Source organism: Paramormyrops kingsleyae, unplaced genomic scaffold, assembly GCF_048594095.1.
Source record: "Paramormyrops kingsleyae isolate MSU_618 unplaced genomic scaffold, PKINGS_0.4 ups41, whole genome shotgun sequence".
Taxonomy (NCBI): Eukaryota; Metazoa; Chordata; class Actinopteri; order Osteoglossiformes; family Mormyridae; genus Paramormyrops; species Paramormyrops kingsleyae.
In genome coordinates this window covers 313,775-457,953 of record NW_027325979.1, presented here as the reverse complement: position 1 = coordinate 457,953, position 144,179 = coordinate 313,775, and the positions used below count along the sequence as shown (strand labels likewise).

The 144,179-nt window shown below is 39.7% G+C and overlaps 3 protein-coding genes and 2 long non-coding RNA genes across 8 annotated transcripts in view; 2 read left to right on the top strand and 3 right to left on the bottom strand.

The window, feature by feature from the left end:
* LOC111833698 (IGF-like family receptor 1) overlaps positions 1 to 19,207 on the bottom strand; it is a 22,217-nt gene extending 3,010 nt beyond the window's left edge. Inside the window, exons 1-6 of one of the 2 annotated variants that reach the window (XM_072708155.1) lie at positions 19,031 to 19,207; positions 15,125 to 15,317; positions 10,072 to 10,114; positions 3,465 to 3,552; positions 3,018 to 3,119; positions 1,639 to 1,749 (exon numbers count right to left, since the gene is read on the bottom strand). In XM_072708155.1, coding sequence (XP_072564256.1) covers positions 1,639 to 1,749; positions 3,018 to 3,119; positions 3,465 to 3,552; positions 10,072 to 10,114; positions 15,125 to 15,282 — 502 coding nt within the window. In that variant the 5' untranslated portion in view covers positions 15,283 to 15,317; positions 19,031 to 19,207. Of the gene's footprint in view, positions 1 to 1,638; positions 1,750 to 3,017; positions 3,120 to 3,464; positions 3,553 to 10,071; positions 10,115 to 15,124; positions 15,318 to 18,157; positions 18,571 to 19,030 lie in introns of those variants that run through there. The other variant, XM_023792238.2, reaches the window with a different exon arrangement.
* A 14,142-nt stretch (positions 19,208 to 33,349) lies between these two features.
* LOC140586347 (uncharacterized) lies at positions 33,350 to 77,376 on the top strand. Its single transcript, XR_011988177.1, has 3 exons — positions 33,350 to 33,416; positions 76,027 to 76,116; positions 76,640 to 77,376. It is a non-coding gene; the product is annotated as an uncharacterized lncRNA (long non-coding RNA).
* LOC140586346 (uncharacterized) lies at positions 48,653 to 62,293 on the bottom strand. Of its 3 annotated transcripts, XM_072708157.1 has the most exons (5): positions 61,049 to 61,989; positions 58,712 to 58,809; positions 51,702 to 51,872; positions 51,267 to 51,440; positions 48,653 to 50,841 (listed from the first exon to the last, which is right to left on the bottom strand). In XM_072708157.1, the coding sequence occupies exons 1-5, from the start codon at positions 61,987 to 61,989 to the stop codon at positions 50,612 to 50,614; spliced, it is 1,614 nt and encodes a 537-aa protein (XP_072564258.1). In that variant the 3' UTR covers positions 48,653 to 50,611. The 3 variants fall into 3 exon arrangements, with proteins under 3 accessions (XP_072564258.1, XP_072564257.1, XP_072564259.1); XM_072708156.1 differs by lacking the exon at positions 48,653 to 50,841 and having other exon boundaries at positions 50,983 to 51,440; positions 61,049 to 62,290; XM_072708158.1 differs by lacking the exon at positions 48,653 to 50,841 and having other exon boundaries at positions 51,271 to 51,440; positions 51,702 to 51,900; positions 61,049 to 62,293.
* A 23,608-nt stretch (positions 77,377 to 100,984) lies between the features above and the next one.
* Positions 100,985 to 132,654, bottom strand: LOC111833705 (amyloid beta (A4) precursor-like protein 1). Its single transcript, XM_023792247.2, has 17 exons — positions 132,300 to 132,654; positions 113,494 to 113,673; positions 112,237 to 112,366; positions 110,161 to 110,273; positions 109,644 to 109,837; positions 109,085 to 109,341; positions 108,556 to 108,683; positions 107,979 to 108,053; positions 107,742 to 107,900; positions 107,410 to 107,538; positions 107,088 to 107,187; positions 106,822 to 106,989; positions 105,453 to 105,476; positions 105,216 to 105,283; positions 105,010 to 105,075; positions 104,652 to 104,795; positions 100,985 to 104,199 (listed from the first exon to the last, which is right to left on the bottom strand). The coding sequence occupies exons 1-17, from the start codon at positions 132,363 to 132,365 to the stop codon at positions 104,098 to 104,100; spliced, it is 2,103 nt and encodes a 700-aa protein (XP_023648015.1). The 5' UTR covers positions 132,366 to 132,654; the 3' UTR covers positions 100,985 to 104,097.
* Positions 132,655 to 136,312: 3,658 nt separating this feature from the next.
* LOC140586349 (uncharacterized) lies at positions 136,313 to 138,100 on the top strand. Its single transcript, XR_011988180.1, has 2 exons — positions 136,313 to 136,657; positions 137,731 to 138,100. It is a non-coding gene; the product is annotated as an uncharacterized lncRNA (long non-coding RNA).
* The last annotated feature ends 6,079 nt before the right edge of the window (positions 138,101 to 144,179 follow it).

The window sequence follows — 144,179 nt, the reverse complement described above, 5'->3', positions numbered from 1 at the left end:
CAGAGGGCTAATGAAAACAACCAGAAACAGCTGATCACACGGGGATTCCATACGAGCTTAACGAGGGGGCGTGGCACAAGGAAGAAGTGGACGATCGGGGCAGGACACATAGTTTTTTTAACTTTACACATTGTTTTGATACATTTATTTTCTTACTTTACAAAGTACTGTTTTGATAAATGTGCTTAGATGTGTTTAGTACAGTATATGCTCTTCTTGTTTTATCCGGTTCATTTTGTGTTTAAATGCTAAAAAAACATGTAATGTTTTGTAATTTTTTGGGGCCAGGAACCAATTAATTGGTTTTCCATTATTTCTTATGGGGAAAATTCGATCGACTTTTTAGGATTCGATCCGGAGTTCTGAACGGATTAAGTTCGAGTTCCGAGGTACCACTGTATGAGCATTTCCCATTACTCATTTTGCGATCAAGTTGGAGACACGCCTCAGTGTAAATGATGAATGGCAAATTCTGGCCACCCCTTACATCCCTCCAGGCTATAGGTGATGTTGATAGCATAATTGATTTGAATTTGAAAGTGTGCACACACATCTTAACTTTTCATATAAAAAATGACTCCAAAGTCAAGAACTTCAAAATGCTGCAAGACTGCAAGTCAACCCCAAGCATCAAAGGAGCTCATAAGCTCATGAAAGAGTGAAAAGTTTTAAACTGGCCAAGTCAGTTGCCTGATTTAAATCCAAAAAAAAAGCAACAGAAAAAAATGCAAGAGAGCATCTCAAAGGAAGATTTTGATGGGTTGCAGACTTGAGGTTATAACAGGCATGGGATACATAACAAAATTCTAACTTTACTACACATTTTAATTAGCCTTACATTTCTTTGCCCCAACATTTATGTGTGAAATTGGAGGGAAATTTCATAAATACACAAATACAATACAGTAGTATACAGTTATATCGGACTTCAAGGGACCTGGCAAAACAGTCTGTTGTATTCAAAGTCCGTTATATCCAGAGTTGCTGTATGCCCAGAACACAACTACAGGACACCATTTACTCATGCCACACCCCAGTAGACACACTTGTGGTATAGATTATTGACCTTGTGGTATAGACTAAGTGGGATGGATATAAAAGGCAAGACTACAGAGCCAGGGGGTGCTGATTGTTTGAAAGCTCTTTTCCTGGACCGGAACTTTCAGTAAAACGCCTCAAGCATTTATTGGGTTAATAGAATTTTTAGAATTAGTTCAACTCCAATCACTGTAAAAAGTTATTTCATGAGCCTTTTAATCAAGGGTGTAACTTTGGCTGGAACATTGGGGGGATTGAGGTCTCCACCCATTACGGCGGAAACATGATTATTGGGGATGTTGTATTAGCTGGTTTTGATTTATTGGGGGGGCTACAACCCCCCCCATAATTTAAGCCCATGTTTTTACTACATAGATGGTATTTGTCATTATTACCTTTTTTCCTTCATTGCCATTCTGTACCATTTTTCTTTCGTATATGATAGTACTTAAACTCTAATAAAATGTACAACATCCCAACATTTTTTGGTACATTTTGGTTAAATAAAATTAGTCTATTAAAATGGAAGACAATACAGAACTTAGACACAATCATTCTTAGAAAAGACCTCAGTAATATACGTAAGAAGCGTGGGCTCACCCAGAATATCAGGCAGCTGCTTGTTGTTGTGCGGTGGAAGATATCTGATGTCACTTGCACTTATCATCTTTTCCATACTGTGCACTTCAGTGTACTGTTTTTTTCCAAGCACTGTTAGGAAACAACACAGCACCTCTTCCTCAGAAACTTCTGTACGAATATCTTGCTTAAGCTTTACTCTGTCAAAGGTCCTTAGTTGCTTAATTATTGTTAGCTGCTTCGTATAAAGAAAAAGAATCCATACTGTATATTTCATTGCTATGACTGATTATTTCTCAGTTGATAAGAAACAGAACAAATCTGATAATACTTCAGTACATATGATTATTATAACAAGCGTTAAAAAAAACTATTCCGACCTATTGTATGTTAACAATACGCTGTTATATCCAAGGATGTATTGTTTGTTTGGGTCATAACACAAATAATCAATGTACATAATAAAATATTTGCAAGCCTGATAGAAGGCCTCTAAAGTATTTAAATTATTGTTTGCTAAAATATTTAATTTCCATTACGTCATTTAACCAGAAACCAAAGATTAGGATTCATCATACACTGTATGGTCAGAAGTATGTGGCAATCAGCTTGTGCAACATCTCATTCAGAAATGAGTATTAACATGAAGTTAATCTGCCTTTGAGCCTCCACCCTTCCAGGAAGACTTCCCATTACATGCCGTAAAATTAATGGTGGGGTATTCTGGAAATCTGTGGTGTCTACCACTTTGAACCATAATATGCTCTCAGATGTTTCCATTTAACAATCAGAATTAAGCAACTGTGTGGGCAATATGTGTGTGTGTCTGTGTGTGTGTCCATGTACTTCTGGCCATATAGTGCAGTGGTTCTCTACTGGCTTAGCTGTAGGACCCAACTTGGTCTTTGGTCATTAAGTCATGACCAAAACATACACGTATAATCCTGCCAGTACTACCAGTAAAGTTTGCCGACTGGGGAGGGGAGTAGGTGGGTGGTTAAAAAACAAAGAAAGTCCACTCCACAACCTAGAGGAAATGATCCTGTGACCCATCAGTTCCGAAAACTGATGCAGTCAGTATCGGACCAAGCTGATGTGGCACCTTAGGTAAGCATCACTGCTGGCGCTGCCTTAGAAGCCTATGTCACCTGTAGTACATAGTACTTCTATGGGTAGCATTGTTCATATCTATTGTGTCAGTATCCTCCTACAGTCTTTAAATTGCCCATAGTGTATAATCATGAATGTGTATCTGTGAGAGTGTGCTCTCTGATGACTAACTACATGGCAGTCCCCTGTCATATGCCCCCCCCCCAGACCATGCTCTGGAGATGCAGTGGATACAGGGATGGATGAATATCTGAAATGATACTTTGAGGTATTAGCAGCAGGCTACTTACCACCAGTGTTACTGACATATAATACTCCTCTTCTCCTCTTCATAGAACAGAATAAGTATATGATGATTAGAGATAATAGTAAGGTGACAGGAAGGACAATCCCTGGAAACATACAGAGGTAATGGGTATGGGGCAGGATACTCTTCTGTGTAGTACAAGCAGAAGGTATTTTACAATGATATAATCAGTACACAGAAGTGGATAGTTCAGGTCCAGAAAGTAAAAATGTAGACCAGGATTTTGTTTCAACCAACCAGTTGAGTATAAAGAGTCACTGTCACAGAGTATTCAACTGGTTGGTTGAAACAAAATCTTTATCTGGATTTTTACTTTCTGGAACTGAACTATCTACCTCTGTCAGTACAGTAACTACTATAGCTGCTGCAACTCATTAAATATTATGTTAGAATTTGCTTTTCTTAGCTCATAATTTATAACAGTACTTACACACCATCTGGCTTGGGTTTGGCATGTCAGTAATATTATTTGTTGACTGAGGCCACTGTGTTGTACAGTGCAATTCTTCTCCTTTCCGCTGGGGACAATAGAAAAAACAGTTGGTAAGAGAGCTGAGGAGAATTACGTTGGTGAGGAGCAGAGAAGGGAATGAAGTGAAGTAAAAGGGTCAGAGAGACGTATCTATATGTCGAGTGCTTTATTTTACTGCATGCATACAACACACTGCAAAGCAAAAAATATTAATAATGACACTTTTATTGATCCCTGTGAGGTAATTCTCTTTTTTCCTTCACCATCTTGCTCTCCATGACACACACATATGTAGCTGAAAGCAAGATTTGCAGCGAAGGGCAGCCACCTGCAGCAGCACCCATGGAGCTGGGGGTTAAGGGCCTTACTCAAGGGCCCACAGATAGGTGACTATTCTGCCAAAGCTGTGGTTGAACTGGGGCCCTTCCAATCATAGGCGCAGAGGCTTAAGGCTGATTTATACTTTGTGTCGAGCCTACACTTATGAAAGTGGTCAATGCAGTTGCGAGCATTTATACTTGTGCACTAGTGTGTCTGTGTCGCTTAGCAATTACACCACCAAAACTGTAAGTGATACAGTACATAGGTGATACAATGTGTAGGTCCATGTCAGGCTATGGTGAAGGCTATGGTGTAGGGTCCATGGCTATGCCATACTTAGGCCATCCATTCCATGCAGAAGTATAAATCAGCCTTTAGCCTGCTAAGCCACACACTACCCACAAAAGAATAACTAATTAACTTTGCTTAATAATAAATGTTTAAGTGTACAGTTACTGTAGTACAACAGATACAATGTTTTATATAAAATATACTGGGAATGTTAAAATCCATCACAGAATGGATGCCATTGCATTATCTAGGTGGGTGCTACACAGTGGTGGTGGTTGAATTGGCTCCACTTTCAGTAAAGCACTTTGGGTGTATTGAAACATGCTATATAAATGTAACATTCATCAATTTATTAATTCATTCATCCATTTCTGTACCCGCTTCAGGGTCATGGGGGTCCAGAACCTATCCTGGAAGCTACAAGCACAAGGCTTGGAGTACCCCAGGGTAGGGTGCCAAACCATTGTAGGGTGCACTTCTACCATTTACACACACAGTCACACCTATGGGCTATTTGGCAACTCCAATACACCTTAGACTTGCCCACACAGAGCTATGACCTCAACCCCATCGAACACCTACAGGATGAACTAAAATGGAGATTGCTAGCCAGGCCTTCACATCCAACATCAGTGCTTGACCTCACAAATGCTATTTTGAATGAATGGGCAAAAACTCCCACACTCCAAAACCAACTCCATATTAATGCCACTAGATTTAGAATAGGATGTCATAAAAGTTTCTGTAGGTGTAACGGCCAGATGTCCCAATACTTTTGTGTATATAGTATGTTTATATATACAGTGGTACGTCAGTTCTTGAACTCATTAGAACTCAAATTTCTTAAAAGTTGAAACAACCAGTTCGAAAAAAAATTACCTAGAACTCGATCTGAATCTCAGAAGTCAAACCGTGAACACCGACCTAAGATTACTTGTACGCGCGGGGAAATGAGTCACGCAGCATGTCTCTCAGCGGAAACAAAGGGTAAAGCTTCAGTCTCAGCCTCGCATTCGCAGTGATAGCATTGTGCATGTTTACACTAGCTGAATACATATATTTAGACAGTAAAAATACATTTAGACAAAGATTGACAGTAACAGTAATTATTATATAATAAAATACATTTTAAAATAAAGATTTCTTGTTATTTTAATATTAATAATAAACCATTAATACATTTAATTATAATAATATTGCCGTGCCGAGCGGGGACGGAACGGAGACAAAGGCGCAGATGTCAGGGTATCGGGGATAATTACAGGTAAGGCAGGCAAAACGCAGACGAACAATACAATGACCTGGCTGGGGAAACAAACTGAAACACGGACTAAATACAGAGGGCTAATGACAACAACCAGAAACAGCTGATCACATGGGGATTCCACATGGGGTTAACGAGGGGGCGTGGAACACGGAAGGAGCGGATGATCTGGGCAGGACACATTGTTTGGATACATTTATTTTCTTACTTTACACATTACTGTTTTTATAAATGTGCTTTGATGTGTTTGGTACAGTATATGCTCTTCTTGTTTTATCCGGTTCATTTTGTGTTTAAATGCTAAAAAAAAAAAAAAAAACATATTCAGGTGTAATTTTTTGGGGCTGGGAACCAATTAATTGGTTTTCCATTATTTTTTATGGGGAAAATTCGATCAGACCTCAAACTCAATCCGGAGTTCTGAACGGATTACGTTTGAGAACTGAGGTACCACTGTATGTGTTTTCAAGATATTAAATATATATTTCCAAGATATTATATATAATTATATACAATATAATTAGTGGAATTTTTTCCCTGCTACAATGATGAGTCTGGTTTTGGCGGATACCAGAAGTAAGTTCCCTGCCTATATATTATATTTAATATCTTTTACAAAAAAAGGCTAAAGCAAGGGTGCCATTCCTACAAAGCCCACGAAGTCCGGAAAAATGCATAAGAACTGCGCCCTCATTTTCATCATTTTAGTGAGCCCATAACAGACTTACCATGGTTACAATACCACGGTTTTGATATATATTGCCTTGTCCAGGGGTCACCAACATGGTGCCCGTGGGCACCAGGATGCCCCCAAGGACTACATGAGAAAATGCAGAGAGGCAACAGAATTATTTACGTAATGGTTGGATGGGGAAATGATTCAGAATGGTAGGTAGACCCTTTCCGGAGAAAAAAAAGTTTATATCATTGTAATCACTGAAATTCAGAAAATAACAATAAGGTTTGGTCAACAACATGAAGCTAAGTAGGCTTGGGGTTGTATGTGTTTGGCTCTGTGGGTTGTGAAGGGAAGGTCGCCGCTCACATCCTGTGGTCTGTAGAGTGATTCCACTATTGGGCCCTGTGCAAGGCTGTTAACCCCAATTGCTCTAGGGCAGGGGTCACCAACATGATGCCCGCGGGCACCAGGATGCCCCCAAGGACCACATGAGTCGCCCGTGGACCTGTTCTAAAAATAGCACAACTCACCAGTGAGCAGCGTCTAAAATTTAATTTTATCCTGTTGCTATTGTTCTTTAATCACATTTACATTTATATAGATTTGAAAATGACAATATCTAAACATGTTTATTATACATGAAGTTTAGATAAGTTTAGGAGGGCATTTCAAACTGGTAGTCCTTCGTATGGCTCGGTACCCATGAAGTAGCTCTCAGTTTCAAAAAGGTTGATGATCCCTGGCCTAGTCAAAGTCAATGGGACCGCACAATTATCTCTGATCATTTGATCCAGTTTTGCTAATTCAATTCTCCCGTGGCTTTGAAGAACCAAAACAGCTGGATAACTATCCATGATTTGATGCCCTGAGAAGAGTCCTTTGATTTTGAATGTTTCAATCCACGTACAAAGAATACCCCCAAGGGGTTATTGCATGAAGCAGGTTTTTTCAATTAACTGGGTTAAGTTAAGCAAAAAGTAATGATTGTCCAGTTAGAATGCTCCTTACCTAAACTCTTATTGGACAATCATGACTTCTAACTTAACCCTGCTAATTGCTTTGTAGAAACCCCCCCCCTTACCCACCCCCAAAAAGTTCACACTGTTATCTCGGGACTCCATGCTAAACCTGGGGGGTGTTACACAAAATTAGTTTTACAAAGTCAGGGTTAGAAGGGTTAGAAGTTTCAGCTCAATAGAATCAGTAAACAAATACAATTTGAGATAAACAATATCATGATACTGACTATCAGCAATCTTTGTCAAGCCAGGTTTTCTTACTCAAGTCAGGTCAGGTTGGGGAGCATCCCCTAGTGCAGCATGTTGCTGCACCCACCACATGACGAAACACCTCGGGATCCCAGCTGGCAGCCCCCCAGGCAAACATGCAGTCCAGTCCCACCCTCCAGAAATGGCCGTCCATCTACCACACAGAGCTGGCATTACATGGGCATCCCCTTGGCCTGGTCCAGCCGCTCAGTTCCACAGCATTGAAGATCCTGCAAGTCAGATCACCCTTGGAATTGCGCCACATGACCTTAGTGCCATAGCTGACGCTCTCTCACAATGCAGGTAATGTGCCTCATTCAGGACTTTGATACAAAGTTATTACTGAACTTACTGAAACCAAGGTTACTCTGTTTAAATCTGTGATAGGATGTCATAACCCTAACCCCACTCCGCTTGCTGCCTCTCTGCAGCATGAAGCTACTCCGCTCACTGCCTCTCCTCAGTGTGAAGCCGTTCTGCTCACCACCTCTCCACAGCATGAAGTCAGGGTCCGTCAGGGTAGGCTAAAGCGCCATGGCTGCTGCAGGACCTGGCACAGGTGATGTGGCCCCTCTTGGGCCGGCAGCCAGGGATTCTGGATGAGTGGCCCTCTCCAGCATTGTCTATAACTAATATATATATAACTGAAGCTGATGTTTTTCAAAGCCTAGCTAAGCTCAAAATAAATAAATCACAGGGCTCTGATGGCATCTTACCTATAGTGTTAAAAGAGATGAGGGATATTATTTGCCGACCCTTAACTTTACTGTTTCAAAAAATCCTTTGTGGTACCTTCTGATTGGAAGCATGCCAACATAACGCCCATTTTCAAAAAAGGGGATAGAAGTAAGGGATATATAAGGGATAGAGCCCTGCATTGTGAGAGAGCGTCAGTTATGGCACCCTGACACCATTGTGCCTACATCTGTCTCAGGTAAGACCACGCCTCCAACTAAGATACCATTCTGGGCAGTGCAGGCTGCTATCTCTTGCCTGCCGTCCATCAGGGAACCCAGTGGTTGAATCAGGTGTCCCGGCTTCACCTCGCTTGACCCTGCTTACGTCCAGGTGTCCTAGCTTCGCCCAACGTGCCTCCAGATGCCCCAGCTGTGCCCTGCTCACCTACAGGTGCCCTGGCTGCACCCTGCTTGTCTCCTGCCATCCTCTTCGCTCCTGTTTTGTTTTCTATCATCTCACCAGTGCCTACTCTGTCTCCTGCTGTCCTGCCAGCGCTTGTCCTGGCTGCTGGTGACCTGCCAGTGCCCACCTCCTGGTGTCCCACTGGTACCTACCTCATCTCCTGTTGTCACCTTGGTGGCATCATTGTAGCTTCCAATGCCTGACTACCCATTTGATGTTGTTCTCTCCTGCTGTCCTCTTAATCCCTGGCCCAGCCTGTTCCATGTCCATTGCTGTGCCACATGTTCTGTCTTGTCCTGTCCAGTTGCTTTGCCTCTCTAGTCTTGTGTGGTGTCTGTCCCAAGTACCATATCAGTCCTGCTATGCCATGTCCTGTCCGGTGTCCCATCTGTCCCTGGCCCTTTGTGTCTGTCCTTGTTTCTGGTCCCCTGGGTCCCCTCCACTCTTCATTCTCCATGCCCGGGGTTTGCTTGTTGCCCCTTGTTAGTTTTTGTATTAAAGTATTTTTCTGTTTGTCTCGTCAGCCCCAGTCCCATCAATGAAGTCAGTCCCCCTGTTGGCTATGTGCTTCTCGATGCTCTTCCTGTTTTTACCCTTTGCAGTCCTGTTTATTTCCCTGTTCCTGTTTCACCCCAAATAAAACCCCTTTTGTTTGCCAAACCGTAGAGTCCTTCATCCTGTGACATAATTTTTGTGACAGGGACATGCCACAGAGACCACATAGAAGGGCAACATACGAGAGCTCATATCATTCAAATATCGTTGGCTAAGGGAGAAGTACTAGAAATTCAGAAAGGACAGCAGACCAAAGACTGTATATAAGAACCCTTCAAATATACTAATTACTTATTATACTAATAGCCAAGTATACCTAACCAACAGATATGGTATAAATGTTAGTATTATTAGTAATATGGACTGAAAGTTGAGAATGCATTGCAGATAAAATAATAATGCAATCAACTGTATAGTCCAAACCAGTTTATACACTACTGTGTAGTCTGTGATGTATTATTCCAAACCAATTTCTAGTCATTGTCAATAAAACCCACACATCTACCCCATTAAGCGTAGAATAGTTACCAGTTAGGTGAGTGTCCTGTCAGGTAGTTCTGTTGGGGATCCCTTTGGGCTGATATTTGAGCTACTAGAAACTCATTATGAATTTTGTATATTTGAATCTGCAGTTTGAATCTGAATTCCAATAACTTGAAACAGCATTTATCCTACCTCGAAGGTTTTCAGTTCGCAAATTCAATTTCAATCTATTGTGACACACATCCGGGTCCTTGAGGAAAAGTAATCGACTGCAGATTCACAACGCAACTCATTTCCACGTAAAAACACTTGTTTGACAACATCAACCAAAATGGATCATTTAACCATCCACTTTTCTTATTATTTATTTATTTAGTTGTTGTTGATAATAATGATAATAATAATAATAATAATAATAATAACATTGAATTGTTTAGTACTGCAGTGCATTTAGGACAAATTAGATTAATTCTGGTGAGTACTAAATAAAATTCTGCTCCACCTACCTTAAAAGGCCTGCTCTTATTTGCAAGGCAAAAATAACATTAAAATGTTAAGACTTACCTGGGTTGTCACTTGATGGCTCTTTTCATTGGTAACAGTCCCTCTTTAAGGCACAAAGAAACAAAATATATCTCAAAAATATCAACACAGCTTTGTGCTCTAAACTGATGGTCTTTGAGCAATAGCGTTACTTATTATTATTAAACGTCATTGTTTAAACTGTCGATTCTGCCTTTAGGGTACTTTTTTATATTACAGTTATTATTCACTTTTGTACAGTGGCCCTGAAGGTCAAAACACAACAACATTTCAGAAAACACAACAATATTTCAAAAAACACAAAGAAATTACAGAAAACACAACATTTCAAAAAACACAACGACATTATAGAAAACACAACAACATTTCAGAAAACACAACAACATTTCAAAAAACACGACATTACAGAAAAACACAACATTTCAAAAAACACAACAACATTACAGAAAACACAACATTTAAAAAAACACAACGACATTTCAAAAAACACAAAGACATTACAGAAAACACAACAACATTACAGAAAACACAACATTTAAAAAAACACAATGACATTTCAAAAAACACAAAGACATTTCAAAAAACACAACAACATTACAGAAAACACAACATTTAAAAAAACACAACGACATTTCAAAAAACACAAAGACATTACAGAAAACAAAACGACATTTAAGAAAACGGGAAGGGTAGGACCACACTTCTTGTTCGTGATTGGACAGTACCCTTGGAGTGACATGTGTTGTGTATGTGTATGTTCACTACAACTCCCAGGATTCAAAGCATCATGAGAGCCCTCCCTACAGGTGAAGTGTGCGATTGTTGTATGAATAAAAAAGTTCTGTTCTAACAGCACAACTTACAGCACAACTAACAGCACATATTACAATTTTTAGTGACTACCAAACATCCGCGAATCCTCCTCGATCATTCGCAACGGGTTCTTGAACGTAACCTCGCGAATGTCCCAGGTCTGACTGTATTTTGATCGAGCGGCTACTCCTCAGACACTGACATCAGAACGGCTATCTTACCGGCGCTATGTGGATCCTGGTCGACCTGGGCAGATGTTTGGACACAAAGCTATATGGCTTACCTTTCAGCTATTACAGTTTTTTTTTCGATTGCTTAGGCACAATTTTGAAAACTGGGCCCCTTTTTTCAAAACACTTCACACAGTTAACCCAACCACACACTAATTATCCACTAATTTATAAAAAGGACATTTTGTCCCCATAAAAAAAACACATTGCTCGTATAATCCAGATCTTTTTTTTAACCCGTTACACACTGATGTAAAACACTTTTAGTCCTTTTACTTTCCTCATGATTGATGCTGTGAGGAATACAGAGAAAGTACAAAATAAATTCAGCATGTTGTTGTGTCCATAAAGTAACACACAGATTACATACTATTAAGAGAACAAGATAGACGGAGACCAAGTTGTGCTGTTAGAACCGAACCTTTTTAATCATACAACAATCGCACACTTCCCAGAGACTTCACCTGTAGGGAGGGCGCTCATGACGCTTTGAATCCTGGGAGTTGTAGTGAACATACACATACACAACACATGTCACTCCAAGGGTACTGTCCAATCACGAACAAGAAGTGTGGTCCTACCCTTTCCGTTTTCTGAAATTTCGTTGTGTTTTTTTAAAATGTTGTTTTGTTTTCTGTAATGTCGTGTTTTTTGAAATGTCGTGTTTTCTGTAATGTTGTGTTTTTTGAAATGTGTTTTTCTGATATGTGTTTTTTGAAATGTTGTGTTTTATGAAATGTGTTTTCTGTAATGTCGTTGAGTTTTTTTGAAATGTGTTTTCTGTAATTTCGTTGTGTTTTTTGAAATGTTGTGTTTTCTGAAATGTTGTTGTGTTTTGACCTTCAGGGCCACCGTACTTTTGTTATATTACCATTAATTTCTATAATAAACAGTATTTAATCAAATCCAGCTAGCTATTTGGGGGAGATGGTTTAAAAATCATCATATGAGAGCAACAAATTACATAATTTCAAATGTACCTAAAAGCCTGTAATGTCAATTGCTCCAAAAAAGAACTGTATTTCATTACATTTTATAACATTTTCGTAAAGAAAAATCAAAAACTTCAAATGACCCATATTTTAATACTTGTTTAATGGTTTAACTTAAATTTGTGATGTACAGATTAATCGTTTTTAGCAAAAATACTATTTGTAAGCAATACTATTTGTAAGCAAGTACAAGTACAAATACAACACTTTCAAAAAGTCTACCTGGACAGATGACAATTAGACAAGAAGATGGCATTACGTTATACGTTTTTAAGATTTTATTTTTTTTAAATCGCACACATTGGCGATTAATGGCATATACCACATGTACAACTCATCCCAGGTACTCAACAGGTGGATCGTCACTCTACTTAATCCCAACTCCATAACTGATCTAAAAGCTAAATCCCATATTTGGCAAATGGCTTGGTAACACTTCTAAGAATGCCATGTCTATTAGAATCTATGAAGAATCTAACACATTCATAATACATTATATAATAATGCCTTCAAAAAGCATTATAAACATGGTTACAAATACAGCCATGGAAAAAATGAAGAGACCACTATATTTTTAAACAAATCTGCATTTTTAAATCCTGGTTTAATCGTGGATCTGCTGGCAGAAGGCTACACTGCGCAGCAGGTTGCTTCCAGGTTCAAAATTTCTAACACAGCAGTACACGAGAATAAGGTGAAGCAGAAGACACTGGGAATGACCAGAAACCAGCCAGGTAAAGGGAGGAAACGATATTCTAATGCCAGAGATGATTGTTAACTTATTCAACAGTTTGTCATGAATTGACATCAAGTGACCTTCAAAAGGAATGGGAAACATTAAGTGCAGGCGTGAAGTGCACTGCTAGGAGAGTTCATATCAGGCTGCTAGAAGCAGGACTGAAGTCCCATAATACAAAGATGAAAGGATGAAGCCCTTTATTAATTTTGTGTGTGTATATATATATATTAGGACTGTCAAAATTAACGGGTTAACGCGGATTAATCCATCATAATTAATCTGATTAAAATTTTTAACGCAATTAACCCATCTGCAGCGCAGAATGACTCAAAATCCCTGAAATGTCTCTGACAACCCATTTCGGGCAGTTTTGGTGCGTTCTATTTGCCCTGGGAACTTGTATTCCGAGTCGGATTCCGAGTTTTGAAGCCGGAAGTCTCGACATACGCGCTCCCGTTTCTCGGAGATCCGAGAAATATCTCGAAGCACAGAGGATCCTGAGTTCAGAATCCAAGATGGCTGCGTCTTTTATCAACAGAAGGGAAAGTTGTAGTTTTATACTCTTTAAGCACTACTTCTCATTTGTGGCTCATTAAATCGGTCGCACACACTATACCGTCCAACTTATCTGTGGACGTGTTGCTACCGAGTTTTATATGTAAAGCACCGCACGTAATGTGTTATCAACTGATATTGCTAACAATGGCAATTAAATGGCCTAGAATTGGATTTCATGATTAGTCGGATTATTTGTCGGATTTACAGTAGTTCGGGCTAATTGTAAGTGAACGAAGATAAAGACCATTTAAACTGAGGTACCTTAAATATGACAAGTTGTCCGGCTAAGCAAAAACATCTTGCTTTTTTGATATGGGTCCATGGTATTGCACTTCTGTGGCAGATATAATGCATCCGACTCATGTTCAAGATGTTCAATAAACATGTTAAGTGCATATATATTCCCTTTTTTCTTGAAAAATGAAATGCGATTAATATAGATTAAAAATGAATGATATTTATTCGTGATTAATCAAAATTAATCCACAGCAACCCTGTGATTAATCTGATTAAAAATTTTAATCGTTTGACAGCACTAATATATATATATATTATTCATGGACACACACCCAGAAATTGAGAAATTGAAACAAAATATTGTCCTGTGGTCTCAATTTTTTCTGCGGCTGTATTTATATAAAGATATAACACATAATAGTCATGTTGATTATGCATTATGAATGCTTTCTCAAGCTCTCATCTATAATGCACTATAGATACCTTCATAATGCAGTATAAAGCCTCCTTAATTCTCATACCTACAATTATAATGCATTAAGAAGGAATGTATAGTGTATTATACATGACAGCTTCACTGGAGCTTATGAAGTATTATAATCAACAATATATTGCTTTATGACTGTCAGTAGAAGATGCTTTAATGCTTCATTAATTTTATACCTAACATTATTATGCATTATGAAGATATCTAATAATAATGCATTATGAAGGTATCTAAAATGTATTACACATTTTGACAACTTCAAGTAAATTGCTACCAATCGCTCTTGAAACAAAAACCTGACCACCACTGAAAGTGTACTTAATACTTTTGTGTGCCCACCTGAAACTTCTGAATGCCAATATGCTCTAGGCGACACTTCCTGTACCCAATGGGACATACACCTGATGTTTTTTTTTTAATAATTGCACTGCGTTCCCAATGACTGTAAGTGACAGCTACTTAGTATTAATTATTAATCCATTCATTCTACCATTAATACTTTGAACGAACACAGTACAATTCGCACCATTTATCAGATTATGTATTTTTATTTTTATACATATTTATTAATAATTACACTGTGTCAATTTACCAAAAGCAATTTTTTTTCACAGACCACCAGTGACCAAATGTCCCCTACAATGTGATAAAAACCTGTTATTTTGACGTTATGGGGACCAATGAGGACTATAGGATAAAATACACACACACACACACAGGTTTGTAATTATATCTTTGTGTCGACTGTCCATTCATTTCTATGTGGAAAACTCTAATCTTAACATGACAACCTCAACCCCTACCCAGCCCTAAACTTATCCATAAGTAACCAATCAAAATACGAGACTTTTAGTTTTTTGATTGTATTCACAAGTCTTTGTGGGGAACTGAAAAATTAACGTTAAAATAACGTTTTTATCACATTGCGGGGGACATTTGGTTGAAGTGGTCCCCTATTGCCTCTGTAAAAATGATATATAAATTCAACTTTCATTCACTCATTAACCAAGCCTCTTACCCCATTTCATAACACTGTGTATCCATGGTGGCATTGCATGGCATCCAAGTCCCCCGATTAGATGGGCAAATCGTGCAGGGCTGGCATTTACTGGTACTGCCATCATTATATGTGCCATCAGGACAGGAAACATACATCGCAGCAGGATGACCTCCCATATCATCGAGTCCGCAGTTTGGAGCAAATTCATACCCTGCAGAAGATCATATACACATTTAATGACATTCCAGCTGAAAAACAGGTCCTTCAGAATTTGTTGATATAAAATCTTCACGACATGTACAACTTGAAATATAACATAAAATAACGATTAATATTCCTTCAGCATATTAGAGTAACTGCAGCATCCATCAAAGCTTTATGAAAGATTGTGCTAAACATGTCTGCATGTCCTCACTGAGCATCATTACATTTTCACTGAAAATCAAATAAAAATTGCAGTTAATACCAGAATTTTGTAGTTAATATAATCATATGCCTGTCTACAATAATCAAAAATATATTTTTTGAAGAAGGGGATATGGCTATATTAGCTAAAAAATTTAAAATTTAGCCCCATCACATTTTTATTGCAACAGGATTGAATCTTTGTGACAAAGTTGAATTTCTGGCACTTGACACTACAGTAAAATCCTGTTATAGTGGCCTCGCTTATAACGGAATATCGTCTATAACGGACGAGGTCCGCTGGTCCCGGCCGTGCGCCTTTAAGAACATGCAGAAAAAGCATCGGATTAGCTTACTCGCATATAACAGAATTTTGCTTATAACGGACACACAGCCGGAGCTTTAGATTTACAAACGCCAAACAGGGCATTCTGAAATGCTTAACGTGAAAAAGCTCAATGTGGTTTAATGTACCAAAACAGTGACGAAAAATCACCAAATTTCTCACGGACATATCTGGTCATAAAGACTTTAACCGGACAAAAAAATCAAAACCAAATGCAAGGAATATGTACTTAATCTTACGTTAAGCGTTTTCCTCTCCATTGACGCCCATTGCATAAAAAAGAAAGCATTTAAAAAAACAATAATAAATAAATGCAAATTTTTACTTTTTTAAATTATAATTTGCAGACACACTATTTGAATACAGGAACCCCTATGTAGGAAACCCCCTGGACTTGTGCCAAGCTCCAGTTGGTACCCAAATCGACGTCCATCCAATCGTCGTCCTCCTTTAAAATGGGGCCAATATGGGTCACCCATTTTGTACTTGTGTGCCACCCATATGTGCTTGCAAGTTGGGAAGAAGTGGATACATTGTCTTAACACTCTATGTTGTAAATTGAACACAATAAGAGTTAATAAATATTAACACTGTATAAACAACACTCACTGCACACTGTAAAGTGTTAAAGGTAACACTGAATGGTGTGGATCCAAATAAACACCATGCAGTGCTAATTTAACACTGGCACATTTGCTGTGTAGGTTTAACCAGCTTCAATAACTTTACTCATTATTATTGCTGTTGCTACCGATTAGTAGTATTGGACATGTATACACTTGCTGCGTAAACTCGCATAGCGTCACTGTACCTTCCTCCTCCAGTTTCCTCCTCGGTTTCGCTGAATGTGCATTGTCTACATCAAGATTCACTGCATAGACGCACAGAACGTGCGCCTTATATTTAGAAAGTGCCCCAGTAAAATGAGTCTGGCCACGCCGATGTGTCTGATTTTTTGCACAATTTTTCACATTTCAGTTTGTTTTCCCCCATTGCAGACGTCACACAACTTCCACGCTGACTATATGTTGATTAATTACATGTGGGTTGACTAATCAGTTAAATGATTACAGACAAGACTATTAAATTAATATAATTTTAAAGGAACATAATTATTTGGACTGATTCATTGTTTTTGTAGTGATCATGAAGTCATCTCAGAGGAAATGAATTACTGCAACAAACTGGAATTATATCACCCCAATTTAAAAATCTAAGTACACTCAAAAGAACTGAGCTACTACTCCAAAATTTAATTTTTGAGTAAAGTCAACTTAGTCGAAATGAGTGAATCCAACTTACTTCTATTATTAAGAAGTACTGTTAGGTTTTACGACCCACCAACATCTCTTACTGCCCCCCCATTGAATGCAGTCTAGAACCGGGCCTGTTTTCGCTGTAGTTTTGTTCTGCTATATACTGGACATGCAGGCTCCATCTACAAGGTGCGTGGTGTGCTGGTGATATGCAGTGTAGATACGTAGTCTGGATTATTAATAGTCACGCATCTGGTCAGGTAAAGTTGTATTACTACATGTACAATATAATAATCTATACCACAAGTGTGTCTGCTGGGGTGTGGCGTGAGTAAATGGTGTCCTGTAGTTGTGTTCTGAGCATACAGCAACTTTGGATATAACAGACTTCTTTGCCAGGTCCCTTTAAGTCCATTATAATGGGATTTTACTGTAGTATATGATTCCAGTGTAGGCTTTGATGTGAACTGCCTGAAGTAATTTTCATGATATTTTATGTTCAATATTGTCAGACATCACAATGACAATGTTTCTGTGTATCTGTAAGTGAATGATATGTACTGTATATGTAAGTTTGCATATGGTGTCTCAAAATGACTTTTAGTGAGAAAGAAATTCCTAATAATAATGGGGATTTCATGCTTGAGGTGGGAAAATTTACTTTCTCCAAGGGTTAGTTAGTTCTCTATTAGATGAAGCTATCAGAAATACAACTAGGCCTACTTGAGGTATTTGTTTCAAAAACTGTATAACCCAATTAAGTGCACCCGCGTCGGAGAGTCGTCCAGAAAAACGAGACTTCAGCAAGTACAGTAAATAACAGAAAGACTTTGCTAACTAGACATAGATTTTCGTTAAGATTATTTCTTAAAAGATCGCCTTCCAGGAAACATTGACCACCACATAATTGTATGGCTTTATAAATAAAAAAAAAGTGTTGATGAGTAAATGATTCCGAATGAATACGGAATAGTAGCTTCGCGTCTTAGTTCACCCTAATTTAATCTTAAAATTTATTTTAATATTACAATTAACTCGTCCTACCTTTCAATATCATATAATCTTCGTCGCATCGTCGACAAGTATTCTGGTACCAGTAAGTTTCTAAATCAGTTGTACATCTGTTTGAGAAACTGGTACGTCTTGAGGTTGGTCTCACAACACTAACGACTAAGAAGATTAATAAAAACTCTTTTAAAGACATGTCTTGACTGATTACTGACTTAGTAGTATCTGCAAAACCCGACTAAACTTTAGTAGGTGGAGCCCGGAATAAAACATAAATTCCTGTCAGTTGCGGTTTCTGCACCACTGACGTAAAGGACAGCCCCTGTCACGGGAACGCGCAATTTAAGACATTCGCTTTAAATAGACAATCAGGCCTACGTACAGATATTGACTCAGAGGTTCTCAAAGTATTTCTGTCTCGCCCCCCTTTGGAAGTATCACACACACAGATATACAGATACAAATACCGGCTGCTTTGCACACCCCTAATATATATATATATATATATATATATATATATATATATATTATTATATATATATTAGGGGTGTGCAAATCAGCCGGTATTTGTATCTGTATTTGTATTTGTTGAGGGGGGAAAAGTATTTGTATTTGTATTCGAGTAAAATTCAAAATAGGCGTAAAAATCCAGTTTTTTTGCGTTGCACTTCTAATTTACGTTATAGTGTAAGTATTCTTTAATTATATCCATTATAATAATTATGGATATGCAGTAGACAGAGTAACTAAAACGTACCATATAACTCCTACAAGTGCATACAATTCGACACAACTACACAAGCATTGTTTTAACCTTTTCAACCAAACGTTAACGTTACTCTGTCAACAGCCTATTGTCTAAATTACCGAGCTAACAGTGCTACGTAAACAGAGCGAACATGAGAGCACCTGACTGCAGACGTCAATAATGCAGCGTAATGGAATAATCTCCCGATCAAACTCCGCTTCCCGAAAGTTATAAACTGCCTCCGGAACCCAGTTAAGGTACAAAAATCTATTCAACAAAAATAGTGATACAGTTAAGTCTTTTTTCGCTCAGCCGAGCCTTCTCTGTTGCTGTGTGAAGCAGCCTGTGTCAATCACCTCTTTTACTCCCCCCCCGCCCGACTCCTGAACTCACTCACTCACTCATCCGGGCATGCACTGCGGTCTCAAGAGGAAACGCAGCTTTTTCATATAAAGTTTTTCTTGTTCCCGAATACAAATATTTTTTAAAGTATTTGTTCGAAATAAGTATTCGTAAAAAACACATTATTTGTGCCTTTCCGAGTACCGTATTCGGGTTCGGCTCCACCCCTAATATATATATATATATGTATATGTGTGTGTGTGTGTGATACGTCCACGTTTTACTTCACGTTTGTTTCGATGTCCGAGAGAAAAAAAAAACAAAGACACTGTTTGCTCCCTCTCGAAAAACGTACATTCGACTTTGCTTCCGCTCAGAGCATGTGAGCGGAACGGACAGATCGCGGAAGGTTTTTGGCTGGTGCGGGAGCGGGCATTGAGCGGCATATTTGAAAATAACAGGAGCATCCCTTTATCACTCGCTTTACAAGGTAATAAAACTCTTACATACATATATATAAATGAGTGTGCATGTGTGCAGACTTATCTCGAACTGTAAATTTCACGCCAGCTATAGCTGACCTAAGTTGTCTGACCAAAGGACAGTTATAAAACAAAGGCAATGCGTCTGTCGACGTGTCTGAATCAGAGCATGTGAGCGAGGAGCGGAGCTGGTGAAATTTGGTCAGAGCGCGGAGCGGTTTTGTAATTAAGGCTGGAGCGTATGGCAAGCCGTTTTAACATTTAATCAAGTCACACTCCTATCCGTAATTACATTTTAGATATACATAATATCATTTCTCCTAGTCAAAATTATATTCGTACTAGTCAGAATGGCAATTACAGATATCCACAATTGCATTCTTACTAGTAGAAAATGTATTTCAAGATATCTAAAACTTTATTTCTCCTAGTCACAATTCTATTTAAGATATTTTTAAATCTTTACAAAGTACAAGTGGCCGTTTTGACATGTAATCGCTAGAGTGGATATGGTATTGCAGATATCCGTAATTCAATTCTTCCTAGTCAAAAAGAGCATTTCAGATATCCACAATGACATTCTTCCTATCCACAATTGTCATTTCAGATATCCACAACGTCATTCTTCCTAGGAGAAATTACGTCACTTTTGCCATTCATGTCTATTGGGCTTTCAATTTCAGATATCCACAATTACATTTCAGATATCTAGAATTAACATTCTGGATATCCGAAATTGAATTCTTACTAGGAAAAACTCCCATTTCAGATATCTACAATCCAATTGTTACTAGTCATAATATTAATTTCAGATATCCGAAAGGATACCACCATTTTAGATATTCATAATGTCATTTCGAATATCCGAAATATATTGTGAATAGTAAAAATGTCATTACAGATGTCCACAATTCATATTATGACTATGACTAGTATTTCAGATATCTACAATTAAAATTACGCCTAGGAACAATGCAATTGCAGATATCTACAATTGTATTGTGGATATCTGTTGACGAGTAGATAGGACGCCGTTTTAACATAAAATGGGTCCATTGACTATCCACAATTAGCGTCACCTCGCTCCACTTTCGTATACCGGAGCTGTACCAGACCAGCTCACACCCTGTGTCTGAAGCATGACTGACCCAGAAATAAACAATTTCTACTTGAATGTGGATTTGACTGCTCATTTATTTTGATGCCAGGCTAAAGTTAAGGCTAAAACTTTCATTCTTGGAGACAGCGGTGAGCGATTTCCTTGGAGCGGGATTAAAATTGACCCGAGAGGGGGGCGATAATGAGCGAAGTGGCTGTGAGTGGGGCCACTGGGGGGAGCTGGAGGAGCGTACAGTAGTGATGCGCGGGTCGGGTATTTTTCCAACCCGCGGGTCCCGCTTTTATGAAATTATTTGGCCCGCCCCAGCCCGCCCCGCAAATAAAATGACAATTTCTTTACCCGACCCGCGCATCACTACTGCTTGGCGCTTTCGTGACTTGTCACGTGACGTAACCTTATCAAAGAACTAAATAAAATATGAAAATAAATATTCCCAAATATTTAATATAGGCTATAGGGAATTGCACGCAACATACATGGATTTTTTATTTAATTTTGTTTTTAATGACCCGCCCCAACCCGCCCCGCAAATAAAGTGACAATTTCTTTACCCGCCCCAACCGCGGGGTCCGCGTGTTACGAGACGACCCGCGCATGACTAGCGTACAGGGATGCGTTTCTCGAACAATGACGGAAGTTAGCATTAACGATGCATCGTACTATGGTAGTTCAAACTAACCAACATCCGACCAACGACTGTTTTTCGAAACCGTCGTACCACAGTTGTTCGAACCACGTTAGTTAGTTAGGACTTATGTAGTTGGAACTACAGTGGTTCCAGCGCTGATCGTTCAGACTCACGGCAAGTCATGCGCGACAAATAACAACGCACTTTCACAGCCGGTCGCGTACAAACACTCGCGAACTGTGTAAAATATATAATAATCGCACACACACACACACACACACATATATATTTATTTGTGACATCAATTTCTGTCAGTCACACAACGCCAATAAAATGAAAATTAGCAATCGCGGAAAAATAATGCGACGCTCCTTGGAGTGATAAACAGAATAACTTTTATTCCGACGTTGTCGCTTACAGAATATTGTTATACTGGCTGACTGGAATACACAGGTGTGTGTAATAACCAAACATTACAGACGACCTTTCCCGAGTACAAAGGCATGGATTCGTATCTGACCACTGTAGTGTCATTCTACTGTTCCATTATGGAAAGGGCCGGTGTGTTGGCATGTTTTTTTTTGGGATAACCGTTGGATCAGTTGCTCAAACCCAGTTGTGCGACCTCTTCAGTCGATCGGTCCTCTACGTTTTGCTCTAAGCACGGAGTTGCAGTGAAAAGCTGCATGCTCTTTCTGGATAAAATTAGCCACCCCTGTGCTAATTAATACTTTGCAGTCTGAGATTTGTCCCTATTGCTCACTACAGACAGTTACCGTACTTATGACCAGAGACCCACACAACAATTACGTTTCAAACTACATTTTCAGACACCTTCACATTATATGTGATCGTAGAGCTAAATTATTTCTTATTAGGTATTAAAGATTATTAAATTTCTTACTTACACGGTGACTATACCCTTATTAAACTGCATTTTCCACCATCGCTTACGAATTTACATATAACTACGCTTCGAACTACACAACTTAACGAGTGTTTGCGAACGTTCGTTCGAACTATGGTTTCGAGAAACACCTGCGTCGTTTAACGATGCATCGTACCACGTAAGTCCGCAGTATCGTTACCTATGTAGTTTGAACTATGGTTTCGAGAAACACCTGCGTCGTACTTACATAGTTTGAACCACGCAAGTTGCTAACGTAGGTAGCAACGATGGTTTCGAGAAACGCACCCCAGGTCCGTGAGCGATGAGTTCCACTTACATGCTCTGGTCAAAATTATGCATTTTGTGAATGAATGACCGTCCCATGCACTAACTGCGAACAGCTGACAGCCTCTCAACACGCCACTTGCGCTAGCTGTCTGTCTGTCAGCAGACTAGAGTTTAGATTCTCTGCCCGAGCCCGAGCCCGAGCCCGAGCCCGAGCCCAGACCCGACCCGACCCGACCCGTGGGCCGGGTCGGGCCGATATTTCCTGCCACTATCTTCGGGCCGGGCCGGGCCGGGCCGGGCCATGATCAAGCGTTTGTGTGTGTTTTTTTTTTTTTTTAAATCATTACTTAATTAGCCTTATTGGGTGGAGAGCTATGCCATAATTATAAATGTAGCTCCCTCCCGTAAGACATGAGCACAAGAGTCCTTTGCATTTAACTGAGCCGACGGTTTATTCGAAAGACAGTGGCTTCGTTATTATCACCATCATGGCAGACGTGAGAACTAAATACAGATACGGAAACACAAAATCAAGCACATTTACTTACAATATTAGCTAACAAACATTGAAATTCAAATGAAATATAAACATAAATAACAATAAAGACAGCTTAGAGAATTCATATACAGTTAACACGAACCTCAGTTAGCATTTACATTTACATGGCTAAATACAACAAACTTAACTAAAACTTAATTAACACATACCTCGTTGGCTGCTTACGGAAGGATTTAACCTTTTTCTTAACCCTTTACTTAAAGTTCGATGCCGAGCACACAAACTGGTTCCAGCAGCAAGCGAACTGGATAAGTGAAAACGTGCTTTTCTTCTAAACGTGTCTCAAAAATCCATTCTGAATAAACAAACAATGCAGTTTACATGCTTCGTCCTTGTTGCATTTTTCATTAAGATAAATCTAAACTAATTTCTGTAGTTCAAACAACTTAGAATTGTAGTTGAGAACGTCTGTTACAACGGCTCACGTATTAAAAAATAGTCGGGTTTAAATCGGGCTCGGGCTCATAATTACAGTTAATGTGTCGGACCGGGTCGGGCTCGGACACAAGGTGCACGGGCTCGGGTAGGGTCGGGTTTAATTTTTTGGGCCCGATCTAAGCTCTACAGCAGACCCTCTGGATGACCAAATCAAAAATGAAACTGGAGCAAATCTAGTAAACCCCGCTAATATTGATTTAATTGCACTGGAGTCTGTATTTGTGCTGAACAGTGCAGATGAGCTAAACCTATCATGCTGATCACTTTCTGTTCTGCTGCATTAACAGCAAAATCTATATATTCAGCAACAAAACAAAGAACGTTTTATATTTTACAGAATAAGAATAAGCTTTATTGCCAGGTATGTTAACACATACGAGGAATTTGTTATAGTGACAGAACTCTACAGTGCAACAGAATGACAGTGACAAGACAAGACACAGGTAATAAAAAGAGTTATATACAGATATACAAAATAGCATGCAAAATAGCAAAAGACATTCCAGTATGACCAGGTATGATGCGTTTGTATAGGTATGTTGATATGTGCAAATATGAAAAATAAATAAGTGTGTGTGTTAAATAAATTATTTATTTTAGCGTTGTGTGTACCACGTGTATTGTTAAGTGTTCATGACATTGTTAAGTGTTCATGACATGGACTGCCTGGGGGAAGAAACTGTTCCTGTGTCTGGTCGTTTTGGTGCTAAGTGCTCTGTAGCGTCGACCAGATGGCAGCAGATTAAAGAGGGAGTGTGCTGGGTGTGAGGGGTCCAGGGTAATTTTCTTAGCCCTTTTGCTCACTCTGGATAAGTACACATCTTGGAGAGTGGGGAGGGATGTTCCAATGATTCTCTCAGCAGTCCTGACTACCCTCTGCAGTCTTCTAAGGTCAGATTTGGTAGCTGAGCCAAACCAGACAGTTATAGAAGTGCAGAGGACGGATTCAATGATTGCGGTGTAGAACTGTATCAGCAACTCCTGTGGCAGGTTGAATTTCCTCAGCTGACGAAGGAAGTATAACCTCTGTTGGGCCTTTTTCACAATGGAGTCAATGTGAGTGTCCCACTTCAGGTCCTGGGAGATGATGGTCCCCAGGAACCTGAATGACTCTATTGTAGCCACAGTGCTGTCCATGATGGTGAGTGGGGGGAGAGCAGGGGCGTTCCTCCTGAAGTCCACGATCATCTCCACTGTTTTGAGCGTGTTGAGCCCCAGGTTGTTAAGACTGCACCAGGCAGCCAGCTTTTTAGCCTCCTGTCTATAAGCAGACTCATCACCGTCCTGAATGAGGCCGATGAGTGTAGTGTCGTCTGCAAATTTCAGAAGCTTGGCAGAGGGGTCTTTAGAGGTGCAGTCGTTGGTGTACAGGGAGAAGAGCAGTGGGGAGAGAACACAACCTTGAGGGGCGCCAGTGTTGCTCATACGGGTGATGGATGTGATTTTACCCATTCTCACTAGGTGTTGCCTATCTGTCAGAAAGCTGGTAATCCACTGACAGACAGAGCTAGGTACAGAGAGCTGGGTGAATTTGGGATGGAGGAGTGATGGGATGATAGTATTAAAGGCAGAGCTGAAGTCCACAAACAGGATCCTCACGTAAGTCCCTGGTTTGTCCAGATGTTGCAGTACATAATGTAGTCCCATATTGACTGCATCATCCACAGACCTGTTTGCTCTATAAGCAAACTGCAGGGGGTCCAGTAAGGGTCCAGTGAAGTCCATCAGATAATCCAACACCAGTCTTTCAAATGATTTCATTTGACATTCGCTTTAAATAGACAATCAGGCCTACGTACAGATATTGACTCAGAGGTTCTCAAACTATTTCTGTCTTGCCCCCCTTTGGAAGCAGTTGACCTTTCTCATAGATATATATGCGAACAGCTGACAGCCTCTCAACACGCCACTTGCGCTAGTTGTCTTTCAAATGATTTCATGACCATAGACGTTAGAGCTACAGGTCTGTAGTCATTAAGTCCAGTAATTTTGGGTTTCTTTGGGACAGGAATGATGGTGGAGCGTTTGAAGCAAGAGGGGACTTCACACAGCTCCAGTGATCTGTTGAAGATCTGAGTGAAGATGGGGGCCAGCTGGTCAGCACAGGTTTTCAGACAGGCTGGAGGCACACCATCTGGGCCTGGTGCCTTCCTTCTTTTGTTCTTCTTGAAGACCTGGCACACCTCGTCTTCACTGATCAATACAGCAGGAGTGGGGGAGAGGGGGGTTGCAGGAGGTGTGAATGGTGTTCTCTCAGGAGTTGGGGAGAGGGGGGATGCAGGAGGTGAGAATGGTGTTCTCTCAAACCTGCAATAGAACTCGTTCAGATCGTCTGCCAGTTGTTGATTCTCCACAGTGCTGGGGGATGGTGACTTGTAACTGGTGATGTCTTTCAAACCGTGCAAGTTATTAGCTTTCTATTAAAACGTAGGCTATGTAGTTATTAATTTATTTGTAATAAGGAATTTATAGAGAATTGTCATAGCAACAGTATGGATGGCATCAATAATTTAGCTGGCTTATATTTTTATATATTTTTACGTCGCACCGCCATTCTAGATATCTGAAATGGTAATAGGGAAACATACTGGCGGAAGACTTCAAGAATTCAATTTTGGATATCCAGAATGTGTTAATTCTGGATATCTGAAATGTAATTGTGGATATCTGAAATTGAAAGCCCAATAGACATGAATGGCAAAAGTGACGTAATTTCTCCTAGGAAGAATGACATTATGGATATCTGAAATGGCAATTGTGGATAGGAAGAATGTCATTGTGGATATCTGAAATGCTCTTTTTGACTACGAAGAATTGAATTACGGATATCTGCAATACATATCCAGTCTAGCGATTAAATGTTAAAACGGCTTGCCATAGGAGCGGTCTCTCTGTCTCGCTCCAATTTCGCTCCGACACCGCTCACACTAGGACTCTGAGGCGTGCCCAAATCTACCCAGAATTCATCTGTAGTTATCAAGACTGTTACACAAATTGGCCGAGATGGAATTCGAAAAGTATTTCACGAAGGAAACTGATAGATCATACAAGTGTACTATTCCTATCAAACGTATAGATGACAATAATTTAGAGCAAGAACAACAATGTGATGAAACTGTTTCAGTGAGTAAAGATTCACTTTGGAATCACTTTTCTCAAAAACATGAGTGTGCTACGCGAACAGGCGGAAGCCAGTTCCGAAGTTCGGAAGTTTTATATGGTTGTAGCATATCAAGTCTATAAAGTAAATAAAAGTATAAAAGCCTATAAAGTAAATATTGGTAATCAAATAAATTAGTTTTGTCATTCAAAGTAGGTCTAATAGGATTTTGTAATTTCACGTAACGCTGTCAGTGAAATTTTATTTTATAGAGACGCAGCAGCAGCATCAACAGAAAAAAATTGAGGAATTTAAAACGTGGATGCTGTTGTGAATCGGGAGAAGGGCGAAAGAGCAGTGCGCAGTGAAGCAGAGTCCGGGAGCAAAAAATCCAAGGTAAAGGGATTTATTGAGGGCAGACGGACATACAGGGCACAGACTTCCACAAACGTCAATGACAGACCTGGGGAAACAGACTTGAACGCGGACTAAATACAGTGGTACCGCCGAACTCGAAATTAATCCGTTCAGAACTATGGATCGAATCCTAAAAAGTTCGGGTTCTGATCGAATTTTCCCCATAAGAAATAATGGAAAACCAATTAATTGGTTCCCGGCCCCAAAAAATTACACCTAAATATGTTTTTTTTAGCATTTAAACACAAAATTTACCGGATAAAACAAAACGAGCATATACCGTACTAAACACATCTAAGCACATTTATCAAAACAGTCATTTGTAAAGTAAGAAAATAAATGTATCCAAACCAGGGCCGGAGTGGGACTCCTTTTCAGCCCTGGAGTTTCAAGCCTTAGACCGGCCCACTTTAGTTCACGACTGGACTATATTAAAATAACGTCATTTCCAATTCAGTGCAAATACAGTAGCCTAAGTGTTGCTTCACAGTGAAGTTAACACAATGTTTAACAGTATCAAAATCTATTTTCTGTAAGAATTAGTGCTCATGAATATCCAAACCATGAAATGAAAAAATATCAAATAAATACAAATATATATTTAGCTATATGTATAAAATAAAGATTAAAATAAAATGTATTAAACTTTCTAATGACACTATCATGTCTTTTTCAAGGAAACAGCTGCTTTATAACTTCAAATATTTTTCATAAATATGAGAACATTAAAGGGTAAATCTCCAACACTATTCTTTAAAACATCACAATGTCCTTTTCTGCAATATCTGAATATATATTCTGTGCAAAATTGTTCACAGATATCCAGTCCTTAAACACAAATAAAGAATAAAACAAGTATTGCACTATTATCTGCAAGACTTTTTTTTAACCTGTGGTACAACAGCTTACCTGTGTTTTCCACATTGAGAGTCTCTTGCATGATACAACTGGGTCCTGGCTCTGCGTCTGACACTAAATGAAATTTTTTAAATATTATATATATTTATCACCACAAATTTCTCCTTTTTAGCTTTCTGATGAAGTTAAGTCAGATTTATTAATGTAGTAGATCATCTGATGTCATTAATTATCTCAGGGCATTTTTCATTGAGCAGGTGTAATATTCATTAATATTAATATTAATTATTCGAATTCTTATATTCACTCAATGACAATCCTACCTACCCATTCTAGTGTGTTGGGCTCATGACTTGTGCTTGGTAACGTTACGGGGCCTGGCTCTTCACTGTTAGCAGCAAACTGGACTAGAGGCTGCTGCTGCTGAAGAGCTACAGTACAAAAAAAAGTTCGATACATAAACATGAACGGTGGTTTGCAGACATCGTTGTTTTGCACTGCTCCTAACTAGCTTAACGTTAACTTACTGGCCGTTTCATCGTCTTCATGTGTTGTTGTACTCTCGCTGCCGCTGGTTTTAACGAAAAATGTACTCAGCTTAGTACATTTGGCCGCGTCAGTTTCTAGAGCTTTCTTTTTTTTTTAATTCTGGCCTTTTCAGCGCCACCTTTTCGCTTTTTATTATCCATTTTTCATCTCTCGTGTATCTCTTAACAACTGATTTTGATCTGTTGAGCAAAGTGCCGCTGTCGGGGAAGTCGAATGATAATTATGTCATCATTAACCTGCAGGCTGTATTCTGCTCATGGGGCTGCGAGAAAATAAATAAAAAGAGTGGAACTGCGGTAAAATGATGAATAAAAAGAGTGAGGCTATGGTTAAATAAATAAATAAATAAATAAATAAACAAACAAACAAACAAATAAATAAATAAATAAAAAAGTGCGACTGCTATGACTGCAGGCAGCTATGGACACCGGCCCTTGCGGCCAAAAAACGGACCGGCCCACTGGGAATTCTCCCGGTCCTCCTGATTAGCCAATCCGGGCCTGATCCAAGCAATGTGTCCTACCCCGATCGTCCGCTCCTTCCGTGTGCCACGTTAACCCCCGTCTCCGCCGGGTCCGTGGATGAGAAGAGATTCACAGCTGACACGGGGAGAAGTTGCAAATCACCAGTTTATTCTCTGACAGATTGCAATACGGGAGCAGCCATCTTACATACATTCAGCATGTACAGGAGGAAGCTCTGCCATATGTATCAGCTGTATCCCTTTTAAAGCCCTTTGGGCATCTCCCCCCCTCTCTCGGTACCTTCCGACACTTGCTCTAGTTAGTTGGTTAGTACTTGTCCTTGTGGAAGGCTACAGATATGTAAGGGCCGCTGACGTTTTTCTGTCTGCTCCCCCTATCGGCCCCGATTAGGTAACCTTGCCCTGCTGGCGCCAGTCAGTTCTCATTTCAGTTAACTGCATTTTTTAGAATGAACCCCCCCCCTTTCATCATGCCCTGCTTTAAGCTATATTCTCCTTTTCCTCTATTCATTGTATGTTCTTTATAATTCTATTGAATCCCACAATTACCCCTTTTGATCATGCTGATTATTAATATTTTGCCTTATTTATGAAATTTTGCATTCCCCCTTTTCATCTCCACTAGGAGATCACCCTATTGGCGGGGGAGGTGTAGTTCAAAGCTGTCCAGAGGACCTTTGCCCATCTCCGGCCCGACAGGCAGGAGAGGCATCATCTGTGCATAGGTGTCATCCCGCTTCTCTATTACGGTAGTAATGAGACGACTGACAGTGCGCGCAGGCAGGGAATATAACAACACCCGCAAGTAACTAAAATTGCAGCAAAAGTAGCAATGGATAATAAAAGCGAGCTCATTAAGCCTTTCCACTGTCCAAACACCGAGGTCAGCCAAGCATCCCAGATGTTATTGATCCCGGAGTGCCCATGCATCGTTTTGGAGAGGGTCCGGAGACCCTCGAGTGCCCTGGTCACTGAGCCGTCTGGTGCTGTGTTATTAGGAATGCAAGTACAGCATACCTCCCCGAACATAGCGCACACTCCCCTCTTTAGGTCTCCAAAGAGTTCCACACATAATCCTGTCCATCCAGCCTAGGAAGGAGGGTAAAAACCCTGAGCTTCAGGGAAATTCCACTCCTAGCCCACCACAGGCGCGGCCCCCCTTCGGGGTCCATGGCTGGCATGGCTCACAAACTACTAATCATTAATACTTTAAGCATTTTAAACATCACACATAACACACTTGTTTCCCCCAACATTCCCCTTTTTATCTTGATCTTCATCCTGGTCCTAGTGTTGTCTGGCGGTGGATGAGGTGCTTTTGTTCTTTCTGGTCGTTGGAGCAGGGGTGGACTACCCTGCTCTGGTTGTTCAGGTCAGGGGATTATTGTGCCCCTTCTGTTGAGACCTGAGTTGTGTCTAGTTCAGCCGAACTGACGCTCTGGGTTCCTTCCCTCAGGGCCTCCTGGATCTCTGCTGTGGTTCTCCCTGGGTCCTCCGCAGCCGCACACTGGCTCCAGTGAAACCACGTGTCGCCTTTGCCTTTCAGACGAATCGCATGTGACGTCCTCTCAGTGACGTGAAAGGGGCCAGTCCACCTGGGCTTTGACCACTTCCGTTTCATGACTTTCAGGAGGACCCACTCTGGTCTTGCCTCCTGGATCTGTTTAGAAAAATCTGCAACGAGACCTTGCAAACAATCATAATATGCCCTAGGATTTTGCTCCCCCTTCTCGTCGGGGGTCTAGGTTAACCCTTTCTGGGGTCCTGGGAACTGCCTACCTGTCTGGAGCTCAAAGGGGGTGAAACCGGTCCCCCTGTTTATGGAACACCTCACTGATATCATTGCCAGTGGTAAAGCGTCAACCCAATTAATTTTGGTCTGCGCGCAGATTTTTGCCAATTTTTGTTTTATTGTTTGGTTCATTCGCTCCAATTTTCCCTGGGACTGCGGATGATACACACTTCCGAACGCATGTCTCAATCCCAACACTTTCTCCACCGTCTGGAGGTCCTCGTTCTTAAAGTGGGACCCATTGTCTGACCGAATCCTGTTGGGAAACCCATGTTGTGGTATATACTGATTTCCCTGCGGGGGTCCCGTACCCTCCGCTCCTTAAAGTTCTACTTCTTCACACACGATGCCTGCACACAATCCCTAGACACAATGCATACACAATACATAGACATACCCAATATACACTCACCTAAAGGATTATTAGGAACACCTGTTCAATTTCTCATTAATGCAATTATCTAATCAACCAATCACATGGCAGTTGCTTCAATGCATTTAGGGGTGTGGTCCTGGTCAAGACAATCTCCTGAACTCCAAACTGAATGTCAGAATGGGAAAGAAAGGTGATTTAAGCAATTTTGAGCGTGGCATGGTTGTTGGTGCCAGATGGGCCGGTCTGAGTATTTCACAATCTGCTCAGTTACTGGGATTTTCACGCACAACCATTTCTAGGGTTTACAAAGAATGGTGTGCAAAAGGGAACAACATCCAGTATGCGGCAGTCCTGTGGGCGAAAATGCCTTGTTGATGCTAGAGGTCAGAGGAGAATGGGCCGACTGATTCAAGCTGATAGAAGAGCAACTTTGACTGAAATAACCACTCGTTACAACCGAGGTATGCAGCAAAGCATTTGTGAAGCCACAACACGCACAACCTTGAGGCGGATGGGCTACAACAGCAGAAGACCCCACCGGGTACCACTCATCTCCACTACAAATAGGAAAAAGAGGCTACAATTTGCACGAGCTCACCAAAATTGGACAGTTGAAGACTGGAAAAATGTTGCCTGGTCTGATGAGTCTCGATTTCTGTTGAGACATTCAAATGGTAGAGTCAGAATTTGGCGTAAACAGAATGAGAACATGGATCCATCATGCCTTGTTACCACTGTGCAGGCTGGTGGTGGTGGTGTAATCGCGGGGGGGATATTTTCTTGGCACACTTTAGGCCCCTTAGTGCCAATTGGGCATCGTTTAAATGCCACGGCCTACCTGAGCATTGTTTCTGACCATGTCCGTCCCTTTATGACCACCATATACCCATCCTCTGATGGCTACTTCCAGCAGGATAATGCACCATGTCACAAAGCTCGAATCATTTCAAATTAGTTTCTTGAACATGACAATGAGTTCACTGTACTAAAATGGCCCCCACAGTCACCAGATCTCAACCCAATAGAGCATCTTTGGGATGTGGTGGAACGGGAGCTTCGTACCCTGGATGTGCATCCCACAAATCTCCATCAACTGCAAGATGCTATCCTATCAATATGGGCCAACATTTCTAAAGAATGCTTTCAGCACCTTGTTGAATCAATGCCACGTAGAATTAAGGCAGTTCTGAAGGCGAAAGGGGGTCAAACACTGTATTAGTATGGTGTTCCTAATAATCCTTTAGGTGAGTGTATAAACACAGTGTGTGCAACCTCTCCTCCGTCTTAATTTACCGACGGGCCACTGGACACTTCAAACTGCTCAATTTGACATATCCAATGTGCAGATTTTCCTCAGAATAAACGCAAGACAGCTGATAAGATGGGAATTGACACGGGGTTAACGAGGAGGGCGTGGCACACACGAGGACTGGAGGCGCAGGTCATGACAGATGCTTAGCCTGTATATTCTTTAGCCTATTAAGCCCACTGATTCCTTTATTTTTAAAAGGAATCCATTTTTGTGTGGAATGCCATTTCCAAACCTGTCCGTTGTTGCCTATAGGCCTATGTTGTTTAAAAATAAATATTTTCTGTTCTGAGTGGCAATGCTGCCGTTGCTCATATTTCGGTTTAAGGTGACATTTGTTAGGCATACAGATTATGTGTCCCTCTTTTAAATTGGAGCGAGCGTGGAGCGATTTGACTGGAGCGGGAGGAAATTTTAGTGGAGCGAGGAGCGATGTTGGGCGGAACGGCTTAGTGCGAATTAGAGCGGAGGAGCGGGCGGAGCTAATAGCCTCGCGAGCGAGGAGCGCTCGCGCGGAAGTTCTCTGCGCTCCACTCCGCTCACATGCTCTGGTCTGAATAATTAAACTTAAAAAAAAAAAAAAAAAAACTAACAGCTCGTTGCGTGCATATTGTGAAGATAAATTGGGCGATTATTGTGAAATAGGGATACCTGCCTAAATGGGACAGTTAAACTTTGCAGTTATATGTTTATTATTACACGTGTAGCAGGGTGGACTTTTGTGGTAGAATTGATTATTTCCGGTAGGGGCGTGTATTTTACATACCTTGCCGTTATAAAAAGGCAAGTGGATAGCACACCTATGGTGCGGTGCCGTCATTGGCATTTCCTAATCCGGTAACCCCCTCCCCCCTCCCGGACTGCAGTGGCTTGGTGGCACGCTGGCTGTGTGTTACCTTTATTGTGTGTCTTGGCGGTAGGTGGCTGTTTTATTAGCGCTAATACTCTGCTGGGTTTTAATGACTAACAGTCATTTTATATTGCAGTATCGGGAAGCGAGAACAAGTGCGCTTTGTGGGTGCAATTGCGTTGCAGCTCCAGGTATGATTGTGAGTTAGTTTGGTGGCGGGGCTTATAGGTACTTGTTGGTGTCCAATTGAGGTGTTTTTATTTTACTTACGGTTGTCAGGATTATGGTCTCAATTTGTCATCTGTTCCGGTGTACGTCTCCAAGTAGGTTTTTTTTTTTTTTTTTTTTTTAGATGGTTTTCTTTTTGCAGTAATTGTTGTTTGTTGTTGCAGGCAATGTAAAAGTTTGGGCCTGCACTGTCGCTGCTGTTTTGCCTACGTCTGTTTTGTTCCGTGTTCTGGGGGGTATTCCAGAAAGCTTGGTTAACTTACCATTTGGTAAATCTTAACCTCTGGGTTGATATACCCCAACCCCGCATACCATGAGTATGTCGGTTCCAAAACACCTGAGAAGAGTAAGTTCAATCAACCTCCTATTGCTTACCTAGAGTTAATGCGCGTGCACCGTGCATACATAAAGACGTTTTCAATTGATCGCCGATTTCACGAGTCAGAATGGAAAATCAAAGTGAAAAAAAGAGAGCGGCATGCTTCACAGAGGCGGAGTTGGAAGTTTTAATGCACGCATACGAGGAATTCAAGCCAATAATAATGAAAAAAGCAATACGGCTGCATCGGCTAAAGAAAGAGTTGGCTTGGCAAAAAATAAAGGACAGAGTAAATGCGTGTGTATTAAATTGCAAATTTGACATCGCCTCCCCTTTTATTATAATGCAAAATAATTAAACACATAACCCTTCCGCATCCTTTTTACTGTTAAATCACTATGAAAGCATTTACTTTTCCTGCCATTCATTTCTTTAGGTTAAAATAACAATGTGTATCGACTAGGAATATATGGTTTCTTATTTAATAAGGTGTAATCCTTCTGGAGACAGAAGAACTTTGAGCCAAGTCAAAATGAAACACAAAAACATTCTGCAAAAAGGTAATTGATTACACGATCACTTAACTATTTATTAAACACGATTTAGTATATTCTTTCATGTAGCTAATAGAAAAAAGGCTGAAGCCCGTCTAACTGGCGGGAGCCCACCACCACCTCCCCTCACCCCATCTGAGGGCAACCAGTGGTAACCAGCATTGTACTGTCCTGTAATGATTACCTATAGTTAGTGGAAAAAAGTAATGAGTTTGATGATTTTAACAAGGCAAAAAATTAAGGATACAAAATCAAGTTACCTGCACATTGATACTATGAATAGATTTCCTCCGCTATCTCGCTGTACTTGTATAGTGACAATAAAGACATCTATCTATCTATCTATTAACATAGTCTCCCTCATTTATTGAAGGAGCTTTAATAGGTGCCATCAATGCACCCAATTATGAATGAATGAATGCCTTTTATTGTCACTATACATGTATTACATGTATTCCAAATTACATTTGGAAACCCTGAAATACAAAGTCATATAGGGAAGTATCAAGTGTGTGTGTGTGCAGGATGAATACATGTAGGCTATAGATATAAATAGTATGACTATATATTAAATATGCATCATAGATTTTACTACAAAGGACAAACTTACCACTCTGTGGAATTCCTCTTTAATAACACGCAGAGCTTTATGGACAGGGAACTGTATAAACGTGTGTAAGAAGCGTTAAGTACCAGACATACTGTGCGAACGGCTCTACACACAGTTGCCTTTCCTATATGCTCTGCGTCGCCCATATTGTACAAAAAATGCCCTGACGCAAAAAACCGAAGTGCTATGCACAGAATGTTTTCTGTGCTAAGCGCAGACCCGCGGTTTGGGTTTGTGACATTTGCAATATGCGGTTTCAAGAGATGTTAAGTAAATGAACGATTCTTTTGAAAACTGATAACGCTTTTTCAAATAATCATTAGGAAATGACAAGACATATCAATACGCGGTCTTATAACTCTCTCCCGGCGAAAAAAACCTTGTATAATTTATGCCTCCACGTTCACAGGATCGTCATCAAAAGGGCACGCCATGCTCAGTAACCTTCTGCAACAAACTTACCCTGGAACATAACCTGCTCAGTAGCAGGTTATCTTCAGAGAGTAAGCTGCTATGGTTACGTACATACCCAGAAAGTTAACCTCCGTTTTTGGAACCGAAAGTTGAGGTTATCCACTAACTTACCCTTAAACTTACCCGGGTATGTCACATAACCTGCTTTCTGGAATACCCCCCTGTTCATTTTGGGTTTTCTTGGCTATTCAACGCCGCCCGACAACTGATTGAACGCTCCTGATCGTGGGAGTCTTGGGACGCGTCAAGGATCATCGCGTCGTTTCCTGGTTCCTGGAGCAGTTAATTTACCTAGGATTGTGGTTTAACAGACGCTGGGGCTGCCCTTCCTGTTGGGGACTGCTACAGGGAAATTATTGTTGTTCGTTGTTTTCTTGTCCACTGATTTTTAGTATAATACCACGCCGATTCGTGGTTACTGTTTTATATACATTTCTTTTCCGTTTGTGGTATACCAGTGGCCGTCGTTGGTTGACCGGCTGGGGAACAGAATTGATTGGTCTGGGGTGGTGGTCATACGTTCACCGTGTGCTGTATAATTGTGTGGTGGAGCACGTGTGTGTGTTTGTGTGCGTGTGGTAGTGGACTTAATTCCCCCTTTAGATCAACTTTATGGAATAGCTGTTTCTTGCTGGTTAGTCTGCGAATAGCCGGAGTCTGGTCGCTGGTTCTTTTCTCTTTCCCCCCCCCCCTTTGGGATTGCTGATATTAAAGTGTTTTATTTCCAATAAATGGTTATTTGTATAAAACACGTCTCCAGCTCCACTCAGTAAGACGAACCTGTGTGCTCTTAATTTAGAGTAATATTTCCTGGGGTGAAATTCCCCAGGTGGCGTAGTCGTGTACCGGTATTACTACCCGCTTGCCGCCACACACGGCTCTCTGGAATGCTTGATTCTGATTGGTCAGTTGAGACATTTGCAGGTTTGTTCTTTTCAAATAACCGCTCCAAAGTAAACGCATAGCTATGGAAGCCCGTTTCCGCCAGGTAGTAAAAAAAATATAAGCCACGGAATCTCGCAATTGCGACTTAGTAAGTCGCAATTGCGACTTTATATCTCGCAATTGCGACTTTATATCTCGCAATTGCGACTTTATATCTTCAATTAAAAGGACCTGGATTTCACTTAAGCATCGGTGTCATTTTAATGACAGAATCGTGTTGTCCAGTACACATACAACGATGCCCACCGATTATTTTTGCGCTTCAAACCATTTCATGATTTGTGCAAAATCGTGTTAATAGCTAATATTATAGGTGCTGTCAGCTGTAATGACATGGTGGTTTAGCATTTTGGGCTCATGGCGACTGATGCACACCCCTTTGTTTCCCAGATTGCTTTACGTACAAATCTTAATTAATTTCTGAATGTTTGAATGTATCCGTATAATGTGCAATGGGACGTACAATACATGAATGGGTTAATAACTTTAAAACTAGACAAGACAGGCACTTCTAGTGAAGTGTGCTTTGATCAGTGGACTACAGGGAACAATGCACACCCCTTGGATTTTCAGAATAACTTTCTCTCTATCAGTTATTAATTATATATTGTATCCATATTACATGGCATAGGGGTAATGCACTAAAGGGTTAATTGCTCTGAAACAAAATGAGACAGTCATGTCCTATGAAGTGTGCCTTGATCAGTGGAGTCAGGGGGCAATGCACACCCCTTGGATTTTCAAGATCACTTTCTGTCTAACAGTTTAATTATTACATCATATCCATATTACATGCCATTGCTTCATTTCATACATATTGACAGTTAATTGATAACACAAATTAATCCATAAGTAAGTTGTAAAGTGTGATTTAGGCAGTGCACCGTGGGACAAAGTAAATGTATCACAGCTGAATTGCTTGATTACGTGTTTCGTAATCGGTGTGCATCGTTGTCTGTGTACTGGACAACACGATTCTGTCATTAAAAACGCCCCACCTTATTCCCGTGAAAAGTTATTAAAGCTAGAAACTTGTTTCGAGATACTAAGTCGCAATTGCGAGATATAAAGTCAGAATTCTGACTTACTAAGTCGCAATTGCGAGATATAAAGTCGGAATTGCGAGATATAAAGTCGGAATTGTGACTTACTAAGTCGCAATTGCGAGATATGAAGTCAGAATTCTGACTTACTAAGTCGCAATTGCGAGATATAAAGTCGCAATTGCGAGATATAAAGTCAGAATTCTGACTTACTAAGTCGCAATTGCGAGATATAAAGTCGGAATTGCGAGATATAAAGTCGGAATTCTGACTTACTAAGTCGCAATAGCGAGATATAAAGTCAGAATTCTGACTTACTAAGTCGCAATTGCGAGATTCCGTGGCTTATATTTTTTTTACCACCTGGCGGAAACGGGCTTCCATACATAGCCGGTACTACTTGTATGTTTAAAATACTGGACTCTGACCACCGCTGACAGACAGAAATGGAGCAGTATACTCTCATCAAATCCTGACAACAGCTTGGCAAGCAGTAAGTGTTCGTATTAAACATAATATTTATCATAAAATTCAATCACCAACATAGTTTAATGATAAGTGTGATTTTAGGTGCAGTAAACAAGTCCATAGAGAACTTTCGCTGACTCTACCAAAAACATCAACTTCAACATCCCCGCTGGGACCACATTTACAATGTCACAGTTCACAATTAATGGAAATGTGCAATTTAATACTTGTAAGTAAATAAAATACATATGTTATTATATAATCATATGTAGATGTTATAAATTGTCTTACTAACATTTGAATGTTAGTCACGTGGTACTATATCATTTCTCGGAAGGATAAAATTGTATATTTAAAACATATGCCAATAAAATGTTTCAAATTCATATTCATGTCCAGTTTTTTTCCTTATGTGGCAAGTAGCCGTGTAATAAGCAGGATAATGTACAGGCAGCCGGTAGTTATCGCGAAATAAGCCCCTTCAGTGTGATGCAAGACCCTCCGCTTCGCGTCGGGTCCTGATCACACTGTCGGGGCTTATTTCTGCGGTAACTACCGGCTGCCTGTACATTATCCCTTACGTAACGCTTTATTCTCTTCTATATAGTGTTCAATGGGCATGAATTTATTTAGAATGGTATCAAGTCGGGATTCAAGACATTGAGATTTTGTCAGAAAGCAAATTTACAAAAAGTGTCACATTTTAACAATACACACCCTATGTAAAATAAATTTATCAAATGTATAACATCGTAACAATCATAATGAAGCAAATGCCATCTAAATCTTGTGTTCCGCACGCCCGAGTTCTCATAATAAATGCATGCGCATTATACGGCAAGCCAGTCTGCCAGGAAATGGACCCCCTGCCTATGGCCCATTAGGAAAGATTCACACGGATGAATGTTATTGCACGGATCAGCAGCACTCCTATAACTATTTTGTAATATTTGATGCTGGGACCAGAAACTCCTGGCAGACTGGCTTGTTTTTAAAAGCACTCCCCCAAACAAATAAAATTCGGCATCAAATACTTAGGACTGATGCTCATAATATCTAGCACTGGCCCCCGGGATGGTTTTATATAGCCTGTTTTTACTCGTATGTCGACCTCCTGTTTCCATGGTGAATTAAAAAAGTGTGCAAGATTTACAGTTAATTGAATCAATAATGCATAATTTCCAATTCACTTGCTGGAGCTGGAACTGAAATTGGAATTTCTACTTGCTCTAGGATCACAGAATTGGAATTGAATTGGAAATGCAGAAAGCATAATTGAATTAAACTTAATTCCAGTGCATTTTGGAGCAGGTGGCAGTCAAAGGCAGGGGCTGTAGTTACCAATTGTTGCCTACCAAAACTTACTTTAGAAAATTGGAATGTAATCTCTCTGGTGGAAAAAGAGCCTGAGTTGGTGAAAGAGGTAAAAAAGTACATCTAGATATAACCAAGCTCACCGTAATGCACAGCTGGGGCTCTGGAATCAAACTCCTGGAGAGGTGCTGATTCAATTCCACTTTGGAGTTTCTCTGGGTGAGAGGCATTGGGCAGGTGTGGGTCTACTCAATGCCCCCTGTTTCAACACTAGTATGCTGGAGTTTCCTCTGGTGAATATGAGGGTCATCTCCCTTTAACTTCAAGTCAGGGGATGGTCTCAAACTGTTGTCTGTGCTTATGCACCAAACAACTGTTCAGAGTATTTGGCCTTCTTTTTAGACCCATTTCCAGACTTTCTCAGTCAACCATTCTTTAAATCCACTAGCTATTTTTATTATCATTCTGGTCATAGAGGGTAGAAGATTTTATCTTTATTTTTAATTGTGTGGTGTTATCTTTATTATATTTAGGGTATTTACATTTTTTTGGCATTCCAATGTTTGAATATTCTTAAGAATTAAGAGTTCATTGCTCTTTGAAAGGGTATACTTGCATTATTATGCTAATATATTATAATTCTATCAGTAGCATAAAATGGTCTTAAATTGACAATAATAATGTTTACCATAGTTATTTCTGGGCCAATATATTGTCTAACAAAAGTAGTTATTGTGACAGGCTTAATCCCACTAACATGTCTTCCCTGGTGGAAGTAGAGTTGTAGATCTTGGAGAAAGACTTGCCCATCACTGGGGCTGAGGTCACTGAGGTAGCTAAAAAAACTCCATGGTGGTTTGTCACTGGGGGTGGATGAGACTCACCCTGACTTCTTGTAGGCTCTGAATGTCGTTGGGCTGTGTTAGCTGACAGCCCTGTGCAATATTGATGGAGGTTGGGGACAGGGTCTCTGGACTGGCAGAGTGGAGGGGTATTTTACAACTTCCTGGGGATCACGCTCCTCCTTGGGAAGGTCTTTGCCGGGGTACTGGAGAGGAGGGTCCATCTGTTGGTCAGAAAAGCAATGTGGATTCTGTTCTGGATGTGGAATTCTGGGTATGATATTAAACTGCATCCAGAATCTGCAAGCGGTCCTCCAACTTGCAGGGAAAATTTTGGGGGTTGGTGGCGGGATTGGTACTCTGTGAGGAAACACAAAAGATAGATGCTGGCACAGATCAGCAAGGTAAGCAGAAGTTGGTACACGAGGAAACAGGCACGGGAATGAGCACTCAAACTCAGGAAGAACTATGGAGATCTTGCAACAAGTTAGTGAGCCAGACCTCCAGATATACAGCTAACACATAGAAGATAGGGAACAGCTGAGAGAGGCGTGGTTCCAAGGAGGGGCCACTGGGGTGATCATGGAAAAGAAGTATTTTCCCGGTCAGGCATGTCTTGACGAAGGGACCGCCTTGAGGGGAGCAGCGGAGGTGGGGGATGTCTAGGGTGATCCATGACATACTCCAGCCACAGACAGCACCAACAAAACAGGCATGACACCTTTCTGCTCTCCGCCTAAGTAGCTTTGCTGCAGCCGCTCACAGGAAGGCTGCACATATCTGTAGGTGTAGGTGGCTACACCTATTTTTGGTCTGGTCGCACTGATGAGTTTGCATGCAGTTTATGTGAGGAACTTGCAGATTTGGGTGCCGATGCTAATGTGATGTGGGGGACCTAGAAGAAGATCTAGAAGGTTGCTGATAGTTGTGTTGGTGTTGCTGGTGTTCCCAGAAGGAGGTGCTTCATCTCAAAGGGCACCCTGGATATTATCAAGAGGAGTTGCAGCCTATGACTTGGTGGCAACTCCAGTCTGCCCTGAAAACTGAGTAGGACAGCTGTGAGGGCTCTGAGGGCTGATAAGGAGATGTTTGTTAGACGAATCTGTGAGCAGGTGACACGCCATCTGTGGTCTAGTGACCCATGTCCTGTTTACAGAAGAATCGAAGCATTACGTACATCTGAATCTGTTCCTTGGAGACTTGGAGTGAGGGCAGGTGATGGAATGGTCCTTACTGATGACACAGCAGTTGTGACCCTCTGGGCCAGCTACTTTGAATAGTTGATTAAAGCTGCTCCATTCAACGAGTGTCTAGGGCACTCCTTGGGTGTCTTGTCTCAGTGTATGCTCCGACCACGGTGAGTGATGTCTCATTGAGGAAGACATTTTACTAACAACTTTGCTCGGTGGTTGAAGGGTGCCCAAGAGGTGATACTCCTCTGGTCATGGGTGACTTCACTGTGACCACTGGCACTGACAGGGCTGGCTATGAGGATTGTGCTTGTCCCCATGGATCTGGAGACTGGGGTGAAAGTGGCTCCATGTTCCTTGACTTTGCAAAAGGTCAGGGGCTGCGGGTTGCTGGATCCTGGTTCCCACGCCCTGAGCCGCATCATTGGACTTGGTACTCCAGTACTGGTGGTGCCACGAAGGAAATCGATCAAATCCTCGTGGGCAGACGCTGGAGGTTCCTGCAGAACTGCATGGTCTATAGAAGTGCCCAGGTTGTGAATTCTGACCACAGATTTGTTGTTGCTACTCAGACTCCAAGAACAAGCTGTTTCTGATGAATTTGCACGCAGCTTGTGTGAGGAGACCATCTGTGATAAGACCCTGAAGGTTTCCGAGGGCTGTTTTGGTGTTGGCAGTGTTCCCAGAAGGTGTTTTGTCTCGCAGGGCACCCTGGATATTATCGAGAGGAGTTGCAGCGCACAACTTGGTGGCAACTACAATCTATAAACGGGAACTGAGATGGATGGCTGTGAGACCTCTGAGGGCAGATAAGGAGGTGTTTCTTAGATGAATTTGTGAGCAGGTGACATGCCATCTGTGGTCGAGTGACCCATGTCCTGCTTACAGAGAAATCAAAGCGTTATGCACATCTTGATCTGTTCCTCAGAGACTTGCAGTCAGGGCGGGTGATGGGACGACCCTTACGAAAGACACAGCAGTTGTGACCCGCTGGGCCGGCTACTTTAAGCAGTTGTTTAAAGCTGACCCTCCGGCTAGGGTGTTGGACATCTCTGGGTCCACAGTTCTCGAAGCTGATCCTCCAATCATCTGTGAAACATCTCATCTCACTGAGATTACATGGGTGGTGAACCATCTGGGGGTAGGGAAGGCCGCAAGCTTCTAGGTTATGCTGGGTGAACTTCTCCAGGCTGGTGTTAAGGCTGTCCTCCTGCCATTGGAGGCAAGCTTTGTTAACATTTAGAAGACATCCCAACTGACTGGAAAACAGGACTTGTCCCTATCTGGAAAGGGAAGGGTGATTGTTTTTCCACTGGCATAAAAACTGATACTGGTACTGAATAACATCACAATGTGAGGCGGGGTATTTTTTACTGAATTTGAAAAATTGCTGTAGTATATAATACGGCTGGACGAAGTGTAATATTAATATCAAACATCACATGTTATGCACATGCAATTCTCACATCGCTAGTCATCTTTATTAAGATCATGTTTATTAATTCCTGTCACTTCCCGATCCATACAGCCAACCCAATCCATTTGTTCTGTATCTGGTTTATCTATATTGTACACGTATGCATGTGTGTGTCGCTGCCCAGTTTGAACCAGCTGGATGCGTGGTTCCATATCTAGAAAGGGAAGGGTGATTGCCTGGATTGTGTTTCGTCATTTGGTGGGTGCAGTAATGCACTGCATCAGTGCATATTCTCCAATCTGACCTGACCTGACCTGTGGAATCCTGGACCAGTTTTTTTTTACCCTCACAAGGATACTGGTGGGTTCATGGGAATTTGCCCAACCAGTCTACATGTGTTTTGTGGACTTGGAAAAGGCATACGACTGTGTCCCTTGGGTCCTGTGGGGGTGCAGGGCTCACTGTTGCAACCAATTTGGTTCTTGTACAACCTGAGTGAGAGTTTGCTTCACATTGCCAGTAAGTCAGACTCATTAAAGGGAGAGCTGAGCCAGAAGACAAAGCTATCTACTTACTGTACAATCTACATTCTTACCCTTACCTATGACCACAAGCTTTGGGCAGTGACTGAAAGAATGAGATTGTGGCTACAAGCAGCAGAAATTAAATTTCTTTCAGGGTATCTGGGCTCAGCCTTTGTGATCAGACATTTGGGATGAGTTCAAAGTAGAGCCACTGCTGCTCCACATCGACAGGAGCCAGCTGAGGTGGTTTGGGCATGTGTAGGACACCTCCTTGAGGAGGTTCTATGGGCATGTCCCATTATATCTCAAACCCTACAAATACTTGGCCATTCCTGCCTCATCCGCACCTGCACAACACATTTTCAGTGTCACAAGCAAGAAATTTAGGTCTGATAAATATAATCTTAGCCATGTGAAATTTGAAGTAATGACGATTTCATGTAATAAAGCTGAAAAGATTATATTAGATTAGATTAGATTCCATTATTCTCATTGTACAGAGTACAATGAAATTTTTGCAGCAGTCTAAATGGTGCATTCACACATAACAAATAATTAAAAATGTAAAGTGAGGTACAACTAGAGTGCTGTATGCAAGAAAAATGGAAATATGAACAATTGTGGTATCTTATCACATACAAGGTGTCATGGACCCGGGTTTGGCACGGGAACATGGCATGACACAGGCACAAAAAGGTGGACAACCCTCTGGCGGCTCCAAGAACAAAAACAGGGTTTATTAAACAAAACAGAAAACACTGCGGACACAGCAAAATCAAAGGACCACGAGGGGTCAAAAACTAAAGGGGATTAACAAAGACTAAATAACAAAAACCAAATACACATCTAACACTGAGAATATCAAAACCATCTAACATCACAACCATCAAACAACAACGAACACAATCATCTCAATACAATCAAACACAATCAACGAACCACTAGGGAACAGAAGCAGGGACTTAAATACAGAAACCAAACTGGGTAATAAGACTAACATAGGACAGGTGAGACTAATTAACAGAGATCAGGAAAACAAGGCACAGATGAAACTAATAAACTCAAAGGAACAAAACAGGGAAACTAAGAACTAACCAAGGAAACAGCAACCACCACTAGGGAATTACAAACAGGTAAAGACACAAGCAGGGGCACAAGGATTAAAACAAAAACCAACTACAAAATCAGACACAAGAACCAGAGAAACTCAAATGAAACACTAGGGAGCAAAATACAAAAACAGAGGCGGTGGGATTCAAACACAAGACAGAAGGATTCACAGACAACAGGATGCTCAATGTGTTGAGCCATGAGGCTGACAGAAAATACAGGAAACACAAAGACTAACATGAAGGACGGGATGACCAGCAATGCCTGCTGGCCAAACGGGGAAGGGACACAGAGTGGAACAACGGGGGCTGACCCTGACACAAGGTGCAGTAAATTTAATCACCAGTGCATTTTATATATATAAGGTGCAGCTGGATGTAAACATTTGCAATATTGTTTTAAAGTGACTATAGTGATAAAATTGACATATGAATACTGTTGGACACTGGACATCACACAAGACATAACATAATAACCATAATAGCAAAAAAGTATGGGCATAAATTACCACAGATAGTTGAGCTATTGCACCGAGGTTGCTATAGACCCATATGTCAGCTGTTTGTCTGTGATGTGATGGACCTGAAAAGTATTTACTCAATAAAAGGATTTTAGTAAACTAATAAAAATATCTCATTATTTGAAGTTGGTTGGTGGTGTGTGGTTTAATGGGTTAGGATGCTGTGACTGTGATTGGAACATCACTGATTTAAATACCAGTGTCAGTAGAATTATTTCACTTATGGGCCTATGACAAGGCCCTTAACTCGCCAGATGCTCTAGGGATTGGATGATCCTGCTTCCTAAAAAACAGTTATGCTGTTTTGGATAAAAGCATCTGATAAATAAATTAAAAGTAAGGCTTGAGGCATCTTGATCATGTATTACAAAAGCAAGGAAGACAATACACACTTCCTCCACGTAATGTAGTTAATGTACTTATTACAAATATTTCTGTTTAAGTAACCCTTTCCTGGTATAAATATTATATTGAAATCTTCATCATGGCATGGATTTCTACAGGTGCTTGTACAACAGTAATGCCTCATTCATCAATAATTTCAAGTTCTTGTATTTATTTAATTTTCTGGGGGAGGGTATTTCCAGCTTGCCTCAGTTTGTGTGTGTGTGTGTAATTTTTATTAACTTGTATAAACTATTTATTTACCTGAAAGGGACATTAACATTTTATTACACTTAGAAATTGAAATATAAAAATGTTCACAAAACATTAATTTACACAGATTTTTTTAATTCAGTTTAACTTTGTGAATTTCAAATTCAGTTCCAATTCTGCTTCTTCTAGTTTTTCCCCAATTCCAATCCCATTTCTTTATCTGAATTGGAATTGATGTATTCATTAATGAATGGCCCACAACCCACTTGGGCAAGATACTCCAAAATTGGTATACTTCATTACAAAGGCGTAACTTTGGCTGGAACACTGGGGGGGGGTTGAGGTCTCCACCCATTATGGGGGAAACATGATTATTGGGGGGGTTGTATTAGCTGGTTTTGATTTATTGGGGGGGGGCTACACCCCCATCCCCCCATAATTTACGCCCATGCTTCATGATGATCATTGCTGGCTTTATAATCTTGGAAAGAGGTATCTGCTTTGTCTTGCTCAGCACACTGTGACTATAATCCTCACCAAAAGTGATCTAAAAAGGGATGGATGAACCAAAGTGTAATTTCCTGGTGTGGTAATTACCTTTGGCAGAACAAAATGTTAAATATTTTTTCTTTCTGAATGTTTCTTGTAAATATTTATTAGATTTTTAGGCTGAGAGGAATTTTCCACTGAGAGGAATTTCTTCTTTATTTTATTTAAGGATTGGTGTCTTCATCTGTTATGTGGTATGCTTTCATATGGCTCTTTTCTGTTGGCCTTCTCCTCAGGGTGCATCACACACTTTGTTGTCGCTGATAGGGACATCCTTATATTTCTTCAGGATGTGTTAGTCACAAGGTGGATGCCAAAACTAGAGACCAAGGCACATCTAGTGCAACCTCAGAAAACCCAGTACAGTTCCATCTCACACTTTGCTAACAGTGACATGGGGACCCACATGCACCTTCAGAAATTAGCATTGGCTTAAGTTTTCTTATTAAATAGCGACACACGGTGGTCACAGACGATAAGTTTGCTTCTTAAGCATTAGGTCTGTGCTGTGTATGTATTTTAATGTCAGTGTTTCCAAATACAGTGGTACCACAGAACTCGAAATTAATCCGTTCAGAACTCCGGATCGAATGCTAAAAAGTTCAGGTTCTGATCGAATTTTCCCCATAAGAAGTAATTGAAAACCAATTAATTGGTTCCCGGCCCCAAAAAATTACACCTAAGTATGTTTTTTTAGCATTTAAACACAAAATTTACCGGATAAAACAAGACGAGCATATACTGTACTAAACACATCTAAGCACATTTATCAAAACAGTACTTTGTAAAGTAAGAAAATAAATGTATCCAAACAATGTGTCCTGCCCCGATCATCTGCTCCTTCCGTGAGCCACGCCCCCTTGTTAACCCTGTGTGGAATCCCCGTGTGATCAGCTGTCACTGGTTGTTGTCATGAGTCCTCTGTATTTCGTCCGCGTTTCAGTTTGTTTCCCCAGTCTGGTCATTGTTTTGTCCGTTTGCGTTTTGCCTGCCTTACCTGTAATTAAACCCTGTATTCCCCGATACCCTGACGTCTGCGCCTTTATCTCCGTTCTGTCCCCGTTCAGCACGACAATATTATTATAATTAAATGTATTAATGGTTTATTATTAATATTAAAACAATTAATTAGAAATCTTTATTTTAAAATGTATTTTATTATATAATAATAATTACTGTTACTTTCTATCATTGTCTAAATGTATTTTTACTGTCTAAATATATGTATTCAGTTTGTGTAAACATGCACGGTGCTATCACAGCGAATGCGAGGCTGAGACTGAAGCTTTACCCTTTCTTTCCGCTGAGAGACATGCCACGTGACTCATTTCCCCACCCGTGCAAGTTATCTTAGGTCGGCGTTCACGGTTTGACTTCTGAGATTCAGATCGAGTACTAGGTACGTTTTTTCCGAAGTGGTTGGTTCGACTTTTAAGAAATTCGAGTTCTAATGAGTTTGAGAACTGAAGTAACACTAATACAATTCAAAAACTGCTCTTCTAGTACAGTGGTCTGAACAGCTGTGCTGTGTGAGATTAAATTTATTATTATTGATCACTGACAAACTTTAGCGTTTCTTTTACTGAAATAGATTAATGGAGGTCCTTCACAACATATGGCTGTTTTAAGTCATGTAAGCTAAATGTGAACTTTTTTTTTTCGTGTGCACCTTCGGCGTTTCCTTAGTACTGGCGCCCCTTCTGCGCTACGGTGTTTGCGACACGTGAAAAGAAGTCCGCTTGTGTGTGTGTGTGTGGCGGGTTGGGGGCAGAAAGGCATTGTAGCAAGGTTAAAATTCAGGAAGACGTGGTTTTCGAAGTAAACATTTGTGAGATGAAAGATAGAACACCTTTGCCAGGTGGCTATAGACTATACGGTAAAATACACACACACGCACGCACGCACGCACACACATACATACACACACACACACATACACACAGAGGTTTGTAATTATATCTTTGTGGGGACTCTCCATTCATTTCTATGGGGAAAATTAATCACAACATGCCGACCATAACCAATACCCAGCCTTAACCGTAACCATATATAACCAAACACAATACAAGACTTCTGGCATTTTTACTTCTTGATTGCATTCACAGATCTTTGTGGGGACCTGGAAAATGGTCCCCACAACGTAAAAAAAACAGGTTTTAATTACACTGTGAGGAATGTAATTACACTGTGGGGAACATAGTAATATAAACCTAAACAACAAATGTCTGTGTGTGTGTGTTATCCTATAGTCTATAGTGCAATGCATAATTTATTTTTAATTTGTGTGATTCAAATGCTAAATATGGTTCCACATAGATATATGTGTAATCGGCTCATTTATAGGCCTATGTGTTATAAAGTATTGTAAGCAAACACAGTTTATATTTGCTATCAATGCAGAATAATTTATTTATTAAAAATAACCAGCTACGTGTAAGTACCAAAACAGATCACAATTAAAGTTTCACTTTAGATACACGTACAGGGCCTACATAAATAACTGTTGGCTAATTAGATTGCAGCCGGTCATGGTTTCTTTAACTTGCTTTTTGAATTTATATAGGCCTACAGGTGAGATAGACAGAGGAAAATCTGAACTGCTTTTAAAAACTTTTTATTTGGTTAAAAGTGAAAATGAATTTACAATAATAATATAAATTGTACATCAAATTTCATGCAAATATATTAACAAATCCAGAAAGTATCCATCAGTTTTTAAATTTCATTTATGCTTTTGTTATATTTAGCAGTGCTGTTGTAAAGTATCTTTCATACATACTAAAAGGGCAAAATGCTTGCCAAGACTATATAATTTCCAAGCAATTGCAAGTCTATGTATCTACAGCATATTTGGGGATATTAAGGGTATGTAAGGTTGAATTTGTTTGAAAGATTAGCCATTTTACAGGACCCACATCAATGCAGTTTATAATCAATTTTAAATTTATATTTGGTAGAGAATTTAAATTAATTGAAAACAACTTGTAAAAAACCCTGAGCTCTTCGTAGGCTTTTAATTTTAAGATCCACCATTCTGGATACTATCCTTCTGAAAATGCCCAGAATCAAAGTATAAGGCTAAGACTAAGATCACCTTACTCACAGACTCATCCTTGGAACAATATGATGATATGAAGAACTGGTGTTTTAAATCTGACCAATCCATTATAATCTGGAACTCCAGTTCATTTAAAAAACAAAGCAATTCAGATGTTTATGTATATGTGTACATTTGTGTGCATATGAGTACTGTGATGTCATTAGGTTTAGTTCATTCTATAATACGTATTTAGAAAACATTGCCTGTATTTTGTCAAATACGTTTTATACGACATTCACATATAATTATAAAATACTGAAGATGTTTAAGAAAACACCATGCATTAAAGCCTACATTTTTCTGAAAAAAGAGAGTTTTTACTTTTTTGCAAAACATATAGAAATTCATTTTGTTCCTGACATTAAAGCAGCAAGTTCCAGGAAATTATAATGATAGTTATACATGTATATATTATAAATGCTCACAGTTAATACATTAATGATAAAGGAAAATTTTCAAACGCGATCTAATAATTCTGCTACATTTTGCATGGCAGCTTTTCGCCACACATACAGCAAGGGTGTCAGTCTCCACTCTGTTCATATGGCATGGCAATGTCCATCTGGGCTTTTATTTAAATCATGCTAAACTGATGCTTGTCCAGAGTTTAGATTAACTGCCTCAAAGTATAACAATAACTGAATGACGAATACCAATGAATAATGCACCTTACATTTTCTTTTATTAGTCAAAAATTCTCTTTATTAATAAGCCATAAATAACTTATAAAATGAAATTTAATAATTAATTCTGCATACTATTTTCCAAACAACAAAGGCATATTTTCTCATAATTGAAAATAAAAAAGCTTGAAAACAACACTGAAAGCTTACTTTTGGTTTCAGTTATTACAGTTAGGCATTTGAATTAACATGAAATAAAGAACTGGTTAAGAGTTGAAACAAAGCGATAATCTTGGTCTGAATCTTAAGTGGTCTTTAAAAGTAAATCCAGCATTCCCCCTGGCCTATTAGAGCTGGTTCATGACAGCTGTAGACCACAGCAGTATTTGCTCTTTGTCCTTTCATTCATGGCTTTGACAATCAGTACCATGTGCTGTAGTTGGATGCCAACCTGTCGTACTGCCAGTTTGGATCTTTTAATGCAGTTTAATTCCTCCATCACTGACAGGATATAGACTTTAGATCTGTTGAGAACTAGTGGTGTGTTTGTGCATTGTTTGTCTTCTTTGTCGTGATGCTTCAGAACATTGTTGTGTCTTTGTGAGCTTTTCCACTGCACTAGATATTGTACTTTTGGTAAGTTCCAAAAGTATGGTTGCTAGTGCAGTCGAAAAGTACCCCTTATATTGATTTTGTCTGTGTTTGAGCATGGAGCAATTACTTAGAGAAACTTGTACTATGCTAAGCATTTACTTGGAAATTGTCATTTCTGTTTTGCTGCTAAAAGATAATGAGTTTCATATCCTCCGGAGTGGCAGGTATGATGCAGGAGCATCAGTTGTGGCAGGTATACAAGTAGGTGCTGTTGATGCTCCATTCTGCTGGGAAGTCCTTCGCAGGGTGAGTCTTGATGTGCTTCTGCATGGCGGCCAGGCTGCTGCAGAACTCCAGGCAGATGGTGCACTGGTAGGGTGCAGCGCCCCCATGTGTGCGGAGGTGCTTGATCATTGCTGAGTAGTCGCGGGAACGCTGGCCACACAGCCGACACTCGAAAGGTTTCTCACCTGTTTTGGGGGGGGGGGGGAGGATATGATGTGGGATTGGCCTAAGTTGCTTGAAGGTTTGCGAGTCAACAAAGATGATGCCGACTGCAGGAACACTCAGCAAGGCAGAGAAAGTGTGCTTAAGCTTACTACTGTTATGCTTATCTGAGGCTTTCATTATAAGTGACCGGTAATTAAATTTGGAGTAACGGAAGTTTCAGACATAGCAATAGTTCCTACTGGGACAACCTTTGGGCTACATATTTTTGCCCTTAGCTACTGTCATACTTGCTGCCTGGAGACATAAACAAATTTCCCCTGATCTTAGGGCCACAATAGGGCAAACTGTGTGGTTAGGGTGCATGTAGATGCAAGGCAAGGTAGCAGAGTGACTGTGCAGGTGAGATTGCTGCATGCAGGAGTGCTGCATAGGCCATGCACTGTACCGGTATGCACCCTATGGTGGGTGTCTAGTTGGTGCTTCAGGCTGAACCTCTTGGGGCAGCGTTCGCACTGATAGGGCTTCTCCCCACTGTGGACACGGCGGTGGGAGCGCAAAGAGCCCTCATCACGGAAATAGCGCCCGCAGTACTTGCAGCCCAGTGTCATGTCGCTTGGGCCTGCAAGAGAGTTAAAGAGACACAAAAATGGGAATTAAGGAACAAAAAGTGTATGACATGGAGGAGTAAAGGAATTATTTGTTTTAATATTTGGATACTCCGCAACCTGCTAAAATGTTAGGGAGCTATAACGATATATAGGGTTCCAAGAAGGATACTTTTTTTCTTAAATCTAAATGTAATTCTGAATATAAATTGTAAAACACAAAATAACGCTTCAGTGAGGAATTTGGTCTGTTGGATTTCGGCAGCATGACCCACGTGTGTGCAGCCTTTGGTGGCGGCGTAAGGCGGCATGGCTGGGAAAGGAGCGTCTGCAGTCGGTGCAGATGTGGCCCCAGATCGTGCTGTGCAGAGACTGCTGCTCCCTGGGGGATGCCTGGCTCCTGAAGCTTTTGCCACAGAGAAGGCATAGCAAAGACTCTGCCGGTGCTGCAGAGAGGGGTGTGGAGGTTACTGTCTGTAGATACACAGAACGGTTTCCGCTTTAGCCCAAAATGCAAGCAGTCCAGTCTCTGGCTACATTTTCTGTTTATTTGGTGAATTAATTCACATAATTGTGCATGCGATGTTTAGTAAATTAGATTTTGGGAAAGACTGGAAAATCTGTAAAGTTGCTCTTCAAGAAAATCCATGTATAATGGGTGCGTTATATGGGTTAGTACAGGAGTGGGCAATATTATCAAGAAAGGGCCACTGTGTATGCAGGTTTTTGCTGCAACTCCGTAAATAAAATTGCCCACCCCTGGGTTAGTAGAAAGGTTTCTGCTAGGGATGTCCCAGTTTTCTTGTTACCCAGATCTGATCCATTCAACATTTATATCTGCCAATTCTGAGTTCTGAACCCATTTAATAAATATTTACATACAGATACATACAGTAGTTGTCTGTACATTCATCTGAACGATTTCACTGTTTTCTTTCTTATGCTGCAAGTGCCTAATTAGACTCATTGTATTAAATGATGCTCTGTTGCTACCTCCTCTTGATGGCATGGTGAAGGATGGCATTGCAAACATTACAGGTAGCTGTGGGGCTACATTAAGTTTCCCATTTAAAGAATTTACACGACTAATACTTGGATAGTTTGTAGTTTCAAGCCATGTGCCTCAGGCTTACTGCAGGGTGTGATGGAAGTTTACAATCTTTGCAAATGATATGAATTAGGCAGACACAGGAATTTAAATAAATGGCGCTATGGTATCCGATACCGATCAATTAAGAAATGCCTGGATCGGCCCTGACTCTGATCTTTGATATTGGCTTGGAATATTGATTTCTGTAGTCATTTGGTAAAAATAGTTTTGAGTTCATATAATTACAGGAAGATACTTTTCTCCAATTCAAGTTACATGTGAGCAAACAGAAACAGGCAGTCTCTAGAACAACTAGACTTTGCTCATAGGCCATACAGTGAAATAACTTTTCTAGTCATGGGATTTGAACCAAACAATCTTCTGATCACAAGCACTAACTGGCAGAGCCACACACTACCCCAGATTAAAGTCAATAATCTCATATCCACACTGGGTGATACACTGGTTGTAATGGAACCAGAGTTAAAATGGAACCACACTCACTCCAATAATTATTGAAAAAATGCCTTCAGCTTTTCATGCCACCAAAATAAAAGCTATTATTTAGGACCTCTGTGGCACTAATAAACATATTGCCAGAACACATGAACACAGTATGTCCTCAGACTTTAGTGAAAACCTGCATGTCTAGTACCTCCTACAGGAAGTATTATGGGGACCACAAAACAGTGTAGTGTTTATTTCCACAAAAATGAAAATATAGGTTTTCTTTTTCCTGCAGTCTGCATAGTTGTTGTAAGGGTATTTAGCCAAAATGTTTAGGGAGGTAGCTTTTTGCAGAAATACTTAAAAGTTTATCTGTTCTAGCAAACGTCACATATGTTGTGGCATTTGATCTGTGCGTCAGGGTGCATGCCAAAGTAGGAATTAAAAGCCACCTACTGTACAGTAACATACAGTCTAGTACAAAGGCCCTGTAAAAGAGCGCACTTCTGAAACCAATCAGATAAATAGCTTACAGAAAGGATGCGGTTTGGTTTGTCTGTTTGTGTTTGCATTGCACCCACAAAACCAGCCAGATAAACTGTTTCAGAGTTAACGTGGGTTGCCGTTCAAGATCCATGGCGTGTTCTACACAAGATGGCAGATGGGTGAGGCAGGAGGACAGCAGTCCCTCGTGAAGATGAAATAAAACGACTAGTGGTCGCTGCTTCTTGGGGACGGAACCACATCCGTTGTCAGTACAAAGCGAAAGAAACAGGAACAAAAATGGCGGATCTTTTTTTTTTATAGAGTACATGTTTATACATATTTAATTGTATATAATTTATTTCATACTTTATATATGTTTCATATATATTTAAAATATTAACTTTTAATATCATTCATAGTATATATACTTTAGGTTAAACTATTGTGTGTGTGTGTGTGTGTGTGTATATATATAGTTTTATGTGAAGTATATGGATTATATATTTCATATAATATATTTACATCCATCCATCCATCCATCCATTATCTCAAGCTTATCTGAGGTCAGATCGCGGGGGCAGCAGTCTCAGCAGGAAACCCCAGACTTCGGCCACTTCATCCAGCTCCTCTGGGGGAATCCCGAGGTGTTCCCAGGCCAGCCGAGAGACATAGTCCCTCCAGCGTGTCCTGGGTCTTCCCCGGGGCCTCCTCCCAGTGGGACATGCCCGGAACACCTCACCAGGGAGGCGTCCAGGAGGCATCCTAATCAGATGCCCGAGCCACCTCATCTGGCTCCTCTCGATGCGGAGGAGCAGCGGCTCTACTCTGAGTTCCTCCCGAATGACCGAGCTCCTTACCCTATCTCTAAGGTAGAGCCCAGCCACCCTGCGGAGGAAACTCATTTCGGCTGCTTGCACTCGTGATCTCGTTCTTTCGGTCACTACCCACAGCTCGTGACCATAGGTGAGGGTAGGAACGTAGATCGACTGGTAAATCAAGAGCTTTGCCTTTTGGCTCAGCTCCTTCTTTACCACGACAGATCCGCCTGTCGATCTCCCGCTCCATCATCCCCCCACTCGTGAACAAGACCCCAAGATACTTAAACTCCTCCACTTGGGGGAGGACCCCATCCCCGACCTGGAGAGAGCATTCTACCCTTTTCCGGCTGAGGACCATGGTCTCAGATTTGGAGCTGCTGATTCTCATCCCAGCCGCTCACACTCGGCTGCGAACTGTCCCAGCGAGAGCTAAAGGTCACGGTCCGATGAGGCCAACAGAACCACATCAACTGCAAAAAGCAGAGACCTAATTCTGGGGTCACCAAACTGGACACCCTCAACGCCTTGGCTGCGCCTAGAAATTCTGTCCATAAAAACTATGAAAAGAATCGGACAAAGGGCAGCCCTGACGGAGTCCAACCCTCACCGGAAACAAGTCCGACTTATTGCCGCTCATGCGGACCAGGCTCTGGCACCGGTCATACAGGGACCGAACAGCCCTTAAAAGGAAGCCCGGCACCCCATACTCCCGGAGCACCCCCCACAGGACTCCCCGAGGGACACGGACGAATGCCTTCTCCAAGTCCACAAAACACATGTAGACTGGTTGGACAAACTCCCATGAACCCTCCAGAACCCTGCGGAGAGTATAGAGCTGGTCCACTGTTCCACGGCTGGGGCGAAAACCACACTGCTCCTCCTGAATCCGAGGTTTGACAATCCGGCGGACACTCCTCTCCAGAACCCCCGAATAGACCTTATCAGGGAGGCTGAGGAGTGTGATCCCCCTATAGTTGGAGCACACCCTCTTGTCCCCCTTCTTAAAGAGGGGGACCACCACCCCGGTCTGCCAGTCCAGAGGCACTGCCCCCGATGTCCACGTGATGCTGCAGATGCGTGTCAACCAGGACAGCCCCACAGCATCCAGAGCTTTAAGGTACTCCGGACGGATCTCATCCACCCCCGGGGCCCGGCCACTGAGGAGCTTTTTAACCACTGATCCAAACCTCATGCCCCAGCTCAGGCTCCTTCCCCATCAGAGAGGTGACATTCCATGTCCCAAGAGCTAGCTTCTGCAGCCGAGGATCAGACCGCCAAGGTCCCCGCCTTCGACCACTGCCCAGCTCACTTCTCCTATAGGTGGTGAGCCCATCGGAGGGGGGACCCACGTGCCTTGTTCGGGCTGTGCCCGACCAGGCCCCATGGGTATAGGCCTGGCCACCAGGCGCTCGCTATTGAGCCCCACCCCCAGGCCTGGCTCCAGGGGGGGGGCCCGGTGACCCGCGTCCGGGCAAGGGAAACTGTGGTTCCATTATTTTGTGCATCATTAGGGATCTTATAAGCCGCACTTCGTCTGGTTCCTCACACCGGACCTGTTTGCCTTGGGTGACCCTACCAGGGGCATAAAGCCCTGGCCAACTTAGCTCCTGGGATCATTGGAACACGCAAACCCCTCCACCACATTTATATACATGATTACATACATTTAATCATGTATATAATGTATAGTAGTAATTATTATTATCCGTGCAGATAATGACTTTGACCTGTACAGCTTCTTCAAGGTATTGACCAATGCTCTGCAGCAATAGGCACAACTTGAACATTGGCAATTCTCCTGTTTTATTGTATTACCGTGTGAATTATTGTGTCTATCATTGTGTTTTTTGAGCCACTGCATGCCTAAATTTCCTTCGGAATTAATAAAGTGTCTATCTATCTATCTATCTATCTATCTATCTATCTATCTATCTATCTATCTATCTATCTATCTATCTATCTATCTATCTATCTATCTATCTATCTATCTATCTATCTATCTATCTATCTATCTATCATCTATCTATCTATCTATCTATCTATCTATCTATCTATCTATCTATCTATCTATCTATCTATCTATCTATCTATCTATCTATCTATCTAACCCAACCCAACCCAACCCAACCCAACCCTAAGCCAATGGGATACAAACAATAGGGGGCCATAATATTGTTGTAGTATTGCCAAGACTGATTTTAAACCTTCCCTTTTGTTGCATGATATATTTCAGATTTCTCGATGCCCTGTCACAAACTACACAGTTGCAGGAAACAGACTCCATAAACTGGAGTCAAGTTCACATCCTTCAACAATGTGACAGTTTTAAAAAATAAATCCACAACACTGAAAGATTTTGTTAATCAGCAGGTGATGTCTGGTGTTAAAAGATATTTATCATGACTCAGATATCTGAAAATCGTTGGGTCGACATTGCTAATCTAGTTTATTGTATATTTCTAATTTTATGCAGGAACCAGTTTGGATTGTAAAGGACATGGAGTTGCAACATGCAGATAATCACATCAAGTTTCCAGTAAGATACCCAGCTGCCATAAATAAAATGGGTCATTTTTGATAAAAGCATCAGCTATACAACTACATGTATGCTACCTGTTGATATGGTGACCAGATAATCCTTGTCAGGCAGGATACTTTTAGCTACTTCAGGTTTTACAGACTACTTTGAAACTGAAAAGCTACTGTGCTTGGCTAATTAGTTCTTCTTAAGCTTTGACTGGTTTGTTTCTTTGATTTAAAGACTCATCCAGCTGTTTGACATTAGCATTAGTAACCCATGCATAATTATAAGAGACTGACCAATCAGTTAACAGGAAGAACTCAGTGCTTAAGTGAAATCTTGGTCCTTTTAAGTGAAGTGGTAGTTTACAAAACCTGTCCTAGCTGGAAGTGTCCTCCCTGACATGGACTATCAGGTCACCCTACCTGTTAATGTTCCTTTTTTGTGCCTCAGCAATTAGCCTCACATCTATTGTGGGGGTTGGAATCCCTTAGCTTTTGGAGCTTGTGTATTCTCACTGTGTACATGTAGGTTTCCTCCAGGAACTCTGGGCTTCCTCACACAATTCAAAAGTGTTTGACTAGTTGAGTTGGTATCTCTGAATTGCCATGTGACAGACAGGCATCCCATGCAGGCTGTTTTCCTGCCTTGATACCTCTACTTCAGGCTTAATATTTAATCGTTTGTGAAACTGTATACCAAAAAAATAGCAAACAGGTTTAAACAGTATCAGAGGCCTCTGTCAGTCACCAACACTGGCTGAAAATGGTGGCTCTGTTTTGTATGTAAATGTCCTTCAGAGTTACTCCATTGCCTTATATGACAGCAGACTTTGTTTTTTCGCATTTCTGAACAGATAGAGTGGTGCTCCATGCTGCTACAATGCTGAAGGTGTGATCTTTTTTTGTTGTGGACCTTAGTTAACTTGACACTTCTAACATGAGGTTGTCCAAGCATGACAGGGGGCCAGCAGAGAGCGGAGAAGATTAGGGCGGCCACAACAAAGGACCTTTACACATGAATTAGCTGAAGGGACCCCTGATCCAAAATGATGTTTTTACCTTGTGATTGAGATATCCTTTCTCTGTTATTATCTATTATTGCCTAATTCCACATAAAACAATTAGAATATGGTTATGCTGCATAACAGAAAAGTACTATTATAAGAAAAGTAACTGTTTAAAAACCCGGTGTGGAAAAAAACATCATCTATGCTGCCCCTTTATTTTTGCATGTAAAGAAAGGCTGAGTGTGTGGTGTATTGGCTTGCTTCTTGCCGACACTGATAAGAATCAGCACATCATGTACTGTACGTATTGCCGGCTGGCTCACTATAACAATTGTGCACTGTAAAAGTGTGACTCGAATTTAAGGGGAAATCGTAAGAAAACGAAAAATCATCTTTTATTTTTCCTCTGGCAGATTTCCAAAACCACTAGTTTGTGGCAGAACATGCTGTTCATTATGCCGGGTAACTACACTGATGATCATAAACCTGTGTTCTCCTTCACTTACTTGCCTGAGTGCCATTTTTATTTCTCTCTCTCTCTCTCTCTCTCTTAACAAATGAGGGGTCCAGAGCTGTGTTTTTGTCAAAAAAAAAAAAACCACAAAATGTTTTTAGCTGTATGATGCATGCACTATGTTACAAACATAGTTTGAAATGTTTTCCTAAATGGCAGTTTGAAAGTGTAGATTGAATTGAAAAGTTATAAACATACAAAATGTGCATTAATCAAATATTTTCTGGATTGCAAAAATTATACTGTATTTTAATCATCTGTATGTGTTCCAATGATGTTTAAAAATGGTCTGTAAATACAAGGAAACACTATCCATTATGTCATAATTATATATACAAAAAATGTAGATTAATGTAATTGACAAGGATGGTCGAATTGGGGTGGTAGGTGCCATAATCACCCGGGTGAGAAACAGCGTGGGTCTGGAGAAGGTGGCTGTCTCGGATCTCGCCAGGCTGCTGACAATGGAATGTCTTGTCTATTGCTTCTGGAAGCTTCCTGGAGAACAAAGGATGGGCAGAGAAGCTACTTTAGCTGCTTGAACCACTCTCCCACCACATTTTTTCCTCTGCTAAAAAAAAGGAGCAGGTGTCTGGCTGAGGTTTCAGTCAAGGTTACTGTGTCACATGAATGCCATTTTGACTGCGCATAATGTCATGCTGTAGTAAGTTAGTCAAAGCAGAACACTTGCTAAGTGGACCTATGATAGCAGTTGAAACTGGATCATAGCAATAACAGTGGTACAAAAACAATGCCGATGTATTCATCAGAAGTATTGCACTTCGTGTGTAATTCTGTTTCTAGACTGTGCAGTGACATTGTGGTTTATCTTTGAACATATATGTTTCCTGGTAAAGGGGGTATGTAACAGCAGTATGGATGGTGTGAAAACAGGTATGTGAGCATGTTAACATCTCTGCTCGAAACATCCTGTCCTTCCTCTAACCGCTTTGGCCACAATATATTAATAACATCTTGTTTATAGCTTTAGGTGACAAATGCTAATAGATTTTGGGTATATTTTGGATTAATTCAGATTATTCTTGAGGATATGTCAGTGTGGTTTGCAGAAAAAAACTACACTGAAATAAAGTTGTTTTAAAAAAAAAATAAAAATTATTCTTGAGGATATGTCAGTGTGGTTTGCAGAAAAAAACTACACTGAAATAAAGTTGTTTTTAAAAAAAAAAAACACTGATGTAATCATTTTTGTGCAAAACTAATCTGGCCTCATGTTTTGCTGTTCCCAGGAAAAAGTTATGCTTTGCATACTCTATGCATGTTTACATAACATTAGGTTAGAGATCTAGGAAAGAGAGGTATCAGTGAAAATGATATTAAATTATTAATAAATAACTAAAACATGCAGAGTAAAGGTAGTGTAACCAAGTGGCTTAATCTAGGGGACGTGTATTCTGGGGGAAGCTGGTTCTTCAGTGTGAGAACAAAAATTTTACTGTTAACCGTTATGATAGACATTTTGGGTTTAGTATTAACTATAGTACATCATTTGTTTTGTATTTGGCAAAAAAGTAATTTACGAAAGACATGCACAGTATGTATGTGCTGCTGCACTTTTTAGTCTTCACAGTAAACATTAAGCACAAGTAGCAGGCATCTGAAATTGCATTTAGGTGAAAGGAAATGAGCAGAGCTCTTAACTGACAAGGATTAGTGATAAAGATCTGCAGGAGGACCTGAGGAGATAGTGTCTCTGAAAACATTCTTGCAGTTTCAGATTTAAGGGGCCCATATCAATGATTTCGAAGTTGTACATTTACTGTAGGAGGCTGATTCAATTTTACCCTCAACCTTCAACAGATCTTGTTATAAAACTGAATAATTTAAGGGGGATGGGGACTTGTGGACTCAATGCAGGCAAAGTAGAGAAGGAAAAAATGATAACGTAAATCTGACATATGTCATACGGTAGTGGGAGAATCTGCAGACAGTGTCTAAGAATGAGAGTGAAACAGCGTGTGCTGATCAGTGGGTGGACCTCTAGGCCTTTCATGTACCTGTTTGCAGCACAGGGAGAAATAGGGGGGAAATCCCCAGCAAGACTGATTGTTAATAGATACTGTACTCTATCTTTAACTGATCTGGTTCCAGTGATCTTTCTTTGGAACAAAGACACCACAAGTGTTTACATGGGCTTTCGCTGTTGTTGTTAGCGTTTACAGCATCCTTTATGACAAGTTAATTACAAGGCAAGTCCAAAAGAGTCACTGGGTCAAAGTAACATTTTCACCCCTTGGTCTACCAGTTTTGATATACTACTCCTAACCTTTTTTGCTATAATTTTGCTACAACAGGGTTAGTTTTTGTATGTGAACAGAATGTGGATGCTGGATTAGATTATCGATGGATTGGCACATGCATAAAATATAGTTTCTCTTAACTATATTACTTCAACAATTTTGTGCATAGATGTTAACTATGATGAAGGTTGAGAAGAATCAGAGCATGGAGACTACAAGTATGTCTGGCTTTCTACAGATCTAGCATCATTGTAGGGGAAATTAAAGTAAGGGAAACTGTGAATATAGAAAAGTATGACAGGAAAATACTCTCACTGACACACGCACACCTGTGAATTGGCTAGTTCTTTAGCATTTAGGCAAATGAGGGAGACTCTGAATTCTTGTTTTGAGACTATGAATCAACTGCTTTAACCCATTAAAAAGGGAACATTCATTCTAGATGTGAAAACACTGCGTAATGGGAGCTGTCTTACCTCTTGTCATCCTCAGCAGTGCTACCCATCAGTGCTCCATCCACCGAATCACCTTTACTTGGTAAATTATTCTTGACTGTCATTGCCAGCTCATGGGATCCAGGCAGGAGTGCAGGATGAAGAGGGTGGAAGATCCCTGCGTAGCCCATAATGGGATTGTGGCCTTGGGGCAGGGCAGGTGAGGAAAAGAGGGGGTACATGGGATTTGGCACAGGGAAGGGACATGCCACTAAATGTTCCGGGGGGTGGAGAGAGCGAATGGCCATGAAGTCAGTGCTAGTCAGAGTCATGCGTGGAGAAGCAGTGACCGGATGCCATCCTAGCCTAGGAGATCGGCAGGAAGAGGGGTTGGGCAGTCTTGTGGTAGTGCTAGCTATCACACTTACCCTTGGAGGCACAGTAACAGGTAAGGCATTGTCTGTCTTGGGTTTTTTGTAGTGGTGGGGAGGAGATGGAGAAGTAACAGACTGTTCCTCCAGTGGTGGACTGCTTGGAAGCATCTCTGTGAGTCCCTCTCCCACTATCCCAGCCACTTCCAGTGGTGCCAACAGCTGCCTTCCACCAGCTGTCAAGTTCAGGGTCTCAAGCTGAGCATGGCACTGTTGCCCAAGCTGATGCATTTCTAAGAGCTGGGCTGCATTTAGAAGTTCACGTAGGTCTTCAGCAGAGACCTCAAGGGTCTCCATGTAAACATAGTCAAGAATCTGCTGGAAGGTGTGGGAAGAGAGTCTATTGAGAGTGCAGTGGTGTTGCTGGCCATCTTCTTTGCTAGTAAGATGGTTCTCCAGCTTCTTGCTGGCACAAGCCAGCACAAGACTGTGGGCCTTGAATGTCTGGTTTTCCACCACAATGACTGTGTCACAGAGAACACCGGACAGCCGCATCTTATTGGCTTGACACAAGAAGTAGGAAAACTGTTGGTTGTGGAGCTGGATCTTCATTGTGGAACTTGGTAAGGATAGAACAGCAGGTAGAGAACGGTGAAAAAAGACTTGGGTTTGAATGTTGTGTAAGAGATCTCCATTCAGTTTGCTGGAGACAGAGAAATAATAAGGCAGGATGTGGGAATTTATCATTTTTTGGTCATTTGAGTAAAGTCAATAAAACAAGAACTTCTGTTTCTAGTTTGGCTAGTACTCTTATGTTGTAAAGATGGATGGTACATAATGATTTTGGAAAAAGCTATTTCGAGTTTTTAATAGCTTGATAAGTATTATGTTTATTTTTGGGAAATAAATGTAGAAAAATGTTTATCATGGAAATGAATTAACTGTATATTATATATATTTTTATTTCACAGAACATATTTGATCGTCCTTATGACCCTGGCCAGGATAAGCAGTTAGAAGATGGATGGATGAATCATTTACTTAGTGCAAGATTATATTTCCATAAGTTTTGCCACTTTAAAAATAATTAAGAGGATGTATATCATTCATTTTTATAAGGTTTTCAGATTTTCTTCATTAATCCTTTTGCATTATTCCCCTCAGCTAATATTGTTTGATACATAAAAAGGCCTTCTCCTTTAACTAATCAGAAGCGCAATACAAATTAGAATTGTTTTTTTCATCTCCAGTGGAAATGTCCATTTGAGTTGAAAAATATTAAATTAAAGTTTTATAATGAACAGTAGGCTAGCATTTTTTAAATCAACTCAATTCCAGCACAGCTTTGATATCGATTTTTAAAATACAATATTGTTACACCAAATAACTTGAATTACAGCAAATAACTCAATGCTGTAGTCTCAGGGAGCACTAATTATTTTCACTGGTGAATTATTTTCTGCAGTTATTTGCTTGTTTTAATGAAAGAGACATTTTTTGATGTTCCTTTTTAAAGTAAAGCAAATTAGTGACTGAAGTAACATTATGACATGATTTTCATATGTCTCACACATTTAGTTTGTTAGCTTGGTTCTTCCATTCGAACTCTGGATAAGTGTGAGCTGGTTTGGAAAATAAGATAAAATGGAAAAGTAACCCAGAATTAGACCAATTTGCAGATTTTATGTACTTGGCCAAAAACCAATTGTAATCACAAATGCAGACTGACTTTATTGCACCTCATAAGGACTCAGTTATCGCCAGACACACATTATGCCATAAGGAGCATATACAAGGCTAGCACTATACGCTAGAGGATCACCTTTTGTGAGATTTCACAAATAGTCCATCAACTGCTTAGCTTTCTCTTGTTCCTTTAGTCTATTGCTATAGCACACACTAGATGTACATCATATATTTTAATGTTATTTCCATGCCCTTTGACACTCTGGGAGCTAATAAGGAATTGAATAAAAATCACAGGGATTCTGCTGATGCCCTCCTGAGGTGCTGTCAATGGCTGTGAATTCAAGAATGCGGAAAAGGAGTTTTGCATCAAATTTGTAATTCAAGTTACAAGTACGCACACCAAAGCCACAAACCTCCTTAAAATACGAAACCATGACTAATGCCAGGAGTACTCGTATGCCTTGTAACGAGGCTCGCTGCCTTTTTGATCAACAAACAACAACAATAATAGGTTTGATACAACAGTTCCTCACATAAGATTTGCTTTGATATCGGTCATATGACTAAGCTGACTTGCTTTATCTACTTGCAAGATAGAGTGATAAGCATTAAATGAACTCAACTGAGCAAAATTACCTTAAAGCAGGTTTGCTTGAAATAGCAGGGTCCTTGTTTTCAGTATCTCCTGTTAAGCTGAAGTTTTAAAGAGCTAAAATTCTTAATCTTTGAAATCTCAAAGCAGGATATGCTGCTATTATGTTAACATCAACTAGAAGAAATAGATAGCAGAGTTCTCACTAGAATTTCTGTATACCATGGGCTGGTGTGTTGTTTCAGTTGTTATTAAATACAGGTTTAGGTTTAAGTACTATGTTATATTCTTAAAATAATCAAAACTGGCATTCAGTTAGATTGCATATTGGTTTCATAGTACAATTAAGGGTTACCGGGTACTGGCACAAATTATAGCGCCAAGCCTTTTCTCATAGTGCTTCCACCAAATGACGTAAGGGAAAGAGTAGGCGAAGATCCATCTCATCTTCTTCAGAGTAAAAGATGCTGAATGCATTTAAAAACACTAAGATACTAAAATCTGAAATCTGATATGAAACCCTTTTTACCCTGCTATACAATGCAAAGAAGAATGAAAAAATAATTTAAAAAACAAGCAGTGGTGATGCACGTCCACTCCTCCTCAGTCTGCCGACAAAGGCTGATGCACCGGAAAGTAGAGGAACTGATATGACAACATTTATTACTGTGATTACTGGAAGTGAGCCTCGCAGCCTCAGGCACAGAGGCGCACACACGCATCGGCAGTTACACATGGGTCTGGAGATGTCAGCCGGTTTCGCTCTCAGACTCATGATGCGCTGTCAATAAAAATTTGTAACGGTGATAAAATCGTATTAGTCCCCATTTAAGCCTACGCAGTGCATGCACCGCAGGGTAGTATGTGAAATAATTTCAATATGTTGAGTTCGATATGGGTCTCGGGCCAAAGGCCTAGGATACCAACTGTTCTGTCATTTTTTTTTTACCCAGAATGCTTAAATATTCAAACTACCACTAATTTAACTGCTAATTTAGGATTTTCAGTATAATTCCCATTATACTGAACATACAGAACATTGCTTTCACAAGATTCGTACACGCATTTCGTCAAATGTTGCATACTTGTTACTGCTTCCTCCACAATGACCACATAGAAAAAGCAAAAAAAGTTTTTTATATATTTATTTATTTTTTTATTACTGTAAAATCCAGCCCCTCATCGTCTTCCATAATCACTTATCTAATACTGGGTTGTGGTTCATTTTGGTAACTATCAGACCATCTAAAATCACTTACAGTTTAAGATTTTTAAAGCTCTTAATGTCACTAGTTTAATAAAAGTTTGGCATGTCGTTTGATTCCTTTATTTGCTATTTCTTGTGCCCTATGATACCTGGGATACGCTCCAGTGATCCCCCCTCCCCATCCATACTACTGGATGGCAGCTGGTTGATGAACGGGGGGCTAGACAGTATTTCTTAATTTGTTTCAGTTATTCATGTTTGGTTTTATTTGGTACTAATTCTTTACTTTACACTGAATAAAATCAATGCAATCTTTGCAAAAATGAGTCAGTCATGGTCTAGATTGAATCTTCACTCAGTGTCTTTCACAGCCAAATATCGGTGATTAATTAAAATTTATACATTGAAATATAAATTTAACACAAACATATTATTCCCAAACAGCAAGTTAAAATAGGGTACATGTTAATTTTTTACTTAAAGTATTGACTAAAACTGAATTTGTATTGTGAATCAGTGATTTTCTTTTACTAAATGAATGAGACATGAGGTGAAAATCCACATTTGGGGGCTGTCTGAGGCATCAAATGAAATGAAAGACTCTCTCTACTTAGGCAATTGTTAGGCCAGTCAACTAGAGACCTGGGTCACCTCTCAGTGTTCTCATGTGAGATTGCTGCACAAGCATGGCTTCCAGATAACGAAATCCTCATTTATTTGAAAGTATGTTCAAAATAAACATTATGCTACTGATTTTCATCTGGAAAGGGAAATAAGGTGGGAGTGAATTAAACAATAATGAGAAATTCCATGGTTGCTTCACAGAGACTTATTGCCAAATGTGGTAAAACAGTCTTAGCTAAAGTGACACACTTTATATGCACATACACAATTCAACTGAACCAATACAGTTTTTCAGTATAAGAAACAGCCTATTTTGGAATATGTACATACATCCATTCCATCAATGCCGGCAAAATAACCACTACGCTATCTGCTGTAGCAATTTTGGAAAGAAAAGTTTTTATTTTGTTCAAGATGAAGTTGAGTAAGATTTATCACTACTGTGTATATCCAGAATAGACAGCTGATTGAATACACAGACATTTGTCAAACCCCTAGGAAACAATTTAAAATTACAATTATGCTGCAAAGTGTAATACCCAAGCAGCATTTGGTATTATTGAGTTATTTTGTTATTATGACTTGTAGCATGCAAAATTAGTCCCAAAATTAATTATCGTTTACATTTTCAATCTTCAACGATGCTCTTGCAAATTTCCAGAGAGTAAATGCAAATGATCATACATTAAATTATGTTTAGTAATAAATTTTCTCTCAATTATGCGTGTATATATATATATATATATACACGCATAATTGAGAGAAAATTTATTACTAAACATAATTATATATATATATATATATAGCGAACATGTTAATTATTGTCCACTTCATTCATAAGGCTACTGTTGTACCCTGAAGCTATTGCCCTGTGCTTCCAGGGATTAGCGGCTAAAGACAATGGTTGTATGGACTTCAGTACATGGTATGAATAAAAGCTCAAATATAATTTGCTAATACATAAATTTTAGTACTATATAACATTAAGATCCAGCAGTATCTATTAGCTGTGTGTCCGCAATTTACATGATGATGCGTAAAAAATTTGCCGCGTAGCATATTGTTGGATTTTACAGTCCATAGAATATGTCATAAATTTCCAAAATTTGCAAGATATCATTGTTTACTGAAATATCACATAATTTATGCATTTAGATGTTAAAAAAATCTTAAAACATAATGGACTGTAGCATGGGGAAAATTACATGTTGTTTAAGAAAATAACTCATTTGAGCATCTGAAAAATCAATGTTGGTTCAAATAATATGGAGATATTTATAAATTGCAATTCCTGTCCTGTATCTAGGACATATAAAAAAGGAAAAAAAACAACCATGTATTCAGTTCAGCTGCTCTTTGTAGACTAAATTGATCTTATCTTTAGATCTACAACTTGAGAACAGCCTTTGATGTTGACAAACTGACAAAAAAGTGTCCATATACCTCTTTGACTATACCTAAAGTTCTATACTGTATTTATGCAAACACAATCCTTTCCTTTTTCATGTGATATAAATATCATATGGTAAAAATAATCTGGTGAAAAAAAGACATTTACACAGTAAAATGTACCTAGAATTAATTTAATCATTTGTATCTATGTAAGTCCACCTGTTCATTTTCTAAACTGCTGAGAGGTATAGTGAGAATTTCATCAGATTTAAAAGATTTAATCAATTTTATGGCCACAATTTAACTAACTTTATCAAGTCTAACTAAAATAAAGTTATTTTGGTCAGCTACATGTAGAAGTGGAATGTACTGATAAATGGTTTAATTTTAATTGTAATCAATATTGTAGTTCATATTTAAAGTGATCTTAGTCTCAGATATGTCAACTAAACTCTTTCAAAACACTACAATACTGAAATGATAATACATCGAAATGGTAATGATAATGTATTGTCATAAAATAGAAAATTCTAGGTATATGTGATAGGGCTTAGCACTTGAAAAGGTACTCAGAAGCTTGTACTTTTCACAGTGTTTTACAAAAAAAAAAGTTTTATATATCTTTGCAAATTATGGTAATATGTTAGGCCCTTACTGAATTGCACAAACGCTGCACCATACAAATGCTTTGCACAGAGTATAGTGTGACAAAATCATCTGTAGAGGCTTTATGGTAAATAATATCGCCGATTAGTAAACTTAGGCTAGGTCAGTGTAACAACACACAATATTTTTTGCAATTATAGCAAAGCCCTAAAAGTACGCAGAGAAAAATGCACAGAGAAAATGCCTTATTGCTTAAACAGATGGATAGGGCAACAATGGTGATAAACAGATATGTTCACACAGGTAAGTTTGTGTAACCTATTGTATAGGTACTCTCAAGCTCTACATACATAACAGGTAGTACTAAATATTGTGTCCAGATTGGTCTACACTCCTAAAGTCGTGTTTAGTTTCACGCCATCAGGGCCTATACAGAGAATTGCCAGGTGGGTGAATTTTAATAAACAATTTTCCCAGAGTTAGATGCTTGAACTAAGAACATGTCACAAAAAGCCTTATCGATGTGATCAGCCTAGATAATAGCTCCATGTACAATCTATGCCTGCAGTTACAGACACCGAAATCAATACTCAACAGTAGAGTCATACGATATGATACAACACAATAAAATGTAATAATATTTTGGTGATCGGTCATATTTAAGATGCTGTTTCCCACCATGATACATCCTTCCTGGATTTATAAAGAAGAAATAATGTAGTTCTTTGAAATCAAACAAGTGCATAGCATGTTTACGGGTTTAAAGATTGTATCTAAAGCCCCGGGAAGATCAGACACATGCAGTGATACAGTCAGCAGAGCTCCACTCAATCTAAAGCAGCAAGCTTGTTCAGTACTTGAACTCACCAGTTCACAAGTGACTCAAAAGCCCCCTTTCCATCCTGAGCGCTGAGCAGACACACTTTGTGGCTTCGCTTGAAATGACATTGGTTGTGAAGGAGGTAAGGGACGTGGTGACCAGGCCTCTCACACCCGCCCCCAGCTATTTGGAAGAATATGATTGGTTGGTAATTTTCCTAGCTTCAAAAATGATTTGCACATGCTTCTAAACTTTCACAGCCTGCTTATCTGTGTTAAAAAGGATAAAGGCATCATTTAAATAGATATCAGGGCAAAGTGTTACCTTTATCTGAGGAACTTATCAATCTCTTACAAGTAATATCAGTCATATTCATTATTATTTTATCTTATTTACATGAAAATACTAACTTGCCTACAAACAGTAAATAATAAAATGAATTATTTAAATGTGTCTATTTATAAATAACTTCATCAGATAAATCTGGCAGCTGAACTCTGCATAGTAAATTAGTATATAAACTGTATGCCAGTGGTCCTAGTGGAACTAGTTTCACCTCAGCACATCCAAGTTTGTAAAATTTTGAGCCAAATACTTATTGGTTTAAATTTTAAGTAATAGTGAATACAACATATAACAACAATATATATATTACCAGTAATATTTGTCGACCGGCATGGGTGGAGAGGTGCTAGCAGTAAAATTATTACTGTTTAACCACACACTTCGAGACCCACTGAATGGTCCCACGACCCACCAATTGTGAAACTGCGCTGTGTACTGAATATGCACTGATGCGATATGATGAAGCATTGTAATGTGGACTAAATTATGTGTGTGACATTGATATATAAATATTTAAATGGTTCAAAGGTAAGACAACATTGGATATACATCAATCAGCCATAACATTAAAACCACTAAAAGATGAAGTGAATAACACTGATTATTTCATTACAATGGCACCTGTCAAAGTTGCCATTATACACTCACCTAAAGGATTATTAGGAACACCAAACTAATACGGTGTTTGACCCCCTTTCGCCTTCAGAACTGCCTTAATTCTACGTGGCATTGATTCAAGAAGGTGCTGAAAGCATTCTTTAGAAATGTTGGCCCATATTGATAGGATAGCATCTTGCAGTTGATGGAGATTTGTGGGATGCACATCCAGGGCACAAAGCTCCCGTTCCACCACATCCCAAAGATGCTCTATTGGGTTGAGATCTGGTGACTGTGGGGGCCATTGTAGTACAGTGAACTCATTGTCATGTTCAAGAAACCAATTTGAAATGATTCGAGCTTTGTGACATGGTGCATTATCCTGCTGGAAGTAGCCATCAGAGGATGGGTACATGGTGGTCATAAAGGGATGGACATGGTCAGAAACAATGCTCAGGTAGGCCGTGGCATTTAAACCATGCCCAATTGGCACTAAGGGGCCTAAAGTGTGCCAAGAAAACATCCCCCACACCATTACACCACCACCACCAGCCTGCACAGTGGTAACAAGGCATGATGGATCCATGTTCTCATTCTATTTACGCCAAATTCTGACCATTTGAATGTCTCAACAGAAATCGAGACTCATCAGACCAGGCAACATTTTTCCAGTCTTCAACTGTCCAATTTTGGTGAGCTCGTGCAAATTGTAGCCTCTTTTTCCTATTTGTAGTGGAGATGAGTGGTACCCGGTGGGGTCTTCTGCTGTTGTAGCCCATCCGCCTCAAGGATGTGTGTGTTGTGGCTTCACAAATGCTTTGCTGCATACCTCGGTTGTAACGAGTGGTTATTTCAGTCAAAGTTGCTCTTCTATCAGCTTGAATCAGTCGGCCCATTCTCCTCTGACCTCTAGCATCAACAAGGCATTTTCGCCCACAGGACTGCCGCATACTGGATGTTTTTCCCTTTGCACACCATTCTTTGTAAACCCTAGAAATGGTTGTGCGTGAAAATCCCAGTAACTGAGCAGATTGTGAAATACTCAGACCGGCCCGTCTGGCACCAACAACCATGCCACGCTCAAAATTGCTTAAATCACCTTTCTTTCCCATTCTGACATTCAGTTTGGAGTTCAGGAGATTGTCTTGACCAGGACCACACCCCTAAATGCATTGAAGCAACTGCCATGTGATTGGTTGATTAGATAATTGCATTAATAAGAAATTGAACAGGTGTTCCTAATAATCCTTTAGGTGAGTGTATATTAGACAAGTGAACAATCAGTTCCTGAAGTTGATGTGTTGGACACAGGACTTTGACAAGGGCCACATTGTGATGGCTAGACGAGTTGGATCTCCTCAATGGCAGGTCTTGTGGAGTGTTCCCAGTATGCAGTGGTCAGTACTTACCAAAAGTGGTCCAAGGAAGGCCAAACGTTGAATTGGCGGTGGAAGTATGGGAGGCCAAGGCTCGTTGATGTGCGTGGGGAGCAAAGATGAGCCCGTCTGCTCACATCCCACAGGAAAGCTACTGTAGCAGAAATTGCTGAAAAACTTAACGCTGGCTATGATAGAAAGGTGTCAGAACCCACAGTGCATTGCAGTTTGCTGCGTAAGGAGCTGAGTAGCTATAGAAAGGTCACAGTGCCCAAGCTGACCCTGATCTACTGCCATAAGCACCTATAATGGGCATGTGAGTGTCAGAATTGTACTATGGAGCAAAGGAAGAGGGTGGCCTGGTCTAACAAGTCACATTTTCTATTGCATCATGTGGATGACCAGTTGTGTGCGCATTGTTTACCTGAGGAAGAGATGGCACCAGGATGCACTATGGGAAGAAGGCAAGCCAGCGGAGGCAGTGTGATCCTCTGGGAAATGTTCTGCTGAGACACCTTGGGTCCGGGCATTCATGTGGATGTTACTTTGACGCGTACCACCTACCTAAACATTGTTGCAGATCAAGTACACCCCTTCATTGCAATGGTATTCCTTGATGGCAGTGGCCTCTTTCAGCAAGATAATGTACCCTGCCACACTATAAAAATAGTTCAGGAATGGCTTGAGGTTTGAGGAGTTCTTTGAGGAAGCTACAAGAGAAATTGATCACAAAAAGGCCTACGACGTGATCTACTTAGATTTCCATAAGGCCTTTGATGTTGTCTCCCACAAACGACTCTTGCTTAAGCTCAAAGCTGCAGGGATTTTAGTAACTGTGGCAGCTTGAATTGAAAACTGGTTAACAGACAGGAAGCAGCGGGTAGTTATTAGAGGCACAATGTCACAGTGGGCCTGCGTTCATAGTGGGGTACCGCAGAGTTCAATTTTAGGACCACTATTGTTCCTAATTTACATTAATGATATTGACACCAATACATACAGTAAACTGTTTAACTGTTTAGGTGGGTGGTATAGCAGATACTAAACTAGCAGCACAGAGGCTACAATGGGATCTTGATTTAATTAGCGACTGGGCTGATACCTGGCAGATGAAATTTAATGTAAGGTAATCCATACAGGGAGCAGAAATATAAAGTACAGATATTTTATGGGTTCCACTGAAATTAAGGTAGCTGATTATGAGAAATTTCTCGGTGTGTATGCTGATGCTTCCATGTCCCACTCTCTCCAGTGCGGGGAAGCAATTAAAAAGGCCAATAGGATGTTGGGTTACATTTCTAGGTGTGTGATGCTACAATTATACAATTCCTTGATAAGACCCCACCTAGAATACTGTGTGCAGGTTTGGTCACCATACTTTAAAAAGGACATGCTGCCTTGGAAAAGGCATGATTCCTAGTCTTAGAGGAATGTCTTATGAGGAGAGGTTAGCTGAGCTGAATCTGTTCAGCCTCGCGCAAAGGAGGTTAAGGAGGGACATGATCCAGGTATATAAGATTGATGTCTTGATGCTGTTCGGCCAAATGGCTACTTTAATATTAGTTTAAATACTAGAACTCGTGGCCATAGCTGGAATTTGAGAAAACACTTCTTTACACAGCGTGTAGTTGGAGTATGGAATAGTCTTCCTGCTAGTGTAGTGCAAGTTAAAACCCTGGGTTCCTTTAAATCAGAGCTAGATAAGATTTTAACAACTCTGAGCTTTTAGTTAAGTTCTCCCCAAACCAGCTTGATGGGCCGAATGGCCTCTCGTTTGTAAATTTCTTATGTTCTTATGTATTTAGGTGTTGACTTGGCTTCGAAATTTCCCAAATCTCAGTCTGATTGAGCACCTACGGGATGTTCTGGATAAACAAGTCCGATCCATAAAGTCCACAACTCTCAACTTGCAGGACGTAAAGGATCTGCTGCTAGTATCTTAGGGTCAGTTACCACCGGACATCTTCATAGGTCTTGTGGAGTCTTGTGTTTTGCCAGCATGAGGGGGACCTACACAATATTAGACAAGTGGTTTTAATGCTATGGCTGATGATAGTTTTAATGATAGTTGCTTATTTGGTTATTTATATTACTTGTACTGATAAAAGTTACTTCACAATCTTGCTAATACAAATAATTAATGGGTGATAGACCTATAAATGGGACTGGTAGCAGTCAAATTCCTTTCTGGGATTATTTAAAATTACATAATTACTTCTGCATTAGACTGGGGTGAGTTTCCTGAAGTCTTCTTAACGCTGCATCGTTCGTAAGTTCTACGTTGCAAGATTCACAACTTACGAACGACATAGCATTAAGAAGGCTTTGGGAAACTCACCCTTGATGATTTGTTAGTTTATGGGTATCTGATGGCCGGTATTTATCTGGCCTTTTTAAAAATCCCTCATAAATAATAAAACATTGTTTAGTGTCTGAAACAAAATATAATAAGCACGTCACTATTTAAATGCTTTATAAGATAAGCTTTTAAATGTATCCCTGTGGTTCTTTGTGAATCGTAATGGAAATACATTTTTGCAGTTTTTGTCAGCTCTTTGAAGTCACTTTATTCTGTTTTTGTAATAGTGTACTGGTTTCCTTATTTGAAACTCCCCACTTCATTGGGTTCTGATGTTAACTTGGAAAAAAGTTGATGAAAAATCCCCTTGCAGTCTTCTATTTAACCTCTTTATTTTAATCATTTGCTCTCAATGCTACAACAGTTAATATAATTTTTATGTCTTTATATTAGGTTAAACTTTTTTTCAGAGAATATTAAAACACCGGGTGTTTCAGTTTTGCAACAGAAATGAATTGTTGGTAACAGTATTACAGCAATTTGGAGAGTACCATCTGTGAAAAGTGCCACTTATTTAATTTTTAACCTTGCAGCTTGCAGTCCTTAACACTTATAAACCATTTGTGTTAAGCTTGTTTTTTTTCCATTTTATGATGTTCAATATCCAGAGTGCAGTCTGTCCTCCATATCTGCAAGGGATTAGTTCCAGGACCCCCCCCCCCAAAATAAGTCCCTTGTCTTACATAAAATGGTGTAGTATTTTCTTATAACCTACACACATCCTCCCACATACTATAAATCATCTCTGGATTACAAATCATACCTAATACAATGTAAATACTATATAAATAGCTGGTACACAGTATTGTTTAGAGAATAATGACAAAAAGGTCTATATATGTTCAATACCAAGCACTTAATTGCTTTTTAGGAGCCTTTTTTTATACCGAAACAAAAGGTTTGCACAACCGCGGGTCCGCTTCCGGGTGGGGGGGGGGGGGGGGCTCTTTGTATGGGCTCCCCTTGGATCATCCTGCAGTGTTGGGGGGGAGGCGTGCCGGGTCGCTGCGGTGGGCGGCGGCCCGTCCTGCCGGGGGACGAGCTGGGGGGGCTGGGGCTCCTCCGGTGTGTGGGGGGCCATCCGCCGGGGGGGGGGGGGGGGGGGTGGTCCCGGTTGGTGGACCACCCAAGACCCTTCGGCCCTGGACCCGCCTGCCTCGGTGGGGGGGTTGCGGGTGGGGCTGGGGGGCTCGCCGCCCATCCTCCCTCTGCTGGCCTCCCTATGCGGGGGTTGGCGCCCCCTTAGTCCCTCGCGGGCTCCCTCTTGGGTTGGGCGGGTGGTTGTCTCTGGGCCCTTGTGCCGGGGGGGCGGTAGGGTGGCCTCGGTTGCCTGGTTCTCCTGCCTTCGCCTTGGGGGTGGGGGGGGGGGGGAGTGCTGCCGCCTCCCCTGACGGCATTAAATGCCAGCACATCCAATGACAAATCAGGTCACACCTACACTTGCACATGCATACAAGAATGGTTGAGCGATCAATATCATTATTATTATTACTTTTTAGGGTATGTTATAGATTTAGGAATTGAAATATACATATATAACGGTACGATCACGTGTGTGTATGCTACATATATATAATACCGATTTGTCACATTATTAATTATTATTATCATCATCACTGATGTTGTTATAATTCTTGTTGTTTGACGAGTGTTATGTTTCTTATGGTTGTTTGTATTCTGTATTCCCCTATACTTAATTTTTTTTCCATCCCACCTACATTATTAGTGTTATTATTTCTGTATACCTTTTTTTTTTTCTCCTCTCTCCCCCTCTCCCCATGTTGATTGATGCCTGTTATTGTTACGCTTGTTGTTTCTGTATCCCCCCCTGTTTTTCTTTTTTTTTTTTTTCCTTTTTCCATGGTACTGGTGAGTTCGGAGCGGCCACACTCTTTGCTCTTGAATGTAATGTAAAATAAAGTTGTACTCCGAAGAGGGGGGGTGGGGGTGGTGGTGGGCAATAAAAAAAAAAAAAAAAAAGGTTTGCACAAAACAAGTAGCAAATGAATGAGATGTGAGGTGAGCCATGCTCAATCAACGAGTGTCGGAGAGAGACTGAGAATCTCTGAAATTGTAGGAGGCAAGGTATGCCTACATATTTCATGATTTCAGTGCTCCAAGAATGGCAAATTCCTGTTTTTGCTGTTTGAAACTTTTTTTTTAAACATATATATATATTTTCAGTCCGTGGTAGTTGAACCCGCAGATGCAGAACACACTGATACAAAGGGCCGACTGTACTACATATACCAAAATCCAAATCAAACAGTTTCTGAAGACAGACAGGATGTAAAAAGTTATTTGTCACTGGTGCAAAGACTCAATACGATTCAGCAGGGACCAGGCAGGAATCCTCATTAATGTCCTACTTCCGTGAGGTTCCAGATTTCTCCCTTAGACCAAGACATTTGCTGCAGGTGTCTTCAGCGTTCAGATGAGATGACACATTATCTGGATGGGTGCTGGAAGTGGAATTTTTTTTTTTACTCCAAAAACATTATGTGTCCTTGCACTCTATGTTAGGGATTGGCAGTCCAGATCCTGGAGTGTTGGTATCTAGTAGGTTCTCTGTCCTAGTTGACGAGTTACTATCGGCCTGAGATCGGGTGTGGTTCATCCAAGACCAAGTAGGATGGAAAACCTGCTAGATACTGGCACTCCAGGATCAGGGTTACCTCACCTTGATCTTTCTAAACACATTGGCCTACCATTGATTTCAACAAAAAAATCACATTGTGACTTGGCTCTCAGTCAAACAAATGCATCCATCTTATAATGTCACATCCAGTACAGGGTTATTAGTCTCTTCAAATGTTATAAAATTCTCATGAAGTTGACCACAGAGTGAAAATGTAGGCTGTAGGCAACATGGAGAGTACATGTCACTTTGTGCTGAAAGACACTGCTTTGCTAAATCTGAGCACTTGTTTTTGTATTTGTTATCTTTGATTGCCATGGTATTTGTGGATCAGAATTGTGTTTTTTTATGGTGATATCCATCCATCCATTCCTCTTTTTTCTATACCTACTTGACCTGTGCAGGGTCGCTGGTTTCCAGAGCCTATCCTAGAAGCTTTGGGACAAGGAAGGAATAGCCCAGGACAAGCCACCAACCCATCACAGGGCTATATGGTAATGTATTTATTGAAAGACTAGGTCTCTTAGAGAAGTCATTTAATTCAAAATGAGTCTGAAGCAGGGTGATAATGTATCCTGGGATGAATTACACTGGCTCGTCACGTAAACTGGCAGTGTTCCAAAAGGAAGCAAAAGAAAGAGAAAGAGAATCTTGTATATATTTTAAGCATTTCTGATTGATGTACCAATGTGTGTGAAAATGGGGTGTCATGACCCTGAATAGGACAAGTGTGTCCAGAAAATGGATGGATGAATGGATGGATGAATGGATGGATGGTGTACCAGTTTTTCTGTTCATACTTTTTGGAATATGTACATGTTCTGTGTGTTCTTGAGTTTTCAGTCCATCCATCCATCCATCCATCTTCAAACCCCTTTCCCTTTACATGCTGTGTGAGCATGGAGACAGGAAACATAGGACTCTGTTTGCCAGCCCACTGTAAGCCATATACACACACAGTCATACACTATAAGCAATATTGCCCTACACCTAACCCCATGTTTTGGACTACATCAGGAAACTGAAATACCCCCAGGAAATCTATACAACGTGAAGAACAAGTGAAATCTCTACACACAGGAGCAGAATATGAACCCCAACCCCTTGAAATGTGAGACCTACCCACCCAGCCATTGTACAGATAAGAATATCAGTTAAGAATATCTTTATATAATACAACATTTAAAATCCAAAATGTTGGATTCAATCTTATTTACTAGTTTTATTTCTTCCCTAAATACAAAACCCATTGTAATATCATTATAGCACATTGAACTGCTTCATAATTACCTTGTTATTTGTGTCTCTCATGGTTTTGATCCCTGAATGTGAGCCCTGAGGTGCTCTTGAATGCCCAGAAGGATGCTCTTAGACTCACAGTCAGTTTCATTTTGTTGTACCAGATCATGGCAACCTGCCATGGTTCTGGGGCCTCTTATTTGTTTAAACTATGCTGCCATAACTTCCAAGATGGCTCAGTGGATAATACTACATGGTTAAAGGTTTTAAGTCTGTGTTCCCCAGGCTTTCTCAAGGTATTCTGATCTCCTGCTGTAGTCTAAAGGCCTAAAATTAAGCATACTGCCATCAGGAAATTCCCTGTTCAGCATTTGTCATAAACTGCCCTCCAGTCCAGGGTGTACTCAATTAATTATTTATCCGACACTCTTGTCCAAAGCAACTTACAATTGAGAAAACAGGGTGAGCCCATCCTGGAGCAGTTGGGGTTAGGGACCCAATGGTGAAATCACTCTGCCAACCACAGGACTAGGCACCTTCCAATCATGAGCACAGATACACACAGCACCCCTGTCTGCCTGATGCTGCCTGCAATGCAGTACTAGGTAAGTGAATGTAAAGTGGACAACTCGCACTGAAGTGTCATCCCTGTGAACCTAACAATGCCCACATCACAAAACCAAATGTGAATTTCTCAGTTATATAGGAATTCTTTAATTTTAAAATATCCCACCTTGCTTTCATATGAGAGGTAAGCTTGGGGTGAGAGTGCAGGGTTGTCCATTTATGTAGCACCCATGGAGCTGTTTTTGGGGTTATGGGCCTTCCAGTAATGTGATCACATTACAAGGCCAACTGGGATGCTTACCTGCTAAGGCATTAGCAACCTTACAGACACTTCTGCCCTGGTACAGGTTGTTGACTTGGGGGTTATAAATTTGTACTAAGCAAGGTTAGTTGAGGCCCTCTTTTTAGCAGAGGCCCCTGCGCTTCAGCCTGGGTCTGCCTGTGCATCAAACGCCCCTGACTACAGTGAATAGTTCCTGGCTTAGTGTTGGGTTTGGTTCTGTTATTTTGCACTGTCTTGGCATTACAAACGCTGAATTTCCTGGTTCAGTTCTTCGGTCTAGCTTAGTGTCCTGGATTCTCTTTGCTTCTTAACCCCTCCCCCTCCGCTTCAGGCTGTGATCTTGTCCTTAGCATTTCCTGTTCAACTCAACACTTGAGTATAATGCAGCTGTCTCATCAGTATAGCTTGCATGCAGCACCCCCAGTACTATCAGCCCTGAGTACTCAGAGACCAGCTTTTAAACAGGAAATGCCTGACATTTCCTGCTTTTCTGTGCATGTTGCATGTCCATTCATTAATGCCTCATATTAAATACTGTTAATAAAATTCAATTTTAAAACTCTTATGGCTATAACATCCAGATTTTCTTCCCAAGCATTAAGGACTCCTTAAATCATTCTGTACATATTACAGCATTTTTCTCTATTAATTTGCATTCATCTACTAAAGTTATATGACCAACTGCTTTATAGTAGGAAGACCGCCTCCAGGGCGAGGGTGTTATTTACAGTAAAATTTTTGTCCTGTGGCACAATTGCATTCAGTTTTTAAAGCCTCGCAAACTTATATATGTCACCCTCCTGTCTGTGATCAGATAAGAGGCTTCAATGGAAAATGACGTACCTACTACCATAGGTTACACAAAAATAGAATGCCTGTATTGTCATTGTACTAAACAAGTACAACAAAACTTCAGTTTGGTTTAACTGGGCCCAAAAACTACATTCCACCCCAAACTGCAACACCAGCTACTAAATAATGCCTGATAGTTCTTGTTTCTAGATTAATTCTCTAGATAGTGTTTAAATCATATCTTATGAACAAACTTTATTTTACCATGTGAGAACAATACCACAGGGCCTATCTCTATGATCTGGAGGGGTGAATATAAGCTGTTATAATTTTGCTGAAAGCACCCCTCTGTAGTGATACTTGCAAAGGTACAAAACAAGATGCAGAAAATTATTTGAGATAGTCATCATAACTCCTAATTAAAAAGTGAAAGAAGGGATGCTGCTTTCACAGTGAGGCTGTGGGTTGCAGATACATATCAGAGGCAAGACCAGCTTGCAACGCACTTGCTGCTTATATTGGAGATGAGACCACTAGTTCTGCTCCCCAAAGGAGCCTGTTCTAGAGATGAATACTGCAGGTCCAACACTGATGAGCACCTTCTTATCAGCTCTATCTTTGTGAGGTGCAAAGGGGTTTTTTTTCTCACTCAGCTGACAGCCAGTAAAATGTAAAATGCACCGTGTGATTACCAGTGTGCTACCTCAGATGATGATTTAGTACAGCCCTGAAAGTACATCAGAGGCACATCTGGCAACTCCAAAGCAACCATAATCACTTCCATCAACGTAAAGATATGGATAACGGTGATAAGCTTTTCTAATATGCATGTTGAATTACTTGGTGTGGGCCAGACTCCAGACCACCCCTACACAAGTGATGGATGGATAGATGGATGACCACATAATCCATGTCATGTTAGGTTTTACAAACTACTTTAAAACTGAAAGGCTCCTGTGCTTAGCTAATTAGTTTGGTTCTTCATCTGCACTGACTGGTTTGTTTCCTTGATTGAAAGACTCATCTAGCTGTTTCATATTAATATTAGTAACACATGCATTATTATAGGTGACTGACCAATCAGCACACAGGGTGCACCTATTTTGCTGAAAGTGAAACCCAGGCTTTTTTAATTGAAATGGTAGTTTGCAGACCTTGTCCTAGCTCATCGTGTCCCCCCTGACATGGATTAAGTGGTCACCCTTGATGAATGGGGCATGTCTGTTAAGCAAAAGTAAGCTACAAGATGCTAAGGTGGCTCATTCATAAGGTGCAAGATCAAATCTTTAAATCATTACTGAACTGTTTGCGTCAAAGGTATTAAAAATGCCTAATTAACTTGCTTTGCATAAACTTGTTCTGAATCATATATAAGATGCAAGGCTGCTGTTACAGTGTAGTGCATCGTCTGAAATAACAAGCAAAAAAGGTAAAAAGGTGTCTCCTGGATGTACTCCCAATAAGCACATAATCTATATTATTTCGCAGATACTTTTATCCAAAACATCGTACTACTGACAAAGCAGGGTCAGATAGTCCCTGGAGCAACTGGAGTTAAGGGTTTCGCTGAATGATCCAACAGTGACAACACCACTGACCACAGTGTTTGGTTGTCTTCTCCGGAGTCCTCCACGCACACAATCCTTCAGTCCAAACCCATGTGAAGCTTTGCAGAGCATACCACCAGCAGTGGCTGAAGTATAGCATCATGTTTTGTCACAGTAATGAATGATGCTCTGAAACACATCTCAGGTAGTGGGCGGCCCACTGAACAGTTTGACTGGTCCAGGAAATTCCAGTCCCCCTCACCCATAAATGTCAAGTTTTGCATAGAAACCAAACATGTAGCCAAACTTCCCTGGGGGTCATCTGAGCTCTTGGTTATTTCAGCCAAAGGTGTTTTCTCATTCCTAGCAGCTCTGACTCTCTCCCTCTCTCTGTCACACACACACACACATCTGTAGTCAAAAATTGCATATTTTACCTTTCTTTGGTGCAATGGAAAGAAATTTCCTAATGACTAGGAAATGGCAGTTTTCATTACACAGGATTTTTGCATACCACTAAAGGGCAATACTGTCATTTTAATGTTATACGGAACAATAAGAATGCCTAAACATGTTTTGAGTTGTTCTTAACAACCAAAACTAAAGATAATTTAGTTGCATTGTGTCATTATTAACATATATCGGTGTTGCAACATTAACAAATCTCAAGACAAAAGAAATAAATGATTGTAATATGTGAAAGCATCTTTGACCCATTGCCTGAAATACTTTTGTTAATAATAATAATAAAAAAAAATCTTTCAGCCACATGCTCTCCCCTTACCATTTTCACGGAGAGTACCCTCTTCTGCAGGCTCACCTTCTTGGAGGTGTTATGACACTTTTTTTAGTCACTTCCAGGGGCTTGTATATGGGTGGTATATGTTTGAGGGTAACATCTCACTACTTTGAGTGCAGTCATAGTTAAAGCCACTAGAGAAGACTAATGACTAATGAATGATTAATTGTATAATGAATGATTAACGATTAGATTGTGAGAGAAATGGTGGGAATGTAGATGTTAGGGGACAAGGCAGAATATCATTTAAAATTGCTAGCTTGAAAGCTTTTACTATATTTATATCTACTCTTTTTGACTTAACTTACTGTCAAGCAACACCTTTCTGTTTAATAAAACCCCTGAGTTTAAATTTAGTAGTTGCAATACATAATGCTTGCATATAAATTTCTTTAAAATGTAACATTTTATTCGGGAATAGTGTATTCTGGAGTACTACATATTATAAACATCCATCCATTTTCTGAAGCTGCTTGTCCTATTCAGGGTTGCTGGGGGTCCAGGGCCTATCCTGGAAGCTATGGGCACAAGGCATGGAACAACCCAGGATGGAGTGCCAACCCATTACAGGGCACAGTATTACAAACATCATCATTAATCTACCATAACCATTCATGTATTTCATTCAGTTAATGTATTTGTTCATGATTTGTACTTCAGTAGTACTAATCAGTCTCTAAGTTACTTTTGCCCCCTCAAGTAAAGAGCTACCCAAAAATCTGTAATATACGTCATGTTAATTCACCTTGTATGAAGATACTAAGTGAAACATTACCAGATTTATCAGGTATCGCAGCTACTCAAAAGATAAATATATATTACTGCATTTGGTATCTTACGATCATAGAGGCAGACACTTTGCATTTGAATTAACAGAACTTTTATTGATTAGACTTTTCTAAACTTCTAGGTGTGTATGTATTTCATCATACATTTTTCCCTTTTGTGGTCAATTTTTTGATCTTCTGACACAGAAGAAGTTGCATCTCACAAGAGTCTTGTTTCCTCATCACTCCAGTTGTAGTTTCCTGTTTGCGTATGTTTATCACAGTAATATGTATATGATACTGTGCTCTAAAATCTTACTCACGTGAATAGTAAAAAAAAGTAGTAAGTAACTATTACCTTTAACGTCATATCTGTTGACAATAATTAGTTGTGCGTCTGTTTCGAGAAACATTAAAAACCGTCGAAAACCAGTAGAAGAGCTTAGAACCACTGAAAAGGAAAGATACAAACATGGCAAGTAGAGTGGAGAATAATTGTCACGATTGGAGGCGCGGTCCTTTCCTCTGCTAATCTTGGTCACAGTCGGCCTGGGCAAGCGGCAGATGGAAGCGTTGAGTCCCGCAGCCGCTTCGCTCGGCTTGTTAGCACGGCGCGACATCGGCGCACACGCGTCAGTTTCGGCTTGACTCACAGACAGTGCGTACAGTAACACAAACCGCCCTTCCAACATGCCCCACCTGGTGTCTATCAGCGCGCTGTTTCCCACTTACAACCCACCCCGCTTCTCAGGGGTCTGCTGAATCATAATTAGCGATTACATGTCATATTGATCACAATTTTACGGTATGTAAGCAAAAATATGATACTTTTTGGTAAAACGTTTAAAATGTAGGCTACCTAAAACATATAGGCCTATCCACTTACTGTAATGCTGTTTAATAAAATAGTAAAAGTTTCTTTCTTTTCCTTAACCTATATTTTTGGAGAGAATATTAGTGTGAATAAAAAATAATAATAATAACGGGTTCAAACAAGATTAGTACGGTTTCAATTATATTCATTATGTCTTTAAAGTAATTATAACAACGCTCTTTTTTCTTTTTTATCAGACATCTAATTTTTTAGGTTTTATTCACCTGACATGTTTCGACGTTCGCTGTCGTCTTCCTCAGAGTGTTACTGGATGTTATCGGTAGCTCATTAGTTATCAGCTGATGTTCACGAAGGCGTGACCTTCCCGTCTGGATTGACGGATCGGTCACGCCTTCAGCTGTCTGTTCGTCCCCTGTAGGATGTCACTCCAGGTGTGTGAGAGCATGTATGCTCCCTCATCCCGGTTGATGGTCCTCGGGCCACTATGGTAATAGTGACATCCTACAGGGGACGAACAGACAGCTGAAGGCGTGACCGATCCGTCAATCCAGACGGGATGGTCACGCCTTCGTGAACATCAGCTGATAACTAATGAGCTACCGATAACATCCGGTAACACTCTGAGGAAGACGACAGCGAACGTCGAAACATGTCAGGTGAATAAAACCTAAAAAATTAGATGTCTGATAAAAAAAAGAAAAAAGAGCGTTGTTAAGATTAGTACGGGGTTTTTTTCTCAAGAGGATGTTTCAGGTACATTCGGACAGTATAGTTAGTAAGGTGGGACATGCCATTTTAATTATGTGGCCTGATTTATAGTCAATAAATATGTTTATTGTGAATAAGTATGTTTGTTTCTTAATGTTTATTATTATTATGTCATCAAAACATTAACCACAAATCCTAACAAATCATTAATATAAAAAAGCAAGCAGCCTAAGTATTTAAGAATCTAAGAATTTAACAGTGTGTGTGTGTGTGTGTGTGTGTGTGTGTGTGTGTGTGTGTGTGTGTGTTCATGTGTGCATATGTAGGTTATGCACCTTTTCAATATTTTATTGTAAGTCTTAAATAAAAGGCAGGTAAGTACAAATTAAGCTTACATGCATGTCTTTGTCTCTTTCTGTTTGTATATGTACTGTACATGCCTAACAACACTTGATTCATTCTCTGCTTAAACTGAAAAACTGAAATTATACAATGGCTTGTAAGCAGTTATGAACTTAACTGTGTGTGTTGTTGACTTGTTCGGTCAGGGGGAAACCTCTCTGTGATAGAAGCTCCAACATCTCAGTTAATTCTCTTTCAGATTATTAGAATAAAAATGGCTTCATATTAAAGGCATGACAAAAGCCACTTACAGCACCACTGTTTTTTGAAGGGTGGGCATTGGAACAGACCATGCCCTAGCTAAAAAAAATAACAAAGCTGCAGAGGGAACATTCCCGGCCTGCCTCCACTCTATTCCCTATATTTATTTATTGTACCTGTCATTCTTTCATAACTCCATTAGTTGTACCTCTGTCTTCCACCTTTCCTAGGCCTACATGTGCCCTCTTTCAGGACAAAGGACTTAGGAGCAGGAGTCAGGGCAAACAAACAGGGTTTTATTCAACTCAAAACTAAGAAACCAGAAAAAACAGATGACAGGGGATCAAGACAGGGAGCGCAGAAAACTATGGAATGGGCAGGCTACAAGTAGGACTGACATTAATGACAGAACTGGCAAGTGCAGGACTGGGAAGCACTTAAATACATGACTAACAAGGGACCAAACAAGAGGCAGCAGCGAGCAGTTAACATGAGGGCAGGAATGAGAGGTGAGACAAAGGAAGACCAAGGGTGGCTCATTAGGACCACAATGGGGAGGAAACAGGAGGGTCAGATAGGCAGGGTGTGACACTCTCCCTGTCTTGTGCAACAAACCTGTACCATTTTCTGGAAAAATTTACAAATTCTGAATTACACATCTTCTCATACATGCTACACCTTCACAAAGTAGTTTTATTCATTTTAAAGGGTGTCCCTATTTTGCTGATTGCAGTTTTAAGAAAAATGAATAAATATATCTGAACAGTAATAGATTCAAATTTAATTATCTTATTATTAGAAATGAAATGGATATTGTTCAATTTGTATTGGTTTAGGACCCTTGTTATATTTAAATCCCAGCAGTTTGTATGAGACTTGCCATGTTCTTCTTCAGATCATCCTCCAATTCAGATGCAACCATACCCAAAAAATTAAAACTTGACCAATCAGTTGCTGATATGTAAATATAATACCGTTGTCAGAACATTCCAAGACTGTTTTTTTCATCTTGGATTTCATTATTTAAAAAGCAACACACGCAAAACCTTACTTGTCCCATTTTAGGTGCTGTCCTGCTTTTGCTGGCTTCACCCTATTTCTTAGTTGTCATACAGCAACAAAGTATAAAGAATACTGACATATACACAATGCACCAATTCAACAACAGAGCAATTATTAAAGTGTTACAATGCAGTCTGAACTATCACATTCTATATTCTATTTTGAATTTCTGATATGTTTCTGTTACAAACTTTAATTACATGTTTTGTCCATATCCCATTTTTTATATTTAAAGAAAAATAATCCATTGTTCAATGTTGTATTGTTTAAATATATTAAAACGAAAGTATTTAGGCTTGATGCGTGCTCGTTTGATTGGAGAAGACTGCCCTTGCTTAATGATTCCAGCAGTATTAGCCACTCCAGTGAAGTAGCAAGGGTACATGCTGGTTTTGTTTAGGGGGGGCATAGCTCTCTGTGGTTTATCAACTGAAGACCTGGCAGTAATCTCTAAAGTCACCTTAACCAACTCTTTTTTTTTTATTGTCAGTTAGAAATTTACATTAATGCTTCTTCCCATTTAGGTAAACATCAATAGCCTGAGCTCCTGCTGCTGGTGCATTGTGATGTCTGGCATTTGTATGATTATTCATGTGATAAAAAAAAACAGACATTGTAAGTCTTGATTGGTCTTCTCAGCACTGTTTAATTAGCAATATCAAACAGTGTTTGATGTTTCTTATGAATGACACAATGAAACAACAAAGAGGGTGAAAATGGGGCAGGCAGAACACTTATGGAAGGACTAGAACTACGTGTGATGATGGTAATAGTGTTTGCCACAGTTCAGAGGAACAGTATAGCAATGACTGTGAGTGACACAAAATGAATGAATGAAAAACCGTCATGGGCTGCTGCAGGGAGGGTGTACAGTAATTTCTAAACCATGGCCAGCCATTCAAAAAGTATCTCTGGGGCTGTGGTTGGAAGAAATGCAAAAAAAAATTGAAAAGTTATTATGCAGCTGCATGAAAAATTCTCTGTAATTGCAGCCTAGCCCCCTGGAGCTTGTTATTTGAGAAAGAAGGTGTTTACTGATTTATGACTTATTTATTCAGATGACTTATTTATTAAATTGGAAATGGTTTAAAGGTGTGCTTGTAACAGTTTTGCATTTCCCTGACCTTTACCATCTGAACATTGAATGAATTCTGTCAATGAAGGTGATGACAAGTATGTCCTTAACTCTCATAATATATTAATTGTCTCTATCCCCTGAATAGGTGAATACTCCAAATGATTGTGTACTGTTACATATCACTGCTTCTTCCAGAGACATAGTTCATGCTGATTAAAGCATTCTGTATTGCTACATTGTTTTCTAGCTTTAGGATATATACTTTTATCTTGAACTTCCTTTATCTGCTACTGAATGAAAATAGACACTTGTTATTTTAAAAACTCCACAACATTGGTTTAATAAGGTATGTTGGGTGAAATGCGATGGAAGGTGAATGGGTGTATTTTTACATAACTGAAAAAATGAATGGAGGGGTGGCTGGGGTTTTGAGGGTTTTCCTTGTCCCGTTATCTCTGATTTGTTTTATTTAGTGAGCTGTGCATTGAATGCTTTTTCCAAGGCTCATACAGAAACCCCGGTACAAATTTTCCTGCCAAGTCAAAAGGTTCGTTCATTGATGTAGTTGCATCACCAGTATATTTTAGCATTTCCAGTATATTTTAGGTTTTTTTAAATCTGAAATAATGAGATAGAGGAGCTTTATAAATCCAGCATTTTATCCCTTCGAAGATAATAGATTGGCACAGACAGGTAGGCAGGAGAGATTTTTGAAGTGGAGGGAACAAACAATGAGCAAAAGGTCTCAACTTTTAAGCTTTTCCAGCCATGCTTGATGAGGCATTTGGCCTGATTTAGGCTAATGGTTTAATACATTAAACATTTTGATTGACATTGCCCAACATACATATAATGTTACTTTGTTATCTGGTCTTCTGGTCTATTGGACAACAACCTAAACAACAGATGTGTCACAAGTTTAAATTTGCTGAGCCCCAGTATACTGTAATATTACACATTGTGTGAGGACACATTCATAGATTTATTGCTTTATTCTAACAGACAAAATTTCACCTTAAGTCAGACTTAGATTAAATCATTAGCATTGTTGTAGTAACATAAATTGGTCTACCTAAAATATGGGAAAATTATGTTGACAGTTACATTCAACATAGGCTTGCATAGGTTATACAGAATTATAGAAATCTACTTGCATTGTATTCTGTTTGGAAGAATGCTGTGATAGTTGTTTGTGTTTTATTCTCAATTGCATTTTTAATGTACATGTATTTGGTCCATGTGACTAAAACTGCATCTGACACAAATCACGTAAGTCAGTTCTCAACGTGTACTGGACCTAAATTCCAGAACACAACGGAACACAAACAGAATGCACAAAGTCAACAAAAATGTGGCAAATATATATGATCTTGAATAAAATGTTTAAGAAAGTGACATTAGTATTTGACATATTTATGCTTCGTTAAGTTGGTAGGGCACCGTATTTAAGCTATGTGTAGGCTTATAGAACTGTGTGCGTTTTACCATGTTTAATTACAAACGTAGAGGAAATCAGTGAGACAGTGGGAATGCATGTGGGCAGCACAGGGATGCACGTGGCTGTGTGGACTCCTACCAGCAGTAACCACATGCTGTGAGAAGTTTGATCAGAGTCCCTACATAATTGTAGGGGGATGTGCCCCACCCCCCCTCCCACCAAACCCCACCCCCCCACCAAACCCCACCCCCACCAGCCCCCCAGTCCCCTCTGTCATTTGTCCCCCTAGACTCAGAGCTTGTTAAGATCTGTACTTCCCTGCGTGTCTTTTTACTTGTTGAGTGTCGGTGCTAAACAAGGTGCATTGTAGTTTTTTCTTTTGGGGAGCAGTTAACTTAATATTTTGTAATCCTGTAACCAGACTGTTGAGAGGACTAGATTTCTTAACATAGTGCGGTACGGTTCAGTATGATTTAGTCAGTGTGCGATACCTGAAAAACAAAATATACTGTTAATTTCCAGGCTTCAACATGTTTGTGTGCAATGGCCTAAGGAGTTACTCTGAAGGGATGTCATACGTTGTGCAGGACATCCTCACAGCAGAATAGCTGTCTTAACTGATGCATTGTGTGTCTGAACCTCACAAGCAGCCATTGTCCTAATCAAGGCTGAAAATTAAGCTCGTCCACTTGCCTGAGGTGAGTAATTTAGATGGTGGGTGAGTACAAAACACCAAACACTAGTCTGCTGGCTAGTAAAAACAAATTGCATGTTGGACTACATTTTTTGGCTAGTACCAAAAATTCTGAAGTTTCAACCCTGGTCCTAATTCTACAGATCTTTTAAGGAAAAACCCTGAGACACCTGAGGGTGAATTTGAGATAAAATACCAAAATCAGAAAAAAATTGAGTTAAATGGCCACCAAAACAGGGCACTAAAAATAATCTGCAGGAAAATATCCATCCATTTACTGTATCCATTTACCCTATATAAGATCACAGGGGTCCAGAACCCATCCCAATGGTCACACACACAAAGCAGGGAACAGTCCAGGATAGGATTCCAACCCATTGCAGGGCACTCACACACCATTCAGTACCTCAAACCTCGCTTTATTAGCATTTTTTGGGACTGTGGAGTGCCCAGAGAAAACCCCACAATGATAGAGGGGGAATATGCAAACTCCACACACATGGAGTCATGGCAGAGACCCAAACCCGTGTCCCCTAAGTGTGAAGCAGCAGTGCTGACAATTGTGCCACCACGCCATCATCTGGTGGAAAGTAGTTAAATAAAAAGATCTCAATAAATTGCATTGAATTTTTAATTCATGTAACTGCAAACAATATAGAATATTGTTATCGATGGTGGGGAGTAAAGTGTAGCGTGTAGCGTCACACCTCAAGACCTGGGTATTTAGGTTCCCCCACACTCTTTGGATGAGGACTTTGCATGTTTTTGCTCCTGAAGTTCCAAAACAGATAGATAGATAGATAGATAGATAAACCAGCACCTCTAAATTGTCTATAGTGTGTGAGTGTATGTGTGATGCACTGGTATCCCATTTAAGGTGTTCCCCTACTGGAGAACATTCAGTCTACCTATACAAAGCTCCTAAAGGTAGTGAACTACAATCAGCCCTGGTACAATATGACTAATGCATTCCTGAAATATCTGGAATTCACTAAAATCGCATACTAATATACCCATATCCAATGAGCCCATCCTGGGCTGTTCTCTGCCTAGTGCCTGTAGCCTCTGGAGTAGGCTCTGGACCCCCGGGAACCCTGCATAGGACAAATAGTTTCAGAAAATGGATGGATGGATGGACATATCCATATGTCATATATATGGAAAAATAGGGTTAAAATAGAGTTAACTTGGTAACTGTCACGTTATCAGCTTGAAAAGGACAATGCAAATGCAGGCTGTGGGCAAGTAAACATACAAGCGGGGTGGGGCTGGACGTGACAGTAACTTCTGCCAAATGAACTAAATTAAATAATAAAAACAGTGATACCAATGGCCAGTAACGTAATTATATGCATTTTAAATAAGAAATAATATTAAAAATACATTAATAAATTAAATCATAAACATCTTAAATTTACAAATGAGAGGAGGCCATTCGGCCCATCAAGCTCGTTTAGGGAGAACTTAACTAATAGCTCAGAGTTGTTAAAATCTTATCTAACTCTGATTTAAAGGAACCCAGGGTTTTAGCTTCCACTACACTAGCAGGAAGACTATTCCATACTCTAACTACACACTGTGTAAAGAAGTGCTTTCTCAAATTTGTTTTAAAATGTTCTCCCGCTAATTTCCACTTATGGCCATGAGCTCTAGTATTTAAACTAATATTGAAATAGCCATTTGGCTGAACAGCATCCAGACCCGTTAGAATCTTATAGACCTGGATCATGTCCCCCCTTAGTCTAGTTTACTGTATGTATTGATGTCAATATCATTAATGTAAATTAGGATCAATAGTGGTCCTAAAATTGAACCCTGCGGTACCCCACTATGAACGCAGGCCCACTGTGACATTGTGCCTCTAATAACTACTCGCTGCTTCCTGTCAGTTAACCAGTTTTCGATCCAAGCTGCCACAGTTCCTAAAATCCCTGCAGCTTTGAGCTTAAGCAAGAGCTGTTTGTGGGGGACAACATCAAAGGCCTTCTGGAAATCTAAGTAGATCACATCGTAGGCCTTTTTGTGATGAATTTCACTTGTAGCTTCCTCAAAGAACTCAAGTAGATTCGTTAAACAGGATCTACCTCTCCTAAATCCATGTTGGCTATCCCTCAGAATATTATTTGCATCCAGATAATCTACCATTTTCACTTGGATTATAGCTTCCATTATTTTTCCAGTAATGCTAATCATCATATAACATTCTGCTTTCCTCTGCAGCTACATTAGGTGCTCTATAACAAACACTGACAATTAGGCCATTTGAGTTTTTAGCATCTAGTTTTTCTCTAATTCGACCTCTTTAAATTGTAGTTGAAATCCCCTGTACTAGATGGTGGTCTTGGTTTACTTTGGGGCATGTTTTGAGCAGTTTTTTGAACAGAGAACACCATCTAGTTAGGTCAGAAAATACAGCAAATGATTCAATGAAGCATCATTTTGGCCATCATTAGCCAGGAGTACCCTGCAATAGGTTAGGGTCCTGGGTTGTTCCCTGCCTTACACCCATAGCCTCCAGGATAGACTCCAGACCCCCTGCAACCCTGAATAGGAGAAGCGGTTTCAGAAAATGGATGGATGCCTGTATAGTTGTGAGTAGTGAGCCACAGCCACAATATGGCCGAGCATGCACACAGCACAAATACAAGGGATTATGGTATGGGGAAGGGCCGTAACGGCAACATGGCTACAGCCCCTAAATGTACAAAGTTACTATAGTACACATTGGGAGCACTACATTTTGCACCAAAGTTTAAAAGTTACTGCAAGAAATGCGAGATTCCATGGTCATAAAGACAAGTAACACTTAAGTGTGGCTACCAGAAGAACCAAGCCATACCTGATTCATACCACTGGTGGTTTTCTATGGTAAAGTATGCAAACTGAACCATAATTGCGCTGACATGGCCCTACTTATAAGCAGGGTCAAAAGTGTGACCAAAACAAGCTGGGTGCGTCATGACCATCTAGTTGGTCTAAATCCATGGAGATACCTGAGTTCTGCACATGAATTATCTGAAGGAAAAATGGCCATATATTATATATTATTCATCATTAGTAGTATCATACATTTTGATGTACAAATGCATTTGCAATAACTTGGAAACTGAAGATTTGCAACCTTCTACTTGAAAAGTACTATAGAACAGCTCAATGGAATGGATTTGTGATGCAAATTTCTGCAAGCAAATGATAATGCTAACATTTGATATTAACATAAGATTCTCACAGGCTTGCTAGCAGAAATGAGCACATATGGTATATATAGTTGTGAGTAGTGAGCCACAGCCACAATATGGCCGAGCATGCACACAGCACAAATACAAGGGATTATGGTATGGGGAAGGGCCGTAACGGCAACATGGCTACAGCCCCTAAATGTACAAAGTTACTATAGTACACATTGGGAGCACTACATTTTGCACCAAAGTTTAAAAGTTACTGCAAGAAATGCGAGATTCCATGGTCATAAAGACAAGTAACACTTAAGTGTGGCTACCAGAAGAACCAAGCCATACCTGATTCATACCACTGGTGGTTTTCTATGGTAAAGTATGCGGACTGAACCATAATTGCGCTGACATGGCCCTACTTATAAGCAGGGCCAAAAGTGTGACCAAAACAAGCTGGGTGCGTCATGACCATCTAGTTGGTCTAAATCCATGGAGATACCTGAGTTCTGCACATGAATTATCTGAAGGAAAAATGGCCATATATTATATATTATTCATCATTAGTAGTATCATACATTTTGATGTACAAATGCATTTGCAATAACTCGGAAACTGAAGATTTGCAACCTTCTACTTGAAAAGTACTATAGAACAGCTCAATGGAATGGATTTGTGATGCAAATTTCTGCAAGCAAATGATAATGCTAACATTTGATATTAACATAAGATTCTCACAGGCTTGCTAGCAGAAATGAGCACATATGGTATATATCTATATATTTTGTAATTTTGTGTGATCCGAATCATTTTCAGTATTGTTTTTCGGCTTACGCATCATGTTCAAGTTTTTGCAAAAATATTGCTAAAAATATTCCTGTTTAATTGTTCACGACCAACCTGTGAATAACCAAAACCGAGAATGTTAAATGCGTGAATGTGAAGGGGTGTATATATATATAGAAGTTCAAATAGATGTCAGGTTAAATCTGATATTTTGCACAAATTTCAGATATTGAATATAGCAAAATATGGCAAATAACATTAAATAGATTTAAAAAGCAGAAATTAGGTATATGTGAGTAACCAAGACCTGTGGCAACAGTACTGCATGTTCTTTTGCTTGGTAAATTCTTTTCTCAGTTTCCTACTGTAAGAAAACAACTAAAATAGGTATCTGACCAACGTTCTCATAATTGTAACCACACGTTATCAAATAACAGAGAACTCACTGTTACTAACCATCTTACTTTCTATTTCCCTAGAGCGCTACTTGTATATAAGCCAAGGTTGCTCTTCCTTGAATTTGACCATGTGGGAAAACCAAAAGCCTAGATATCTTGCTATTTACGTTCGAGCTCAGCGCGTTTTGCAATCGGCAATGTACGTTTGTGAAGAATGGGGACAGTCCCTGAGTCTGTGGTCAGAGTTCTTGTGTGAGTAAACGACTTAGGAGTCCTCTCGTCAGCAAGGTTTTGAGGTACTGAGAAAAGCCCGACTCGGCAAGTCACGCGGATTGCAGGCCGGCAACCAAGCTCGGGCAGGAATGCGTCACCCATTCTCTCTCCACCGTGGGAAGGCCACCCAGATTTATAATTCTGCTCTACCACAACTACACTAAAATTCCACTGAGACCTGTCATACTCTGCTCCACTGCATAACTCCCAATCTACACCACCTTAGATTTTTAGCAACACTAATAATATGCGTGTGAAAAATTTCAAAAGTTTCAAAATCGAATTACAAAAGCGATGGTATAAATAATAGTAGCGGTGAATACCTGCCTCATTCTCATTCTCTCTCTCTCTCTCTCTCTCTCTCTCTCTCTCTCTCTCTCTCTCTCTTGCTCTTTTTCTCTCTTTCTGTGTCTGTGGGTTTCTGTGCATGTGTGTGAGTGCAGCATGAAGTTTCTAGTTCCTCAGAAGTGTCATGGTTCCAACTTGCCAAGGAAACGCAAGAGTTTACAGAGAAATGAGCGCCCCATGCAAATGAGCACAATGTGGTGAGAGTGAGTCAGAGTACAGGGAGGTGACCCAGTCCCCTCACCCAAAATGGCCTGTACAGCACAGTATGAACTCTGTACAGTGTACCCTCAATCTTACTGCCTCATCCCCACTCAGCCCATAATGCTGTTTTCAGGAGGAAAACAACAAAAAAGCAAAAATGCTGCATAAGATTCTTTAAAGTCATCCTTTTATTCATATTCTCAATTCAACTTATATGTGAAGAGCACAATATTCACATGATCAAATGAGACAATAAGAGGTGGTCAGTGACCCAAATTACTTTGGCACCTGGGGACTTTTATGTCTGCTGGTTTGTCAGTTTGGTGGGTAATGATTGGCCTATGTGCCTCCAAATCATTTTCTGAGTGGGAGTATGAAAGAGGGTGTTTCCAAAAACGAAATGGGGGAATCACACATGATGAGCAACGCGGTGACCAGCTTCAGGTGCTGGGCAGTGGATGTACCCCATCTAATGATTACAATTTTCACTTTTGTCAACTGGCAGGGTCAGAACTTCCCTTAATTGCTGGCTTTTCTATCCTGTAACTGTGAAGGGTCTGAGGGCTTAATCTTTACTGATATACTGTAGTACAAGAAAAGTTTAAATGACCTTCATCTTGGTGTAAAACTATGATATTATGTTTGTAAAAGTGTGCTAGAGTAACAATATCAAAACCTCTCATGAAATCACCTCACTATTTGCAGTCACCATCAAATACACATGATCACTAATACACCTCATATGGCTAAATAATACCTCACTAAGTGTTAAAACTATCTTTCATATCTATAAAAACTTCAGATTTTTAGTTTTACATACTAAGAATTACAAACAACAAAAGTTGTGCTGAATTATTCTCTTTTGTTCTAATGATTTATCTTTCATATGCGTAAAAACTTTTAAATTTGAGTTAAACATGCTAAGAATTCAAAACCGCAAAATATGTGCCAACTAATTATTAAAAATGAAGATAACAAAACAGCTCAATTAGCATGTTTATTTTAAACATGATAGTAATAAATAATAGCAGATGCACTTTCAGGATCCCTGTGGGGAATGACAGCAAACTTAACTATGAAGGGCAGCTACCTGTTGAGGTGCCCAGGGAGCTGGAGGTCACAGGCTTTGGTCAAGGGCCCCCACATGTGCTGATGCAGGGTTTGAATTGGTGACCTTCAAATCCTGAGTAGACAGGATTAGCTCACAGAACCACATGCTCAGGTACATGGAACATAAGCTGAATAAGGTGCTAACACAGACACACTGTTTACAGTTTTATAACTGTTCAGAGTTTTGGCAGCATCCAAGTCTAGAGGGGGCAGTATTTAGCTCAGTGGGTTAAACCTCTGTGCCTCTGATCCAAAGGTTCCCAGTTCAAGCCCAGCCCAGCGTATGTTTAGGTAGTGTTTTTGTACCCCTGGGTACTGCAATGGGTGAAGCCCTAGTATGCTAAACTCAAATTTTTAAGTCTTTACACAAACAATAGGTTGGAACAACTTTTGTCGTTTGCAGTTCTTAGTATGTACAACTAAACATTTGAAGTTTTTATAGATATGAAAGGTAAATTATCTGAACGAAAAATAATTACTTGGCATAACAATATGTGGTTTTCTTAAAAACGTAGAAGTTTCAGTTGCCTTCAAAGCTCAAAAATCTAGTGCAGTAAGCTGCCTTGAAATTTTAAGTTGTCTTAACTTTTTCTTTTTTAAAGTGTACTCTTACTACCCAGATGAATAGTTATCAACATTTCCTTTGTCTGCATAAGACTTTTGCACAGTATTCTATATATGTGTGTGATAAAAACTTGTTGTTTTGACGTTGTTGGTACCACCTTTTTCATCCCCACAAAGGGAATCTCAATTTTATAAAAATCTGTGACTGCAGTCAAAAAACTAGTTGAAATTCTTGTATGGTGGTTAAGGTTAGGGCTGGGTAGGGGTTAGATTGCAATGGTTGGGATTCATGTCTTTCCCATAGAAATGAATGGATGTTCTCTAAAACGATATGAATACAAACATGTGTGTGTGTGTGTGTGTGTGTATGAATGTCTGTGTGTGTGTGTGTGTGTGAAACAAGCCCATCTTTCAGTTACAAATGTATAGATGACTCATTTAGCAGTTTCCAGTTGTTCAGTTTGTTCATTTGGCTGAAATGTTTCACAACTTTACTGTAAGAGAGAAACATACAAATAAACAGAAGTTGCAATTCTATCCCTTACTATCTCAATGAATTCTCTGCTTGGCAGATTGAGATGACCATGTATTTCAAGTTCTCGTCACCTTGACATGATTCTATACTATCCTTCACCGGACCCTTAGTTCATATTTTTTCTTCAGGCCTACTGTGCATATCCATGGTATATTCCTGGGTTTGGATTTTGTCTTTCATCCACAGATTTGGTTTTCACAGACCATAAAACACAGAAACTGGCATGCTGTTCTGGCTATCCCCTGTCTCATGCCCTGTGCAGCCTGGGATGGGCTCCAGGATCCCCCATAATCCAGTCCTGGAAAAGTGCCTCAATGGATGTCTGATCTATCTTTCTAATTTTATCTTTTGCTAAAAAGCAGAAAAAATGCCACAAAATCTGTATGTCAGACAGGAACCTTGGAAAAACCTTGGAGACGCGGGCAATTCTGTAGTGCAGTGGTCTTGAAGATATTAACTCTATACTGGGATATGATCACTGACAAGGACATGCATGGTATTACTTAAATGAAAATATGCCTCAGAATTACATAGTAGCATAGATTCAATATATTTCAGCATAGATTAACCTCTGCTAGAGATAAACTCGCAGACTAATGGATCTGATCTCATTTTCCCACTTGGAACTTTTGTTGGAATCACTCCATTCGAACAATAAGGCAGAACAACTGTGAAGAACCCTACATATAACAAGCTTCAAGCCGAAAGCCCTAACCCTGTGCTTTAGCAAATACCCAATTGCCTGAAACCAATAGTTGATAGTAAATAGTTTCTGGTTAGTAAATGAGTTGATTAAACTACTTCCAGGTATTCTGAAGAAAACACAACTCTATGAGTTTGTTTTGGGCTAAAATGCGAATCACTGTGTACTGCATTGCTTTGAAAGGTTATGGCTTTTTGCACACGTCTATGTCTGCCTATGATGCATCCTTGTAATGGCCCTAAGACCTCTGTCTCACTTCATGACATTTGTCACATCCGGGTGTTTACTAAACCCCCACAATTTGTATTACAGTTACAAGGAATGTAGCCACATGGAATGTAGTAGATGTCTCATCTCTAATGAGTTCTTTGGGAATCTTCTGTTGAAGAAATCATCAGGATATATTTAGATTTTGGTAAAAATCAGTGCCATGAGCGTGTTTTGGGATAAAATTTGGGTGGGATTTTGATAATCTCATTGGAGTTTAATGAAAGGTTTAGGTGACAAAATCGTGATGTGAATCACTTGGCATTACGAGAAGCCCACCACAAACGGTTGCTTTGTTAAACTGCCACAGCGAAGGTCAGTGTTTCAGACTGATGAACCGAGAGAATGACACAGTCATGGATCTCCTCCGCCTTATAGATTAATTATTTTACAATATCCATTAAAATCAGCACAATCTGAAATTAAATATATGCCATTTAAAAAAAAAAAAAAACTGATTTGTGATATTTGAAGACCAGTCATATTAGTATAGAAAATAGTATGGTTCAGGAGAAGTCAAGTAACTTTTATTAAATTATCACACATAGCAATGAAACAAATTATTACTGACATTTTTGTCAGTTCAGATCATCCAGCAAAAGAGAACTGTAATTTCTGAAAAGCCTGAAAATTCTGCTAGTTCAAAAATTGTAAAAGACACCCTCCCTGAAGCACAAAGAACATTTTCCTATCTTCTTACCTAAGCTGGAAGAATAGCAATGAATAAATAGTGATAATAAATGACAATTAATTCCCCACAAGAGTACAATTGCAGCGGCTTGTTTCTCTTAAGGTTCTCTGTAAAACATTAGTTTCATAGCAGGCACTGCATATGCCTTGGAATGCTGCTTTAATATCATTCAGGAGGAAGACAACAGAACTGTGAAGGTATGTCAGGAGACTGAAGACACAGCTAATTTTAAAACAGATTTTTCACTGAGTGAGATATGTACCCAGAAATTTCCATCCCAGCAGGTAAGAAGTATTCTGTATTACACGTGCCATTCAGACGGATACAAAGCTGTCTTGAAAGAGTGAAATACATAAACTAACAAATATGCTATATACTCACCTAAAGGATTATTAGCAACACCATACTAATACGGTGTTTGACCCCTTTTCGCCTTCAGATCTGCCTTAATTCTACGTGGCATTGATTCAACAAGGTGCTGAAAGCATTCTTTAGAAATGTTGGCCCATATTGATAGGATAGCATCTTGCAGTTGATGGAGATTTGTGGGATGCACATCCAGGGCACAAAGCTCCCGTTCCACCACATCCCAAAGATGCTCCATTGGGTTGAGATCTGGTGACTGTGGAGGCCATTTTAGTACAGTGAACTCATTGTCATGTTCAAGAAACCAATTTGAAATGATTTGAGCTTTGTGACATGGTGCATTATCCTGCTGGAAGTAGCCATCAGAGGATGGGTACATGGTGGTCATAAAGGGATGGACATGGTCAGAAACAATGCTCAGGTAGGCCGTGGCATTTAAACGATGCCCAATTGGCACTAAGGGGCCTAAAGTGTGCCAAGAAAACATCCCCCACACCATTACACCACCACCAGCAGCCTGCACAGTGGTAACAAGGCATGATGGATCCATGTTCTCATTCTGTTTACGCCAAATTCTGACTACCATTTGAATGTCTCAACAGAAATCGAGACTCATCAGACCAGGCAACATTTTTCCAGTCTTCAACTGTCCAATTTTGGTGAGCTCGTGCAAATTGTAGCCTCTTTTTCCTATTTGTAGTGGAGATGAGTGGTACCCGGCGGGGTCTTCTACTGTTGTAGCCCATCCGCCTCAAGGTTGTGCATGTTGTGGCTTCACAAATGCTTTGCTGCATACCTCGGTTGTAACGAGTGGTTATTTCAGTCAAAGTTGCTCTTCTATCAGCTTGAATTAGTCGGCCCATTCTCCTCTGACCTCTAGCATCAACAAGGCATTTTCGCCCACAGGACTGCCGCAAACTGGATGTTTTTCCCTTTGCACACCATTCTTTGTAAACCCTAGAAATGGTTGTGCGTGAAAATCCCAGTAACTGAGCAGATTGTGAAATACTCAGACCGGCCCGTCTGGCACCAACAACCATGCCACGCTCAAAATTGCTTAAATCACCTTTCTTTCCCATTCTGACATTCAGTTTGGAGTTCAGGAGATTGTCTTGACCAGGACCACACCCCTAAATGCATTGAAGCAACTGCCATGTGATTGGTTGATTAGATAATTGCATTAATGAGAAATTGAACAGGTGTTCCTAATAATCTTTTAGGTGAGTGTATATAAAACATAAAATATGCTTATATTAAATTGATAATATAGAATAACAGTAATCCATCCATCCATTTATCTAAAAATCTATCTAAATCTGGGTATATAAGGTTCATCATATAAGAGACCACAGCAAATTTTTAAGTATAATTCATGTAGTAAGACATTGACTGCATTAATATTAATATCTTTATATCTTTATGGGTAAAATCATCATCCTCCAATCCCCATATCCTATGGATCTGTTTGATTGCTTTTCCTAAATGATATACAAGCCACTATCAATCAAAATCCATCAGGATTGTTTCAGTTTCACATTTTCAGTGAATAGAAGACATTAAGTTATACATTTTATGTTATATATTGTTCATGTTTTTAGAAAATTATATATGAAGCGTTTGCAGCATTGTAGTCTGAGGTGTTCTAGGAATGATCTCCTTCAGTCTTCCTCAGACAGGATGAGCAGTGGGATGGATGGAAAGATATTTGTAGATTAAAATCAGAAAGTCCAGTAGAGTAGATATATTGTTGTTGGGGTGTTTGTCTGGCCCACGTGGAGCTCTGCAAAATCAGGTGATGGGCCCACTTACTCATTTCACCTGGTTCTTGTTCCCACTCATTATATAAGACAATTTCCTTTTATTGTGCCCAGGAAAGATGCCCATCCCCTTCCATGAAGTTTTGATTTGATTTTGATTTTTTCCCAAGCAGGTGGTGCCACGGCACAGAGAATAACACTGGATTTACACATTGTGGTTAGGTGAATGTGTGAGTTTGAGTAGACTGCTTATCAAGTACAAAGTAATGTCTGCAACTGATAAGCAGTTATCGAAGATAGATATACAAAATCTTATTTACTGTGACAGATGGCTTAGATTAACAGTCTGCAGTGAGGTAACAAACCCAATGAAAGATCACTGTCCCCGATTACGTACCTAGAAATGAAAAGAAAATGACATCTTTTTAGAACCAGTTCTGTTATGACTTGATGCTGAATGTGTCACATTGCGGCCCAAGTACAAGTGTAGGGAGAGCACAATGCATATGTAGAGCCAAGGAGGCTTTACTGAGGACCATCAAAGCAGATACATGCAACTAAGGGAACACAGACCAACACCCACAAGCCTGACCACAAAGATACAGATGCTCAATGCACTAGTCTGTGCGTATAAAAGGAGACAGAGCACGGAGGGCCATGAAGGAACTGCAAAAAGGGACTGGTTGGATGTGCAACACTGTGAGGAAGCAGGTACTGCAGACACCAGGGAGAGAGTAAAACATTTGGCTGCGAGCCCAAAGGAAGATGCAGATTAAATGGTCAACACAGGTAACTGACATGAAGATAATGATGTGAGGCGTGAGGTTGGACTACAACTACCAGGGTAATTGACCAATTAATAAAATATGGAGAGATAACCAAGGAGACATTAATGAGGCAAACTTGAAGGCCCACCTAATACTCCAGAGACCCAGAGTGCAGGACTAAGTGCGTGGATGTGACAGAATGTGTGTAACAGCCTGTCCCTGTTTAGATATCAAACTTTTTAACAGTTCCTAAAATATCTAAATAAATTAGTCTCATTATTAAAGCTTGCAGGGGAGACCAAATACAAAGTTATATAATTTGTCAAAAGCATAGGGCCATTTGTACAGAAAAAATAAATTTGATCCAGGACTTGAATTCATTCCGGATCTTCAGCAAAACCCTTCCCCGAATGCCTTCATCAGTTTATTAAATCCACCTCTTAAGCATTATCTGCTATATTAGTTAAATCTTGGTTGTTATCATTAGTTGGGTATGAGGTATTATGAGTTCATGCCATGCCGGCCATTTCCCTCCATTGATTTTTAGCTGCCATTTGTGTTCTGTCCTTCCACCTGTTTCTTGACTTTACAATTCGGATTCCAATTTTGGTATTGTTCTGTCTGTTGTGATTTTCTAATTAATTTCCAGTTGATGAGTTTGAGTTTTGGATATTGTTTTGGAATTGGTGAAAAAACAACCACTAGAATGCTCTGCACAAAGATCATCGTCTGATTCATTAGATAGAAATCGATCCTCCGACAATGTTAATGTGTGAGTGAAAATATATAATTGATTGCAGGTATATAGGCACAATTTTATTCAGAAAAGTACAAAAGTCTGGTTGAGGATATGTTAAAAATATCAATAGCTGCTTGTCCAGAAGTGGAGCATATCATGTGAACATTATAAAAAAGAAAAATATAAAGTTTAATTGATCGTTTTCTAACAAAAGCTATTAAGGGCTTTTTATGTTTTCAATAGGGATACACACAAAAAAAACAACTGCCAGTCTCTTGTGGGTCATTTGTAATTTTATTACTATTTTGACTTGTTAAATCAGATGGCCTACAATACATGGTCATTTTCCAGAACAAAATATTCAAAATAATTCAGACTTCTCCAAGTCCAGTTTGGGATGGGACTGAAGATCAGCTTACTCCATGGTATAATTTTCTTATTTACAATGCCAAATCCAGCAGCAGAAATCCACTATCTGATTTTGGAAGGTCTGCTGTGAAGAAATGTATACAATAAGATAATTTTGGTAAAGGTCTACATTCCAGGACATGAGATATTTAATTATTTGGATAATGTCTTCTAATATAACTCGCTGTGGATTTGGATTAGATAGCAAAAATCCATTAGGAGTGATATTAGTTTATTAATTTTTCAAGCGGTTGAAAACTCCAAAGAGCAAAAAGCATGACCCTCAATCCAAACAGTTGTGTATTATAAATTAAAAATAAAATGTGTAATATCTCATCCAAGAGTATGGAAAAATCAACACAATAAATGAAATGCAAATGTTTCACATTATTTTCATTTTCATTTGAGTGCAAAATTTAAATAAAATATAATTCTAAAATAACGTCATTAAAAGCAGAATGCCATAAAATGCTGGTAGGAAACTGACTTAGACTCGAACCCCCACCTGTGAGCAAACCTCTCATCACGTCACTTTATATTTTAATTTTCTTAATAGTCATGAAGAATAAGCTGGGCCTGGTATCCATTAACAGTGTCTATTTCCTTCAATAACAAGGCTGTACAAATTTTTAATGGTATGCTTCTCTATATTTTCTTTCCATGTTTCATTCACCTGTGCCCAAGTAAGCACATTATTTAAAACAAATTATTTCACAATAAAGAAGATTCCAATGAATCCAGTGAATCTTACTGACACATGAATGTTTAACTTGCACGTTTTTGCACATTACAGAATATGTATAGAATACGCTTATAGTGGCCACAAAACCTGGCTGTAGAAACTGAGAAAATAATGCAATTAAATGGTAGATTCAAAAGTCCATAAATGCTTTTCTGGTCAGTAGAGACATAGTGACGCATTCCACCTAAGTTTAGCTATGTTCACAAAGGAGCTTAATCTGGAAGGAAGAAATGTCTAAAATCCTCTAAAAGGCCTTTCACCTAGACCACTCATTCTTATTTACAAAGACAGAATGTTCATTAGATTACAACAGACTCAAGTTTATCCTCATAATCACATAACCCGATTCTTCTCGTGGGATGTGTAAACCAAAAAAGGCAGTATCTATAGTAGACAAAAACATTCCACATTATCGCCTCTAAGATTTCAAGTGGATTATTTTGAACTACATAACATCACATGAAATGCATAAAGACTTACTGAGCTATAGCAGTGCGAGAATAGAGATGTTAACAGCAAACACCTAAAAATACCACACACACGCTGTTCCTCTGATGCCTGATTCGCTGATGTGTCATTTAACACTACATACTTCTGTGGCCTCGGGCTTTGACTGGTGTTAGGATTCACTATATTAGAAATGCCACCTGTCATTGTAAATCGAACATTACTTTAAATTGTTTGTGTTCACTCCAGATTTGCACCACATTGTTATACGCAAATTAAAATCACAATTCATTTATTTTTAGAAAGAAACAAACATCTTAAGAATAATCAAAAAAGCCTACAGTGTAATGAGCTCATTAATAAATTTTCCCTAAAAAGGGATCTATAATATGGTGGTGCACATTTCAAGAACTTAATGTCTACTTAAAATACATTCAGTCAGAAGTAACTACACTGTTATCTGTGCTGTGCTGGTTTTTACAACAGTCCGTTTTCAATCAGCCATGTTTTAAAAATTCTTTCCCACTCTGAGCAGCACAAAGTGTATGTTTTCATATATATATGTGTGTGTGTGTGTATATAAAATGTGTGTGTACATATACATACATATATATGTAAATACATATGTATGATATGTAATTTTTTTGTTACTTTTAATCCTCACACATTGCTCGGATGCAAATTAATAACGAAAGGTTACATTTTTCAGTTACCTCTGTATTTATATTTTTGATTACACTGCAACATTATTCTTATATAAAAACCAAAAACAGGAACAACACAAATACGGTAGCATTATACATTAAATTTTCATGCTTTTTTGAATTAAGGACATTTGATTATAGTTTAAAAAATTTTTAGGCAGCAGCAAACAAAAATAATAAACAGTTAATGTTTGGGTTAATTCAGTAATTTAATGAGCCACATTTGTAGCTGGCAGCTACAGCTTGAATTTAAATGTCTAAAAGAGAATGTAAATTATTTTATGCATTTTTAGAAAATGGGAGTTTCTCATAATAATGATGCAATTTTATCCAATTAAAAATTACTGAGCAAAAAAAGTTTTATCTCAAATCTTTTACTTTCCTCACACACACACATTTTGCTATACTTTGTTTTCTTAGTACTTCCTTTTTAGAAGTAGGATTTCATAATCTACTACAGTGGCATTAGGGGTCACAACAGCAATGTCTATTTACTGAAAGGTGAATGAGGGTCAGGGTTTATTATTAAGTGCACAATAAGTCAGCTTTTGTTGTGTTTCACTGAAAAAAACAATATTATAATCAAAATTATATTCACAAAATGTACTACTACTGTACAACATAAAATATTTTTTAAACAATTGACTCTGATTCATACAAACAGGGAGATTTTAGAGACTTCTTTGCAGAATCTTTATCTCCATGATAAACCCCTGTTCTCACAAATGTAATTTGACACACTAGATAATATGTTTAAATTACAAATAAAAAACATGCCACACCATAGACTCAATCAGCGGCTTTTAACAACAACAACAAAAACAAAGATGGTGGTTATTTTTTTTATAATGTTTACTGTCAAAAATGTATGAAGGGTTTGGGAGGTTAGGGAATTTACTTGCTTGTCATGTTTGTTGTTGTTGTTGTTGATCTTAAAGCAACGTATTGGAATATGAGAGGTGCTTTCGATGCCCCTCGGTGGGAGAAGAGAGAGAGAAAAAGAGAGACATAGAGAAGGGAGAGAGGGAGAGAGAGAGAGAGAGAATCCAGTGCTGCAGGAGTAACCGTGTGGCCCCATCCGTCCCTTTCAGTTCATTTGCTCAAAGAATTTGTAGGTGGGATTTTCATAGCCGTGGTTCTGCATCTTGCTGAGCTGCCTTTCTTCTGGGGACAGCATTGGGTCTACCTGCTGTAGAATACCAGCGAGGGACACACATCAGCCAGGGGAAGAGACAGGGTGAGAGGGGAAAAAAAATATGCAATCTCATTAATAACTTTAAAATGGAGAAAAGAAACACCTGGACCTCATAACTGACATAATTGATTGGTGAAGACAGAAGGAGTTTACATATATTTTGCAGTGGTCAGGATGTGATTCCATATGAACTGAGTCTGGTCTCCGTGGACCTCAGTTAATAAGCCACTAAATCTATTTCTCTAAAATTTCAATGTTGTAATATTGATACTAGTACTCCAGATACCAGAAATCAAATTCTTTGATTTTAAGCAATTAATGTGGCAATAAAATTGAAATGGGTTTTCTGAGTGAATAACAACAATAAATTAGTTCTTAGGTCATATATATAGTACGGCACATATCTATGAATAAGACAGGGCAGAAACTGGGGCTCAGCTCCTTACCTCGACTATACCATGGCTGATGGTACCATAAGGCTTCCTGCGCACCAGCAGAAGACTGATCACCATAACCATGGCGATTGCCACAGCAACCACAAGTAGCCCCACCATAGCACCACGGTTAAATGTCTCCAGGGCATCTGGTTGCTAATTGGTGAACAGAAAAAATGATACATTAATGAAGCAAGAAAAGGTAAATTATAGAATTGTGTATAGATAGCTTGAGGCAACAGTGAAAAGAAGTCCCGAAGTTGCTTTAATTGTGAAGGTTGGTCAGCCACAGAATCAATTTAACTTTCCACAAATTCCACAAAAGGAAAACAAAAGAGATTTGCTGAGACCATTCTATCTGAATATTTACCAGCTCATCTCTCTGGATACCAGGTGACTTGTATACTACTTGCTTGAGTTCAACAGAAGAGTTTACCTAGCAAGATACCAAAACACAACATTTGAAAAATGTGCACTATGAATGAACTGACAGGGACAACAAAATTTAGGTCAATGTGTGATAAATACTGTATAGAGTTTTTTGCCATAAGCAAGAAAAAGGATTGATCTCTTCACCTTTTCTTCATACTCGTAATTTGGGATTTTCTCAGCTGTGGTGTAGTCATACTCGTCCATTCCAGAGACTGTTTTAGAGCAAAAAACAAGAGTACTATTATCACAAGAGGAAGATGTGCAGCAAAAAAGGTCATGTTTCCAAAACAGTGATCCTCCTGCCATCTTCTTCAGCAAAAACAGAAATCACATTTTGTATTCTAGGAACATTTGTTACTGGGTGTTCAAGTCACTACTGACCTTTCTTATTGATGGGCTGGGAATCTTTGAGAAGACAGAAAGAGAGAATGGAACAAAATGCAAGGAGAATAAGAGCCAGTCAGTCACCTTGCTCATTGCTGTTAAGTCATCATTGAATGACACGTATTCATAAATCTGATTAATAAGGTAAGCTGACACATTTTATTTGCTAGCATATATACAGTGGTACCTCAGTTCTCGAACTCATTATAACTGGAATTTCTTAAAAGTTGAATCAACCAGTTCGAAAAAAAATTGCCTAGAACTCGATCTGAATCTCAGAAGTCAAACCATGAACGCAGACCTAAGAACTTGTACGCGCGGGGAAATAAATCACGGGGCATGTCTCTCAGCAGAAAACAAAGGGTAACGCTTCAGTCTCAGCCCCGCATTCGCTGTGATAGCATCGTGCATGTTTTCATTAGCTGAATCCATATATTTAGACAGTAAAAATACATTCAGACAATGATAGACAGTAACAGTAATTATTATGATATAATAAAATACATTTAAAAATAAAGATTTCTTATTAATTATTTTAATATTAATAATAAATCATTAATACATTTAATTATAATAATATTGTCGTGCCCAGTGGGGACGGAATGGAGACAAAGGCGCAGGTGTCAGGGTATTGGGGAATACGGGGTTTAATTACAGGTAAGGCAGGTAAAACGCAGATGGACAACACAATGACCGGACTGGGGAAACAAACTGAAACACGGACTAAATACGGAGGACTAATGACAACAAACAGAAAGAGCTGATCACACGGGGATTCCACACGGGGTTAACGAGAGGGCGTGGCACACGGAATGAGCGGACGATCAGGGCAGGACACATTGTTTGGATACATGTATTTTCTTACTTTAAAAATGACTGTTTTGATAAATGTGCTTAGATGTGTTTAGTACAGTATATGCTCTTCTTGTTTTATCCGGTTCATTTTGTGTTTAAATGCTAAAAAAAAAAAACATATTTCTGTGTAATTTTTTTGTGGCCAGTAACCATTTAATTCGTTTTCCATTATTTCTTATGGGGAAAATTGGATCAGAACTCAAACTTTTTAGGGTTCGATCCGGAGTTCTGAACGGATTAAGTTTGAGTTCTGAGGTACCACTGTATTTCTGAATACATCATTCTGTATCACATTTAGAAAACTTGTAGTATACTTGCCTTGTGACACATAAGTACTTTTACTGATGAGTGTATGTGAAACCCACATTCAATAAACTGGTCAAAGTAATAACTAATCAATAAATCAATTGATATCATTTTAGACTCACCAATTCATTAGTCTTCAGTTTGCGCAGAGCGCAAACACTAAGGCTGCCATGAGCATCTGAACAAACAAGAATGCAATACGTACCAATGTTGGGTGGATATGGCCGGTTCTGAAAGGCCTTCTCCTCTTCCTCCTCATCATCCTTCTCTTCCTCGCTCTCAGCTGGCAGCAGCTCCTCTGTGGTATGAGTCTCGGAGAAAGAGGTAGTCATCAGTTCACTAATGTCTCCCTTCTCTGATTTCACTAGCTCTTCTGTAGAAAGAGAGAAGGCAAATGGTACTTGGCAATTTTCTAGGGAACAGTTAAGAGAAGAAAGAAAGAAGATGGGATGCAGACAGAGACAGACTCACGGATCTCATCGTGCAGCTCCTCTCCTAGCATAGGGACCTTATAAAGCAAGGCCAGGCTCTGGTTCATCCGTTCCTCAATCACATGAAGGTGAGTATAGACCTGCACACAACCAGGGAACCAAAGCTTCAAAAATGGACAAAAAGACCTAGAGTACACAGCTGATTGATATCTGCCAGCTATAAATTATTATGGATCTATTTTTTGTATTTATTGACCTATATTTTGAGAATCTAAGTATCATCGGGTATAACCCTATTTCTCACATTTATATTCTTCATGTCTAGCAACAAAATCTAACCTAACCCCCCGTCAAAATATTACCTGGAACTTCATCTGCTCGGCCTTCTGGGGGTCCACTGCCTCGATGTGCCTGTAGTGTCTCAGGGTGTGTCTGCGATCCTTCTGTTCTGCAGCCATGTAGCGCTTTAGGGCCTGGAGCACACGGTCTCGCTGTTGGGTGGAAGGGGAAGAGATTGGAGTAGAAACAGAATAGGTTCACAATGATTATATGGATGGAATTCCACATTTCAAAATAGCCATAATCGATAATTTGAACAACAGTTAGATCAACAATTCAGGCTCCAGTCAATTATTTTAAGTCAGCATACCAGTTCTTGCCTTTCATCCCATCTGTCATCCTTCCTTTGGCTCACCTGGGGAGGGATGCTCTGCACGGCGGTCAGGTAACTCTCAAGGGCCAGCCGGCGGTTGTTGTTTAGAGTGGCCACCACCCTGGCCAGGTGTGTCTCCACCAACCTCTGTCTCTCTCCAGCCACCTGTTCCTCAAGGGTCTGAAGGACACTCTGGAAATGCTGGACAAAAACAAATGAGAGCATGTCACAAAGACTTTTAATAACAAAACTTTACATCTCTCTCATCCTTTTTTCTACCTCATTGAGGGCCTGGCGGTCAGACTTAGGCAGGTTCCTGGACTGGTTGTCAGCCTCAGCCCACTCCTTCATGATCTAAAGGAACAAACACAATGAGTTACTGTCACACATGGCTCAGACGAAGACCTGTCTGCTCTGCAATCTCCATGCAATGTCAACGAACCTGTCTTTGTGACATGTCTGTTGAAAAGGCCAAAAGATGCGAAAGGGCTTGATCAGTCAATAAAAATGAAACAAAAAGGTCTAGTCCCATACAGAAACTGGCAATAGCTGGACATTGAAGCAATCATATAACAGAGCAACACCAGTGCAACTACAACATGCTCCTCAGCTGAGGAAAGAAACTAGAGTATGTGAAGGAAATCCACAGGAACAGAGGGAGAGCACACAACAGAGGCAGAATTCAAACCCCCAGCCTTAGGTACCAGAGGTTACTGTACTGCCCACTGAGCCGTTGTACCACATGCTTTAATTAATCTGGCATCATTAACGAACCCTTGCTCTATTCACTTCATTAACTTCCTCATTCTAATGCTCTGCTGCCCTTATGCTTCCTGTGAGTCCTATAGCTTCTCACCTCATTGATGCTTTTCATTCGCCTTTCTTCCAGATCGAGTTTGGCACGCACAAAGTTGGCATGCTCACTGTCATCACTTGGCATCTCGAAATACACATCTACCCCGTCGGTCGGCCGTGGTGTCGGAACTGAAAGATAGTTTGGCGCATGAAAATGGTGAGTAGTGAAGATCTTGCCAATATAAGCTACTTAACCTGAACAAGAATAAGTGACAAGAAGTTCCAGCCACTCAAGGGTCAGAAATTGCTTTTCCTTTTTGGTCTTTTTTTCGCAAACTACAGAGGCTAATGTAAGACTGGAGGTGAATCACTGGAAGAAGAAGAATGAAAACTCAGGGACAGGCAATTAGATTCAAGAAGATGGTTGGTGAAAGCGCTTGAAATTGGGATGAATGATGGAATGGATAATGTGTGCTTTGTATTTGACTTCCTGTCTGCTTAACACTTGGACAAGAAAGCATCTTTTTAAAAAACAAACTTGGGAGTATGGCAAAGTTAATCTACAGCCTATGAATGTGAATAGCACTCACAGCTGTCTCCTCTCGTTAGGGGGGCAGTTGTGGCAGAGCCTCGGCTGGCCTGGCCACTCTTTTCATAGTAGAAGGAGTCCATGTAGTCTGAGGCCTGGAAGGTACCAGAGTCAATGGAGTACTCATATTCCTCTCCATCTTTCACTCCTTCTTCCTCTTCCTCCTGCTCCTCCACCCGCCCATCCTCTTTATTGATGTCCTCATCGTACACTTCAGCCTCAGTGGAAGGGCTAGGGCTGGGAGGACTCAGTTTGGCCCTAAAATTGTGAAGACATAACGTTACTGATATCAACCTCATCATTCTAATTAATCGTCCATTTTAACCAAAGTCATACTAGTCATGTTTTTATTGTCATTGTACAGGTGGCATATCCTACCTTGCTTTCCCATGTGAGACACACACACACACACACACACACACATACAGGTAAAAGCCAAGATTACAGTTAAGGGTCCTTCTCAGGGGTCCAATGCTAATAATTATGGCCATGGGATTCTGGACACAGACGCAAATTCATAACCCGCATCCATTAAGCAAAAAGAGGCCACAGAAACGCGCCTGCTGCTGATCCAGTTGGTAGCTAGCGGTGCCTGAGTTTGGTAGCCAAGCTGTAGGGTGTCCCCAGCGGCCTCGCCAATCCCGCTGGAGCTGGTCCTCCCTGGACAGCAGACATACTCCACCCCACGGAAGTGGTCACCACAAGGCATGAGCATGCCATAGCTGTGCAGCTCCAGCCTGTCTGCTGTGCAAGCCTGCACAGAAACAGCAGTTAGCATGGAAAATATCCATCCATCCATCTATCCATCCATCCACCCACCCACCCACATTGTATCACTGTTTATCCATTACACTGTTGCAAAGAAACCAGAGTCATGCCAGGAAGGACAGAGCATGAGGTTAATTTAGAAAGAGTACATCCTTTCTTAAATAAGCAGGGAGACAGAGAAATAAAAGTGTGACACGGAGATGAAGGGAGACCAAGGTGGACTGTGTATTTAGTAGGCCTACGCTGCCATGCTAAGTGTCTAGGCTGCGCCCAGCTGTACTGTGGGCCGTCTGGGCAGGCTGGGCCCACCTCCTTGGCGATGTTGTGCCAGTACACGGAGCTTTCGCAGGTTTCCATCTGTTCCTGGCGTAGGAATCGACAGCGGTCGGATACCAGCAGAGCCTCACTCACAAACTCTCTCACTGGCGGGGGGAAGAAAGAAAGACCAGGAGAAGGAAGAAAATTCCAATGAAGTCACTAAGATCCTAAACCAATTTCTGAAATTTACACTGATGTTGCCAAACTCATTGACTATTAAAAAGTCAAAGATGTAACCGGATTTTAGGTTATAATGTAATTAATCTATCCCTTCAATTTAAAATGAAAAATAATATAAATCAATTTCTTTCAGAGAGGAAATTAACACAATAATATTTGTGTGGTAAAGAGTAATATTTCCAGTGGCTGAACAGCTTCAAGTTTGAACTGGAATCAATGGAAACACACGATCACTACAACAGCTTTGATGCTCCAATCTCAGCCTATTTCATCCTACTGTATGTGCAGTTTGTTGGTTTTATTTATTCACAGAGCTTGTATTCGGTGTAGATATTTCAAAGCCAGTGGAACAGCAAGGCACAGTGTATTGCAGTGAAATGTCAGCTGCACCAGCCTGCTGCTGCTCAGCACTGAATTTAACCTCCATTTTTCCGGAAGTAACGTTTGGCTGCACCAGGGGCATCAGAAGCATTTTAAATGTGGGGGTGGGGGGGACACACTGGCATAAAACTAATATTTTATGTTAAATGTGGGGTTCCAAATGAATAATTATGAAATGTGAGGGGAACACGGCCCCTCAGATTTAATGGTGGCAACCGACGCATCGCGGCAGCAGACACAGAGACTTGCTTGCCAGGGAAATCACGGTCTTTATTAACAGTCCTTAACCCTTGTATTGTTGTTGTTGTTATTGATGTTGTATGTTGTTGTTGATGTTAATAGTTGCATTTCCCTATTGTCGCGCGTGTATTTGCCCGTGTCTTGTGTGTACCCGTGGCCTGTGGCCTGTACTACGAAGCAGGGTTACTGGCTTATCGGGGTAACTTGCTGGATTTAAGGTAGTCTGGGCAAAATGTAAGTGAGCGAATATGAAGTCCATTTAAACTGTGGTACCTTAAATCTGACAAGTTACCCCGATAAGCCAGTTACCCCGCTTCGTAGTACAGGCCACTCACTTACATTTTGCCCAGACGACCTTAAATCCAGCAAGTTACCCCGATAAGCCAGTAACCCCGCTTCGTAGTACAGGCCACCGGTCCAATCCATTTGTGTATTTAGGTTCGATGCTCGTTTGTTGTCTGTTGTGGTCCTTCTATTTACAACCGCATGCAGGGCATGCTGGGACGTGTCGGTGTCGGTGTCGGTGCTACACTAGTATAAAAAAGGAATCTGGTCGAGATATCTGTTCATCAACCAAATTTTGTACGCGAACCAATGCATTTTTTTCCACAAAACTTTTGCTCGTGAACCGAATTGTTTGTTGTCCATAATGTTCGTGAACCGCAGGCACCACTGTATAAGTTTTTATTATTTATTTTATTTCGTTTGAGTTACAAAGTTTTGAGTCGCTTTCCAGTAACCCTGTTTTTCCCATTGGATATGTGTATTTTAGTATGCAATCTTAGTGAATGCGAGGTTTTTCAGGAACGCGTTAGTCATGTTGGAGCAAGACTGACTGTAGGATTTTTGAAAACAGGTAGGACAGGTTGAAGCAGTCTTAATCTTTTTAATTTTGTTGTCCCATTTTTATGATTTTACTACCAAAGGACACTGATTAAAAACTTTCAAATACTCTTTTCAAATTTTACTTTGACCATTGATGGGTTGTGACGTACGCTACCTGCAGAATTAAAAACATGTTCCAAGAGGGGGCGACAAAGAACAATATTTGTTGCACTTAATGTCAATTCTGCTTGCAAGAAGCTATGCAGCAGGAGCATGTCTAAAGCAGACAACCTTAATATGGTATACTACTACTACTTCTGCTACTACTACTACTACTACTACTACTAGTAGTAGTAGTAGTAGTAGTAGTAGTAATAATAATAATAATAATAATAAATTGACAGATGTAAATTGACTAAGATGAGGATGGCAGCTACTTACCTAGACATCGGTATGGCATGACAATGAAGGGATGAGTTTGACAGTGTCCCCAGCCTTTCTTACACCAGGCAGGAATAGTCACAGGGTTTAAAGACTCTTCCACACGTGAAATCTGCAAAGCTGGATACATCTGGACACACAGACAGGGAAGGCAGTTAGGAGTGGAGTAAGGGATGAGATGGGAGGTCAAAAAAATAGAGGAAGAGTGGAGAAGAAGAAGCAGGGAGATAAGGGAAAAGAAAAGGGAAGATACACCAGCCAAGAAAAAGCACTAAGAAGGTGGCGGGTGTCATTTAACTCCACAAAACTGCAGGTAAATAAATGCCTTTCGTCTATGGAAAGCCTTGTGATGATTTATTTAAAAATAGAGAAATTGAAATTGTAAAGAACATATGACAGAATTTATAAATTGCAGTGTTAGCGCTACAGTTTAGCACTACTTTCCTGCAAAATCTTCTTTCACCACAAGATGGCATAGTTTGCCTCAGTAAACACAGTGCCTATTATTGTTTATTTAGGAGAGGAGTAACTTCAGATGCAGGATTTTGCGTTATTCTGACATTGATGGATGGGGACATACTTTATGATATGGGCTAGAGAGAAATTTAGGTGACTGGGGAGATATCAGTGTCAGGCAGAGAGCAGAAAACAGACGGAGCAAGGATGTTTCTTTTTGTGCCCCGTAACATAGTTGTATAAAAATTAGTCCTATTTGAAAAGAAAGAGGAAAGACCAAACTTAGCATTCATTACAATACATTTTGTTTTCTTTCATTTCATAAAAAGGGTGTGTTGTGCAGTATATTATGTGCGGTATATGATATAACATCTTAATGGGAGTAAACATTGATTACAAAAATGAAAAAAAAATTGCTTTCAGCCCTTTTAATTGGTGTCAGGGTGTGTCATGCTGATTGTACCCAATGACTTAAGAGTAGCATCACACTTTATTACCTACCTGCGGTTGCATTTGGACAATAAGTGTACTTCTTTTAATAAGTTCTGTATGAATGCCTCAGATGTATGTAAAAAGGAAATTATGAAATAGTTGTGCATGTCATGGAACTTATTTGATAGAAGTGAAGGGTGTGTAAAGTATTGCACAATCCCATTGTGGGGCTGTGCTTCTTGAGTGCATTAGCAATGGTGGAATGACACACACATTTCAGGAAAAGAACGTTGTGTACAGAAGAAGATAAGCCTCCCTTTGTACAGTGCTGTTGTTATGTACAGGCATTTCACACGCATGGAGCTGTACCTCCTGGCAGTATGACAGGATCTGGCTGGGCTCCGTGAAGCAACCCTGCCTGCCCTGGGGGTCAGGCTCCCATTGGCTACTTTCCAGGTTCATGTGCAGAATCTGGCGCCCACAGAACATTGCGATCTGCGGTTCAGCTGCTTGGGGGCCTGGTTCATTCACCTCAGCCATGGATAGAGCCTGGAATGAGATGAGAAGGAGAAGGGGGGAGAGTGGGAGAGTTAACATTACCATTGTAATACAGGCTGAGAAAAATCAGGCTAGCTAGTTGGCTTGTTATTGACTTTGACTGGGTTGATTACAGTATCATTATATTATTGGCTCAAAATATGAGCCAAAAAATGTCACTTTGCAAGGAAAACCTGGGTAAAGATCAAAGGACCAGTCAACTAGGCCACCTCAAAACAATGAAAAATTAAACAGCCATAGTTTGAAATCGATGGAGCCTATAAAGAGACAGATTTGGAAAATAGACTATTTTAATTTAAAGAGCCCTGCATTCACTTACAATTGTTTTGAATTACTTCACAAAACTTTTGTATCCCCTTGCAGCTACTTTTGTGTATCCTCACACTCCTGTCTTGTAATCTATATATGCTAAGCACTCATGCATTTCAACAGCAACAAATCCATTGGTAATGGATGACCTTATTGATTTTTACTTTGAATTTGGCCTAAAATGCACAAATATAGTGTTATGGCTTAATTCACATAGATGTTATTATGAAAGTTTTGCAAGGGAATGCAAAATTGTGTCAAAATTATACATAGCAAGTCTGTCCCCTTGGGGGCTATGTAGAAATCAGTATGTCTGTGCCAAAACCCTGCAATGACACAAGTGTGACACTGACTGGCCCACTGACATTAATGGCCCGCTAATGATTTTAAGTGTCAGGCTTGGGAAAGAGGTTAGGCAGCCCATGATCGGCATGGCCCTCACATCTGCACCCCTAGACATCCCCCGGCCCAGCCCCATTCCCAGCCCCTCCCCCAGCAGCTCACACACCACTATCGATCCATGCATCTCCAAGCTCTGTTTTCAGGAGCACTCCAGGGACCCCAGGATAGAACAAATACCAGCATGTCAGGATGGTGTGCGGCAGGTGTTAAGACAAGCTCTTTGAACGCTGGGCCACTACAGCACATTAACACTATGCATAGGGAGGTGGGGCTAAAAGGGGGACTGAAACACATTAGTCCAGCAGAGAAAAAATACCAATTAACAGACCATGTATCACACACGATGTTCCTTTTGACACGAAATACAATTTATAATCAAATCATCAAGTACATTTCAGAAGTAAAGAAGCAAGGTATGGTTCAAGGGCTGCAAAAAAACATTGTTTTGATCGTTGATTAATCATGTGATCAAGAAATCAACTACTTGATTAGTTGGACCAAAGCACAGGGTTTAAAAAAAAAGTGCAAATGCTTTTTTAAAAACGCCTCAAGAGGTATTTTTTCAGTTGTAAAAACACTTTACACAGTGTAGAGATCTGTATTTAAAGTGACAAAGTGGCATAGAAACAATGATCCACTGTCTCCACCATATTTAGCTTGCTAATGATTGCAATGTTACAACGGCATTTTGAAACCTGGCTTATAAAATTTGCCAAATGTATTACTGTGATACCACTCAAGCCTACTAACAAATTTAAAACAGTTCATAGAGGTTTACCCATTTCACTACACTGCTTGAATTTGGCTTGGTTGCAATACATTTGCCCTTTGCTGGTCTGCCACTGCTGTACGCATACACCGACCGCGATCATCTGTGTCCACAGACAAATGCAGTATGTACACAAGAGTCTGGACGTTGTGTACAGAATGTACAGTAACAGCATATGGAAAAGGGAAACCAGGCTTAAAATATCAACATTAAGACTGGTAGGTGGTGATGTCATTATATGCAATTTACACAGCAAACCACAAAAATGCAACCAATCAATGACAAAATTCATTGGCAAGTATTTTTATCAAGGCTATTGATTAGTTGTTGTAGTCCCAGTTATTAGTGACTGACCTGAGTCAAAAAGGCAAAAACTTAAAAGTTGGATCAAAGGGTTTGTGAAATTGCTGTGAAATACTCTGTTGAGTTCTGTTTTATATTCAAATGAAGGAAAACATGCGTGTTCAGACAGATGGACAGACATTCAAGTAACCAATTAGATTCCAGACACTCCACAGCATGACGCGAGTCATGTCTGATCAAAGGAGGTCTTACACTGGTTGTCTGACATGAAAGCTTTAGAAGTCCTAATTAAAATGTATAAGGAAAACAAAAATATAAAATACGTATATAAATATGCAATAAATGTAACATACTCTTTTCTGGTATTTGAGTTTGCTTGGATGGTATAGAACAACAGAAGAATCTCTTGAATTAACATAAAGGCCTCAAGCTTGTTCAGGCGGGTCCCAATCAATGCACTGAGAATTCATGCTGAATCTAAGGTAAAGACCTTGGTATTCAACATAATCAATCCTTGGTTGGTGATTTTTCTGTTCAGCTCCACAATCCTGACTTCTATGCCAAGAAATACTTAAACATTGGAATATTAAGGTATTTTACCATAATTTTTACAGCTGAAGCAACTAGATACACTGAATGCAGACCCTTCACATCACTGTACTTAGGTTGATGTAAAGCTTGCTTTCTCAAGAGTGGTTGCTCTGGGCTGTCAAAATGATACAGGCCAAGACTGAATGGACCTGCCTCTTTGACTTGGGAAGGTCAACGCCACAAGAAAGACTTCCGGACATTTGAGAAGATAACCTGCCAGCCCTCTCTGTCCCACAGCTGAAACACCCTGGTGCCCCCACCTCCGCCCTGTCAAAAATCAATGCTATGCGCTTGCAACTGTATCATAGCGCTCCTCCGATCGATAGCGAAACCATCTCAGTATCTCTCAAGCCGTGGGCCTAAAGCTACAAAGTAGACAGGGAGGGATGAGCAGTGATATAAATCCTTGACTCAGATTTAATGCAGGATTAGATTAAAACTTCAGGCCTCCAAGATAGCTGTGATGAACAAAGACAACCCTTCATGGTGGTTCTTTTTTTAAGCTGCATAATTCTGCTTGTAGCCAATCAAGCGCCTGTTTTGACCCAGTTTGGGAACAATCGGCTCTTCTTCACACTGACCCCGCCATCAACACCATTGTGATTTGCAGCAATGGGGCTGCAAACTTCTTCTCCAACACACCCCTCCCACCAGGCCATGACAGGCCCACTGTTCAAGTGCTGTGCAAATCTAACATGCTATGCCTTGCCTAAGCAGTTGAAAGATGGATGGATGGATGGATGATTAGAGCACTATGGCAGCATTGTTTAGGTAAACAATCTGGATCTAAACTGATAATATGGTATTTTAATTTGAGTTTTGTATAAGTATCTTGGAGTTGTACTAGTATCTGAAAACAGAAAAGAAAGCACATTAAAATTGAAAAGTAATCCTCCATATCCTGTTGTCATGCTGTTGTTAGTATTTAATACTTTAAGATAAAGCCTTAAATTCAGATTCCCACTGGAGATTTCTGCACATCAAGCAAGAAAATAGAACAGAAAAAAAATCAGGAAAGACCAATAAGGGAATGGAAAACAATGAGATGTGTAATTGACAGGAAGTTTGAGGGTATATGGGAACTTAGAGAAGGAGACCATTTCCAGCTGATAAAAATATATGATCCCATATATATATGTGTGTATGTGTGTGTGTTATTTATTTATTTATACATTTATTACATTGTGTCCCCATTATGTGATAAAAACCTGTTATTTTGATGTGGGATCCATTTTTATCAGTTCCCTACAAGCGGAAATTCAATTTTGAAAATCTGTCTGAAATCAAAAACCAAAGTCTCATATTTTATTTGGTTACTCATGGTTAAGGTTAGGGCTGGGTAGGGGTTAAGGTTGTTGCTGTTGGGATTAGTGTCAGTGTTTTATTTAATATATGTCATATCAGTAATATATACAGTGGTACCTTGGTTTACGAGCATAATTTCTTCCGGAAACATGCTTGTAATCCAAAGCACTCGTATATCAAAGCGAATTTTCCCATTAGAAATAATGGAAACTCATATGATCCGTTCCACAACTCAAAAATATTCCTATAAAAATTATTAATACAAAATATAAAGTAAAAATACACAAAACACATTAACCTGCACTTTACCTTTGAAAAGAATCGTGGATGGTGTGAGGGAGATGAGAGAGGAGAAGAGGAGGGTTATTTTGTAGGATGACTTTCACTATAATTAATGGAATCACTGCTATCTGTTGGCTCACTGGAATCTTTCTCTGTTTGTGCGACTTTAACAAGGAACCCATCCAATGACAGCCTCTTTTGCCTACTTTTCGATTTCGCAAAAATGTGGACATTGCATTGTCATTAAATAGATTCATCGCGCGCACTGCTACACCCTTATTCAGGTGGTGCTTTTCTACTAAATTTTGACTATACGAGTGAGGCATGCTGACTGAGACCGAGCATGGGAGACGATTACCCACAATTCCGCAGCCGAGCGCACGTAAAAACAAGAAAAACAAGGAGCGCATGTGTGCCCTATGATTTTTGATGATACTTGGCACTCGTAAACCAGGACTTGCTTGGTTTACAAGTCAAAATTTATTAAAAATCTTTGCTCGTCTTGCGGAACACTCGTAAACCGCGTTACTCATAATCCGAGGTTCCACTGTAATTCTTTCATATACTTTGCGTAGTAAATCGTCATCACGCCTTCCCAGATCTTCGTAAAATTATTATATTTTCTCCGATCTACATATTATAGCCAGCTGAGTTCGAAGTGGTGAGGACATTTTGCACTGCTCGGTAAGCACAGTTACAAGTAGTGGAGAGTGAAGGGCAGACAACTGCAGAGCCAAATTTGGGTGAGGGTGAAGACTATTGCTACAGAACTGAACAATATTGTGATATTAGTCAGCTTTGCGCTGTTACATGTCCGAGTGATTTAAAACCCCCGAAATTGTATTTCTTTACTTTTTGTAAGTACTTGAAGTTTTGTTTTTGTGTTAAATGCGTATATACCGAAATTACATTAAAATCATATCTGAAACCCTATTCTCTATGCATTGGGACTCTTTGGAAATCTTGGGTCAGACATTTAGAATAAAATGGCTTTTTGCTTTAAAAAGGTTGCCGACTTCTGATCTATACTTAGTTATATGTAATATTTAGCAGGTCAACGTGCTGATCTGTTGTTGGGCTTGAGTTTTTCTTAAGTGATGAAGGTTTCTGACTACCTTTGGACAATCTTTGTGGTTGTTTATTGTTGGTAAATGAATTCCAATAATAAATGCATGCATTTGCAAAAAGCTTTATATATATACTGTATATATGACATTGTGGGGACCAAATGCCCCAAAGTATGATAAAAGAAGACCTGTTATTTTGACATTATGGGGATCACCTTTTCGGTCCCAACAAGAGGAAATTAAAATTAAATTTATAACTATTTTTGAGTTTAAGTTTACAGGCCAGTATTTTAGCGTAATCTAGTCTATTTTATTCTTCTATTCAAAAACTAAACAAATAATTGTACCACTAATGTGGTCTTAACAGGGCTACAATGATAAGAAGATGATTCACTGCTTATATGACTAATTTGTGGTTCATACTGTTTTTTGAAAGATAATGAACATTTCTTGACAAATACAGAAATCAGCATGAAAGAGCTTTCTGTTTTCCCCCAGTGTTGACTCAGCTGAACAATTAAACTAGACCCCAGTAAACAATGGGTGAACAATGGGTGAACAAGGTTGGCTTAGAAATGCACACCCGCCTCCCCCACCCCTCCCCCCCAGAAGACACCGGCATATTAGACCTCTGTGCTGAAGGAGCTAGGCAAGCAGACAAGGGAAGCCTTGACAGCCACACACTGCAATGCCAATCTCATCATTAATAGTTGGCTGCTGACACAAGCTTTGATGCATTGATTGGTTTCCACTTCCCCTCCGTGCTCCCAGCAGACCAACCCCCCCCGGCCCATCCTCTGTTTTTCCATGTATGTCATCTCGCTGCTTATTGAGGCAGCCTCTACTTCACTGGGCTTGTGTTTTCCCTCGCACCCCTCTATGACGAATCGCTATGCATCAGAGCCCAGCAGAGCAGGGCAAGTTTACTGACCAAACATAATGCCTTATTCTCCCAAGATCCACTCGCACCCTGAACTCAGTATATGTAGGATGTGCATTTGCACTTCCTTCCGCATAGTACAGTGCTGCCAAATTAAATATTCAACACCTGTCTTTCTTTTCAGGATGACTTCATGAAATGAAATGATGCAACCTCCTAATGCAGGAAGGCTTAGGAGCAGGAAACATGGGAGGGGCTCCTTTACAGTTCATCAACACTTTGCTGTCTGAGCATGATGCGACACAGCCTAGTCCTATTAACACCCCACTTAGTTGACACCCATTCATTTACCTGTCCAACCCTCTTCCATAAATGCACACTAGTACAGGGTCTTAGTGACTTAACAATACACTACAAAGTCACATAGCAAATCTCCTTTGAAGGATCACCAACTGCAATGTGTCTCACAGCAAAGACAACTGCAGATGGATGTTAGCACGGTGATGCTAAATTTAAGAAGGCCTGACTTAGGTCTGCTCAGATCCCCAAAACCTCTTGACACCAGCAAAGTCAGGGCTGAATCCAGCATGCAGTGGAAATGTTTATTAATAACCCTGACGGGCTGCTTATGCATGTAGCTCTCAGCAGCACAGATGGTCTGCTGGCGGGAGTGCCTGCTACACTGACCCGCCCTCTCTGCTGATTGCAGCAGTCCCTAGACCTTCACACAGGCCTTGCTTGCATTTCTGTCCTGCGCAGTCCCCATAGGTTTATGTGCAACTGTGTCTGTCGTCTGGATCATCAAAAGTTTTACGGGCATTTATCACTGTCATCACAATAATTATGCATTAATTCTTTTACCGTTTTTCATTTATGTGTCTGTCAAGGGCTCTGATGGATACTGTCTTTGTTGGCACATGAGTCTTTGATGGTGTTTACGGTTGCTTTAAATTACAATATGTATTCATCTGCTGATAACTAATTATATCATTAATGGAACATTATAGCTGCTGACCCGAAACATAGGATTACCATACATCTGGGTTTCCCCAGACATGTCCTCTTTTTGAGCCCTTGTCAGGATGTCCAGGCAGTTTTTCAAAAATCACTGGTTTGTCCGGGTTTAGTGTTGCAACCTATATGACCGAGTGTTGCAACTTACAGTGGAGTACCAAGTGAAGGACAAGGCACCAAATTTCAACATATGGCAGCCACTGAGTATCATCACACAACATTTGCAAGGCTTCTGCACGTTTACTTTAAAAATCCCTACATGTCACGCTGCGCATGATTGATGTCAACTTCCAGAAACCACTGGCATGTTGACACTTTGTTTTCGAGTGAACTGTGAATTGCATTGTTTGCTTAAAGTTTAACAAACATTAGCTTAGTATCCGTAAGTCTGATTATAGGATTTGTAAAAGAAAAGTTAACTGTAAGGTTACCATACGTCCACGTTTCCCCAGATGCAAATTTTCATTTTACAAGGTGCTGCAAAGGGGAAATTCATGAATATTCATAAGAGAAATGCTACCTGATTAGTTGATGAATGTGAAAATTCATTAATGTTCTGATCCCTGGACACATCTTATTTTTCGTCTCACCAGATATGGTAACCCTACCCAAACAGGAATTTGCCTAAGGTTTGTAGATCTAAGTTGCCTAGAAGATCAAAATAATTCCAAAACAGAAAATGACAATTAATGATGAATTGGTGCTGATAAACTGATGACTGAAATAGCAGGAGAATTTAAAATATCATGACCCCCTCACCCTCTGACCATTAACCAAAATATTGAATTGGTTGACTGGGCTGGCTGTTAATCAATGCATTTTACCCTAATTGTTTCAGCAAAACCCAGCTGTTTGAACAGACAGCAGATGGACTATAATCATTCTGATACCTTAGAGGTCATTCAGAAAAATGGCACTGGTGAAAAGCACTTTCATGCGAAGAATGCTTGCAGAAATGAAGCACTGAATAATTTTTTAAGAGAAGTATAAAATGAGCACTGCTTCATATTTGTATTTGTATCGTCCACTACAACAGAAGCACATTTTTCTTAGCTGACAGCTGGATACATCCATTTATTGAACTCTTCAGAAGGTGCTAGATCACAGTGTCACAGTACAGGCTTTAACCCTAGTCCAAGTTTGAGGCCTGTGGTCAAGAGAAGCACTTTTCCTGGTCTCCTAGGAACAAATAACGGTATATTGAAGAACATCATTAACATTATTATGGTCTGAATATCTGAATTTCACCAAAAGAAGTACAGTATTTAACACATTGCATCGTATTTCAGATTAATAAATCCTGATTTGTATAAAGATAACCTTTGCATAGCAAGCTGTTTATGACATAATGGAGGAGGCAGAGCTAACGTGTCTCTCTCATAAAATGGCACCATCCGGACCGGCCTACATGAAGAATCATACTTGAACCGAATGAGTCCTCTTCCCAAACAATATCACTCCAGATCAATTGTACACCTCCTTATTACTCATGCTGCATGCATAGTCAGATAACCTCAGTAAGATTTTCTCTAGTAAAATTACTATTACTACTAATATTAATATATAACCTCCAAGATGCTATATTCTTATTCATGGATATTAATTTTGATTTTACATTTATAGCATTTAGCAGTTGCTCTTATCTAGAGTGATTTCCATTTTTCTCAGTTCAGGGTCTTGCTCAGGGACCCAATTATAGTAGTGCTAGAGGTGGGACTTGAACCTATGATCTCTTGGTCTAGAGGCAAATGTCCTAACCACTAGACCACTAAATGATTAATACTGATTATACACAGTGATGGGTTGGTGACCATAGCTTGCCCTGGACCCCCTGCGACCCTAAATAGGATACATAGGCACAGAAAATGGATGGATGGATACCAATTATAATAATTAATCCCTGTGGAGAAACTGTTTTTATGCCTCCCGCAACTTGCTCTTTATGGAGTAAGTTATCTGTGAAGGGCAGCCACCTGTAGTGGTGCCCAGGGAGCTGGGGGGTTAAGGGCCTTGCTCAAGGAGCCACAAATGTACTGAGGCTGGGTTTGACCCAGTGACCTTATGATGATAAGCACAAAGGCTTAGCCCACTGAGCCACACACTGCCCCCAATTCAAAAGTAGATCCAAGGTTCATGTTATTTCTCTTAAACAGCCATTCTTTTCTCTTCTTCTTTTCTTTCTTTGACAATGATCAGTGCTAAATAGTGGAGGAGACTCTACCAAAGAGGAATGCTCCATTGGCCATGTGCAGGGGAGATAATATTGATAGTTCCATTGAAGTTGGCATCACTGTAAAAGAGATAGTCCTGCATCCTCTTGCTTTCCTCAACTCCCACATTGTAACAGAAGGTGTTGTGTGCGTCATGCACAAAGTGGGCTCCCTGACGTCTGCATGCATGGAGAAACACAGGAAGTCTCCTGTGCCTCTGACAAACAGAGCGCCCTTTCCCAACAAAAATGAAAACGAGCACAATTTCTCACTGTTTTTGGCTGCTCACACTCCTACCAGCCTTCATGCTACACTCAAATGATCAGCATCATGTGCACTAGTATTCATGATACTATTGCTGACATGGCAGTAATAGACCTTGGTTAATGGGCTTCTGTGAACTTTAATGAATTTAATACATTGGTCCAGATCAGAGTTCTCTGTACAGCCGACAATTTGAAACCATCATGAACCAATGAGACAAAAATGAATAGGCTTACCTCTGACTCCAGTTCTAGAGGATGCTTTTTCCATAGTTTGTCCTCATCCTCTAAAGCTACACTAGCAGAACGGTGAGTATGCATCCTTTCTAGGCACACTACATATTCAGTGACAAAGGCTTGGCATCGCGCATGCGATTTGTGACAGCTTCTAATGCCAATGACACATGGCTACAGCAAGTTGTTTGTTTAGGTATCTGTTGTAACTTGGGCCCAAAATAATAATGGTGTATAAAGTAGCAAGCAATAAATAAGTTACCTGCAAAGCAAAGACAGACATGTTAGAACAACCAGACAATGCCAGAGGTTCCATGGTGGAACCATCGCTTTGTCACTGTATACAGAGCTAAGCTGATAACCAGCCTAGTTGTGACAACGTCACCCCAAAGGCATTAGCAGAATAGGGGCTTCTGTTCATGCTTTTTTCCACTGTTCATAGAGAAAATGACACAAAGCACAAAAGCAACCAAGTGCAAACAGAAGGGTGCTATTCTGATTGCTATTGCTTTAAAAAGGAACACTGCAAATCACTGCTTAGGCATATTACCACCTCTAACAGAGCTGATCCTTTGAACTCAATCTATAAATGAGTGTGAAACGGTTATTCCTTTCCTGAAATACAACACTTCTTTTCACAGGTTACTAGAGATTAAGGGATTGTGTAAAATTGGATTTTAGAGGATGAAGCTTTTTTTTCCAGCAGTTATTCATATCACAGGGGTTTGCAGGACAAGGGTTTCAAATCAGCCAATAAATAACTTGCATATCCAAATATACATTAATATATTTAAATGCTTTTTTGTCAGAATTGAAGAATGCGGTACTGAAATTGATTTTGCATTAGCTACAAGCCGCTTTAGCTGGCATTGACATAAGCCTTCTACTGATTTCCAGGTTGCATTGTCTCCCTATTAGGTGGTTGATATTTAGCAAAATGATGTTGCTCTCTGGAGATTAGAACTCTGTGGTCTTCCTAAACATGCCTCGCCTCAGGCAGCCCGTTTGTTTCAGTACCTCTGATTCTCCCTGTTATTTTGCCTATGTCTCCTGGGCCACGCTGGAAGTTGCGGATGTGCTACATAATGCTGCACACTCTGATCTGCGTCTGCTAAGCTAAGTGTGACACAAATACAGACATTCTAGACCACAGGGCATCAACACTCCCAGGCCATGGTGAGGAAGGCCATTTTGCCTAGTTGAAGGACTGAACACTGTAAATTTAGAAAAGAAAGCAGAGGTAAAGGCCTCCGTTGTCAGGGCTATACGCTGTATGTTATCTGCCTTTGCGAAACGTATAATAATAATATTTAATTCTGCCTGCATCGTGTTCCCTCTGCTTCCTGGCTGCCCCCAATGGGGAGCCCACGTGACAGATGAGTCAGGTATGCAAATTCAGCTTTGTAAGTGTGGGGGAGGAGAGGTTTTGCAGCGAGTGGGGCGGAGGGCCATTCTCCTGGGTGCTGAGGCGTGATGGATGTGCAGCTGCAGCGCTGCTGCGTTCAGGCAGATAGCAGCAGGCGAACACTGAGCCCAGGACAAAGAAGGCGCTGCCATGCCTGCTGGTCCTCACAAGCTTACACTTTCTGCACTGTTGCATTTTGAGTAAAGGACAATAACAAAGCAACAAATCACATCACATGCCACATAATTGATTTATCCACTTCATAGGAATAAGAAGTGTTTAGGCAGCATTTTTTATTCATGACAGCAGCCATTAAGATTAGGGAATGGAAAAAACAGTATGAATTTCTACAATTAAGGTGTCGAATCGTAGGGATCCAAGATACTCATGAGTAATACACTTCAAGATAAACTGCTCAGTATGACATCTTAACAGATTTTTCAGTAGATCTTTTCCTATGGCCTCAAAGCAAACACAAACACACACAGATGTGCTTGAAGCATACACACACATGTGTGTGTGTGTGTTAGTGTTCCACCTCCTCCCTTCACTCCCTTCTTCCCTTTCTCTCTTAGCAGCATCATATGGCCACTCATGGCTGGTTGCTGTGGAAACACCTCCCACCGGAGCCCAGCTACCTTCTTTGTTACCGTAGCAACATACTCCCTGCAGAATTTCAAGTGTGCCACTCTCTCAGTCTCTCTCTCTCTTCCCCTAGCTATCTGCTTCTACTAATTGAGCATCACCATATATTTTCCTCATAGAGTCTCATTTGAGTACATGCTGGGCTTAATGTTCTGGTCAGTACATGTTTTTTTTGTTGTGTGTGTGTTATGATCTACACACATGCACTAATAATTACTAACTAAAATACAAATTTCATGTGTCTACAGTTCCGTGCAGTTATTCTTAATTAGACTGTTGAAATAGACATTTAGGTATTATTTAGGTTTTCCAGCATATTAAACTGTGAAGAGTTTTTTTCTTATCATTTTTTATAATTTATCACATATCATTTCTGCGTAGTTAGTAATATAGCACAGTAAACACCTTTAAGTACTGAGCCCTTACTTAATTAGTTTAGATTTTATCCAAGTCCCACTCAGTGACAGTCCTTGAGCAAGTGTATGGCACAGTGCATACATTTCTGAATTTTATAACCTGGCTACAGCTGGTCACTGCAGTGCTTCAAATACTCTGGTATATTTCTGACTGTTCAGTCCTGTAAAAAGAGGTCAAGGACTGACATATTTGTAGCAATGCATAAAATAAAAATGCACAGGATAGGTACAAGAATTATGTTGCACAAACAGCTGAGCTAGGTGTTCTAAAATTCAGGTTACATTTCTAAATGCATTTTAGAATTCATATCTGTATTCCTTACATTGGGCATATCATATTTAGGCTGTTATTCCTCCACAGACTGTCACATGACAAAAATAACTGATCATATGATTATACATTTCATATGTGCTGCAAAAGAGAGAAATGTTTGAAATTTGCAGGGAGACATTTTTGAAAATTGACAAGTACCTTCTTCAGCTTATTCTTGTGCAATGCACAATCATAGGTTATCTTAAAATAAGGTATTGTATCCTATGTTTATTTATTATGTAATAATTGAAAATACAGCACCAACTTATTGTAATAAATATTCACCAGCATTCACAATAATTAATTAGTTACCTATTGCCGGGCTGGATAATAGCTGCATGAGAAAATGAAACAAAAAAAGATAACTGCTCTGTTGTTTTTGATTTGTTGTGCCTAAAGGGAAATTCAGCAATTCATAATCAATAACACATTGCTCATTGAACATCTGCAGTCAAAGGTTCTTTCTTTATTTGTATATATTTTGCACAAAAATGAAATTCTTTGTGGTTTTCCTAAACCAAGAATTCCTGACAGCTTGGAAGATTAAATTTATAATATTTTCTATGGGACCTTTGTTGGACTGATATAATTGTAGCTCAGAAAAAAAGTTTGAAGAAAATTTTCAGTGTAGAAGAAATGTAACAGAATTTCTAATATGACAGTAACAATATAATAATTGTCATCCAAAATCATACTGTCCCAACGTTCCATCATTTACCCTTAAGCTACTACATCTCTGTCACTGTAGACTTCTGTGTCATTTCTATGACTTTTGATGAGGACAGAAAAATGGTTTTCCACTGAAACAGGCTTTAAAGTTTTACTTAGTTCAACATCTTTGCCACATATCAGTTAAGAAAGATCCCTCGGCAAAATAGTCACGTCTGCAGGCCCTTGAGCGTGGCCCTTAACACCTCTGCTCTGTGGGCACCATTGCAGGTGGCTGCCCTTTGCTGCCAAGCATGTTCTCACCTATATATGTGTCTTCGTGTCATGAAGAGAATGGTGGGATAGGCAAAAAGAGAATTTCCCCATGGGGATCAATAAAGTGTCATCATCATAATCATCATCATCCCCCCACAGTTCAAAGACATGCTGAGGCTAATTGGAGTTACTAAATTGCCCACAGGTGCGCATGCGTGAGTGAATGGTGTGTGAGTGTGCCCTGCGATGGGCTGGCCCCCCATCCTGGGTTGTTCCCTGCCTCATGCCCGTAGTTTCCGGGATAGGCTCCAGACCCCCTGCGACCCAGAAGGATAAGCGGTTTGGAAAATGGATGGATTATTATTTTAAGACCTGGAACCCATAGAGTTCTATCATTGAATTCAGACCCATAACTTGTTTCTAAGTATCATAATTTGTCCCAGCTCACAGGCCTGATTGTGAAATTAATGCTAAGGTCAGTAAATCTCAGTTAGGGGACCTAATCCCAACCCAATATCCAAACAACAAAAAAATGCATGTGACAGAAAGAAATCACCAGATTTCCACAACCATGTCCACTGGTTTTCTCCAAAGCACTTGTAATTTTAATTACAATTATGAATTTGACTTCTAATGATTATCAAAACAAAATAATAAACATAATAAACATAAAAAAATATTGTCGCTCATTTTAATTTCACAATGTTCCCTGTTTGTTTTGTGTTAAAAATACAGCACACCCCTTTCCAGCCCCTTTTTATTTGTTTCTCAGTCTCATTTAAAGATCAAAAAATGCATATTTACACTGCATAATTGTGTTAAATAATCATGATCTCAATATTGACTTAAATAATTGTGATTATGATTTTTTATATAATCAAGCAGCCCTAAAAGATGCCATCAGTGCCCTGAAAATTCTTATGCTTAAGAAAGCAGTTTTAAAGGGAGCGATTTACTAGTCTATGAAATGTGAGCAAAGAGGAGCATGATACTTTGCTGTTATTTTCTCCTATTCTCAGTGACTCATTCATATATTTGCAGGACATATTAATTGGAATATTGAACCTAATGTGATGTGTTAGGTGATTCAATTTTTTTTATTTAATAACTTTTTTTAATGCCGCTCACTGGAGCTTCAAAAGCAATAACTCACAATGCAGCCGAAATCACACAATGTAAAGTTTCATTAGTCTGAATTACAAAACAGCCCTGTGAATATATATTATTGTACATTTTGCCGGTGGCATATGCAAACGGTATCTCAAAAATGCATCAAAGCCATTAAAGAAACCTGATAATCTTTAGGCCCTTAAGTTAATTAAACAAAGTTAAGTCGGCTGCATGTTTTAACAGATCTCAAATCCTGCAGAGTCAAATATTCGTGAAGGGATACAATCAATGCTCCTGAGTTCTTGCCTTGGTGCCGAACGTGACATCACACAATGTGCTTCACTTGATATTTTGCTGTCATCTGTCTTTATCTTGTATTTATTGTTTTTGACCATGGATTATCAATTATGATTAACGCACACCATAGATTTAACATTCTTTTGATCGTAATACAGCATAAAATGTAAAATAACTTGTACTTGCTAGTTCATCAATTTTCAATTTTCAACTCAATCTCTCACTACATCACAAAAAGCTTTTATAAATCCAGATTACAAAATATTTTTTTATTTCATATCCTTGTATTTTTTTGTACTAGATGTTTTGCAGTACAGGACTATTATTTACTGGACTTCTGAATGTATTTGGTAAGCCTTGTGCTCACCCTAAAATAAATTATTATTGACATTAAGGATTCAGATCAGAGTTAATAAACAAACCCCAAAAAATCTGGGTTAAAGCCACTGTTAGTGATCAGCTACTTCTCCTGATTCAAGGTTTCAATTTGCTGTAGTGATGATAATCAATTATAGGATTTAAAATGCCAAAATACAAAGTCAGGAAAACACACATTTGCCGAGATCGTCTTCAGACACCATATCTACAGTGCTGAACCTTAGTACAAATTACATCAAAACGTCATGTTACAACATATACCTACAACATATCACTGTCATATTCTCATCCTTAGTTTTGAGAGTCAAGTTATTTTAGTAGTATTGCCAGTTAGTTACCAAAATATACTTATAAATGGAAATCAACCAATTTGTAACCAATTACAAAGTGAGTGCAAATGATCATGTACGTATCCGTGAAAGTTTACTGATTGCTCAACCAACGGTGATTTTATTTTAATTTCTTTTTTATTAGAGGTTTGTGATATTAACAAAAATTTGTTTAAAGTCTTGTAAAATATATCCAATTGAAATAATACGTATACATGTGTTCATCAAGACTCAATATCAAAATATAAAGCCACTAATTCAAAAAGACCATCCAACAAACTGAACTCTCAGATTAAACTGGATGTTGACGCATTTGTTCCCAGTCTCTCTTATGCTGTTAGACTGGTAATTTGCAGACTACATCTTATTAGATTCTGCTTCCTGTGTCACGCAAGTTCAGAAACCTTACAATCAATCAAATTCCATTGACTATCATCCCTACAAGACAGGTAGTAATCCCCATGGCTTGGATACATTCCCAGTATGCCTCTTCCCCTGTCTATCTCTCCATAAACCCCACTAAATTACTCCCTGCCTCTCTATTTCAACAGACACCTGGAGAGCAAATTATTTACCATCTCCGAGGAGGCTTACATGTTTAAGTACTAGCTGGGGTCAGGATTCCCTCATGCTTGTCAGGTGCATTAAGACTTGACAAAAACACTGTTAATTCTAATCTTACTTTTGTATTAAATCGCTGCCGGGAACTGTATCACATTTATAGCCACATTGATAATTGTCAAAAACACCACATACAGTACAAATGGAGTATTAGCTTTATACAGCTACAAGTCTTCATTTCAATTATGTCAAGCAAGGATTGGTGCTGTGACACAGCACAGCGAGAGGAAATAAGAAATGGCAGGATCTCAGTGTGATGAACATGGGCAAGGTTTCCTTTCATTTCCAGTATCTACATATCTGTTTTAGAGTCTTATTAGAATCCTGAATTTTAGCTATTGGTACATTTCCTCACACATTTACCTGCCCACCCCCCCACAAAATTTTAAATGTTTATTGTGTTTGCATATTTTTGTAAACAGAGAATCAGTAAGCATCATAATTACTCCTTACATACAATGGTTGGATATTATGCTTTCTTATGTTTTAGCATAAAGACCAAAAATTCATGCTATCCAGTGCTACAAAAAAGTAAATTACCACATACAACCAAGTTCAGGATGAGTGTGAGGTATTTCCTTGATGATTAGAGTCTTTAAGGTAGGCAGTGTACTGCAGCAGATCGTTGTGTAAATCAGGGCTATTCAAATCACGGTCCTCAAGGTCCAAGCACTGCTAATTTTCCAGCCTTCCTTTACCTGTGAGGGCTTGAAGCCTCTGTGGCCAATCAGAATCAGTAATAAGTAAACAAACTACCTAGAACAACTGAAAACAAGGCCTGGATTTGGAATCCAACAGATACACCACTAAAGCTAGCTCTCCTGAACATCACAAAGTGACTCACAATCTGACAAACAGCAACTGCCCAATTGCAAGCTGTGCATTGATGTAGCGATCATTAGCTCTGCCCACACTAACATCAAGGAAGGGGAAATTATAAAGTACAAGGCAAAAATTGTGATGTGCAAGCATAGAAGACAAATATTAAGCTGACTGAAATACACAGGAATCAGATTGGGGAAAAAAGTGTAAAACCAGTGGGGAAAAGTATTAGTAATTAAGTAACTTGTTTTGCATTGTCATGTGAAAAACCCTGTGAACTGATAATCAGTTGTGAGTGAAAAAGTATACAACCACAATCAGCTGCTGTGCATATAGGAAAGTTGACTGACTAATGGTCCAGTCATGATCATTGCTGTGTCGCCTAGACATCTGTATGCCAGCAAGGGGTATGTCTTTACATTGCATGTCTGTTAATGAGATTATTCATACTTGACTGTTATTAATTGATGTCAACATGACTTCAATACTAGATAGTAGAATAGGGTAGAAGTACTTCTCATCTAAATCTTGCAGACACAAATATATTTTTATTCCTAAGGATTCCTAAAAATGTATACACATAATCATTCCCTTATATAAAAGGTGATAAACGATGGGTTAAGAACGGAGTTCTGTGTTTTGATGTAGCTAGGTAAAAAATAACAAGAACTCAGTATAATACATGTTCCCCTGGGTATTATAGGAACAAACTGCTTGCTATTGCTGTTTTCTGTACAAAAAGAACAGACCTTAAAAAGAATGATTACTCTACACAGGAGCTCTGTCTATCATCTGCTCATTAATTCATCCAGACAGACTGCTGCCTTTCAGCAACCTCTTCGTCATAATTTAAGACACAGTCCCAAACTAAGAATACCACAATATCCTTATGATGCTGACTGCAGTTGAATTAGGCCCTGAATTTTGTTATGAGTCTTGGATGTCCATTTTAACAATATCACACTAAACCGATGCATACACGTCGTACATAATTTCTTGACGCCTAGTACTGGTGGACGTTATCACTTGTCATCACCCAAAACAGGCTATTGGGAAGCAGTAGTTAATATCACTGTAAGCAAACGTTAAATTTCTCTATTACTAATTTTTGCGCATGCTCAAAGCACAGTCATAAAACATTATATGACAGCTTTGTGAAATCGGTTATAAAACATCCCAAACAGGTTTATATCCTAAGCGATTTATTCAGGCCGAAAGATAACACGGCGTACTTAGTCTTTTAAATAATTTGAAAACGGTGGACGGTCTGATGCAAGAAAGAACATCGACAAATTTATTTCTCCATTTATCCAAGCGACATCCAGGATAGGACCCCCCTTCTCGCTAGCACCAGCAAAAACAGGAAGAATCAAAAGCAAGCACAATTTTTAATACTTAGTTATGTTAAGCAATATTATTGAATATAACTTCAATACATATTTGCAATTACTGATCAAAAAACTAAAGCGAATTGGGGCTGAAAGGCTCGCATGTGATTTTATAAGCAGTACAGGACTGAGATGTGCAAGCCGAACAAATAATGTTATTTATTTATTTTACTGTACCCGCTATGTTTCTTTTTGCCTAGCGCAAATTTCCCCTAATTTGTTATTCTAGAAACAACAAAGACTACTCAGACAAATTATAGTATTAAATTCGGTTATAATAACTATTATTAAATTGGAATGCATATAAAAAACAACGAAACGGTTCAATTTCAGATCTTACCTCGGCGTTTTTCCAAACGGAGTGGGACAGTATTGTAATTAAAAGAGATAACACAGTATGTCCCATTTTTCTTCCTTTCCCTTTCCCGTCCTTCCAATTGAAGGTTCTTATATAAATCTGGTATATTCCCAAATCTGGGTATCTTTAAAGAAACTGCTGTGTGTCAGTGTCCAGCGGTGATATGTCTTCAGTTTTACGGCTTGCAATTGCTTGACTCTGCGCTCCAATCGCACCCAGGAATATTATGTGGCTTCTGGTACACTGGAAAACCAAGCCCTTTTGTATGCCTCAACCCGACTCGTGAAATTTATTTGCTTCACCCGTGAAGCAAGGAAGAGAGAGATATCAGACAAGAGAGAGGGACGCCTACAGGAGAGGCGAAAAATGTGGGAGTCGTGTCTGGGCGGTGAAGGACGTTTTATTTGCATTGACCTTAGACGTTATATCAAGAACAGTAAACATTTTGTCTTATCATATATCCGATTTTTGTGTGTTGCACTAGTAATGTGAAATATAAGCAATCAAATTTGTTATATTGGTAGACGTTTGATTCAACAACTAATCATTCTGACATGTTCAGTAGCGGGGAGGGGGTTCACGGCAGGGAGACCCACCCGGTCGATACATTTTACCGAGTACCCCTTTTCATAATTGATAATCACGCAAAATTCTGTGAGACCCCAAACTCCTCTGCCCCTGGACACGTTGTAATAACAAAAAGAGCAAAACATTAGAAGCCCATGTAAATATGCAGAATATAATACAACTTTCATTTATACATTTTTAAATTAAATTTCATATTATTACTATTGCAAAGTACGATGCACGATACAAATTTATGTTTGTATATATAATAAAAGTTAGTTTTTCAAAAGAGTTATTTTTGCTTCGAAATCAAGAACAACTGAAGAAACGGTTTATTGTACATATATATAAACCTTTATATATGTGATAAACTGTAATCGGAGTAACATTTCAGGCTATAAAGGAAAATCTAATTAGAAATGGCTACACCAATTCCATAATTAATTGCAATTTAAAAACTATTTCGAGATAGAGAAATGCACATTTATTTGTTTATTAAACTGAGCAGATATACAAAGCATATGATGCATACAGTATAACCTGATATTTAGTTTACAGTGTATTATTATATTGTTATAAAATATCAATCTAAAGTTCAGATTCAATTTAAATTAGAAATCTAATAAATTAAAATAAATTGGCCTCCACATGTGCTTAAACTTTAAACTGAAATTCCATTCAAGCTGCGCAAGAATTATAACATTTTTAACCGTTTCAGTAATGATGTCTAATCAAAAATATTTGCAAGATTTAGAGTTGCCACTTGTACTATACTACACATATACTACACTCTGAAGTCTTTGCACAAATGTCAAACACGCCAGCCTCCGCTCTTACTGAGCAATTGGGTGCATTCTTGCTCAGGGTACCTCAGTGGTGCGCTGCTGGGATTCGAACCAGAATGGGTATACACGATGAGCAGGACGTGACAATTACTGGCTGGAAAGCATGCATTCATTTAAATTTGTAACTATTTATGGGTGTGTTTCCTGAAGACGATCGATCTTAGTGAATAACGAATAAGACAATGAACGACGTAGGTAAAGAACGAGCGAGATTCGTGTTTCCCAAAACCTTCGTTATTCCATAATGAACGAACAAACGTTCAAGGATCGGCAGACAGTCTGACTCCTTGTGTTAATCCATTCATATTCGCCATTTTATTGTTGCATTTTACATAAAGGCAACCCAGTCCCACATAGCAGACAGGTCTGGCCCAGATCTGGCGTCAAGCCGGCATTGCTGGCTGAGTTCTGGCATGGCAAGTGGTATGTCAACCAGATATGGGCCAGGTCTGGCAATGATGGCACTGTTTACATTATGGCATGCCAGATGTGGCCCGATTGTGGTTTGGTCTATGTGGCCCAGGCACATAGAAGACAGGTCTGGCCCAGATCTGGCGTCAAGCCGGCACTGCTGCCCAGTTAGCAAGCACATGTGGGCCGATTCTCGCTGAGTTGTGGCACATTCGGTTCACTGTCAGCAACGGTAAAAAATTGCGGGCCGATTGTGGGCCTAGCACGGCGACGATTCTGGCTGACTGTCGGCATTTTTAATCTGGGCCAGAACCATTCTGAGCACGGCGAGCGATTCTGGCTGACTGTCGGCATTTTTAATCTGGGCCAGAACCATTCTGAGCACGGCGAGCGATTCTGGCTGACTGTCGGCATTTTTAATCTGGGCCAGAACCATTCTGAGCACGGCGAGCGATTCTGGCTGACTGTCGGCATTTTTAATCTGGGCCAGAACCATTCTGAGCACGGCGAGCGATTCTGGCTGACTGTCGGCATTTTTAATCTGGGCCAGAACCATTCTGAGCACGGCGAGCGATTCTGGCTGACTGTCGGCATTTTTAATCTGGGCCAGAACCGTTCTGAGCACGGCGAGCGTTTCTGGCTGACTGTCGGCATTTTTAATCTGGGCCAGAACCGTTCTGAGCACGGCGAGCGATTCTGGCTGACTGTCGGCATTTTTAATCTGGGCCAGAACCGTTCTGAGCACGGCGAGCGTTTCTGGCTGACTGTCGGCATTTTTAATCTGGGCCAGAACCGTTATGAGCGTGGCGAGCGTTTCTGGCTGACTGTCGGCATTTTTAATCTGGGCCAGAACCGTTCTGAGCGCGGCGAATGATTCTGGCTGACAGTCGGCATTTTGCGTGTCGGACGACTTTGGCTGACAGTCATCCATTTCAGCATTGGTAACATGATTTGTGTCGTACCTAGTCCTCACCTGGCGTAAAATTCTGGCCTGATGTCAGATAAATATTCTCAAAAAAATTCGAACCAGAACTAGTCTTAACATGGAAGATCATTCTGACTACAGTCTATAGGAGGGGTCACCAACATGGTGCCCGTGGGCACCAGGGCGCCCCCAAGGACCACATGAGATGCCCACGGTGACTGTTCTAAAAATAGCACAACTCACCATTGAGCATGGCGTCTAAAATTTAATTTTATCCTGTTGATATTCTTCTTTAATCACATTTGCATTTATATAGATTTGAAAATGGCAATATCTAAAAGAAAGCATTTAAAACGCGTTTATTATACATGATTTAAGAAAAATGTATCAAACTGCATGGTAGCCCTTCGTAAGGCTCAGTACCCGTGAAGTAGCTCCCAGTTTCAAAAAGGTGACCCCTGGTCTTAGTCTATAAGAACATAAGAAATTTACAAACGAGAGGAGGCCATTCGGCCCATCAAGCTCGTTTGGGGAGAACTTAACTAATAGCTCAGAGTTGTTAAAATCTTATCTAGCTCGGATTTAAAGGAACCCATGGTTTTAGCTTCCGTTACACTAGCAGGAAGAATATTCCATACTCTAACTACACGCTGTGTAAAGAAGGGCTTCCTCAAATTTGTTTTAACATGTTCTCCCGCTAATTTCCACTTATGGCCACGAGTTCTAATATTTAGACTAATACTGAAATAGTCATTTGGCTGAACAGCATCCAGACCCGTTAGAATCTTATAGACCTGAATCATATCCCCCCTTAGTCTCCTTTGCTCAAGGCTAAACAGATTCACTTCCGCTAACCTCTCCTCATAAGACATTCCTCTAAGACCAGGAATCATTCTCGTTGCACCTTTTCTAAGGCAATATATATGAGGTTCTCATTTCATTATGTTGTATATGTAAATCTGCAAGATGTCACCTGGGTCTGTTCGAGCATTGGTAATGCTTTGTCCCATACCTGACCCTCATCTGGCATAAAATTGTGGCTGAAGGCTCTGCTCTCTATTATATCATAACCACTGTCTGTTTGGGATAAAGCCTATACTAAAGATCATGAGAAAAACAATAAAGGGCCAATGGCTGACATACAAAAAGACTCCAAGCACCAGCTGTTGACATAGTACAGTCCCACTGATATGATAATTTTTTTGTTTAACATTGGAAAACCATTAAAACTTATTGGATATTTTTGTTAACTACGGTATATCGTCAATCATTAATTTTCATCTGACATGTTTACTTAAAAAAGGAAAAGTAAAAACAAATGAAAACATTAATTTATCTTCTCTAAAATCTTGTCTTTTAAAAATATAAACCCGTTTGGAATACTTTGTGTATAGGGCTTTTCTATTGACCGTTCGGTATTTGATCATCTACGCTGAACAACCAATCCTGAAATAAGTGGGCGTTAACGTTTCAGTTTAGACCAATCAATGTCCTTTAGACGTCACTGCAACTTCACCGGACTTTGAGGCTGTTGACGGCGTCGATCGACTTTAGATGGCTGATTCAGTTTGAATAATAACGAGCGAATTGTGGTAAGTGAAATATTTCAGTTACTTTTAAAGTTCCATTTAACCTTTTTAGTCAGAGATTTTAGCTTAAGATTCTGTCGGAACGGTATGTTGGGAATGATCGTTCATTTTAAAAAGTCGGTTCAAACAAGTCACACGCCTTGACATAATATTAAATACAGGGCTCTCGAGTTTAAATCAGATGTTTAACGTTAGATTACATCTGCAGAGCTCTCAAGTCTCACGTATTGTGTGTGGGACACACGCATTTAACACAACAATCTCCCACGCCAAACGACATTTCTCTGTCTGAGAAGTGATAAAGCTCGCGCCACAGCTAATCCAAACCTGCACCTTCAATTTTTTTCTTTTCATGGGGGACATGTCACTTCAGTCCACTGCTCCTTTGTTGCTGGTGATATCTGAAACTTGTTTGGTTAAAAATGAGCACCGCAAGTTCCAATTTACGACTTTGTGCATTTAATTCCTAGTGATGGAAATATATCCTTATATATATACAGTATATATATATATATATATATATATATATATATATATATATATATATATATATATATATATATATATATATATATGCGTCTAATTGATCAATCGACAGATTTATCAGTTATGCATGATCATAAGTTGGTAAAGTTGTGTGTCATATTAAAGTCACAGTAAAAAAAAAACAGGGATGAAATTCATATGGAACAATCATATATTCTGTGCAGTATTGGATATAGCAGCCTTCTGGACAGTTACAGTTCAGCAATGAGTGTTTTTTATGTCAGATCAGAACAGATATTACATTTCAGATTGCATACATATATGCATACAACTTTGACGTGTTGTGAATTAAATGGTGAAATTAACAACCCTGTTTAAATATTGTTTACTTGTTCATGATATTCTGTCATGGACATAATGATTCATATCTCCTTATTTGTGTACTACTGTATGTGTTTTGGAATTGTTTTATACTATAAATGTTGGGTGCTGTCTTGATCTTGATGGTATGATTTATGTTCTATGCCTTAGAAGCAGGTGGCATTAATAGTTTTGTGTTGTGTGTTGTGGCTGCAAAATTCCTTAACTAGGAGTGCAACGGACCAGGAGGCAGAGAAAAACATTCAAAGATGGCTTCAGTTGGCACCTGACAGGGATGGAGGAATGAAGGAACATGCAAAAAGGGCAAATGACACTTAATTCCATTGTTTGTGATGTATTTACTTGTTTTGTATTTGGATTTTTTTGTGTGTGTTTTTGACCACCCAAATTTCACATTTTATTAACCAGTTTTACAGGGCCATGTTCTTAGATATTTTGTATGTTGTGAAGTGCTTTAAACGCCTCATCTGTCTGTTGATGTTACAAAGTAAAGTGTAATTAAATATCAATCAGTGGTTTGTTGAAAAGCATTTATATGTTGTTTATAGTAAAAGTAAAAATAAACTTTATTGATATCAATTGTGTATCCATTGTGCTTTATGATGTCACTGGGCCTGTTATGGCCCAAATCAGGTAGAACCATGTCTGGGCCATCACTGGGCCTGTTATGGCCCAAATCAGAAAATCCATGTCTGGGCCGTCACTGGGTCTGTTGTAGCCCAAATCAGGTAGAACCATGTCTGGGCCATCACTGGGCCTGTTATGGCCCAAATCAGAAAATCCATGTCTGGGCCGTCACTGGGCCTGTTATGGCCCAAATCAGGAAGAACCATGTCTGGGCCGTCACTGGGCCTGTTATGGCCCAAATCAGGAAGAACCATGTCTGGGCCGTCACTGGGCCTGTTATGGCCCAAATCAGAAAATCCAGGTCTGGGCCGTCACAGGGCCGTCATTCTTTGCGGTATCTGGGCCAAAGGAAAATGAATAGTGTGGGCCAGATCTGGCCCAAAAGAATTTTGCTATCTGGGGTATGTCTAATCTTAACTATTGGGGACAGTGTTTTTCAGGGGACAATGGCATGGTAACATAGCCTACAATTATTCGTTTGGACCCCCCTACATTTAACATAAAATATTAGTTTTATGCCAGTGTGTGTCCCCCACATTCAAAATGCTTCTGACGCCCTTGTTTTTTATTACATTTAAATGCAAGTAAAACATAATTACATGGTTCTACAAATTCAAAGCCGGCGCTCCATCTTCTGGTCACTGGAATTTACTACTCCACCCTCACCCCCAGGTGCGCGCCTACCTCAGCAAAAGACTAAAGGCATTTCGTGAGTCAGCAAAAGATAAAATACATTTCTTGGTGCCTTTCGTGATTGAGCAAAAGACGAAATGCATTTCCTGATTTCACAGAATTAGTTTTGTCCACAAAAGGACTGTGTATCATTCACAAAATGGATTTTGTTTACAAAAAAACTTTAATTCAGAAAATGCATCTTGTTCACAAATTGACTTTCTTTAATTCACAAAATGCATTTTGTCCATGAAATGACTGTGTATCATTCACAAAATGCATTTCGTCCACAAAATTACTTTTGTTCACAAAATGCAATTCGTTCACAAAATTACTTTCTTAAACTCGTGAAATGCATTTTGTCCACGAAGTGATTGTGTATTATTCACAAAAAAAAAAAAAATGCATATTGTCCACAAAATTAGTTTCTTCTGTCCACAAAATACAAAGTACTGATACCAATTCTGTGCACAAAAAGAAATGTTCCTTTTGATTTCTGTGCAGGGAAGAAAGTAAAGTCTTTATGCTGTAGTGGCATAAAGGCATTACTTGATTTTGTCATTAAATATTGTTTTTTGTGGTACAGAATGTATTTTATGCACGACAACGAGTGCTTGACACTTTGCGCCCCATATTTGTGCTAACCAAGTTTGCAGTTTGCATAATCAAATAAGGTAATCATTATGAAACTTAATCAACATGAGACAATTAAATTCCGCCATTTCACAAAGCCTTTTATAAAATGTTGATTCAAGGTGTTCAGTGAGCAAAGCCTCACCATGCTTCTGCATTCACTGTTCTTTATTTTGTCCCTTTACTTGTGGGTCTGGAGGTGAGCGTCTGCCTACAGGCGCGGGGTTGAGAGTAAGCCGTTTTAATGGAGGGTAGGGGTTACTCAAATAAAAACAGTAAGAAGAAAACTTTAAATCATGTAATGAGATAAAGTAAAACCTTGGAACACTAACCCCTCTTAACTGGACCATAACGGGTCTGTTGATTTTTTTCAACTTGTTCCTCGACGAAAATCTTCGTCTTGCTAAAACCTGTATCGGTTGAGATGCATTCTACTCTACCAATTCGGACCTTGAAAAAAAAAACTAACTGCAACTTGACCAAAAATTCAGAACACGACAAAACAAAACAGACCTGGTAAAACTTGTACGGATCAAGAAGCATCTCTGATGGGCTGACACAAAGGCAAACGGACCTACTGGCGCGGGAAAGCTGTGTTTGGTGTGATTTTTTTGTGCTTTATCTAAAGGACATTTATTGATACAGTAATAATGGCCCTTAAGAAAGTGAGCAGTGATAGCGGCAAACCAAAGAGGGAAGTAGTGAGAGTAACTGTAGAAATTATAGTGAGACTTGAAGGTGTGTCTGTTCTCACTTTGGAGTATGAGATTGTCATTTATTTCATATACATTGCTTTTGTTTGTGCTCTTTTTCATGTGTGTATTTGTTCTAAATTGATTGTTAATCCTTTTTGTCAAGGATTTGGGTGGTTCAGGCACAGGGGCGTGGCATGATGCAGGCTGGGATGAAGGAGGTGGACAAACCGCTGGTGGCTCAGGGAACACAGGGGTTTATTATACAAAACTTAACACACTAAGAACACTACAAAATAAATGGACCACGAGGGATCAAAACTAAAAAGGGGAAAAACAATGACTAATTAAAAAAGGTCAGGGCAACAAGTAGCAGGCAGGCAACAAATAACAAAACACAAGGTAACCTCTAAGAGATGAAATGCACCTCATCAGCTACACAAGACATACTGCGCTGACAAACATCAATGACTCCAGGAGGAACATAACAGGATCAGGAACTTAAATACAAAAGGTTAACAAGGATACACTCAAAAAAATTATTCTGAGGCTTTGTAAATATAACAAAAAAGATCCCATTTATATTTACTTGCACAAAATAAGTTATCGTAATTACTCACTTTTTTAGGTTACTTACTTAATCCATATTTGTAAACATGATATACAAAATTTGTGTCTTGAATTTATTTCATAAACTGGGTTCAGTTTACAAACGATTAGCTCTTACATTTAAGAACAAAGCAAAGCTGAGTAATGTTAACTTGAAGTCCTCATTTACGCTCCAGTCCTGCAGATGGCAATAACACACATTAATTAGGGTGTCTAATAGTGATGGGAAGTTCGGATCATTTTACCGACTCGGACCTTTGAGTCTCGTTCAGCAAATGAACGAATCTTTTTTCAAGTCATTTCGTTCATTTTAGCAAAATATAATTAAAATGTTACCTGTTACCTCCCTAACACATCCACTGCTTACACAAATGTTGATCACACTACAAACAAGACAAAACTATAATGCTATAAGAAACAGAAAATATTAATTAATTGTTTACCTGGGTCTTTAGTATATGATTCGCTCACCTCGCCTCTTATCTGACAAGTTTTCAGGTTTGAGTTGTTCGTTCATCACGTGACAGCCCAATTAGCTAACCAAGGCAGTCTGAGCCGGAAAAAGAATTGATTAGTTCATCTCTCCAGTCTTCGGGTTTGAGTCATTCGTTCATCACGTCACAGCTCCATAAGTTTAACCTATGCAGTCTTAGCCGGAAAAAGAATTGATTAGTTCATCTCTCCAGTCTTCGGGTTTGAGTCATTCGTTCATCATGTCACAGCTCCATAAGTTTAACCTATGCAGTCTTAGCCGGAAACAGAATTGATTAGTTCATCTCTCGAGTCTTCGGGTTTGAGTTGTTCGTTCATCACGTGACAGCCCCATAAGCTTAAGCTATGCAGTCTGAGCCAGAAAGAGAATTGATTAGTTCATTCCTCGAGTCTTTTTGAAGTAGTTTTGCTATTATTTTATATATTTATATATCTATATATTCTTACAGTTTTGTAAATGTACTACGTTCTAATGTCCTGTAGTCTAATGCTAAATGTGAAATTGTCTCTAATTGATATATGAAATATGCGGACTGAAAGTTCAACAATCGTTTCTTGTTTCAGAGTACATTCAAAGCTTACATTACATTACTTGATTACTTGTACATTTAATAGGTAATAGATTATGCCTCTATGGATGGGCTTTTAAAAAAATGCTTTGTTTAGTGTTATAGCTTTAATAGTGCTTTTATTTCATTTTCTAATAGAATTTTGCCCTGCTGTTCAGAACTTCAGAGAGAGATGGCCTGCATTGTTTAATGAGTCAGGTAACTCATATTCTCAGTATATGCATGCTGTACTAATTGTTTTTGTTCTTGCTGCAAAGAAAACTGATTTGTCATTTACTTCTCAGATAAATGAGGAATTCTATAGGATCACTGCAGTTCATCTGGAGCGAACATTTATGTTGAAATTGGATGCTCGTACACCAAAACTTGTTGACCTTCTACCAAAAAAAGGAGGTACAGTAGGCCAGGGACAAAGATTCGACCCCTTCTAGATTCTGTGACACAGATGCATTTACGTGAATAACATGCACTGCATTTATCTCTGTTGTAACATGTCATTCAAAAGGATTTAAATTTGCAATATTATTCACAGAGCCTCAATGTTGAGCCTAGACATGATGCCATAATCCGGAGCCTCATTGTGTATCTTGGAGAAAGAGAAGACCTCAAAGAGTACCAGGTAAATGCTGAAATGTTGAAACACATGCAGAATTGGATGTATGGACGCGCATGCATGCACACGTACACACAGATGGATGCATGGTCTGACAAATGGGCAGAACTGAACATAAGATAATGACCTTAAATGGAATATGGCATCATTATTAAGGGATAATGACATTTTGTGAAAGAGCAGAAATGTAACTACATTTGTCATTAGATTTTAATCAGCGGCAGTACAAATATAGTGACACAACTGCAGTGATAATCAATAAAACTCAGAAATAAGTCACATTGCTAGTAGGGGTACATGATTCTGAAAATCTCATGATTCAATTAGATTTTGATTCCAGGGCTCATGATTTGGTTCAAAACCGATTCTGATTGATTGATTCAGAGACTATTTTTGATTCAATAAATACAATATACATTTACTTTGCCAAGCCTGCATACAACGTTAATCCTAGCCAAGTCAAAGCCATACAGAATTTCTGCTTCACGCTCACAAGGCTGCTGGCTCCAGCCCGCTCTACCGCTCAAATTCGCAGTATGCTGCTCTACCCATTACTGCTCCGTGCTACAGTAAAATTTCATCCTGCTCCAGTCAAATCGCTCCACACTCACTCCAATTTAAAATGTTAAAATGTATCTCCATCAACAAGCTTACAACGACCAATTTTTGAAGTGCGACAGTCTTGATAATTGTACAAATGAGTTTTGGGTAGGTGTGGGCATGCCTCAGACTCGTGGTGTGAGCAGTATCGGAGCGAAATTGGAACAAGGCAGAGCAACCGCTCTGGCCTTTACGTGTAAATACAAAACCGCTCCGACCAAATCCCGCCTGCTCTACTCACATGCTCTGGCTGAAATGATTGCTCACTACATAGCAGCAGGCATGCCAAAAGGAATAAGAAGATAGTATAAGTGTAAACTAGATTCTTCCGTCAGCACTACTAGCACCGTCACAAAAATGAAAATATGAATCAGTTTTTTATGGATGTATGAATCGATTTTGAATCGGCAGAGATGGAATTGTGATGCTAATGTGAATCTTTCTTTGGGGGGGGGGGGGCACACCTCTGCTAAATGATACACAACAATGTCATTTTATTACAGAAACTTGAATTTCATACAAAAACTTGTACTGCATTTTTTTTTCTTTTAACAGGGCGTTGGCAAGGAAGCATTAGAAGACTGAGCACAATCTGAGGATCACTGTGAAGAAGCAGTTGGGTAGCTGTGTTGGTGATGTTTCCATTGTGATCGAAGGCACAGAGGTTTTGGCGAACTGTAAAAATGTTAGTAAACTGATTTTCAGTTAATTTACCTGGTAAAATAAAGTTTAAATAAATGACATAAATGCTCTAATAGTACACATAAGTTAGTGGTTTATTTATTGTTAGTTACTGTAATGTTGCACTGCTTTATTTGGTTAATCGTCCAGTCTGTGAAGAAGGCATTCAAGTAAGAATTGCATTGTAGGATGACTCATTTCCTGGCGCGTACAATTTATATTAGGTCAGCGTTCACAGTTCGACTTCTGATATTCAGATCGAGTTCTAGGTCAAACTGGTTTGTTTGACTTTCAAGAAATTCGAGTTCTAGTGAGTTTGAGAACCGAGGTACCACTGTATTTGAATTTTAATGTATTATATTTTGGATTTGTTCTTAACTTTAATGTTTAATTCCAATTTTTGAATTTGTTTCACTTGTAACAGGAACACATTTAACTATTAAAAGTGCTGAAGAAGTGTATGCATTTAA

Excerpts from the sequence above, each read along its gene's own strand:
- LOC140586346 (XM_072708156.1), bottom strand. The coding sequence starts at position 62,124 with ATGATAAATTCCCACATCCTGCCTTATTATTTCTCTGTCTCCAGCAAA. Across the intron at positions 58,810-61,048 it reads ACTGCTGAGGATGACAAGAG|GAAGCTTCCAGAAGCAATAG; the intron begins GTAAGACAGCTC and ends TTTGTTCTCCAG. Across the intron at positions 51,441-51,701 it reads CCACCAAAGGCTGCACACAC|GCCCAAGCGACATGACACTG; the intron begins GTGGGTCATGCT and ends ACTCTCTTGCAG.
- LOC111833705 (XM_023792247.2), bottom strand. The coding sequence starts at position 132,365 with ATGGGACATACTGTGTTATCTCTTTTAATTACAATACTGTCCCACTCC. Across the intron at positions 109,342-109,643 it reads ACCAACTGGATCAGCAGCAG|GGCCAAACTGAGTCCTCCCA; the intron begins GCGCGTTTCTGT and ends TCACAATTTTAG. Across the intron at positions 106,990-107,087 it reads GGAGCTGCACGATGAGATCC|AAGAGCTAGTGAAATCAGAG; the intron begins GTGAGTCTGTCT and ends CTCTTTCTACAG.